At 37.0% G+C, this 105,505-nt stretch overlaps 12 protein-coding genes, 2 long non-coding RNA genes and 2 pseudogenes across 23 annotated transcripts; 9 read left to right on the plus strand and 7 right to left on the minus strand.

Annotated features, from left to right (window-relative positions):
• The first annotated feature begins 4,922 nt into the window (after positions 1-4,922).
• On the plus strand, positions 4,923-10,499 carry LOC111212583 (oligopeptide transporter 7-like). Its single transcript, XM_048768599.1, has 9 exons — positions 4,923-5,155; positions 5,229-5,624; positions 5,911-6,065; positions 6,183-6,280; positions 8,025-8,294; positions 8,590-8,889; positions 9,023-9,278; positions 9,397-9,579; positions 9,660-10,499. Exons 1-9 carry the CDS (start codon positions 5,125-5,127, stop codon positions 10,266-10,268), a joined length of 2,298 nt encoding a protein of 765 aa, XP_048624556.1. The 5' UTR covers positions 4,923-5,124; the 3' UTR covers positions 10,269-10,499.
• A 13,640-nt stretch (positions 10,500-24,139) lies between these two features.
• On the plus strand, positions 24,140-27,286 carry LOC106439910 (N6-adenosine-methyltransferase MT-A70-like). Its single transcript, XM_013881456.3, has 7 exons — positions 24,140-25,285; positions 25,750-25,848; positions 25,926-26,009; positions 26,085-26,416; positions 26,486-26,702; positions 26,789-26,868; positions 26,954-27,286. Exons 1-7 carry the CDS (start codon positions 24,269-24,271, stop codon positions 27,123-27,125), a joined length of 2,001 nt encoding a protein of 666 aa, XP_013736910.1. The 5' UTR covers positions 24,140-24,268; the 3' UTR covers positions 27,126-27,286.
• A 596-nt stretch (positions 27,287-27,882) lies between these two features.
• Positions 27,883-29,229, minus strand: LOC111203398 (2-keto-3-deoxy-L-rhamnonate aldolase-like). The gene has a single exon (XM_022697219.2). The coding sequence runs from the start codon at positions 29,110-29,112 to the stop codon at positions 28,033-28,035; it is 1,080 nt and encodes a 359-aa protein (XP_022552940.1). The 5' UTR covers positions 29,113-29,229; the 3' UTR covers positions 27,883-28,032.
• A 7,175-nt stretch (positions 29,230-36,404) lies between these two features.
• Positions 36,405-40,732, plus strand: LOC106358529 (serine/threonine-protein kinase BLUS1). Of its 2 annotated transcripts, none has more exons than XM_048768600.1 (19): positions 36,405-36,566; positions 36,665-36,881; positions 37,064-37,443; positions 37,542-37,586; positions 37,670-37,751; positions 37,823-37,891; positions 37,971-38,141; positions 38,222-38,275; positions 38,352-38,420; positions 38,527-38,792; positions 38,873-38,976; positions 39,062-39,156; positions 39,265-39,315; positions 39,397-39,522; positions 39,618-39,669; positions 39,744-39,799; positions 39,878-39,945; positions 40,042-40,093; positions 40,449-40,732. In XM_048768600.1, exons 1-19 carry the CDS (start codon positions 36,538-36,540, stop codon positions 40,503-40,505), a joined length of 2,043 nt encoding a protein of 680 aa, XP_048624557.1. In that variant the 5' UTR covers positions 36,405-36,537; the 3' UTR covers positions 40,506-40,732. The 2 variants fall into 2 exon arrangements, with proteins under 2 accessions (XP_048624557.1, XP_048624558.1); XM_048768601.1 differs by having other exon boundaries at positions 36,447-36,558.
• Positions 40,733-40,760: 28 nt separating this feature from the next.
• On the minus strand, positions 40,761-44,028 carry LOC106374020 (ankyrin repeat-containing protein BDA1). The gene is made up of 2 exons (XM_013814128.3): positions 42,048-44,028; positions 40,761-41,902 (listed from the first exon to the last, which is right to left on the minus strand). The coding sequence occupies exons 1-2, from the start codon at positions 42,355-42,357 to the stop codon at positions 40,875-40,877; spliced, it is 1,338 nt and encodes a 445-aa protein (XP_013669582.1). The 5' UTR covers positions 42,358-44,028; the 3' UTR covers positions 40,761-40,874.
• A 230-nt stretch (positions 44,029-44,258) lies between these two features.
• Positions 44,259-46,255, plus strand: LOC125592920. Its single transcript, XR_007328666.1, has 5 exons — positions 44,259-45,398; positions 45,504-45,616; positions 45,707-45,829; positions 45,913-45,970; positions 46,152-46,255. It is a non-coding gene; the product is annotated as an uncharacterized LOC125592920 (long non-coding RNA).
• A 121-nt stretch (positions 46,256-46,376) lies between these two features.
• On the plus strand, positions 46,377-50,289 carry LOC125592580 (serine/threonine-protein kinase dst1-like). Its single transcript, XM_048767834.1, has 19 exons — positions 46,377-46,480; positions 46,566-46,657; positions 46,736-46,748; positions 47,297-47,350; positions 47,434-47,515; positions 47,587-47,655; positions 47,735-47,905; positions 47,986-48,039; positions 48,116-48,184; positions 48,291-48,556; positions 48,637-48,740; positions 48,826-48,920; positions 49,029-49,079; positions 49,161-49,286; positions 49,382-49,433; positions 49,508-49,563; positions 49,642-49,709; positions 49,806-49,857; positions 50,212-50,289. Exons 1-19 carry the CDS (start codon positions 46,377-46,379, stop codon positions 50,266-50,268), a joined length of 1,635 nt encoding a protein of 544 aa, XP_048623791.1. The 3' UTR covers positions 50,269-50,289.
• Positions 50,290-50,477: 188 nt separating this feature from the next.
• On the minus strand, positions 50,478-54,055 carry LOC111212588 (ankyrin repeat-containing protein BDA1-like). The gene is made up of 2 exons (XM_022714146.2): positions 51,810-54,055; positions 50,478-51,664 (listed from the first exon to the last, which is right to left on the minus strand). Exons 1-2 carry the CDS (start codon positions 52,117-52,119, stop codon positions 50,637-50,639), a joined length of 1,338 nt encoding a protein of 445 aa, XP_022569867.1. The 5' UTR covers positions 52,120-54,055; the 3' UTR covers positions 50,478-50,636.
• A 740-nt stretch (positions 54,056-54,795) lies between these two features.
• Positions 54,796-57,297, plus strand: LOC125592921. 7 transcript variants are annotated; one of them, XR_007328672.1, is made up of 9 exons: positions 54,796-55,159; positions 55,265-55,377; positions 55,468-55,590; positions 55,674-55,756; positions 55,913-56,013; positions 56,096-56,241; positions 56,327-56,418; positions 56,497-56,598; positions 56,682-57,297. It is a non-coding gene; the product is annotated as an uncharacterized LOC125592921 (long non-coding RNA). The 7 variants fall into 7 exon arrangements; XR_007328673.1 differs by having other exon boundaries at positions 55,472-55,590; positions 55,674-55,731; positions 56,497-57,297; XR_007328667.1 differs by having other exon boundaries at positions 54,798-55,159; positions 55,674-55,731; positions 56,497-57,297.
• A 3,910-nt stretch (positions 57,298-61,207) lies between these two features.
• Positions 61,208-61,794, plus strand: LOC111198305. The gene has a single exon (XM_048768605.1). It carries the CDS (start codon positions 61,297-61,299, stop codon positions 61,687-61,689), a length of 393 nt encoding a protein of 130 aa, XP_048624562.1. The 5' UTR covers positions 61,208-61,296; the 3' UTR covers positions 61,690-61,794.
• Positions 61,795-63,719: 1,925 nt separating this feature from the next.
• On the minus strand, positions 63,720-64,587 carry LOC106358545. The gene has a single exon (XM_013798367.3). The coding sequence runs from the start codon at positions 64,585-64,587 to the stop codon at positions 63,844-63,846; it is 744 nt and encodes a 247-aa protein (XP_013653821.2). The 3' UTR covers positions 63,720-63,843.
• A 195-nt stretch (positions 64,588-64,782) lies between these two features.
• Positions 64,783-74,467, plus strand: LOC106374025. Of its 3 annotated transcripts, none has more exons than XM_048768603.1 (6): positions 64,783-64,955; positions 65,508-65,830; positions 65,906-66,139; positions 66,478-66,535; positions 67,198-69,098; positions 74,195-74,467. In XM_048768603.1, the coding sequence occupies exons 5-6, from the start codon at positions 67,718-67,720 to the stop codon at positions 74,215-74,217; spliced, it is 1,404 nt and encodes a 467-aa protein (XP_048624560.1). In that variant the 5' UTR covers positions 64,783-64,955; positions 65,508-65,830; positions 65,906-66,139; positions 66,478-66,535; positions 67,198-67,717; the 3' UTR covers positions 74,218-74,467. The 3 variants fall into 3 exon arrangements, with proteins under 3 accessions (XP_048624560.1, XP_048624559.1, XP_048624561.1); XM_048768602.1 differs by having other exon boundaries at positions 65,925-66,139; XM_048768604.1 differs by having other exon boundaries at positions 65,925-66,139; positions 67,769-69,098.
• On the plus strand, positions 72,600-77,948 carry LOC106439927 (annotated as a pseudogene).
• A 65-nt stretch (positions 77,949-78,013) lies between these two features.
• Positions 78,014-89,800, minus strand: LOC106358565 (annotated as a pseudogene).
• Positions 86,425-88,736, minus strand: LOC106363297 (replication protein A 70 kDa DNA-binding subunit-like). The gene is made up of 10 exons (XM_013803065.1): positions 88,593-88,736; positions 88,247-88,511; positions 88,060-88,156; positions 87,867-87,985; positions 87,697-87,781; positions 87,486-87,615; positions 87,179-87,372; positions 86,966-87,089; positions 86,675-86,890; positions 86,425-86,583 (listed from the first exon to the last, which is right to left on the minus strand). Exons 1-10 carry the CDS (start codon positions 88,734-88,736, stop codon positions 86,425-86,427), a joined length of 1,533 nt encoding a protein of 510 aa, XP_013658519.1.
• A 6,686-nt stretch (positions 89,801-96,486) lies between the features above and the next one.
• On the minus strand, positions 96,487-99,125 carry LOC106378017 (DNA-directed RNA polymerases II, IV and V subunit 9A). The gene is made up of 4 exons (XM_013818219.2): positions 98,130-99,125; positions 97,949-98,024; positions 96,692-96,850; positions 96,487-96,567 (listed from the first exon to the last, which is right to left on the minus strand). The coding sequence occupies exons 1-4, from the start codon at positions 98,147-98,149 to the stop codon at positions 96,487-96,489; spliced, it is 336 nt and encodes a 111-aa protein (XP_013673673.1). The 5' UTR covers positions 98,150-99,125.
• Between the last annotated feature and the right edge of the window lie 6,380 nt (positions 99,126-105,505).

The following is a 105,505-nucleotide window of genomic DNA, read 5'->3' on the forward strand; positions in this document are numbered from 1 at the left end:
AAAAGCTTAGTCCCCGTCGCAACGGCGCCAAAACTTGATACACTTAAAAATGAATCCTTGCTACTGTCAAGTTAACAACGGTAATTGTAATATTTGAGATTCAATCCAGAGGACCAGTTTACTCTTTACTCTTATGAGTTCAATAATAAGCTGAGAAAAAAGTGGAGTTTTGAGAATTAATTGGGACGCAAGTAACTAGAATACCTAGATGGTTCAAATTCGATTTAAATGAAGCCGACTTAGGGTTATTAATCGGGTGTCAATGCAAAACTGAACAACTATTCAAGAGCAATGAGGTGCAGTCTAGAACTCAGATCACTCGGCTAGAACAATCTACTATCGTGGTCTTGCTCCCTTTGCAGATCAGTCTTGAATCCTAAGTTCTCATTTGGAACAAGACGCGATAACAAGCCTTAGAGACAAGATCTGATTAGTTCACTTAATACCATAATATCTACTCTCGCTGATTAGGGATACAAAGCTTCGGGTTGTTCTAGATGGCTGTTCCGCATCGAATCCTTCAAAAAGACATTTGACTTCCTGAATCTCTCTTCTTTGCTCTTTCACCTGCTCCAAACCTGGAATGATATCAATTAAACACGAATTAGGACTGAGAATTAGCTCAAAGCACACATATAATGGTATTAAAAACACCATATATCAGGTATCTTGGAGGTGATGTTTTAGATAAGATTCATATCGATGGAATGATAGGCCTTTTTATGTTTATTAATTATGGAATATATTTTCACTACATACAATTGGATTTCATTGCTCATTATATTATTAATATGTGTTGGGGTGCGGGGTTAAACTCACTGAGTAAACTAATTACTCATGACTCATTTGTGATGCACTCTAAAATGGGAAGAAACAGCACTAGCCAGCGGTAGTTTTGTTATCCTTGCATTGGTCTTTTGATAACAGCAAGGTCGACCTATGTGTAAGATGATTTTGAAAGAATAAATATATAATGTACAAAGATTGTTTTTAAAGTGCGGGTTCCATACGATATTAGTCCTTGTCTGGGATGAACTAACTATTGGGTATTACTTGGCCGGGTTGAAAAACCATGAGTGATATCTGATAGGAGCGTCGATGTTGCCAGATCGCTAGTTCAAGGAACTCGGAAGTATTCGGAAAACTTGGGTCGACTTTCGGAGAGCATTGTCGTGTCATTTCTGGTCATCTACGATCGGGGGTGTCAGATTCGTAGACCGGAGAAGAGGAAAACTACTGAATCTAGCACGGGTATTTTAAATGTTGACTCCTATGTTGTCATCTGGCCTTCAAACTTCGCATTCCATTCAAATCTACCGATTTCAGAGACCACCACCGGCGGAGCTGAGCGACAGTTTCACCAAAGAGATCCAAACTCAAACATATCGAAGCGAAAGGACAAGGTAACAGAAGAGGAAAAGGAAAACAAGTTAAAATGAAGGAAAAGCTCCTACACAAGTGAGAAAATGCGCTACTACGGAAAAAAAATGAAGGTTTTTTGTTTTTGAGATGATCGTATCTTTGTATGTATAATTGAAATCAACATTTCCAAAATGCTACCAAATTATTATGTTTTAAAATCATACTTAACGATTTTCAAAAAATTATAATATAAAATTATTATGCTGCATAAAGCAAAATTAATATAGTTATTCTTCCGTTTCTCAATTCTCCTTTTTAACGCTCTGTGTCCCGATTGGGTTTTGACTTTAAAAACTATGAAAGTGTATGTTAGTTTTAAAGTATCTAAAATCAATTTTATTCAAGTTAGATTCTAGCTTCTAAGATGTTAAAAATCTTCTTTAAAAATCTCAAAACTAAAATAACTGATTTTATACTTAACATGGGGGTTTTAAGCCACAATTCTTTCTTTTATTATTCATGAAACAACAATTATTAGTCAAAACTTTAGCATCAGAATTATAATATCAGTAAAAGTCTTCACAATCACAAACACTCAGCGCCTACTTAAAAATATCATGCAGCTATTTCACACTAACAAATACTCTTGACCCTTCAATAGGTATGGAATACTTCTCCGTTAATAAAAACAATATATATATAGAGAAAACCTCTATAAATTAATAATGTTGGAACTTTGAAATTTAATTAATTTATCGAGATATTAATTTAAAAAAAAAATTCTTATTTAGATTTTCTTATTTTAAGATATATTTATTCTAAGATAAGAAAATTTTGATTTTAGTGTATAGACATTAATTTTTTTTTTTTTTTGAAATTTGACATTTATATTAATTTTATTTTATTATTTCATTATATAATATATATTGCATAAAACTTAAATGTGGTTTTAGATATAATATTACTAAATTTTATCAAAAATATATTAAGTGTTAAGAAAATATAAAGATAATTCTATTGTGAATATAAAACAAACAATATAATAATAAATTTTTACTTATATAAAATATGTATAAATATAAATTATTAATTTATAATCTTAACAGGACCATATATTTACAAAGGATTTTATAAAAACATATTATCTTATTATTTTATCGATTTGTGCCAAATTTTGAATCGGTTCAAGTTGGACCAACAAAATTTATTAATTTATAGAAACTATTAATTTATTCAGTATTAATTTATAAAAGTTTTACTGTATTTTAGAGATAAACACGGAGGCGAAGGATAAGCAAGAAAATGTACAAAAAAGATTCTGGAAATTAATTTAGGACAATAAATGAAAAGCGGAAAGAAAAGGACATGAAAGGTGTTCGATCTGCCTTCGTGGCAATATGGAAGTGGGCATAACTAAATTCTAAGAGAACAAAGATTCTTTTTTTGGTTGGATTCTCCCTCTCTACGTTTGCACTTATGATATAATTTATAACTAGAATTTGAATCCGTACATGCGTGCAGTTATTTTTTTATATTTATAAATGTATAAATTTGATATTATTTTAAAGGTTTTAAATATATCGCTTAAATTTTAGTCTTATATATTGTGTAACTCTATAATTTTATTGTTTAGATTTCTTAAATTTATAGTGATCTATTTTTTATATTATAATTTTCTTAATTTTTTTTGTATGCAATATATTTTTAAAAATAATTTAGTTATACTATAGAAGTATATTCTTATAGTTTAATTAACTATTTTATAAATGATGATATAATATGTCAGCCTACATCTGAATAAAATATGTATAAATAAAATCATATAATATAATATAGCAACTATATATTTATATAGCACTATTGCTATGAAAATATTAAAGGTTAATTATATTATAAAAATCATATAGTTGTATAACTATAATTTATCAAACATAAATTCATATTAATAGTAGAAGCAATGTTGTTGTATATGTTCGACGCAGCACAACTAAATACAGCAACTCTATTAGGCTTTGAAATTTTTTAAATGCTAGAATAAATAAGAAACAATTAAATACAATGAAATATCTATAGTTAATTGAAAAGAAATGGTGAAAGTTTTAAATACAATGAATATATCTCTTGATTTTAAATTTTCATCCTAACAAAGAGTTGATTGTATATGGGTAATTGTAATAATTCTGTTCTTTTCTCAGAGGCATTCTTTTTTTTTTTTTAACCGAGTGTCCTGTTCCCACCGTGGTGGTCCAGACTAGAGACCGAACTTTAGCGGCGCAGACGCTCACCCGAGGGTGGGTCATGGCCAGGCAACGGTCTTCGGTTTCGGACGTCAGAGCAAGTCCGCATGTAAATTCCTTGGTGGCCAGTGCGAGTCGAAACCGGGGCCGTACTTGCAGCTGCAAGCCGTTTACCACCAGACTAACTCGTCCTGGTTAAACTGTATAGGTTGAACTTTTTATAGTGACTGAGTTCACCCCGAAGGTCCACCTCGTCAAAAATATCAGTAGGGATTTTTTAGCTAACCCAGTACCACCCCGCTGTCCCTGAGTATCGAACTGGCGACCTCGGGTAGTCGTGTGTGAGAAACATTCAGTACTGCCGCTAGGCCACCTGACGTTCTCAAAAAAGGTGTTTTCACCTCTTTGCCGGGAACCCAAGCAATGTAAATAGTCTCTCCCAACGCGAATCGAATCCGGGTGGCGTAAGTTACAGCCGCAACCCCTTTACCACCAGAGCTAACTCGTTCTGGTAAAACTGTATAGGTTGAACTTTTTATAGTGACTGGGCTCACCCCGAAGGGCCACCTCGCCAGAAATCCCCGTAGAGATTTTTTAGCTAATCCAGTACCACCCCGCTCTCCCTTAGTATCGAACTGGCGACCTCGGGTAGTCGTGTGTGAGAAACATTCAGTACTGCCGCTAGACATTCTATTTATCATGTATTTAGATATATTGAATAAATAAAAACTAATAAATGCATTAAATATCCAATATGGACATCAACAATAACTGAAACACTAAACCAAACATGATGTTTTTGGCAAAAAAAAACAGACGATAAAGCGTGATAAGCTTAAAGAGTTGATATTAATGCAGAAGCTCTGTTAGCTTTATAAAACGACCACAAAATGTCTTAGGAAAAAAAAATAGTTGATTCAAGGGGAAAAAATGTTGGTCCCATATTAAACGAAATCTATTGGAAAACAAACCAGTTGTCTAAAACCAAATAAAAAGAAGAATATACATTATAGAGTTTTTGATTAAAAAAAAGAGTTAAAAATACATTATAGAGTTTTGGATGGTTTGTATTTATATCACATTTCCTACGTACTGCTATTAAAATAAAATAAGAATTCCACAAAAGAAAAACAATTTGAGAACGTAAGGTGGCCTAGCGGCAGTACTGAACGTTTCTCACGCACAACTACCCAAGGTCGCCAGTTTGATACTCGAGAAGAGCGGGGTGGTATTGGGTTAGCTAAAAAATCCCTACAGGGATTTCTGGCGAGGTGGTCCATCGGAGTGAGCTCAGTCACTATAAAAAGTCCAACCTATACAGCCTTGTACCAAAAAAAAAAACAATTTGCGATAAAAAAAATGTAATTTAGATATTTTCAATAAATCATTTAAAAATGAGACAACTCTTTCACAAGACGTGAAGAAGACTAGAACATAGACAGCCTGTCAGATTAAAATCTGAATGAAGAAATAAAAACAAAAACAAGAAGAAGAAGAAACAGAGCAAGAAGAAGGACACACAGCCATGGAAGAATCAGAACAAGTTCTTCCTCTACGTAATTATAATTCTCATTTCTTATATTAATTTCATATAATTTCAATTGCTAACTAACAAATATTTCGTTACAGTAACAAAAGTCAAAGATCTGACAAACCCATCACCAGCCTCATCATCTTCATCATGCGAAACCAGAGAGGAAGCAGAAGTTCTCTGTTTACCAATCTCCAGCAACGAGGAAGGAGAAGAAGAAGAGAACTCTCCAATACGAGAAGTAGCACTCACCGTTCCGACAACAGATGACCCTTCATTACCTGTGCTAACATTCCGCATGTGGGTCTTAGGAACTCTTTCGTGTATCCTCTTGTCCTTTCTCAATCAGTTTTTCTGGTACAGAAGAGAGCCTCTCTCAATCTCCGCCATCTCTGCCCAAATCGCCGTCGTGCCTCTTGGTCGTCTCATGGCGGCAAAAATCTCCGACAGAGTCTTCCTCCAAGGGTCAAAATGTGAATTCACGTTGAATCCAGGTAGATATATCATATAAATCCAAATTTCAGAAATCTCACCAAGACCCGGCATTGAAATTTGTGAGCTAGAAACTAAATAATCAATATATATATATATATATATTTTAAAATTAATTTATAGACCGAATGATCCATACATATTACCTACGAAAACTTTTGATGTTAAAAGTCAATATTTTGTTTCTCTGTGGAGGACTGGCCAGCCTTAAATCTCACAATGGATCAATCAATCCACGTTGGTTGGTTATATACTTTGAAAGTTTGTTATGTTTTGATTAATTTTCAGGTCCATTTAATGTGAAAGAGCATGTGTTGATCACTATTTTCGCTAACGCCGGAGCTGGATCTGTTTACGCCATTCACGTCGTCACCGTTGTGAAGGCGTTTTATATGAAAAACATAACCTTCTTTGTCTCTTTCATTGTTATCGTTACCACCCAAGTTCGTGTTTTCAAGCTTTTTCTTTTTCTTTTTTGAGCTTTTTCATTATAAAAAGAATTTAAGTTTGGAGTTGGTTCGAGTTTATTGTTTCTGATTGGAGAGTGTGATTATGTTTAGGTTTTAGGGTTTGGTTGGGCCGGAATATTCAGGAAATACCTGGTTGAACCGGCGGAGATGTGGTGGCCGGCGAATCTTGTTCAAGTTTCACTCTTTAGGTAAATACACGTTTCTCTCTAGAGTTTTCGATATTTTCTATATACAAAACAAAAACAAAATGAATTTATTGTGTTTTTCCAAATTTCAGAAATTTATGGAGATGCCATTTCAACTTTATGATCGTGGCATTTTATAAAGTTGTGAATCCCCTTAGCTATATTTGCGAAGTGATTTATACACATGTCGTCAATACAATCATTCTCGCTAAAAAAAAGATGACATGACACTTAAAATAGATGACATGGCATCATATTGATTGTGAGATGTAAAATTTTTTTATAAAAATTTAAATTTTTTACAGGAAATTTAAATAAGGTAATAAAAATAACTCATGTATCATCATTAATGTCAGTTTTCCATATAAATATTTATTTATGGTAAACTATTAAATATATTGATAATTCATATATCACAATTAAAATAATAATATATATGTATATATGTATCTCACATTAATAAAAATAAACTAAATAAATTAACATTAATCCAAAAAAAAAATTGATAGTTAAATATTTCAACATTATTTAAAATTATCTGTTCATCTTCATCATTTAAATTAACAAAAAGATTTTTCAGTTTAACTAACACAAACAAAGTCTCAAATTTATTAGAATTTATATTTATATGTAAATATATATATATATATATGTATATATTTAAAATTAGATGGGAATATATATATATTTAAAATAAATAATCATTAAACACAATAAATAATTAAAACTATTTTATAAAATATAATTTTATCTTTATTAAAATTTAAATAAAATAAAATTTAAATAGTTATACCAAATCAAAAGAAATAAGATTACAAAAATACGTTTATGATTTTTTATAATTATTGAAGTGAAAATATAAATTAATAATGTTGAAATATAAATCAAAATTTTTTTAAAAAATAAAAAATGTTATGTTAAAAATTACTATTTATGCGCATGGCGCAGGAAAACTCCTAATTATCGTAGTAAATGCTAGATCATATATCCAATCCCCACATACTCACCAATATTTTATATTTATGAATAATTACAAAACAAATAAAATTGAGTTCTAAACTTAAAAACTTTACTGTAGGGGGTAAACATTTTTATCACGAGGTTTTTATTTGGCCATGCATGTCGCTTTGGTAAAGTGATATCATCTTCATTCTCATTCTATTTTATACTTTAAAAATCTTCAATCTTATTCTATTTTATTCTTTAAATAGAGTTTGGAGTAAAAAAAGATATAATTCTACTCCTTTTTTTACTTTATGGTAATGTAAATAAATTTATTTTATAAATAAAACAATTTATTTATTTTGTTCATTGTTTTGTTTTTTACTTTAGTATAGAATAATATTGAAGTAGAACCCGATTTCACTATATAGTTACTCATTTAAAAAAAAAGTAGAATGATCTATTAGAGATGGTGTGAAAATTAGTTTGAAAGTTGGTTGATCAAACATGACTGACTACATATTAATAATATGTAAAAGCACATGGGACCCAAGTTTCACATTAAATGTTGTATAATTTTATTGGACGTCTTCGAAAAGTACAAAATCATATGACGTTTTCTATACATTTTTGTAGTTGTTTGCTTTCTAAGACAATAATTATAATTGATGTAAATGTAATAACTTTTCCTTACAGATGTGGTTTAAGCTGTGCAAGTAGATGATATTTCCATTGACCAATCATTTGTAACTAAATTGTGTCAATAAATTGTAACATATTGTTTTGTGGTTGGTTAAAATGACAGAGCGTTGCATGAGAAAGAAGAACGTACAAAAGGCGGACTGACACGTACACAGTTCTTTGTGATAGCATTTGTCTGCAGTTTCGCATATTATGTGTTTCCGGGATACTTATTTCAGATGTTGACGTCATTGTCGTGGGTTTGCTGGTTCTTTCCAACATCAGTCATGGCCCAACAGATCGGGTCGGGTCTCCACGGCCTAGGTGTTGGAGCCATAGGACTCGACTGGTCAACCATTTCCTCTTATTTGGGTAGTCCACTTGCTAGTCCATGGTTAGTCCAAACTCACACCAGTGTAGGCTAGAAATAAACCGAAATTTGTATATAATCTGATCGTTTTTTTATTTCTATGATAATTTTTCACTATTAATCCAAACAAAACCCAATGAGACAAAGTTTTCAAAGTAAATTAAACAAAGAAATTTTAGTATCAAGTTGATCACCACTTATCAAAGTCATAAAAAGAAGACTAACCCAATAACCAAATGCCTGAATATATGGTTTTATCTTGGTTTAGATTCAATTTAGTTTGGTATTACAACAACTATGTGTCATCTGTTTTTATCAGGTTCGCGACAGCTAATGTGGGTGTAGGATTTGTGCTGGCGATATACGTCGTGGTACCGATATGCTATTGGCTTGATGTGTTTAAGGCCAAAACCTTCCCTTTATATTCGAGCTCTCTTTTCACAAGCGAAGGTTCCAAGTACAATATCACATCCATTATAGACTCTAAATTCCACCTTGACCTTCAAGCTTACGAGCGTGAAGGCCCTTTGTATCTTAGTACTTTCTTCGCCATTAGTTACGGTATTGGCTTTGCCGCTCTAAGCGCTACCATCGTGCACGTTGCTCTCTTCCATGGAAGGTATAATCTCAAACATTGTTACATTATCGAATCGGTTTCTTATAAATTATTTGTATATGTTTGTATTCGAGACATGAATGGTTCTTATTTGCTTAATTGGTTATACTAATATTTTCAATGATTATTTTTGCAGGGAGATATGGGAGCAAAGCAAACAGAGTTTTAAAGAAAAGAAAATAGACATACACACGAGGCTGATGAGAAGGTACAAAGAAGTCCCGGAGTGGTGGTTTTGGTGTATTCTCGCTATGAATATTAGCGTCACAATCTTTGCTTGTGAATATTACATAGACCAACTTCAGTTACCATGGTGGGGTGTTCTCTTGGCATGTACAGTCGCCATTATCTTTACACTTCCTATTGGTATCCTCACCGCTATCACCAACCAGGTATAACCGATAACTAAAATGGATCGAGTAGATGTTATAACTAACCACTTGCACATTCTAAAAAATGATTTTGATTATAATTGTCAATTTATTTGGATATACATTAAATATTTTGTAGGCTCCAGGATTGAACGTTATTACAGAATATATCATAGGATATATCTATCCAGGATACCCAGTCGCAAATATGTGCTTTAAAGTATATGGATACATAAGCATGAAGCAAGCCGTCTTATTTCTTCAAGACTTCAAACTTGGTCACTACATGAAGATTCCACCTAGAAATATGTTCATGGCACAGGTTACACTCTCTATTTTCAACTACATCATACCACTTCTTAAGGTTTTAAGTTATACTCACACATAAATGATCTATTTTAGATCGTTGGAACACTTTTATCATGTTTGGTGTACCTCGTAACGGCTTGGTGGCTAATGGAGACCATCCCCAACTTATGTGATTCAATTTCTAACTCGGTTTGGACATGTCCAAGCGATAAAGTCTTCTACGATGCATCTGTGATATGGGGACTTATAGGACCACGTAGAATATTTGGAGATCTTGGTTTATACAAATCTGTTAACTGGTTCTTCCTCGTGGGAGCTATTGCTCCAGTTCTTGTATGGTTAGCCTCAAGGATGTTCCCCAGACAGCAGTGGATCAAGCTTATAAACATGCCAGTTCTTATTAGTGCAATCAGCTCGATGCCACCCGCAACAGCTGTGAACTACACAACATGGCTTCTTGCCGGATTCTTATCTGGATTTGTTGTGTTTAGATACAGACCACATCTATGGCAGAGGTATAATTATGTTTTGTCAGGAGCATTGGATGCTGGATTAGCATTTATGGGTGTTTTGCTTTATATGTGTTTGGGACTTGAGAATGTGAGTTTGGAATGGTGGGGAAATGAGCTTGATGGTTGCCCTTTGGCCTCGTGTCCAACCGCTGCTAATATCATTGTTGATGGCTGCCCACTTTATACGTAAAAGCGTTTGCGGCTCAGTTCAGTTGGGAAATGGCGGAGGCCGTTGCGATGCTAAAGTTTGGCTGGTGCATTTGGTGCATACGTTTCCTTCTCTCATTTACATTGTGAGAGTATTGTGTATAAATTGGAAAGTATTCAACAGTTTGGTTTGATTTTTATTCTGTTATTTGTTTTTGACCATGTTGTAGGAGAAACTACAACTGTTAAAAGTTATAAGTTAGAATACCTAAAAGATCGGGTCCGCCTAGCTAGTTTTTTTGGATAATATGCAAGCATCTTAACTAGAGAATGAGGTGAACAATGTGAAACGAGAAATGAGGACAAGTGAAACGAGTAATAGTTTATAATATGGATCTTTGTAACACTTTTACAAGAACAAGTGTAAAAGTAGTAAGAAAATTAGTCAAATGTGTAGAGATATGATGTTCTTGTTTTGTGTCCCTCCTCCTCTTGTTGTAATAACTTGGAAGCATTTTTAACGTTTCCATTTGATGCATTTGATCCATCTAATGATATGACATTAGCATTTAATAATATTAACTTCAATTACTTTAGTGGATTATCCTCAAGTGTACGTTTGACGTTGCCTCTCACATGATCAGAGATGTCAAACGAGCAAGCCGTGTCTAAATAGTCTAACCTCGGTTAACATTTTTCGGATAAAGTATCTAAAGTCTAAACCTGAACAACGCAAATATTTTAGTTTTCTCAACATGAAAAAATTGATTGCGATTCTCTTTCGGAATTAGATATATCCTATAGAAAGTCTTTTAGTTTAACCACTAACAATGAATCTTTTAGGATCGTAACACTGCTGTTTGCAGAGGATGGATTCGACCATCCCACAAGGCCCCGAGGAATAGAAAGGCCTGATCCGGATTAGTTAGAGTGACGGCTCGATCGGTCGGCTCAAGAGTCAGGTCTCTCGGCTTGACTCTTGAGTACTTTTAGTCGATCGTCATCGACTAAAGTATATTCGGCTCAGCGGCTGCTCGGACGCCTACGGGCTTCTCGGCCCAGCTGAGGAGGCCCACCAAGATGGCGTAAATTAGGTCAAGGACGAAGCATCAGGACGTCTATATAAGGAAAAGTGGAGACAACGAGAGAAGGATCTGAAATCACTGACTAACACTTGGCGGCTAGATTAGGGTTTTCACCTTTGCTTCATCTCGCCGTTAGTTGTACTTTTCCGGTAGCTCATCGAGCCACCGGCTTCCTTTCTGTCGCACTCTCTTCGTTTCCCTTGTAACCGACTGAACGTTTTCTCCGATCATAAATAAGACGTCTTTGTTAAAACCCATATCTTCTTTATTACCGTTTTCCGATCAAACAGTTGGCGCCCACCGTGGGGCAACTAGCAAAGTAACGTCAGAACTATGGTCGTTAACAACGACAGTTCTTCGTCAGGCGAGGAGCGTGAAGCTCTCGAGGTGACGCCGGCTCCAGAGGTGACACCTACGCCTACACCAGTAACTCCACTTCCCCATCATGCGTCTATGGAAACTATCCTGGCACGCCTCGCCCTACAAGAAGCGGCGCAGAAGTCGACAGTTGACCAAATCACGGCGATAGCAAAGATCCTTGCTCCTCTCGCTGCAAACGCCGAAGCTTCAATGGCGCAGTATCGTCGACACCTGTTCGCCACAGAACGAACCACCGACATAGCACCTACGCGGGATAACGATAACCAAAGCGCCGGTAACGACATCAACGCGCACACCGCAAGCGAACTAGCCGCGTTGAAACAGTCGGTCCTCGACATCAATTCGAAGATCCACCAGGTGACGACGTCCGCGCCCCAAATCGAGCATGTACTCGCGGAATCTCTTCGTACACCCTTCACGCAAAAGGTTACCGGCGTGCAGCTACAGAAGATGGAGAAACTCCGTCTTCCAACCTTCAAAGGTCTCTCTGACCCTTCAACTCACGTCACGTCTTTCAACATAGCGATGTGGCGCGCAAACCTGACCGACGAAGACAAAGACACCGGCTTTTGCCAACTCTTCGTCGAAACCCTAGAAGGACCGGCCCTAACTTGGTTCACCGACCTCAGAGAAAACTCCGTCGACTGTTTCCACGACCTCTCGACGGCTTTCCTTAAGTACTATATCATGTTCACCAACCAGAAAGCGACCGTGTCAGATTTGTGGAACCTCGCTCACGCCAGCGACCAAAGTCTCCGCGACTTCATGGAGAAATTCAAAGCTATTGTCTCGAAGATTGATATTCCCGACCATATCGCCGTCGAATCTTTGATGAACACCTTGCACGTCGACTCCACATTCCGCCAGGATCTCTACCGATATCCGACAAAATCTGTCTCCTACGCCATCGCTCGCTCGCACAACTTTATCCGCATGGAAGAAGACACCAGAGCGAAGTTCGCAAAAGAAGCAGCAGCGAAACAGCGACCCTCCCGAACAAACGACACCCGCCCCGAGCCCCGCCAGCACTCCTCCGGTGGAAATACCACTCAGAAGCGAGGCTACGTTAGCTCGGTCGGTGATGAGGAATCTCCAAAATCAGCAGCCATCACACGAGAGAAAGGTTGGAACCACTGGGATCGAGACTCCGCTCAGAAGCAGTCAACCTCATCCGAACCAGTGAGTTCAAACTCCGAGGAGCCAAAAAAATGGTGCCTCTACCACAAAAGGGATTCCCATGACACGAAAGAATGTAAGGTCCTCATCGGGCAATTTTTCGACGGGATCACTAATGGGACAATCCAAATGACCACTTCTCCTACGACACCGAAAAACACCAAAAGCTGGAGTAAGAACAAGGAGAAGAAGGCACAGAAGTCTCAAAAGAACACGGCCCCGAGCGAGGAAAGAGCAAGCCCTGAGCGCACTCCCGTCAACAACGTCGGCCCCGCCAACGATTCGTCAGAAGACGAACACCCGCGTCGCCGGCGACGAGTGGAAGTCATACTCTCTCGCCCTTGCGACTCCTCTGATGACGACGTCCCGACAGTGCAACCAGATCTGCGCGATAAATTGGACAGCAAGGATAAGCAGTCTCTCGCTCCCTCGAAAACAGATAAAGACCTGCGCATTCTATTGAAGCGAAAAAGCGCCACGAACGAAAACACAGGAACCGCCGACCTCCGTGCGACCATCTCCAAATGCAACACTCGGAGAGTCGGTCAAACTGGCGACCTTCGCGACCAGCTCAATTCGAAGGCCGACGACCTGCGAATCCAACTCAACCGTTCGAAAGGGTCCGATCTGCGACGACGTCTCGAATCAAAAAAGAAACAGCCCGCAGAAACTCCTATATTCGAGAACACAACTGACGATTTGAGGAAGCAACTCGAATCAATGCGAGCTACCCGAGCCCCGCACATTAGTGTCATAATGGGCGGATCACCACCTTGCGGTGACTCGGTTCGAGCCGTCAAAGATTACAAACGTCAAGCAACCACCTCTCAGAAGTGGCCTTCTCCAGTCGAAAATGATCACCAGATCACTTTTTCGGCACTAGACACCAAGGGCGTCCACATGCCACATAACGATCCTCTCCTCGTCGACCTTGACATCGGCGAATGTCTGGTCGCAAAAGTCCTTATTGATACCGGCAGCTCAGTCGATCTCATCTTTCGCGACACACTCGACAAAATGGGAGTTGATTTACGGGATATGAAGCCTTCTTCTCGCACGCTCACCGGCTTCAACGGAGCCTCGGAGCAAATGATCGGGACAATTCGCCTTCCAGTTTACGCAGGTGGTATAACCCGCACCGTCAAGTTCTCCGTCATCCGCGCCAAAGCACCCTATAATGCCATACTCGGAACACCATGGCTGCATTCCATGAAAGCCGTCCCTTCGACTTATCATCAATGCGTCAAATTTCCCGGAAAAGACGGCAAAACTCAGACGATTCGGGGAGATCAACAAGCCGCGAGAGAACTACTGATCGCAACTGTAAAGATGCAGCAACAAGCTTCCCTTGTCAACTCCGTCAGTAAACCACTCAACAAGATATACCCCCAGAAGGAGGAAGTTCGCGAAGTCGCAATTGATGAATCCGACCCGACGAAAATCATCCGAGTTGGCGTCTACCTGTCCGACGACGTATGTTCAAGGATCATCTCTTTCATCAAAGACAACGCCTCGACGTTCGCCTGGAAGACTTCCGACATGAAGGGGATCGACCCCGCAGTTACCTCCCATGAACTGCACGTCGACCCGACGTTCAAACCCATCCGACAGAAGCGACGAAAACTCGGTCCAGAACGATCTAAAGCCGTAAACGAAGAAGTCGACAGGCTCCTCGACGCGGGTTTCATAACCGAAGTCCGATACCCCGAATGGTTGGCTAACCCGGTTGTCGTCAAAAAGAAAAACGGCAAATGGCGCATATGCGTCGACTTCACGGACCTCAACAAGGCGTGCCCAAAGGACAGTTACCCACTCCCTCATATCGATCGTCTCGTCGAATCAACTGCTGGTAACGAACTCCTAACCTTCATGGACGCTTTCTCGGGATACAACCAGATCTTGATGCATCCCGACGATCGCGAGAAGACGGCATTCATCACCGACAGAGGGACCTACTGCTACAAGGTGATGCCCTTCGGGCTAAAGAACGCCGGCGCGACTTATCAGCGACTCGTCAACCGAATGTTCGCTGATCAGCTTGGCAACACCATGGAAGTGTACATCGACGACATGTTAGTCAAATCGCTCAAGGCCGACGATCACCTAAACAACTTACGCGACTGCTTCAAGATCTTGAACGACTACGGGATGAAGCTCAACCCGGCCAAGTGTACCTTCGGTGTCACTTCGGGAGAATTCCTCGGCTACATTGTCACTCAACGAGGAATCGAGGCTAACCCCAAGCAGATCTCGGCGATCCTCGACCTTCCAAGCCCAAAGAACAGCCGCGAAGTACAACGACTAACCGGACGCATAGCAGCTCTCAACAGGTTCATCTCGCGATCAACCGATAAGTGTCTTCCCTTCTACGAGCTACTAAGGGGCAATAAGAGGTTCGTCTGGGACGAAAAGTGCGAGGAGGCGTTCAATCAACTCAAGCACTACCTCACAACCCCCCCAGTACTATCAAAGCCAGAAGCCGGCGACACATTGTCTCTCTACATAGCCGTCACATCCTCCGCCGTCAGCAGCGTGCTCATTCGAGAAGATCGGGGAGAACAGAAACCAATCTTTTACACAAGTAAAAGAATGACCGAGCCGGAGACGAGATACCCAACACTCGAAAAGATGGCCTTAGCTGTCGTCACCTCGGCCAGGAAACTGCGACCCTACTTTCAGTCGCACACGATTGAAGTACTGTCCAACCAACCACTCCGAACGGTTATGCAGAATACTAACCAGTCAGGACGGTTGACTAAATGGGCGATGGAGCTGAGCGAACATGACATCGTGTACAAGAATCGCACAGCAGCAAAGTCACAGGTCCTTGCCGACTTCTTGATCGAGTTAACACCAGAGCTGGAGCAAGACCTCATCCTACCAAGTTTAAACTGGATCCTACACGTCGACGGTTCATCCACGAGTAAAGGGTCGGGGGCAGGAGTGCAACTGCAATCACCAACAGGAGAACTCATCCGGCAGTCATTCAGTTTTGGTTTTGCGGCGTCAAACAACGAAGCTGAGTACGAATCCCTCATCGCAGGGCTCCGTCTCGCCAAGGCAGTGAAAGCCAAAAGAATCAGCGCTTACTGCGACTCTCAACTTGTCGTAAGCCAGTACCTCGGCGATTACGACGTCCGCAACGAAAGGATGGACGCCTACCTCAAACTCGTCCAAGACCTCACGCGAGACTTCGAGTTCTTCGAACTCACGAAGGTTCCTCGCGGAGAAAATGTCTGTGCCGACGCCCTCGCTGCTCTAGGAAGCAAGCTACACGATCAAGTCAAGAGGACAATCCCAATCCATAAAATCGAGAAACCGAGCATCGATACGAAGGCGGAACAGACTGCGATCGCAGCAGCGATTAGCGAAGCGATGGACATCGACGAAGCAGAACCTCCTTCGCAGGATGATCAGCCAACAGATTGGCGCAAGGAACTCATCGATTACCTCGCTGAAGGTTTATTGCCCACCGAGAAATGGGACGCGCGGCGACTGAAGCGACGTAGCGCACACTACGTTGTCATGGACGGGGAACTACACCGATTGACCGCGACGAAGGTGCTACTCAAATGTATCTCCGGCGAAGAAACGAGACTAGTCATGGCCGAAACACATGAAGGAGCAGCAGGCAATCACTCGGGCAGACGAGCTCTCGCATTAAAAGTAAAGAATCTCGGATTCTATTGGCCAACCATGAACGCCGACTGCGAGACATACGTGCGCAAGTGCGACAAATGCCAGCGTCATGCTTCCACCTTACACAGCCCAACGGAGTTCCTTCATACCCTAACTGCTCCATACCCATTCATGCGATGGGGAATGGACATCATCGGTCTGATGTCGGCATCTCGCCAAAAGAAGTTCATCCTGGTTCTCACAGATTACTTCACCAAATGGGTTGAAGCCGAAGCCTACGCCAGCATCACCGACAAGGAGGTGCAAAACTTCGTCTGGAAGAACATAATCTGCCGACATGGGCTCCCATACGAGATCATTACAGACAACGGTTCACAATTCATCTCGCATCATTTCAAGGGATTCTGCGACAGATGGCGAATTCTACTCAACATGTCGACCCCGAGACACACGCAAAGTAACGGCCAAGCCAAGTCGACGAACAAGACCATCATCGACGGTCTGAAGAAACGACTCGACTTAAAGAAAGGTTGCTGGGCAGATGAACTAGACGGTGTCCTGTGGTCCCACAGAACAACTCCTCGCGGAGTGACGAAGGCTACCCCTTTCTCAATGGCCTACGGCGTCGAGGCAATGGCTCCCGCAGAAGTGAATGTGACGAGCTTGCGCCGATCGCGAATGCCACAAAACGTCGAACTCAACCGCGACATGCTGCTCGACGCACTCGACGACATCGAGGAAAAGCGCGACCAAGCACTACTCCGTATCCAGAATTACCAGCATCAAATCGAGAGCTACTACAACAAAAAGGTCAAATCACGTCCCCTCGAAATGGGCAATCTTGTCTTAAGAAAGGTCTTCGAAAACCCTATGGAATGGAAAGCCGGCAATCTTGGAGCCAACTGGGAAGGACCATACAAGATAGTCGAAGTCATCAAACCAGGAGTATACCGCCTCGAGACTTCAACAGGCGAAGCAATACTGAGAGCTTGGAACTCCAAACATCTCCGCCTCTTCCATCCTTAGTCAAGACGAACGCATTACCGAGTAAATGCGCCACTAAGGCCACTTTTACTCGCCTCTCGCCCAAAAAAAAAAAAAAAAAAAAAAAAAAACGAGTAAATGTGCCTCAAAAGCCACTTTTACTCGCAATCTAAGAAGTACGAATGGCTTGATTCCCACAAAGGGATACGTAGGCATCCCAAAAGAAAAAGGGGTCCAGCCGAAATAAAAAAAAACAAACCTCCTCCCCGAGGAATCGATCTCCGAAGCAGACGATCACTAAAGCGATGCCGACACGAGCATGCCCGGCTTCTCGAACAAGCGTATCGGTACTCGCATCCCACGTTGGATATGTCCTGATCAGACACGTATTCACGGAAGTCGACCGTGTTGCGATTTAAACCAACACGGCCGAGACAATGACTCCAACTCACCCTGTAATTTACTAAGTAAGGTTTGGGCCACCGAACGCTTGAAAATTACGTTAGGGTCGATTTGGAACCGTCAACGTCGAGAACTCATAATTAAACTCAAATGACGAACGATCGCAAGTCAAAGAAATCGACCGAGACAATGTCATAACGAGCTTAACACTACAACGATTCGATATCTCGAATAACGTTTATACTAAACAAACAGTCACTTCAAATCTTGAGAAATCATGCATTTGATAGACAAGTACAATAAAAGATAAACAGTTAATACGATTCGAAGAGTTCGAAATAACAGAGGAAAAACAGAGTAGAAGCCTCGAAAGGCAAAAGTCTAAAAGGCAACAACACAAGTCCTCCGGGACTCAAAAGAAAACAACAAACAAAGAAAACTAAGCTTCCCGATCACTCTCGCGATCATTAAGGGTGGAAAGCTCTGAAGCCCTGATGCTCGATTCGCGGGCAATCGGAGAGACTTGCACCGCAACACCCTCCGACACCTCGCCAGTGTTTTCCTCGCCGTCCCGACGAGACTCTTCTGGAGGCGGCGAATCGCGACCCTCGACTGAAGTGTCCGAAAGCACGAGGACAGGAACGTTATCTCCATCAACTCGAGCTCCTCGACCAGGCACTCCTTCCTCAAGAACAGTCGAAGGGTTTTCAGTAGGAAGCGTCGGGTCCTCGCGCCTTTCTCCGACCGAATGAGTAGACGAGACATGCAGATTCACCGCGGTCTCTGGGTCAATTAAGCCAGCGTTGGAACCATACGGGTCGAGACCCGCCAGAATCCGAGCATCCACAAACTGAGACTCCAACGCGAGGGGAGAGAGTCTAAAATCGCTTTCGGGGATCTCGCCAACCTTCAGCTTCTCAGCCTCTTGTTCGTACTTTCTCTCGTACTCGACGAACATATCAATAGAGGCTTGCGATATGTCGTTCCCGGCTCCTTTCAAGGCCTCGAGGCACTTCCTAGTCCCAAAGGCTTGGCTGTAGAGTAACCGAGCCTCGTCGTAAGGACCCCGACGCTCCTCTCGAGAACGAATCTTAGCGAAGCAACGATCAGCCTTGGCAGTCATTTCCGCCTCAACTCTCCCCCTTTCTCTCGTCACCTCCAAGATTCTGGAGCCCCTCAGACGTTTCATCTCTCGCTCGTGCGTGGCAGCGAGCGAAGCCCTCTCGCTCTCGAGATCAGCATTCTTCTGTTCAAGCTCGCGGATGATTCTTCGAGACGATTCCAGCGCGGCTTTAAACTCATCGCGTCGAGCAACGGTGCGGGTCATCACCCCGTTGAGCTTCTGCAGATTGGCCCTTGACTCGTTCAGTTGACGAGCAGAAACCTCTTCCTTCTTAGCAAACTCCTTCTTGGCCAGCTCGAGCTCGTCCAAGGCTCCTTTAAGGGGCGTGTCGTATATATCAATCACGACATTCATCATGCTATCACCCTGAACACGCGACACAATGGAAATCGTGAGAAGTTAGGAGTCAAAAAATTTAAAAAAAGGATGACCAAGCCGTTTACCACCAGTTTGGCCCTTGCAGCTTCTTCGTATTCACCCCCGAAGATAAGGTCTTTCACAGCAGGAAGAGGTTTCGCCCTCCCTCTTAATTGACAGAGAAACTCTCCACATTTCTCTGGAACGTACACTAAGGGAGCCGGTCCCTCGTAGTGGATGTCGACCTTGTCGGGAAAGCTGAATCCGGCGGCGCCGCGGGAAGAAGTACCGGTCTGGACGGCCCCTCCCCCGACGGGAACTAGAGTTCTCTCGCGAGGAGACGTCAGAACAGGAGACCGCCTCTCATCATCGTCTTCGTCATTTCCCCTCCTTATCAGGAGTGGTGACCCTTCGCTATCTTCCTCGGAATCACCCAAGCGGGCGGCATTAAGAGAAGTCTCGCGTTCCTCTCCTTCACTTACTCCCTCCTCGTCATTCCGTCCCTCCGAGGCTTCAGCCTCAGAAGCCCCCTCTTCGGGCTGAAGTTCTTCTTCTCGAGCATCCTCCTCCTCTTGCTCGATCGGCTCGTCAGCATTCTCCAACTGCTCGCCGGCGGACTTCTTCTTTGTCCTTCTCTTCTTTTTCTTCTTCCGGGGTTCACCGGAAGGAGAGACGTCACTCGTCTCCTCAGTACTCCTCTCGACTCCCGAGCCATCGCCTCTTTTCCTTTTCTTGCCCTTCCTCGCACTTTTGGCATCGGAAGGGAAAACCTCGTCAGCACGAGGAACCGCCATCGAGGGTCCTTCCCCGCTAGTCAGCCCCAGCTGGGCCGCTATTATTGCGCTCAGATCAGGAAGAGTACCCATCCTCTTTGCCTCGGTAACTTGTTTTTAGATGTCTCTTGGGAAGATGTCTAGTCGCTTAGCGCGAATGGGAAGAACGGTTGGAAGATCGGATCTCCACTCTCCTGAAAACATAAGGCAGAAGGGTCAGGATGCGACAAATAAAACTTGCGACTAAAAGAGCACAATCTAGAGCTGCGAGAGAACGTACTTCGAGAGATTCGATCTTTAAGCTCACGGATCTTCTCGATGGAGATCTCGGACCAACGATAGATTCGAAGCAGAGCGACGGCACGAACACTCCTCAAGAAATCTTCGGGATAAACTGGGGAGGTAGGATGGCCGACTGCATACAAAGCAAAAAAAAATGGTTGGTTAGAATCGACAAATCGCTTACGGTTCACGACAGAATATTCTACCGCAAGAACGGTTCCAGAGAACTCGTAATCATCTTGGGGAGGCTCCTCGAAGGCCGAGCTGTCGGACTTAAGGAAGAATTAGGAGCGCTGCCAGTTCTGCGTCTTATTCGGATGACCGGCACACACATTGCAGTTCGGTCGCATCTTCACCGAGTAGGTGTCATCCTTCATATCGGTTATCGAGGTCATCTCCTCGAACGACCTAACGCTCATCGGCATATCGATCTGCTCCGCCAAAACCGACAAAGTGACCGCTAGTCGCAGGGAGCCATTCAGCTGCTAACTGATCACGAGATCTCGACGTCTGGCGTATGCTGTGATCAGTCGCGGGATGGGGAACCAGCAACGAGTGTCTTCCTAAAAATAGGATTCGTACACCGTCTGGTACCCCATCTGAGGAGACCAGGGTCTCTGCGCTTCCGTAGGGACAAGGAAGGTCACGCCTACGGCACCCGCAGCCCGAAGAACCCTCTTCACACTTCCAGGAGTCGACTTCGTCTTCTCTACGCCCTCCCAGTCCTGACCGGCCAAGAAGGCAGAACGCAATAAGTCGGGATGGAGTTGAGGAAGCTCTTCAAAAATTCCATCGGGGTAAAAGGTAGTCGGGAAGAACTCGGCCTCAGAATCATCGTCCTCCGAGGGACCGCCCTCCGCAGGTCGATCTCTCAGGGTGACCGAGTCAACAGGCATCGCCCCGCTCTGCCCGTCTCTCGAACATTCCATTGCATCCCTCGCAACGACGTTCTGGCTTCCTTCTCTCGCGAGTCTCGCAGCATCCGCAACCAGAAGTCGCTGAGAACGAGATAGATTCGCCGTGTCCATCATCGCCGCGCGATGAATCGCCTCCGGATCTCCGACACGATCCCCGTCGGGATTCCTTGTCGGATTCGACGTCGCTGCGACTGCCTTTCCCTTCTGCTGCTTCGATAGCCTCTGACCCGACGACATCGCGGAACAGAACGCTGAAGAATGCTTCGAATGAATCTAACAACGCTTAGAGAGATAAAGGAAAGAGAGAGAAAGTACCTTTGATCGCGGAGAAAAACTTGAAGAAATGAGAGGGGATCTGCGTATTTATAAGGAAAAGAGAGGGGGGGGGAACTCGAGGCGCCATCATTAGGTCTATTCGGGCCTAAACGGGCCTCGAAATCCACCCTAAAAACCCAGCGGACCCTCGCGACGATTCCGCTTCTCGACATGTTATGAAAGGAAGAGAAGGGGGGGAAACTCGAGGCGTCGCCATTAAATTCAAACGGGCCCATTTGAGCCTCGAAACTCCACCCTAAAAACCCAGTGGACCCTCGCGACGATTTAGCTTCACGTCTAAATCAAACGTCGGTCATCTTAAAATCAGAATAAACCAACGGTTAATCAAGATATGTCAGTCGGGACCGATTATCCGCGGCTTATCGACCTCAAGCGGAAATGTTCCAGAACCTTTCCAGCGACACAACGACAAAAAAAAAAAGCGATAAGGCCTCTACTGCTCGCCTACGAGGGAACGACGTTGTGCGACTCATCGGCCAACCGCTCCAACCTTCCGACAGGCCCTCTATTCCCTCAAACCTTCAAACATTAGAATCCATCACGAGCCAGAAAGCACTTCGCTCACTAATGGACTGGGGGGACTTACTGTAGAGGATGGATTCGACCATCCCACAAGGCCCGAGGAATAGAAAGGCCTGGCCCGGATTAGGTAGAGCGACGGCTCGATCGGTCGGCTCAAGAGTCAGGTCTCTCGGCTTGACTCTCGAGTACTTTTAGTCGATCGTCATCGACTAAAGTATATTCGGCTCAGCGGCTGCTCGGACGCCTACAGGCTTCTCGGCCCAGCAGAGGAGGCCCACCAAGATGGCGTAAATTAAGTCAAGGACGAAGCATCAGGACGTCTATATAAGGGAAAGTGGAGACAACGAGAGAAGGATCCGAAATCACTGACTAACACTTGGCGGCTAGATTAGGGTTTTCACCTTTGCTTCATCTCGCCGTTAGTTGTACTTTTCCGGTAGCTCATCGAGCCACCGGCTTCCTTTCTGTCGCACTCTCTTCGTTTCCTTTGTAACCGACTGAACGTTTTCTTCGACCATAAATAAGACGTCTTTGTTAAAACCCATATCTTCTTTATTACCGTTTTCCGATCAAACACTGTTGCAATCCTAAGTATATATCAAGCTACGTATACTTACAAGATGGATAATAAGATGAAGATTTTCCTTCAATCAAATGAAGCAGCACGCTTGAATCTTCTTCTCCACATGTTCGTTGCTGCATGGTGGCATCTTTCGGAGATAGCTTCATCAGCAACAGATATTACTCGAGATTTCAGTTCATAGACACATTGGAAATTTTCAAATTATGCAACTGTACCGAAATATTGTATGAACAAATCATTCAAATACGTTGTTCAACAAATTGGAAGGGTCCACAAGTGTCTTAGTTAATAGATGACAGTATAGAGATACACCAATGAAAACGATCAAGAAACTAAAATCATTATTTTACAGAAATCACAACCAAGATCCCAAAAAACAAGAAGGAATATAGTGAAAAAGAGATATCCCAATGTGGTCACGTGTTACATGGAAAAGTTTAATGATTGGTAGGTGTAGAGAGAGCTGGTTATAATGTTGGAAATAAAGGAATAATGAAACAGTCGTAATTAAACGGACAAATGGACTTGTTTCCGTTTGATTTGCGATGAACATGCATTGACTGACGGCCTGACTAATTTAAACGCAGCGGTTGCAGTTGCGGATGCGGGAGTTTGCGGATGCGGATGGTTGCGGTTTCAAGCGTTATTAAGCGTTTTGTATAACTAGTGCAACGTTTGAAAATTGTTGCGTTTGCAGGATATTTGTGACTGGTTGATTATAAGATATTGCAGCGGTTTAATAATAAATTACCTATATTAATGTATTATAACATTATAAAAATATAAAAAACATACTATTGTAATAAAATATAATAATTATAAATATAATAATACAAATATTATTTTTATTTATGAAAATTTTAAAGTAGTTGAAAGTTATAGTTTTAATAAAATTTGTTTTGAAAATTTATATTAAAAAATTTTAAAAATATTTTATTTCGTTTTATATATGTGTATATCTTTATATATGTGTGTATATAAATGTTTAAAAATTCTAATAAAAGTTAGTTTAAAGTTTTTATAAAACAAATTATGATACTATTTGTGAATTTTAATTAATATATAAAATATGTATATATATTTTTTTATAATATTTCTATTTTAAAATTTTAATTTTAAAATATTTTTGAAAAGAATTTTATATTTATTTTTTCATCTGCAACCGTAACCGCAAACGCTAGATGGAACTAGTTTTTGAGTTTAAGAGGTTCGGAGTGATTTGGAGCGGTTTGTATGATTGTTTCGAAAAGCTGTCAACCGCTAACAACCGCAAATGCTGCGGGTGGTGGCGGAAAACGAGAACCAGTCGGCCCTGAGTTATGGAGCGCGTTCACATCTGATCAATGTTTAACCTAAAGAAAAAGTAGACGAGATCCATATGCTGTTACGGCGTCGTATTTCCTAAACCCCCTATTTTGTTTTAACTCTTTAAGCTTCCCCACAGTGGTCAAAGTCTCTCTCCGTTGTAAGTTAATCGGAGGCAATGGAAACAGAAGCGGAGAGAAACGATGACGCCACAATCACCGCCGTCAAAGACATGAGAGCTCGATTGGAGAATCGAATCCGAACCCAACACGACGCACACTTGGATCTCCTATCGTCTCTCCAATCCGTAGTCCCCGACATAGTCCCATCGCTCGATCTCTCTCTCCGACTCATCTCTTCCTTCACGAAACGACCTTTCGCCGCAACACCTCCTTTGCCCGAACCCAAGAAGCACCACCCGATCGTCAAATCAGAACCCGAACAAGGTCACGACTCGAAACCACCGATGCTTATCGATTCCGGTGGCTCCGGCGCCGAAGCAGATGGATCGAGTGGGAGTCCGATGGCTCTCGTGAGAGCAATGGTGGCAGAGTGTTTGCTCCAGCGAGTACCATGGTCGGCGACTGATTCGTCGAGTGTGGGGAGGAAGCTCGAGAATGACCAGAACGCGAGACCCGCGGAGAAAGCAGCGCTGCGTGACTTAGGTGGAGAGTGTGGGGCCATTCAGGCCGTAGAGACTGCTCTCAAGTCGATTGCCGAAGAGAACGGTTCGGTTGAGTTGGAGGAGTTCGAGGTGAATGGGACGGCTCGAATCATGGTCTTGGCTATTGATCGAACCAGGTTGCTCAAGGAGCTTCCTGAGAGTTTTAACGAATCGGGTCGGGTCGTGGAAGCCCCTAATAACAACTCCACGGTCTCCGGCAATGGCGGGTTTGGGGTTTCCGCGTCGGGTAATTTTCCTAGACCCGAGATGTGGCCGATGATGAATGCAGGGATGATGGGGATGCATCATCATCCAATGGGGATGATCGGTAGGCCACCACCGTTTCCTCTACCTTTGCCTTTGCCAGTGCCGGTGAATCAGAAGGTTAGAAGCGAGGATGATGATTTGAAAGACGTTGAGGCTCTTCTGAGTAAGAAGTCTTTTAAGGAGAAGCAGCAGTCCAGGGCTGGTGAGGAGCTGCTTGATCTCATTCACCGTCCTACCGCCAAAGAAGCCGCTACTGCTGCTAAGGTAAACACGCTCCTTATTTTAGCTAGTTCAAGTTATGCTTCCTTCTTATGGAATGTGAATGCCAGTTTATTAGAAGCTTTCCATAGTATTGTTCACAACTGATTTGATAAGTTATGTTGATCCAAAGCTGGAGAAGTTATTTGCCATGTTATGATTCTAAGTATTTTGTTATCAAGATTACATGGGAGAAAATACTACTCCCTCTGTGTTCTCAAGAATCGGAGTTCTCAGCATTGTGTTAGAATTACTACAAGGGGAAAAGCAAAGAGCTATATGGCTGAGATGCTTGTTTCTTCTGTTTGGGTGATGATAGTTATGGATTCTGTGATCTCTCTTTTCAAAACTTGTGTGTTTGTTGTGACTTCACTTGCCTCAACTCGTCTACATGTTACGTTTTCTTTGTTTTTATCCATATTACGATTGGTTCTTGTGAATGACTGGTGCATTTGTTATGCGCTTCACAGTTTAAAAGCAAAGGAGGATCACAGGTTAAGTATTACTGTAGGTATTTAACTAAAGAGGATTGCCGTCTTCAGTGTGGTGCCCACTTTGCCTGCACCAAGGTTTGCGTTTTTGTTTTGATGTCTATGGTGCTTTACCAGTAGATGCTTAGTTCTTATGACTTATAATATGCTTCCAGAGACATTTTCGTCGACTAATTGCTTCACATACGGACGTCAGCCTAGGAGACTGTTCCTTTCTCGATACTTGTCGTCACATGAAGGTAACTCTCTTTACTTCGGTTCATCTCATGTAGATAAAACGGCAATTGAGCAATGTTTTTTTTGGATTCGGACAGACTTGCAAATACGTGCATTACGAGCTTGACATGGCTGACGCAATGATGGCTGGTCCAGATAAGGCACTGAAGCCTCTTCGTGCTGATTACTGTTCGGAAGCTGAACTTGGTGAGGCACAATGGATTAACTGCGACATCCGTAACTTTAGAATGGACATTTTGGGAACTTTTGGAGTTGTTATGGCGGATCCACCATGGGACATTCACATGGAACTTCCATATGGAACAATGGCTGATGACGAGATGCGCTCACTCAATGTTCCCTCGTTGCAGACTGACGGTTTGATCTTCCTCTGGGTCACCGGTCGTGCAATGGAGCTAGGCCGTGAATGGTACTTTGAAACTTCTCAATCACCTTTTTACTTGGAAGTTTCTTTACTGTTTTGCTTTTTTGGTTAAAGCTTGGAGCATTGGGGATACAAGCGAGTGGAAGAGATCATATGGGTGAAGACGAATCAGCTTCAACGTATCATACGAACAGGAAGAACAGGGCATTGGCTCAACCATAGCAAAGAGCATTGTCTGGTTGGAATCAAAGGAAACCCAGAAGTCAACAGAAACATCGACACTGATGTGATTGTTGCAGAGGTTAGGGAGACAAGTCGGAAGCCAGACGAGGTTTGTCCATATTACTTTGTTGTATATGATTCTTGGAGTCTTCTTGTGAAAAAAAAAATGATTGAACCAGTTTGTTACCGTAACAGATGTATGCAATGTTAGAGAGGATCATGCCAAGAGCAAGAAAGCTAGAGTTATTTGCCCGTATGCACAATGCTCATGCCGGGTAATGTTAATAATACTTATTATTGTCATCTGATTAGTAAGTGTGACTTGTTTGCTGATGTTGTGAATCTTTTGGGTCTCTATAGATGGCTGTCACTTGGGAACCAGCTAAGTGGAGTCCGGTTAATAAACGAAGGTCTTCGAGCTCGGTTTAAGGCATCATACCCTGACGTAGATGTGCAACCACCATCACCACCAAGAGCTTCAACAATGGAGACAGACAACGAACCAATGGCGGTTGACTCAATCACAGCTTAGTTGAATTGAAAGGAAAAAAAAAACTAGAGCGAATAATCTCAGCTTTGTTGAGCTAACGACCGTGATCATGTTGACTTTTGAAAGAGTAACATTTTGTGGCATGCTTGTAATCTAAATCTTTATGAAAATGCAAGGAAAAAGCTTTTTTGAAGCCTTCAAAACAACACTAACGAACATTGTAACAGTGACAATAACATTTTTCAACTAATACCCAAAAAATTAAGATAGGTTTAGTACGATTTTTCGAGAATTCATTGCTATCAAAATGTAACCAAGATTAAAAACTTAAAAACACTTTTAAAGTCAACCCAATGCGTATCTAGAGAATTAAAATAGAATTAAATTAAAAATATGAGAAGCAAAATTTTACAAGAACCGGTTTCTTAAAGAGAGATTCCAAGAACGCTCAAGAAACACCAAAGACACATGTCTTTACTAATTTTGTTTTAAGAATATAAATTTAAATGTGTAACCAAATAAGAAAAATACTAAAACTATTAATTATTTATATTGCTAAGATACTGAAAAAAGTATCTCCAACCACTAGATGTGCTCTAAAAGAAAAATAAGCTAAATATATTTTGAAGTTAGACCCATCCACGAATTCTGCACAACCTGTGTTCAAAAACAACCAAACGAATGTTCTTTTTAATTAAACAGGCCATAGCTCAAACGAAACCAATTAGAGGCAAAAAGGAAAAATAGAACCAAAAGTCTCAGCTTTGTGGATCTAGACCGTTGAAATTGCAGTCTCTGATGAGCTAACGACCGTGATCATGTTGGTTTATGAAAGAGTTAACGTTTGCGACATGATTCTAATAAAAACACTGACCAAACAACATTAACGAAACATTGAAAAACGCAAAATCACATTTTATTTTTAAGAAACTGTAACGGAATTACATGCTTATTCGCTCCAGTACTTCTCATCGTCAACATCCTTCCCGTTATCCAACGAATCTTCACCGTCCGATTCGTTGACCAAACCCATCTTGAATCTCCTGACATCTTCCACAGCAGCGTTCCTGAACAGCCCAATATCGACGGTTCCGGCCACCATGTTATAACCACGTTCCCGGATCGCCGCGGGTCCGTCGTGTGGCATCGCGAACCCTGACAAGTAGGCCCCGCCTTTCTCTGGATCTGACGTCAGCACCGCCTTCTCCGCTCTCCTCATCATCTCTCTCACTTTCTTATGCCCCGGGTCCCACAAGTATCCCATGCTCGCGCTCAGATCCAACGGTCCCATCTGCACGCAGTCAACACCATCGACGGCTGCGATCTCATCAGCTTTCTTCACTCCTTCGGCCGACTCCACCTGGCACATGATGAGTAACTCGTCAGCGTAATTACCTAAATACCCTTCGTCGATTCCGTACTTGGACGCTCGCACCACCGTGTGCGCCGAACCACGGATCCCCTCAGGAGGAAACCGGCAGTACGACACCGCTTTGGTCGCGTCCTTGCGAGATTCGATCATCGGAAACATGATTCCCTGTGGGCCTAGATCTAAGGCCTTTTTGGCCCATGTAGGACAGTTCTCCGGTAAGCGAAGAACGGCGGCTACACCGGCGGCGTTAAGAGCTCGGATGCAGTCTAGAGCTTCCGGTATGCCGCCGTGACCGTGTTCCATGTCAACGACGACGTAATCGTAGCCGGAGTGAGCAGCGATCTCGGCTAGAGTCGGCGAAAAGGAGAGCAAGAACATGCCGTAGAGAGTTTCTCCTCCTTGGAGGCGGGATTTCAGTGAGGTTTTGGATCGGGTGGCGATTCCTTCCACGGTGGGAGAAGCGATGGCGGCGGCGGGGGAGTGATCAGCGGGAGATGAAGAGAATCGGATTGGAGTTAGGGTTTTCCTGGAAAATGTAACCGTGGATCTGACGGAGTTGGAATTTGAAGGTGATGGTTTCCCGATGATCGGAGAAGAGGAGTTAAAGAGATGTGCCAAATCTGTGTTGACTGTGGAGAAGATTGTAGCGGTGGCCATGGCGGTGTATGACCTGGGAAGTGTCGACAGTGGCCTTTTGCTTAATTCAAGTGTTTGGTAATGGATTAGTCGTACTGGCCGAAAACCTAGTTAGCTTCAAGTGTTTATCATCGTTTCCGAGCCAGACCAATGAACTTCATGCTGTTTTATCTTCGTTCAAAAACGGCACAATGTGTCACTCGCCCCTAATCAGATGCCACTAAAATTAAGGATAATTCAAGCTTTTCTTCAAAACAAAGTACTGATATCTGAATATCTTACTTGATATCAACAAAATTACGTAACGAGATTAAAAATATTAAAAGAAAAATCCATCTAGGGTGAAGTCTTGACAAGGAAACTGAAAACATACAATCATGCCTTGTACGAGAAAGAGGAGACTTTCTGCTATACCATGAAGCTATAAGATTCTTATCAAACACAACACTGCATCAGACCAAGGTTTGGCAGTTCCATGTATTTTATACGTTTTTGTTTTTCATTTCTTTTAGTTTTTGGTTTAGTTCGGCTATAGTAAGACTTGGAACCGATAATTTGTGATAAATTGATAATTAAGTTAAAAATATCAAGTAACTCAAGTGAAATATATAAAATATCTGATGATTTTGAATATTTTACATAAATACATTCAAATAATTTTGGATGCAATAATTGACTTCCCCAGCACGCAACCTTTTTGATGCAATAATTTTATAAGAGGATATTTGAAGCTTTTCTTCATAAAAAAGACTGAATATCTTAGTTGATACCATCACAGAGATATTTAAAATATTAAAGTACAATCCCGTATAAGGATTTGGGTAGTTGGGTGAAGCCTTACAACACCCGCAATGGTGTTACCCAAAAAAGAGTCCTTAGAAAAAATGTATTTTGATTTTTTAAGTATTATTCTTTTTTCAGATAAAAAAAAATATATATCAACCAATCACGGATCGCCACATGTCGTAGGGACCCGCAAATAGTGTAAGGATTCAATAAGAAAGAATCTTTATTTAAGAATTTTAATGATTGAATCCTTAACTTTTGGTGGAATCTACTGATTATTTAATTATTATTTTTTTGAAGTAATCTGACTTCCATTGCAGATGCTCTTATAAAGAAATTGAAAACACACAAAGCATGCCTTGTACGAGGGAGGAGACTTTGTGCTTTTTTTTATCACACCCAGGTTTGGGCATTTGAATATTATCCGGTTTAGTTCATTTTTTCTAATATTTTTATTCAAAATGGAAGAATTATTCATGTATAAATAAATTTTGGTCGGTTTCAGTTCAATTCTTTTAAGTTTTAGTTTAGTTGGATAGAAAAACTTAGAATCGCGCAAAACTTGGAATTTTTCAAGTTCAGTACAAATTTAAAGTAATATTTGGATAATTTAATTAAAATATTGGATAATTCAGATTGTTTGTATAAAATATTGTGTAACTTTTTTATTTTGCATAAAAATACTAAGGGTATTTTTCAAAACCAACCCACAATTTTTAGTCAAACCCAAAACCAATCTTTTTTTTGTCATTACTATTCATCAATAAAATTTTCATACTATTCTTATGTTTTTGAATTATTCACAAAATTGCCATTTTTATTTTATTTTTTATTAATTTCGAAATTAACAAAAAACCAAATACACCCTAACCATTTCTTCTTATTTACAAAAATGTCATCATCATCAATTTTTCCAACCACCATGAACCACCATTTTTGAGCTCTAAAGCTCAAGAATTCAATTTTCAACCACTTTTTTTCTCATTCTAACCCAAAAAACTTCATTTCCTCTCATCTCCTCTACATTTCCATCTAAAAAACTCTCATAACTTTCATTTTCATAATCACAAACTTCATATTTTCGAGTTTCTTCATTAGTGAATAGTCAAAGATGTTTCTTTTTGCCCATATTTGGAGTTTGGACGGTTGAAAAGGTTGGAAACGAAGTTTACACAGGAAAAAGGTAACTATTTACATGGTTTTCGTTCTTTTTCAGATCTGTGTCGCAACGGTAGACTGTTTTGTATGTCTACGCCTCCGTGGAGACTTAAGATGCAGTCTTTTTGTCAACGCACGGGTTAGTTTTGCAATTGACTAAACAAATTTTTTTTCTAACGCAGACTTCCCCAGTAGTCTCCGTCTTTACCTTTGACAACAAAAATAAAACTTTCGGTAGACTTACTAAGACGTCTACCTAAAAGAGGTTAGTTTTTCATTTGACCGAACTTTTGACTTTTCAAAATAGACTTCAACGGAAGTCTACAAAATGTAGACTGCCAACAAAGTCTATAAAAGGTCAGCTCTGCATTTGACCAAAACTTTGACTTCGTTGAATAGGTTAGTTTTGTGTTTGACCAAAAAGTTTAAAAAGCAATCAAATATTTATTAAATTGTAGACTTCATATGCAGTCTTCTTATCTTAGAAAAAAAATGTAGATTGCATATAAAGTCTACTTTTTTTATTTTGGTCAAATGCAAAACCAACCCGTCGGATTTGAGAGTAGACTTCACAAGAAGTCTACACACCCGTAGACGTTCATTTCAATCTACTGATTGGAAGTCAAACTTGCTCAATTGCAAAACTAACCTCTTTCAAAAAAATTCAAACATGTAGACTGCATATGAAGTCTGGTTCTGAAAGTCAAATCTTGGATGAATTCTGGTCAATTGCAAAAACTAACCTTTTTAAATTGTAGACTGAAATGAAAGTCTACATGTACAAAATCACAGTTTTTTTTCAACTATAGAAAGCAACCCGTAAAATGGTCAATTGCAAAAACCAACCCAAAGAGTAGACCTATTTGACAGTCTACGTCTGTAAACTGAAACGAACGTCTAGATCTTCAGAGACTAAATATTAAGTCTGCATAGAAAAATCTATAAAAATATGAATTTGTGTATTATTCATTAAGTTTTTTTTAGTTTTTTTTTGTTTGACAGTGTGTGTTAGTTAATCCTAATGGGTTTGAGTGATTTTGAAAAGAAAATATTTTATAACTATGAAAGTGTAATTCATTTGATTTGACAATATTGTTAGCTAATAATTGTAGACGTATTTGTAAGTCTTCGTTTATATTTTTATGAAACATGAAATATTTCTTTGCTGATTATGTAAACCTGTATTTTTTTGCAGGAAATGGCTTAAATACCTGTTGTATATGGAGAATTGGTGGTGAAAGGCTCTTTGCGGGAGTTTGTGGTCAATAATCGGAAATGAGGGAGAATGTTTCTTATGTCGGGTGGTTTTACACATGGTGAACTTCTTGAAATGGCACTAGAAGATTATGGTCTGGACAAGAAAATCGAGAAGGTGGTGCTAACATATTCCTTACCAGACGTCATTTTACAACAAATGGCTCCGGATACTCCTCCTATGCATGTCACGAATGATAGACAAGTGCGGAACTTGATCGAGTTAGCTAAGACACACTTTGTACGCCTTTGTGTATCAAGTCAGAGCCAACTAGAAATTTTTGGTGTTAGATAATAAGTGTAGACGTCTTTGTAAATCTACAAAGGTAGACTGCAGTTGAAGTCTACGTCGTAAATTCTATTAAAAATGCAATTGTGTATTATTCATCATATTTTTTCATGATTTAATTATTTTACAGTGTATGTTAGTAATTTAATGGTCTTGGGTGAATTTCAAAAGTTAATGTGTTATAATTATACACTTGGAACTTATTGCAAAAAAATTTGATTAGTTTTACTCTTGAAACTTTTTGAGAATTTTGTATAGATTTTCTTCTTCTCACATGTTTGTTAGTTATTATTTTAGCCTATGGTGGTTTTACTTGTTTGGTTGATTAGATCTTGTGAAAAAATTGATATCTAACAAAAAATTAATAATATCATACAAGTGAAACACAACTAAAAATGAATACAATTTTTATAGATTATGCATTAAACAATTATTTAAAAATTAATATTTTATCATGAGAAATTATTACAGAGCAATATATTAAAAAGTATTCTTGAGTATGTTTGATTTTTCATAATCTTGATGTCTCAAATAAAGTCTTGAAAAAAGTACCTGCAAAATAAGAAAGAGTTATGAGAAAAACATAAGATAAAAAATAAATCATATTTTAGTAGACTTTTTATTAAGTCTACGTAAAATTATTGTTTAGTAGACTTTAGTTGAAGTCTACACTGACGTAAATTTTTCATATCTAAAAGTGTACATTTATAAAATTTGAAAATATTATGTTCTGGAAGATATTTCAAAAATAGTTTTTTTTGTCATCCTTGTAACAAAGCAAAAACATAAAGTATGAATCTTTAAATTTAGTTTATTATAAACACAAAATATCTTATAATGAATATATGTAAAGCTTACATTTTTGGGAAGATGATTTTAAAACTTTGAAAGAAAATACCTGCAAAAAAAGATTAAAAATTAAAATCATATTTTGAGTAAGCTTCTAATGAAATATGCTTAAAATTCAAGGCTTGTAGACTTCTTTTCAACTCTACCAGCCCTAACTTTTAAGTAGAGTTCATTTGAAGTCTACTCTATAAAAAAAAATTAGATTTGAAATAAGTTAAATTCTAAAAAACTTTTAAAAATATAATTTAATAGATAAAATAGTAATAATTAAAGACATAGAATTTGAATATGTAACTTTATTTTAATATAAATACTAGAACACATATTTAAAATCTATAGATGTAAACCTTACATTTTTTGGAGGAGAAGAAAACAACTATGGAAAAAAATAACTGCAAAACAAGATAAAATTATTAAAAAACATAGAAAAGAATTAAAGTAATATTTTTGTAGGTTTCCAATGAAGTCTGCTTAGACTTTGTGGTTTAGTAAACTTCATATGAAGTCTACTAGCTTTAGTAAACTTCTTTGGAAGTCTACATTTTCTGATAATTTTCAGATCTGAAAAAATCTATACATTTTGAAATTTGAAAATAATTTTAAATCTGAAAATACTTTTCAAAATAGAATTTATAAGATAAACTAGTAGCAAATTAATGCACAGAGCTTGATCTATAAATTTATTTGAATATAAACATATAAATACATATTTAAAATCTATTAATCTAAAACTTACATTTTTATAGGAGAAATGAAATCCATGAGTGATAATACCTACAAAAAAGGATAATATTGTTAGAAATAAATAACATAAAAATACACATTTAAAATCTATAGTATTAAAACTTACATTTTTTAAAGGAGAAGATGAAAACAATGAATCATAATATCTAAAATGACAAGATAACATTGTGAGAAAGACTTGAGAAAATTTTAGAGAGAAAGAAGAGAAATGAGAGAGTTTTTGAAAGAATTGAGAGAATGTTAGGGAGAAGGAAGAGAGTTTTAGAGAGAATGAAGAGAGTTTTAAAAACTTGTGCAGCCACTTTAGATAGAGACTGTATTAATTTTGTTTATATAGGGAAACAAAAATGTAACTAGGTTAAAATTTACGATGTTGTAGACTTCTTTTAAAGTCTAATAAAATTAAAATTTTGGAGTAGATTTTACTATAACATAGTAGACTTTTTTAGAAGTCTACTATAATAATTTCATTATTGTTGCTTATTCTTTATTATTTTAATAATTTTAATATATGATTTACTAAATTTATTTCTTTATTTTTTAATAGTTATAGTTTATGATTTCATTTTCTTATTTTTAAAGAACTTAACTTAGTTTAAATATAATGATTTTTTGTAAAAAAAATTGAAAAATATAGACTAAAAAGACGTCTTCAAATAAATAGACTTTATTGTAGGTCTACGATACCCTAAACCACAAATTTCAAACCCTAAATGTTTTGCTTGATAATCAAAAAGTCTCAATTATACAAAATATAAACTAATAAACATTAATATGCAGATTTAAGTTAATAAACATTAATATGCAGATTTAAGTTAATAAAACAAAATCAAAACAAAATCTAAAATCTAACCCTATGAAATCAACCACTAAAAGACATAACATGTTAGAACCTTTTGTTTCTAAACTATGAACATTGTCTAACACATGATAACCAAATTAGTATATATTCTTCAAAATTGTTCAATTATATGAAATTTTAATTTATTTACTTCATATTATCCATTATATTGATGATTAGTTAAAAATATCACAATAATTATTTTTATACATTTTCAAAATTAAGTTATTAGATCAAATTAGAATGTAGACTCCAAAATAAGTCTATAAGGTAGACTTCGTAGGAAGTCTATATATATGTAGACTTCTTTTATTACGTGTAGACTTCCGAAGGATAAAAACGTAAAATATATTTCTGTTTTTTTGTTTGGTCATAAGGATTAAATAGTACTTTCACTATCCCTTTAGGTTGGCTTTGCATTTGACTGAAAGTGGGGTACACTTTTAGGTTCGGCTTGAATTTTTTAGCAAATGTCCCAAATATTAAAGTAATTTTGGATAAATTAATTTTTCAATAATTTAAGTTTTCAAATATTTTTAGATATTATCAAATATAAAAATTTGGTTTCTAAATTATATTTAAACTCCCTCCGTTTCAAAAAGATACATATTTTAGAAAAAAATTATTTCAAAAAGATATATGTTTTACATTTTCGATGCATAAATTAATTGCAAATTGTAAACTTCAAAAAACCTAACAGTGTTTATAAAAATTTTATTGGTTAAAAGTTGTGGGGAATAGTTGATAACGTAAAAAAATGTATAAGTAACTAAAATTTGATATGTTTTTTTAATAAATGTGAAAAAACTAAAACATACATCTTTCTGGAGTATATTTTATTATTTCAAAACTAAATATACATATCACTTTTAGGTATTTTGATTATAGTTTGGATATATGAGTACCGATTTAGCTCTTAGTTCGGTTCTAGTATTTTAAATCCAAAGATGGAAAAGAACTGATTAGATATTTATGATTATTCAGGTCAGTTCGATGTGATTGTTTTGGTTCAAATAATAACTGTCATTGGTTGTAATGAATTTATGCAAATAAATTTTGTTAGCCCCAAATATTAGTTAAAAATTAAAGAATATCAAGTAAGTTTATCTAAATTTATTTAACATTTAAACCAAAAAAAAAGTTTATCTAAGCCAGTTTTATACGGGTAAGGCTGTATTTAGGTTTGGTAACGAAAAAAAAAACAGATAATTCCAATAAACATTGATCCTAATTCGTTGACAAAAGAAAACGTTCGTCGTTATTCAAGCCAACCAAAGTCAACGAAAGAGCAAAATGTGTGGATGCGGTCAATCTCTTTCACAATGCCACGTGTCATAATCTTAGATGCTTAACACTTTTACCACGTCAGCAAATAGCAACTCTCAATCTCGTTGTTTGTTGTCGTGGTCAACTTCGATCAGAAAGAAATACATAGACACCAGTCGAGCCGAAACGAACCAAATAGGTAGGAAGAGGAAGAAAAAAAAAGAACGAACAAACAGAAAAAACAATTTCACCAATCTCGATGGTGTCTCCGCTTCGTCAAGTTATACAGTACCTTTTCTCATTTTAAAATCTTTTTTTCCTTTAGTTTTCTTTGCTCTTTGATTGTTGTCTGAAGACGGTTTTGGTGTGTGTGTTTTCATTTTTAGGGCATTTATCAGTCGTAGACGGCGTAAGAAAATGGCGAGCGGTGGTGGTACCAGTAGCAAGGAGAAGAAAGGTTTCTCCGTAAACCCTAAAGATTACAAGCTTATGGAAGAAGTTGGAAATGGTGCTAGTGCTGTCGTCCATCTTGCAATTTATCTTCCTACCAAAGAAGTCATCGCCATCAAGTGTTTGAATCTCGATCGCTGCAACAGCAATCTGGTTCCTTTCTTAAACCCATCTCCCTCGTCTAGATAATTGGTTTGCAACACCAAAACTCTCGTTAGAGAGATGATGACCAACTGTTCTGTTTTTCTTATAAAGTTTTTAACCAGCTTATTAGTCTTAGATGATCGTTTAATCTCTAGTTTTGAAATTAATGTATTTGTTTTTGTTTTCGGTAGGATGATATAAGGAGGGAGGCTCAGACCATGAGTTTGATAGACCATCCAAACGTGATAAAGTCGTATTGTTCTTTTGCGGTTGATCATAAGCTATGGGTCGTCATGCCTTTCATGGCTCAGGGTTCGTGCTTTCACCTTATGAAGGCAGCATATCCTGATGGATTTGTAGAGCCTGCTATATGCTGTATCCTTAAAGAAACGCTTAAAGCTCTTGATTATCTTCATAGACACGGCCATATCCATCGAGATGTTAAGTCTGGGAACATACTACTTGATGATACTGGAGAGATTAAGCTAGGCGATTTTGGTGTCTCTGCATGCCTTTTTGAAAACGGCGATTGGCAACGTTCAAGAAACACATTTGTTGGTACTCCATGCTGGTTGGTTATTGTCGTTTTTCTTCAATCCGGTATTATTAAGCTTCACACTTTGCTCTCTACTCGACCATTTACATGTAATTTCTCATTTCTGTTTGTAGGATGGCACCGGAAATCATGCAGCCAGGAAGTGGATACGATTCCAAGTAAGTTCTTATGCTTCTCTGCCTGGTCCCTTTGTAGATAGTGTTGTGATTGGTTGGTTTGGTCTTCTGTACCTTCATTACAGGGCTGATATTTGGTCTTTTGGAATAACTGCGCTGGAGTTGGCTCATGGTCATGCACCTTTCTCAAAGTATCCACCCATGAAGGTATTCAATATTTTTCATATTTGTACTTAGAGTTGAGAGCAGATCTTATTCCTTTTCTTCCCTCGTAACAGGTACTCTTAATGACGATTCAAAATGCTCCCCCTGGCCTTGATTATGACCGTGATAAGAAGTTTTCAAAGGTAACTTGTGTTAGATTCTTATGTTTATTTTCCGTTGCAAGACTTGTTCTTAACTAAAACATGTTCAGCTGTGCCCCAGTCCTTTAGAGACATGGTAGCGTTATGTCTGGTGAAGGATCAAACAAAAAGGCCAACCGCTGAAAAGTTGTTAAAACACTCGTTTTTTAAGAATGCAAAGCCTCCAGCGATTTGTGTGAAAAAGTTATTTGCTGATTTGCCACCTCTCTGGACACGTGTTAAAGATCTTCAGGTTTTCCTTGCTTATCTCTTCTCCGAGCTTGCTGTACTCCTCATGTTATGCTCTAATTCATAAGAGTCGTTGTATGACAGGATAAGGATGCTGAGCTTGCTTTGAAAGGACTTGACCAGGAAGCTATATCAAAGGTTACAAAAGTTTGAAATTGTGACTTAAAGACTCGAAATTGCACAAATGCTTATTAGAAGGTACCTTTCATGGCAGAGTGAATACCAAAGAGGAGTAAGTACTTGGAACTTCAATATTGCAGATTTGAAAGAACAAGCAGCTTCGGTAAGCTATTATTGCTTTGATAGTATTTTTTGAGATACCACTGGTTGCCATTAAATAATATTGTGGTTAATTTCTTTACCTATTTATTTTTTTGTGTGTGCAACAGCTAGATGATGATGACATCCTAGAAGAGGGTATGGAAGAAGATGATTATTTTGTCCAACAGTTGCGTAATAAGACCAGTGACAGAGGACAAGTGCTCTCAGAAGATATCAACGGAAAGGAAAAAGTTTCAGATTCTTTCAGTTTAATTGCTTCTCCTGTTGAACCAGCAACGCCAAGTCCAAAGCACGGTATCCCACAGGCCAAGGCTAAGTCAGTGAGAGTCCAGGCTCATGAGAGTGGACCACAGAAAGGCCATGTTTATGCAAGGTTTGCCATTAGCTAATTGTTGTGTTTAGAGATGATTGGATTACAATATTCCACACATCATGACTACTTTATCTTCGCAGGCCGGCTGCATCATCCCGTGTAGAACCTAGCTTTAGCGGAGCATTGAGTCTTCCAAAGCGTGCTTCAGAAAACAGTTTCTCAGCTCCTAGCAAATCTTCTGGAGGTGAGCAAGTACATTTGCTGCAATGCAGCTTATTATTGTTTTTTTTGTTGCTTAGAGTGGTGTGTTCTCTCTCTCTCTTGATTAGGATTCCGTGATTCTCTGGCTGACAAGTCAAAGGCTAATGTGGTTCAAACCAAAGGAAGATTCTCAGTAACATCAGAGTACTTAGATCTTGCAGGGGTTGGTTTTATGATCTTTTCCTATTTTAGGATGTTTCATTTCTCTACGTTATCAGTGGGGAATGATGACTCTCCTTACCTGAGCTTACTCATACTCTTTAATCTGTAGGCACGCCCTTTGAGAAAATGTACCAGTGTTGGTATACTCGAATCTAAAATGGTTAGTTTTGCTAACGCATTTAGTTGGTTTGTTTTCTGTCTCCTAATCTTACCATTCTTTTTGTTTTTCTTCCGGCAACAGCCCATCAAGGAGTTAATTAGTCGTCCTGCGTCTCCTTCGCCTCCTTCGTCTCCTTCGCCTCCTTCGTCTCCTCCGTTCATCATGCCTCAACTTCAAAATTTGGTCCTTCAAACTTCAAAACAACAGGTGTGAGGAAAAAAAAAACACATTTGCATTGAGACATGAGTTTGTATTTTGATTGTACAGCTCTCAAGTTTTGTTTTGTCGTAATGTAACTTCAGGAGCTTATTATTAATCTACTGAAAAACTTACAAGTTACTGATGCAACAGATGGTAAGATATACACTTCAAATCTTTTTGTTTGTTATAGTGTGAAGAAGTATAAACCTCTCATCCTCTTGCTATAGGCTCTCAAAATGGAAAGTTAGCACTTTTGCCTCGAGGATCTGACATCAATGGAAGTGTAAGTAGATTTGTCAACTTTTTTTGTTGGGATTATTGACTTGATTTAAACCTCTTATGATGTCTCACAAAATCACAGGTTGTTGAACCAATATCTTCAGAGAGAGAAAGATTACTGCTTAACATGATCTCTGAGCTTCAGTCTAGGTTGTTATTCCTCGTCTGTCAATCAAATCTTTCTTTATAGAGATCAATGTGTTGTAGTCTTTCTAATTGCTTTATAAAACTCAAAATTTATTTTAGGATGAAAGAGGTGACTGAAGAACTTGAAGAAGAAAAGACAAAACACGCACAAGTATGTTAACACTCTTGATCTCAAAAATAAATCCTTTAACCAAGCGGGGACGGCTCAGTGGCCTTGACGGAGCTTCGGCTCCAATACAGACCCGGGTTCGAATTCCACTGGCCACTGGGGAAAAAATTTAACATATAGGCTCCCCAGCGTCCGGTGACCGAGGCGTACTCCGGCGGACACCCACTTTGGTGGGGGCTAGGATACATCGAATTATTCAGAAAAAAAATGAAATAAATCCTTTTAAACGTCACAGTATCGGGTGATTCAAAGAATATGCTAGTAATTAAAACTCGAAAACTAAAGAGTTAATCTTATCTCTGAACCAATCTGATCATATCTTGTGTGTAATCAACAGCTGCAGCAGCAATTGAAATCACTACTGAGCTACGCAGAAGCTTATGCAGAAGAGTAAAAGTATAATTTTGTACTAAAACACAGGGGGGGGGGGGGGGGGGGGGGACAGATTTGGTCCTGTTCTATGTGCAGAAGCAGACAACATCGGCCATTTGTTTCTCACCGGTGTCTGGAACTTTTGCTCTCTTTTGTTTTTGTTTTTGGGTTGTAAATGAAACTTATTACATTTGTATTGCATCCACCAGATTCTTTTACTAATAATCTCATGGGAGTGATTCATAAACACATTTGTTCTAAGAGAAAAGCTCAACGCTTGGTTGCTACCATTTCAATTAGTTTGCTCCTTTAATAGCAGAGTTGTGATTCATTTTCTTATTACATGGAAACAATCTTACATAGAATGAAAACTACAGAACTCACTTTACCTTCATTCAACTCCTTTAGCTAAATCAAATGTTGTCAAGCCTTCAAGAATCAACTCACTTGTGGTTCCAGGTATGTTCTTCTTAGACCGCCTCCACCGCACCAAATACACAACCATGTACACAGCAATAATGATTAATACGGACACCGCACTAGTAGAGAAATACCACACTGTATCTGGAGATATAACCGACATTGAAACCAAGTAAGAAACATATAAGGGCACTGCAATCCACATGAACCACCATACATATCCTTCACCAGCTGGTAACAAACAGAACGCCATGAAAACTGCTCCAACGAAAGCCATACTATTCACATTCCGGAGAACATAGAAATATTTATGATTCATCACTATAGTACCAACACTCTTCTTGCTTTCCTCAGCTGCATTTTCTTGGTATACACCGCCTGGTGGCTGCAAAGCTGTTTGATAAGTAGTTGTGATTATTAGTGCGGCTATCACTAGAAGCGCAGCTCGTGTTCCTTCTGATGTCTGGTTCCTGTACCGTGCTGTCAGTGTGAACAAATGCTCTGTGAAACCAATCGGAGTTCTCAAGATTTCCGACACTTTCTTGGGTTTTGGCAGAGAGTTTCCGGTCTTACCTCCCGATTTTCTAACAATGTTTTCGATGTTTCTGTTCGTTTGATGTTCCCCCTGGTTCTGTAAGATATCTAGAGCTGTTAAACCGATCCGGTTACGAACGTTTAGGTTAACCGCATGACATTTTACCAACAGCTTCACTTCTTTGAATCTGTTGTGATATGCTGCTAGGTGCAAGGCTGTGTTACCGTCTTGGTCACGTTTGTTTAAAAATTGCATCTCTAGCGATTCAGCGTCTGCTTGACGCAGTCTCTGAACCCATCCCAAGAGCAGTTCAAGCTCTTCGTACCTGTCGTTTAAAACCGCGATGTGTAGAGCGGTTTCACCATTGACGTTAGCATCTCTAATGCAACCAGGACAAGCTAAGAGAAACTCTGTCATGAGATCAGTCTCTCCTCTTCCCACTACTTGATGAAACGGCGTCGTGCCTTTATCCAAAAAACAAACTATTTCATCATTCATAGTGATGCCAAAAGAAGGAAAATAAAAATGAAATCAAGTAAAATGGTTGGGAAAGAGTATTATGAGTCAGATATTTGGTTAGTAATAAATACAGAATAGAGTTATACGCACCTTCTCTTCCTGGAAGGCGAACAAGGTTAGGATCAACCTTGAGTAAACTTAGAACCAACCGTGTTTGACCTTCTTCTATTGCAAGATGCAATGGACTTAAACCATACGTGTTAAGTTTTCTAGCAAATGATGGCTTTAGATTCATAATCTCCATGGCTAAAGGAAGGTTCCCAGAAGCAGAAGCTACATGAAGAGGAGTGTTGATGAACGGTACTGCATCAATGCTTTCAAGAATGTATGGATTCTCATGGATAACCTCATACAATTCATCGATGTTTCCGATTTGAGTTACTATCAATCTTGGATCCATTGGAGAAGTGTCAAGAACAAGAAGAAGAAGAAAGAAGAAATGAAAAAACGTGGATTACTTTGATAATTTATGGATTTTTATCGTATGAACAAGTATACAATATAAATATGTGAAATCGTATAAAGAAGTAATTTGTGTTGTCTCATTAGAATAGCATAAGCTCCCTATTTATACAAATAGAATATCCTAAGATGATAAGGACTAGGACTAGTTACATCATTATCCTAAGATATATAGGATTTATCCCTAATAATATGATCCATCGTTTGTTTAATGGAATGGGTTTGATTTGACTTTGGCTTAAGCCAATAAAAGACAAACACTACATGAACTCAGAAAGAGACTACAAAAGTCTTCTCTAGGGAAACAAGAAGTTATGACTTATCTATTAATTTAAGAGAAACTCAATCTACTACCAACCCAATACGTTTTATCAATCTGAACACAAAAGTCTTCTCTTTCTTTTTTCTTTTTTCTTTTAAACATATTACAAAAAAATGGTTCAGTTAATATTATTTTATTTTAATGTGTGCTTATAATTTTGAAAATATAAAACTTGTTCATCTGATTTGATTGTAGACTAAATTGGTCTAATTTCTCTGAATTTTTCTTTTGATCAAATCGTTCTCTGAATTCTAAAATTAAAAACCAATCCAGTTATAAACAAGCATTTGGGTTTAATCTCGGTTTAAATATACTACTCACCCCATTCCATATTACTTGATGTTTTATTCCAATGCACACATATTAAGAATTTTATCAAAAGTATCATTAAATTAAAATTTTAAACTAGTTTATTTAATTATAAATAAAAATAATAAAAATTTAATTGGCTACACAGTTTTTATAAAGTTAAAGTTATATAGATTTGTGCAAATATCATATATAATGAAATAACAAAAATTCTCGAAACAATCAAGTATATTAAAATGGAGGGAGTATTTGGTTTGTGTAAATACATAGACAAGCTATTTTACACACATATAACAAACTTTTGTAAGTTGTAGCCTAGGCATGGACGTTTGGTTTCAGTTTGATTTTGGTTCGTTTTTCTTTGTTTTTTGTTTTTGGTTTTTGTTTTTGAGTTCTAAGAATATAGGAAACCATTCGGTTATTTTTTTTAAATTATGTTCAGTTTCGGTTTGGTTATTTTTATTTTTGATTTAGTACGGATAAAATGTTAAAAAAATTGGTTAATATCCAATAATATTTTGAGTCTAATTCGGTTCCAGTTTGGTTCCGGATTTTTCGAATAATTTAGGATAATTCGGGTTAAAATCTGAATTTTAGATTTTTTGAATAATTCAGATAAATTTAAATATTTGGGATAAAAGATTTAGGATTTTGGTTCTTTCAGGTAGTTCAAATAATTTTAAATATTTCGGATGAAAAATATCCCGGTAATCCATTTTTTGATAATTCAGTTTCTACATAGTATTTTTATAGTATTTTTATAATATTTGGTAAAACAATATGACAACAAAATGAAGAATCTATCATAGGATATGCCCCAAGTTGGAAACTCAGAACCTTTGTGGACAACATATGTAAGCTGAATATTTGGTAATTTTAAAACTTAATTCTTTTTGATAATTTTAAAACTTAATATAACTAATAATTTAGGTATATATATGAACTGTATTTTGGCTATTTGGGTATTCACTCGGTGTTTTGGCTTTCCATTTTTAAAAATATAAGAATCGTTTTCGGTTCTGATTTGGTTATCGATCTTGGTTTATATGCCGTTGCGTATTGTGTAGCCCATGAGATTCCTACACAATGAATGTTTTTTTTTGTTTAATGCTTTCGTCTTAGAGATTTACTCTGAACACAATTAATTGTTCAGCAAAATTGAATGCGTGAGAGAAGCTATTCCTACAGGTGGTATAGGAGCTCCAGCTGAAGTGTCCGCCCCTGGATTCGAGCCTTGGCCACTGCGGAATTTACATATGGACTGCAGCATCCGAGACCGAAGACCGTTACACGGTGAGCCACATGGTGACGCCCTGGCAGCGTCCATGCTCACTTCGGTCTCTAGTCTGGACCACCTCGGTGGAGCCAGGATAATCGGTTAGCAAAAAAAAAAAAAAAAAAAAGTGGAGTCAGACTTGCGAAGCGAAAGAGTCAACCTAACATGTCTTATGGAAGTAGAAAAATTTAATAAGGAGACGTGATTATGAAAGACTAATATGTTTGCAAATTTAAAATTCATGGTTTGATGGAATTGTAGGGTAAGAATACTAAGAAAGTTTATGTAGCTTTGAGTCTTGGTTTACAAGAGAAGAAAAGAAAGATAAATAGTACGATCATTGAGAACCCTGAAAAATATGTTGTGAGCCACTACAATTGTAAAATTACAGTTCTAGAGATGTTTGTTTTGTTTGGACTTATTAAGGATAAATATTTTGTGTGTGTGTGTGTTCACATATATATCGTTTTCTTATATGTAGCAATCTTAACCGGACTTTAAAAGAAAAAATGGTAACCGGACTTCATCATTTGTATATTTGCTTGTGTCTCAATTCTGATTTAAAAAAAAACAGAATTAACGTATGCAATTCTACTACGACTGGATATTTAATATCTATCTATATATATATATATATCTATCTATATAAAGTATGGTTTGCTTTCTCCTTAGAGAGACACCTAGGATGCCACATAGGAAATTCAGTTCACAGAATTGTGCCACGTGTCCAAGCGTTGCGTTTCATTTAATCGAAGGTTTAATGGATTTGGGTTTCAATTTGTATACAGGTTTTATGTTCAGAATGGACCCAAACAAAATAAAGAGCAACTCGATATGTAATGAAACGCAACGTTTTTGATTTAGGGATTAACCCATTCTTCGTCTCCGCCATACGAGAGCTAAACTCGATCTATGGTTTCGAAAGAGTTCTTTCATCTTCTTCCTAAAAATTCTGAGAGTCAATCAGTTACAGGTTCATCTTCTTAAAGTCAGTTGCTTAAATCCATGACCCACAATCTCTCTTCAATGCAATCATTAATATGGGAGGCGGTGGAATTGCGACAATAAAAAGGTAGGCTTTCATGCTTTGAGAACGATCTCCTTATTCATTTTCACAAACCATTAATCTTATTCTGAGTAGAATGGCTAACATACAATCTTCCTTTCCGATTTGAAGATCGGACACTGCTCCTCCACCTTAAAGTGCGGTTTCTCCATTATTGGGAGGCTAGAAACGTCCGACGCGGTGGAGAACTCATGGGAGTCGATATGTTGCGACTTGATTCCCAGGTTTGTTTTATTCCTAAGCTTGAGTTCATAACTGGATTTTTTTTCTTTATTACATTTTTAATGTTTCCGTTGTCTTCCGGTTGCCGGAAGAAAGTTGGATTCAGGCCCAGAAAGATTGATTCATGGCTGATTGAGTAGTATATTGCATGTTTCTTTTGTTCTTTCAAGCTGAGACTTAACGAAGAAGAACAAGAAAAATAAGAGTAAAAGCATGTAAGAAGTGTTTCGTTCTCTCTTTTCTTTCAATTTGTCACTTTTGTTGTTTGCTTTAGCGATGGTTTGTCTTATGTTTGCAGGAAGACGGCCCAACAATCCCTGTCGTTAAGCTTTTTCCATCTGGAGAGTTTCCTGAAGGTGAAATCCAACAGTATAAGGACGAGTAAATTTCATACAACTCTATTTAGCTTTAAGGGAATATTTTTAATACGTTTTAGTATGCAATATGCATGTAGATATAGTCCATACAGCTTTTGTTTTTGCTTCTGCTGAACTTTATTAGATTTTAAGACTATGGATCTTGATCTCTGTATTGTAGCAATTTGTGGAGAACAACATCCGAAGAGGAGAGAGATTTGGAGCGTTTGGAGAAAGCCAATATACAACTCTGTACGCTAGGCTGCAGAAGTTCATAGCGAGGTTGATCTCTTTAACATATTAAATGACAACAGATTATTTTTTCTCCTGGAATATTTTATTATTTTTATTCATAAATTTTCAGGTTAGAAAATATGTAAGAAGCATAGTGAAGCCTGGAATGTTGATGACTGATGTATGCGAGACACTTGAGGATATTGTTTGTAAACTTATATCAGAGAATGGTCTGAAAGCTGGTATTGCTTTCCCTACAGGGTGCTCTTTGAATTGGTTGGTTTCAACTTTCTCTTCCTATCCACAATTCACTATTCTTCTTTAGTAATCATGTTCATCTCTGATGTTTTTTAACTTCCAGGGTTGCTGCTCATTGGACACCAAACTCCGGAGACAAGACTGTACTTCAATACGACGATGTTATGAAAGTGGATTTTGCAACACATATCGATGGTATGACTGCAAATTTTAGTTTCGTTTCTCCTCTGTACAAAAGTCAGATTGAAACTAACATCTCTTGGATTTTTGCAGGGGACATCTCTCTGTATGTGGGCTATATATTATATTCTCATACTGCGCCTTTTGTTTTTTTCTGTTTGATTTAGTGATTAGTGGTGGGAACTATTTTCTAAGGTATCATTGCAGTTTTCTAAAATCTGCTAGCCATATTTATCTTATGAGAGTTGGTAAATTTAGACATTAACAATTACTGGCAGGAGTTGTTCAAAAAAAAAATTACTGGCAGATATACACTGAGTAGAGTCATAATTTTTGTCATGTACACTCTCTTTTGTTCGAGGTAAGATATTTTTTCTTAGAGGAGCTGATGACATATACTATGTCATTTTTGGGGTCTTTGCTAATAATTTTGAGTGCCTGTTTTAGTGGGTAGTGTTTTTTTTTTTAGAAATGGCTTTCAGTTCACCCAAAGCTCATGGAAGAACCTTTAGATGTTGCTGAATGATGATTCATATAATTCACCGGTGGGTCTAGACAGAAACGGAATTGTCCTTCTGCTATGGGAGAATGGTACTTTATGTGGCTCCATAAGCCCTGACGAATTATTTTCTTATGTGTCCCTTTTCTCTAAAGAGCATCTCAGTTAAAGGCTTCTCTGATCCAGCCAGGAAGTGGATACGATTCCAAGTAAGTTCTTATGCTTCTCTGCCTGGTCCCTTTGTAGATAGTGTTGTGATTGGTTGGTTTGGTCTTCTGTACCTTCATTACAGGGCTGATATTTGGTCTTTTGGAATAACTGCGCTGGAGTTGGCTCATGGTCATGCACCTTTCTCAAAGTATCCACCCATGAAGGTATTCAATATTTTTCATATTTGTACTTAGAGTTGAGAGCAGATCTTATTCCTTTTCTTCCCTCGTAACAGGTACTCTTAATGACGATTCAAAATGCTCCCCCTGGCCTTGATTATGACCGTGATAAGAAGTTTTCAAAGGTAACTTGTGTTAGATTCTTATGTTTATTTTCCGTTGCAAGACTTGTTCTTAACTAAAACATGTTCAGCTGTGCCCCAGTCCTTTAGAGACATGGTAGCGTTATGTCTGGTGAAGGATCAAACAAAAAGGCCAACCGCTGAAAAGTTGTTAAAACACTCGTTTTTTAAGAATGCAAAGCCTCCAGCGATTTGTGTGAAAAAGTTATTTGCTGATTTGCCACCTCTCTGGACACGTGTTAAAGATCTTCAGGTTTTCCTTGCTTATCTCTTCTCCGAGCTTGCTGTACTCCTCATGTTATGCTCTAATTCATAAGAGTCGTTGTATGACAGGATAAGGATGCTGAGCTTGCTTTGAAAGGACTTGACCAGGAAGCTATATCAAAGGTTACAAAAGTTTGAAATTGTGACTTAAAGACTCGAAATTGCACAAATGCTTATTAGAAGGTACCTTTCATGGCAGAGTGAATACCAAAGAGGAGTAAGTACTTGGAACTTCAATATTGCAGATTTGAAAGAACAAGCAGCTTCGGTAAGCTATTATTGCTTTGATAGTATTTTTTGAGATACCACTGGTTGCCATTAAATAATATTGTGGTTAATTTCTTTACCTATTTATTTTTTTGTGTGTGCAACAGCTAGATGATGATGACATCCTAGAAGAGGGTATGGAAGAAGATGATTATTTTGTCCAACAGTTGCGTAATAAGACCAGTGACAGAGGACAAGTGCTCTCAGAAGATATCAACGGAAAGGAAAAAGTTTCAGATTCTTTCAGTTTAACTGCTTCTCCTGTTGAACCAGCAACGCCAAGTCCAAAGCACGGTATCCCACAGGCCAAGGCTAAGTCAGTGAGAGTCCAGGCTCATGAGAGTGGACCACAGAAAGGCCATGTTTATGCAAGGTTTGCCATTAGCTAATTGTTGTGTTTAGAGATGATTGGATTACAATATTCCACACATCATGACTACTTTATCTTCGCAGGCCGGCTGCATCATCCCGTGTAGAACCTAGCTTTAGCGGAGCATTGAGTCTTCCAAAGCGTGCTTCAGAAAACAGTTTCTCAGCTCCTAGCAAATCTTCTGGAGGTGAGCAAGTACATTTGCTGCAATGCAGCTTATTATTGTTTTTTTTGTTGCTTAGAGTGGTGTGTTCTCTCTCTCTCTTGATTAGGATTCCGTGATTCTCTGGCTGACAAGTCAAAGGCTAATGTGGTTCAAACCAAAGGAAGATTCTCAGTAACATCAGAGTACTTAGATCTTGCAGGGGTTGGTTTTATGATCTTTTCCTATTTTAGGATGTTTCATTTCTCTACGTTATCAGTGGGGAATGATGACTCTCCTTACCTGAGCTTACTCATACTCTTTAATCTGTAGGCACGCCCTTTGAGAAAATGTACCAGTGTTGGTATACTCGAATCTAAAATGGTTAGTTTTGCTAACGCATTTAGTTGGTTTGTTTTCTGTCTCCTAATCTTACCATTCTTTTTGTTTTTCTTCCGGCAACAGCCCATCAAGGAGTTAATTAGTCGTCCTGCGTCTCCTTCGCCTCCTTCGTCTCCTTCGCCTCCTTCGTCTCCTCCGTTCATCATGCCTCAACTTCAAAATTTGGTCCTTCAAACTTCAAAACAACAGGTGTGAGGAAAAAAAAAACACATTTGCATTGAGACATGAGTTTGTATTTTGATTGTACAGCTCTCAAGTTTTGTTTTGTCGTAATGTAACTTCAGGAGCTTATTATTAATCTACTGAAAAACTTACAAGTTACTGATGCAACAGATGGTAAGATATACACTTCAAATCTTTTTGTTTGTTATAGTGTGAAGAAGTATAAACCTCTCATCCTCTTGCTATAGGCTCTCAAAATGGAAAGTTAGCACTTTTGCCTCGAGGATCTGACATCAATGGAAGTGTAAGTAGATTTGTCAACTTTTTTTGTTGGGATTATTGACTTGATTTAAACCTCTTATGATGTCTCACAAAATCACAGGTTGTTGAACCAATATCTTCAGAGAGAGAAAGATTACTGCTTAACATGATCTCTGAGCTTCAGTCTAGGTTGTTATTCCTCGTCTGTCAATCAAATCTTTCTTTATAGAGATCAATGTGTTGTAGTCTTTCTAATTGCTTTATAAAACTCAAAATTTATTTTAGGATGAAAGAGGTGACTGAAGAACTTGAAGAAGAAAAGACAAAACACGCACAAGTATGTTAACACTCTTGATCTCAAAAATAAATCCTTTAACCAAGCGGGGACGGCTCAGTGGCCTTGACGGAGCTTCGGCTCCAATACAGACCCGGGTTCGAATTCCACTGGCCACTGGGGAAAAAATTTAACATATAGGCTCCCCAGCGTCCGGTGACCGAGGCGTACTCCGGCGGACACCCACTTTGGTGGGGGCTAGGATACATCGAATTATTCAGAAAAAAATGAAATAAATCCTTTTAAACGTCACAGTATCGGGTGATTCAAAGAATATGCTAGTAATTAAAACTCGAAAACTAAAGAGTTAATCTTATCTCTGAACCAATCTGATCATATCTTGTGTGTAATCAACAGCTGCAGCAGCAATTGAAATCACTACTGAGCTACGCAGAAGCTTATGCAGAAGAGTAAAAGTATAATTTTGTACTAAAACACAGGGGGGGGGGGGGGGGGGGGGGGGGATTTGGTCCTGTTCTATGTGCAGAAGCAGACAACATCGGCCATTTGTTTCTCACCGGTGTCTGGAACTTTTGCTCTCTTTTGTTTTTGTTTTTGGGTTGTAAATGAAACTTATTACATTTGTATTGCATCCACCAGATTCTTTTACTAATAATCTCATGGGAGTGATTCATAAACACATTTGTTCTAAGAGAAAAGCTCAACGCTTGGTTGCTACCATTTCAATTAGTTTGCTCCTTTAATAGCAGAGTTGTGATTCATTTTCTTATTACATGGAAACAATCTTACATAGAATGAAAACTACAGAACTCACTTTACCTTCATTCAACTCCTTTAGCTAAATCAAATGTTGTCAAGCCTTCAAGAATCAACTCACTTGTGGTTCCAGGTATGTTCTTCTTAGACCGCCTCCACCGCACCAAATACACAACCATGTACACAGCAATAATGATTAATACGGACACCGCACTAGTAGAGAAATACCACACTGTATCTGGAGATATAACCGACATTGAAACCAAGTAAGAAACATATAAGGGCACTGCAATCCACATGAACCACCATACATATCCTTCACCAGCTGGTAACAAACAGAACGCCATGAAAACTGCTCCAACGAAAGCCATACTATTCACATTCCGGAGAACATAGAAATATTTATGATTCATCACTATAGTACCAACACTCTTCTTGCTTTCCTCAGCTGCATTTTCTTGGTATACACCGCCTGGTGGCTGCAAAGCTGTTTGATAAGTAGTTGTGATTATTAGTGCGGCTATCACTAGAAGCGCAGCTCGTGTTCCTTCTGATGTCTGGTTCCTGTACCGTGCTGTCAGTGTGAACAAATGCTCTGTGAAACCAATCGGAGTTCTCAAGATTTCCGACACTTTCTTGGGTTTTGGCAGAGAGTTTCCGGTCTTACCTCCCGATTTTCTAACAATGTTTTCGATGTTTCTGTTCGTTTGATGTTCCCCCTGGTTCTGTAAGATATCTAGAGCTGTTAAACCGATCCGGTTACGAACGTTTAGGTTAACCGCATGACATTTTACCAACAGCTTCACTTCTTTGAATCTGTTGTGATATGCTGCTAGGTGCAAGGCTGTGTTACCGTCTTGGTCACGTTTGTTTAAAAATTGCATCTCTAGCGATTCAGCGTCTGCTTGACGCAGTCTCTGAACCCATCCCAAGAGCAGTTCAAGCTCTTCGTACCTGTCGTTTAAAACCGCGATGTGTAGAGCGGTTTCACCATTGACGTTAGCATCTCTAATGCAACCAGGACAAGCTAAGAGAAACTCTGTCATGAGATCAGTCTCTCCTCTTCCCACTACTTGATGAAACGGCGTCGTGCCTTTATCCAAAAAACAAACTATTTCATCATTCATAGTGATGCCAAAAGAAGGAAAATAAAAATGAAATCAAGTAAAATGGTTGGGAAAGAGTATTATGAGTCAGATATTTGGTTAGTAATAAATACAGAATAGAGTTATACGCACCTTCTCTTCCTGGAAGGCGAACAAGGTTAGGATCAACCTTGAGTAAACTTAGAACCAACCGTGTTTGACCTTCTTCTATTGCAAGATGCAATGGACTTAAACCATACGTGTTAAGTTTTCTAGCAAATGATGGCTTTAGATTCATAATCTCCATGGCTAAAGGAAGGTTCCCAGAAGCAGAAGCTACATGAAGAGGAGTGTTGATGAACGGTACTGCATCAATGCTTTCAAGAATGTATGGATTCTCATGGATAACCTCATACAATTCATCGATGTTTCCGATTTGAGTTACTATCAATCTTGGATCCATTGGAGAAGTGTCAAGAACAAGAAGAAGAAGAAAGAAGAAATGAAAAAACGTGGATTACTTTGATAATTTATGGATTTTTATCGTATGAACAAGTATACAATATAAATATGTGAAATCGTATAAAGAAGTAATTTGTGTTGTCTCATTAGAATAGCATAAGCTCCCTATTTATACAAATAGAATATCCTAAGATGATAAGGACTAGGACTAGTTACATCATTATCCTAAGATATATAGGATTTATCCCTAATAATATGATCCATCGTTTGTTTAATGGAATGGGTTTGATTTGACTTTGGCTTAAGCCAATAAAAGACAAACACTACATGAACTCAGAAAGAGACTACAAAAGTCTTCTCTAGGGAAACAAGAAGTTATGACTTATCTATTAATTTAAGAGAAACTCAATCTACTACCAACCCAATACGTTTTATCAATCTGAACACAAAAGTCTTCTCTTTCTTTTTTCTTTTTTCTTTTAAACATATTACAAAAAAATGGTTCAGTTAATATTATTTTATTTTAATGTGTGCTTATAATTTTGAAAATATAAAACTTGTTCATCTGATTTGATTGTAGACTAAATTGGTCTAATTTCTCTGAATTTTTCTTTTGATCAAATCGTTCTCTGAATTCTAAAATTAAAAACCAATCCAGTTATAAACAAGCATTTGGGTTTAATCTCGGTTTAAATATACTACTCACCCCATTCCATATTACTTGATGTTTTATTCCAATGCACACATATTAAGAATTTTATCAAAAGTATCATTAAATTAAAATTTTAAACTAGTTTATTTAATTATAAATAAAAATAATAAAAATTTAATTGGCTACACAGTTTTTATAAAGTTAAAGTTATATAGATTTGTGCAAATATCATATATAATGAAATAACAAAAATTCTCGAAACAATCAAGTATATTAAAATGGAGGGAGTATTTGGTTTGTGTAAATACATAGACAAGCTATTTTACACACATATAACAAACTTTTGTAAGTTGTAGCCTAGGCATGGACGTTTGGTTTCAGTTTGATTTTGGTTCGTTTTTCTTTGTTTTTTGTTTTTGGTTTTTGTTTTTGAGTTCTAAGAATATAGGAAACCATTCGGTTATTTTTTTTAAATTATGTTCAGTTTCGGTTTGGTTATTTTTATTTTTGATTTAGTACGGATAAAATGTTAAAAAAATTGGTTAATATCCAATAATATTTTGAGTCTAATTCGGTTCCAGTTTGGTTCCGGATTTTTCGAATAATTTAGGATAATTCGGGTTAAAATCTGAATTTTAGATTTTTTGAATAATTCAGATAAATTTAAATATTTGGGATAAAAGATTTAGGATTTTGGTTCTTTCAGGTAGTTCAAATAATTTTAAATATTTCGGATGAAAAATATCCCGGTAATCCATTTTTTGATAATTCAGTTTCTACATAGTATTTTTATAGTATTTTTATAATATTTGGTAAAACAATATGACAACAAAATGAAGAATCTATCATAGGATATGCCCCAAGTTGGAAACTCAGAACCTTTGTGGACAACATATGTAAGCTGAATATTTGGTAATTTTAAAACTTAATTCTTTTTGATAATTTTAAAACTTAATATAACTAATAATTTAGGTATATATATGAACTGTATTTTGGCTATTTGGGTATTCACTCGGTGTTTTGGCTTTCCATTTTTAAAAATATAAGAATCGTTTTCGGTTCTGATTTGGTTATCGATCTTGGTTTATATGCCGTTGCGTATTGTGTAGCCCATGAGATTCCTACACAATGAATGTTTTTTTTTGTTTAATGCTTTCGTCTTAGAGATTTACTCTGAACACAATTAATTGTTCAGCAAAATTGAATGCGTGAGAGAAGCTATTCCTACAAGTGGTATAGGAGCTCCAGCTGAAGTGTCCGCCCCTGGATTCGAGCCTTGGCCACTGCGGAATTTACATATGGACTGCAGCATCCGAGACCGAAGACCGTTACACGGTGAGCCACATGGTGACGCCCTGGCAGCGTCCATGCTCACTTCGGTCTCTAGTCTGGACCACCTCGGTGGAGCCAGGATAATCGGTTAGCAAAAAAAAAAAAAAAAAAAAGTGGAGTCAGACTTGCGAAGCGAAAGAGTCAACCTAACATGTCTTATGGAAGTAGAAAAATTTAATAAGGAGACGTGATTATGAAAGACTAATATGTTTGCAAATTTAAAATTCATGGTTTGATGGAATTGTAGGGTAAGAATACTAAGAAAGTTTATGTAGCTTTGAGTCTTGGTTTACAAGAGAAGAAAAGAAAGATAAATAGTACGATCATTGAGAACCCTGAAAAATATGTTGTGAGCCACTACAATTGTAAAATTACAGTTCTAGAGATGTTTGTTTTGTTTGGACTTATTAAGGATAAATATTTTGTGTGTGTGTGTGTTCACATATATATCGTTTTCTTATATGTAGCAATCTTAACCGGACTTTAAAAGAAAAAATGGTAACCGGACTTCATCATTTGTATATTTGCTTGTGTCTCAATTCTGATTTAAAAAAAACAGAATTAACGTATGCAATTCTACTACGACTGGATATTTAATATCTATCTATATATATATATATATCTATCTATATAAAGTATGGTTTGCTTTCTCCTTAGAGAGACACCTAGGATGCCACATAGGAAATTCAGTTCACAGAATTGTGCCACGTGTCCAAGCGTTGCGTTTCATTTAATCGAAGGTTTAATGGATTTGGGTTTCAATTTGTATACAGGTTTTATGTTCAGAATGGACCCAAACAAAATAAAGAGCAACTCGATATGTAATGAAACGCAACGTTTTTGATTTAGGGATTAACCCATTCTTCGTCTCCGCCATACGAGAGCTAAACTCGATCTATGGTTTCGAAAGAGTTCTTTCATCTTCTTCCTAAAAATTCTGAGAGTCAATCAGTTACAGGTTCATCTTCTTAAAGTCAGTTGCTTAAATCCATGACCCACAATCTCTCTTCAATGCAATCATTAATATGGGAGGCGGTGGAATTGCGACAATAAAAAGGTAGGCTTTCATGCTATGAGAACGATCTCCTTATTCATTTTCACAAACCATTAATCTTATTCTGAGTAGAATGGCTAACATACAATCTTCCTTTCCGATTTGAAGATCGGACACTGCTCCTCCACCTTAAAGTGCGGTTTCTCCATTATTGGGAGGCTAGAAACGTCCGACGCGGTGGAGAACTCATGGGAGTCGATATGTTGCGACTTGATTCCCAGGTTTGTTTTATTCCTAAGCTTGAGTTCATAACTGGATTTTTTTTCTTTATTACATTTTTAATGTTTCCGTTGTCTTCCGGTTGCCGGAAGAAAGTTGGATTCAGGCCCAGAAAGATTGATTCATGGCTGATTGAGTAGTATATTGCATGTTTCTTTTGTTCTTTCAAGCTGAGACTTAACGAAGAAGAACAAGAAAAATAAGAGTAAAAGCATGTAAGAAGTGTTTCGTTCTCTCTTTTCTTTCAATTTGTCACTTTTGTTGTTTGCTTTAGCGATGGTTTGTCTTATGTTTGCAGGAAGACGGCCCAACAATCCCTGTCGTTAAGCTTTTTCCATCTGGAGAGTTTCCTGAAGGTGAAATCCAACAGTATAAGGACGAGTAAATTTCATACAACTCTATTTAGCTTTAAGGGAATATTTTTAATACGTTTTAGTATGCAATATGCATGTAGATATAGTCCATACAGCTTTTGTTTTTGCTTCTGCTGAACTTTATTAGATTTTAAGACTATGGATCTTGATCTCTGTATTGTAGCAATTTGTGGAGAACAACATCCGAAGAGGAGAGAGATTTGGAGCGTTTGGAGAAAGCCAATATACAACTCTGTACGCTAGGCTGCAGAAGTTCATAGCGAGGTTGATCTCTTTAACATATTAAATGACAACAGATTATTTTTTCTCCTGGAATATTTTATTATTTTTATTCATAAATTTTCAGGTTAGAAAATATGTAAGAAGCATAGTGAAGCCTGGAATGTTGATGACTGATGTATGCGAGACACTTGAGGATATTGTTTGTAAACTTATATCAGAGAATGGTCTGAAAGCTGGTATTGCTTTCCCTACAGGGTGCTCTTTGAATTGGTTGGTTTCAACTTTCTCTTCCTATCCACAATTCACTATTCTTCTTTAGTAATCATGTTCATCTCTGATGTTTTTTAACTTCCAGGGTTGCTGCTCATTGGACACCAAACTCCGGAGACAAGACTGTACTTCAATACGACGATGTTATGAAAGTGGATTTTGCAACACATATCGATGGTATGACTGCAAATTTTAGTTTCGTTTCTCCTCTGTACAAAAGTCAGATTGAAACTAACATCTCTTGGATTTTTGCAGGGGACATCTCTCTGTATGTGGGCTATATATTATATTCTCATACTGCGCCTTTTGTTTTTTTCTGTTTGATTTAGTGATTAGTGGTGGGAACTATTTTCTAAGGTATCATTGCAGTTTTCTAAAATCTGCTAGCCATATTTATCTTATGAGAGTTGGTAAATTTAGACATTAACAATTACTGGCAGGAGTTGTTCAAAAAAAAAATTACTGGCAGATATACACTGAGTAGAGTCATAATTTTGTCATGTACACTCTCTTTTGTTCGAGGTAAGATATTTTTTCTTAGAGGAGCTGATGACATATACTATGTCATTTTTGGGGTCTTTGCTAATAATTTTGAGTGCCTGTTTTAGTGGGTAGTGTTTTTTTTTTTAGAAATGGCTTTCAGTTCACCCAAAGCTCATGGAAGAACCTTTAGATGTTGCTGAATGATGATTCATATAATTCACCGGTGGGTCTAGACAGAAACGGAATTGTCCTTCTGCTATGGGAGAATGGTACTTTATGTGGCTCCATAAGCCCTGACGAATTATTTTCTTATGTGTCCCTTTTCTCTAAAGAGCATCTCAGTTAAAGGCTTCTCTGATCCAGCTCCAATAAAAGCTCTCAGTTACACACAATGTGTGCGCCCTAAGAAGTAAGGAAGCTGCGGTAGTTGTGTTTTGGAGTTTAAGCTAATTCTTTTATTTACTTGGATATCAGATTTTCAAAGCTTTTGTTCACAATATAATTTCTTTTTTGTTATATCAATTTCCAAAAATAATGGCTATAGCTAAATATATCTTCTCAAAGTAACACATATATCGGGAAGAAACTATCCAAATACAATTATGAAGCTTCTAACTTAATTTGACACAAATAAATCAATATCAAGGTTTATAAATAATTTAACTGATCAAAAATTATTTAACGATTTACTTAAAATATGTTACAATAAAAATATGTACTTAAAATTGTATATAATATATTTAATTAGCCAAACTCTTAAGTAAAATTTTATTTATTGAACAATATCTTCTGAAAATTTTTGTCAGATAAATTTATATATAATATATCCGAACTACATAAACTTATTGGATCTATAAACATATGAGCAATATCTTATAAACATTTTTCATATATAATTAACGATAAATTTATGTATACTATATCAAGCTATGTTAATTTATATCACAAAATAAAGTTCAACAAGACATAACAATAAACAACCTTAAATTATATATTATATTATTTTAGACGTTTAATCATTGGCAATTTTCATAAATAGACCATCTTCAAGTTTTAGTCACAAAAATAGACCAAAAGGAGAAATATCAAAATATTTCATTTAATAGGTAAAATGACACTAATACCCTAGATATATAAAAAATAAAAAAATAAAAAAATAAAAAAATAAAAAAATAATTTTTTTATAGTTTTAGATTATATGTTTTCAAATTCGATCTTTTTTATAATTTTTTTTTGATTTTTTTTTTTGAATTTTGTTTTTATTTTTTTTTTCAAATTTTCTTTTTGTAATTCGAAAATACTTCTTAAAACTATTTTAAAATTTTTATTTTCAAAATTTTAATATATATTTTCTATTTTATAAAATCTTAAACCACAAAGCCAAATCCCCACCCTTAACTCTAAACTCTAAGGTTTGAATTAGTTAACCCTAGGGGTATAAATGTATATTTACGTCTTTAATGATACATTTTGGTCATTTTGATTCTTAGAGTCTATATTTGTGATATAAACTTTTTTAGTGCCATCCTAGGAAATTTCCCTTTAGTCATTATATAAAATTATTTTGTAAGAAATTTGTAATATATGATCCGCGAGTTATGTGTTGAACACAATTGACTACTAATTTTTTAGGAAGCTATATTTTTAAAAACAATATTTGCTACGAACATAGTATAATAAATATTGGGAACAAAAAAAATTATTATATTTTCAAAAATGTAGTAGTCTATAAATAAATATATAAATTTCCAAAATATAATAATTCTCAAAATATAAAAAATTCTAACATAAATAAGTGAAATTTAATGATATATTTAGTTGAAAACAATCTAAGAAATAAGTGAAATTTAATGACATATTTAGTTGAAACCAAACTAAATGTTTGTAAATAATTTATTAAAATTTCTTGAGAATTTATGGTTATAATGTTTTTTTTTATTCATTTACCAGCCTTAGACGAGTTTTACTCTAATATCATTTTCAATCAATAATAGTTTTAAATACTTCAAAATTAATAAAAATTCATAGAAAATAGTTTTTATTATAACTTCCCGCCCGTAGGGCGGGCCTACCCTAGTATATATATATATAATAGCGTTTCTCTCACTCTTAAGCCATCCACGTCAGAAATTCAGTGATTCTGGACGCGGCACGTGTCTTCCTAAGCTGGTACGCTGCGTTTCGTTAATAGAGTTGTGCACATCGTTTGGGCTTTTAGTTTTGCTGGGCTTCGTGTTTACTTTGGACTTCTGTGCAATTCGTTTGGGTTTATTATCATATCTGGCCTTTTTCTCGTCTCCACCTTAGATGAAGCGCCACGTTTCAGTTAGGAGACCGTGTTCTTCTTCATCGCCTCTCCAGAACTTGTGTCGGTTAGGTCTTCGTAATAGCTCTTTCATCTTCTTCCTCAGAGACAGAAACATACCAGTTACGAATAATCATCTTAAAACCCTCCATTAATCTCACACACGATTCATATTCAATGTGATTTCTGAAAAGGTACGATTTCCTTATTAGAGAATCATCCTCTCATTCTTCCAAGCTAACCAGTAAACTACCACTGTAAGATATGGCTAGCGTTTCAGTCTTTCTCTCCGATCTGCAGACGGGCTGCTACTCCTCCACTGTTTAAGTGTGGTTGCTCCGGTTATGGGAGGCCAGGAATGTCCACCGGAGAGCTCATGGGAGTAGTGGATATGCTCCTTGTCGGTTCTCAGGTATCTTATTTAACTCGGCCTTTTGTTCATGAACATCGTTCTTTCACAATTTTTTTACTATTTGAAAAAACGAAGAAAATAATATTAGAGAAAACCAAAATTTATTTTATATATGACAATATTAGTTTGTTTTGTTATTTATATTGTTTGAGGAATAAGTTTAAAGATGTCGGATCGTATAAGGAATATTTCAAAATATTTATTTGTTAGTATTGTGAATATATAAATTTAAATCGTTCGAGAGAAATTAAGAGATGTGTTAACAACCTAATTAAAAATATTATTTTTGGTTAAATAAGTTAAGATCTAGAGACATTAATGTTTGTTACTATAAATAATATCACTTAATAAGAAATATCATTAATAATCACCTCATTTAAATTCTTACCATAATTTTTTTTGACATCAATTCTTACCATAAATAAGAGGAGAATTTAGGGTGTTTTGTTATATATAAATTCATTCGGCTTAAGGATAATGTAGGGATATCTAATTATATATAGTAGCGTTTGCCTCCTTCCTAGGCCCTCCACGTCGAAACTCGCCTCCTGTACGCGTGCCACGAGTCCAAGTTAAATGAAACGCAGCGTCTTTTATGTGTGTTCCGTCTGGGCTTCATTTGGGCTTGGTGTCACGCTCCGTCTTGCGGCCCGAAGACCAGCTAACCAAACGCAAACCCTAATCCATTCGCAGCGTCTTCTCCTTCCGTTCTCTCTGTTTCACTTCGATTTGAGGCGAGGATGGTGATTCAGTTTCTGTAACGGAATGAGGTGCGATTCCTACGTATTTACTCTTATTGTCTTTAATTCGTGAGTCCACTACGAGATCTCCAAATGCGTTGCTCAGACGGCGATTTTGGGTATAAATAGGTTCGTATCTCACTTCCGATTTTCGCGATCTCTAAAACTTTCTGCTATCGATCTCTCACATATTTGTCTCTTGATCCTCATCTCTCTTGGTGGCTAACTCGAAGGTTTTTTTTCCGACTTGAAGTCCAGCAGATGCTCATCCGTTGTTGAGGCGAGGCTGCTGCGATTCTGGGAAGCTAGGAATGTCAAGCGTGGTGGGGAGCTTATGTGGGCCGATCTGCTCTTTATGGAAGTTAACGTGAGTGATTTCTATCCGATTTGCTCTTCTAGATATCGATTGTTTTGAGTTTTTATTTTCTGTCATACTGATGTTACCTTACGTGATTTTTAGCCATTTTATGAGTACTGGTAGTGTTTCAGTTGAACTGATCATGTTACTTCAGTTTTGTAATATAATTTGATTTTTTTAATATCTTGGTTTGTCTGATTTATCCTTTTTTATATTTTGATTTCAGGGCACTATTATCTTTGTGGAAATTAATCATGTATGTTTCCCTTCTCCTGCTTGGTTGTAAGTTAATAAGCAAACTCAGGAACTTGCAGCTTAATTTGTAACAAGGAGCAACGAAACTGATTGTTGATATTGAATTTTGGTTCACTAGGGATGGTTCCAACAGTTCAGCTGATTTGATCTTGCGGAAACCAACATGGCTGCCAACATTATTGGTAAGCCTTGCACTTTGTACTACCATTAACTGTTATAACCTCGATCTGTTTAAACAGCAAAGTAAATTCTTTTCCGAAAAATTAGTAGGTGGAGTTTCTATACAATAGTTGTGTTCAGAAAAATGCTCTGTTTCTTTCTGGTATTGTGCAGAGATAGTCATTTAACAATGGTCAATGCTCTGTTTCTTTCTGGTATTGTGTTAGGTGTGAGGTAGAGGCAGAGGAGGAGAAGAAGGAAGGAAAAAAGAAGACAAGGAAGAGAGTAAGGTTTAACTTGAATGTACAAACCTTTGAACCAACTCTACCATCAAGTTTAGAAGATGAAGATGAATTGGTGTATGGAGCGAGTGATTTGGAGGATGAGGACTATAACAGATGATGAAAATGACTATGAAGATGATGCTGATGATGAAGAAGATGACGGCCAGAATGTGACTCCTCTACTGAATCCAGATGAGAATATTGCGCAGTGGAAAGCCGTTAAAGCAAAGCCAGTAAGAAGAGTTAAACAGCTAATGAAGGAGAATGTTGAACCGGATAGTGATGATCAAGCAAAGCCCCTAATGAAGGAGATCATCGTCAATACTAGCCTCGCGGACTGGTTGGCCTCACCAAAGACTTTTCATGGGAATGGTTTGTGTAAGAGATCCCAATTGGTTATATCACCGACATGGAAAACAGGTCAAAAGTTTCATACTGATTCACCATTGTGAAGGAGAAGTAACCATGTGTTTTGTTGTTTTTCTTTATAGCATTTTCTGATTCTTTTGTGTGTGTAAGGGATATAGAGGTTTGTATCGATCTTTCAATGTTTTTTACATCTGTGCTTATGATTTGGTGAGGAGAAAAGCTATTGGAAGCAGAGGAAAGAAAGAATAAATGGATGCACATACTTACAATTGAATTAGCTTATATGTTGTAGTTTGAAGGTCAGTCATATAGCAGTAATCTATAATCTATATATACTCTCACTTTTGTAACTTAAGTGTGATGATCCGATATAAGTTATGGGCATGCGGCATAATATATTTACGAAAAATATTAAAATTAGTTAGAAACCCCTAAATTTTTTTCCCTACAATCTACTCTTTAATACTCAATTAATACATAATTATAAGCAAATAGTAATAGCATATATATAACTATATAGTTTTAACCTAACAAATCAATTTATTGTTTGTCACTGACATATCGAATTCAATCAATTGTAATAGATTCATCATATTCAACAAAAAAATATTCTCATAAATATATCAAAATTAAAACTCCATCATATATAACAAACGCATTTTAGTAACAACACAAAAATAACAACTCTCCTAAACCATAACATTTAAACGTTTCAATTAGGTGCTAGATTAAACCCAAAATATCAACTTTCTTAGAACATAAACACATCAACATACGATACAGATATTACAATCTTCCAAAAACACACCATGGACCCATACCCTCTATATAAACTTATCTTCGATATAAAAACCGAACCTGCATTCTCATCTCCCCAACGAGATCTAACCATCAATATAAAAAGGGTTGATACAAGTCAAAGATATATATATATATCTTCATCCAACTACAAATTATCACGTGGAATAATGTAATACCAAATCAATTCTTAATGTATAATTAAAAGTTAAAACATATGTTACTTAACAAAAGAAATATGTAATATATATTTTTTTTTAAATCTACTAATTTTCTATATAGCATGGTTTATTTAGTCTCCCAATTGTACAAAGTCTAACTAAAATATATGATAAACACTGGACAATTCAGCTAAACGATTGGATAATATAGCTGCAATATATTTAAAACGATTGGACATTTTTTTGGGCAATTTTCACCAGCACTAATAGAAATGTATTAAAATTAACAATGTGATTGAATTTTGGGAATGAACCAGACCATTCTTATTAGTAAGTTTTTTTTTTCTTATTAGTAAGTTTAAGAGCAAAGATATCATATATGAATATTTCATTATACCTCACAAGAACAAACAAAAAATATAAATAAAATTAAAACAAACAATGTTAATTATAGAGTGTGGAAATTATTTTATAATTCACATCCCGCCCGTAGGACGGGTCGGTCCTAGTTAATTATATTATATAGTACTTTTAAATTTTTTAACTAACAAGTAAGTTGGGTTCAACTTTATGCTTATGTTTTAATTGTATTGATTTTCAAATGATATTAGATTATATGTTGGATATGAATCTACATTGATACTTAAGAATCTAGATTCATCTCCGAAGATTATAAGTACGATTCGATCTACATGCTAAAATTGAATTAGTATTTCCAACTTAAGAGAGAAAATTGTGCTAGATAAATTTATTTGTTCAACTAAAAGCTTATCATTTATAATGAGAATTGTGTATTTCAAGAGGTTAAGCATGACAGGTCTAAGCTCAAAGACAATGCCTCAACTTGCTGATTCTATACATGCTGCAGTTACCCGCATCGCCTAATCTAGTGATTCTGTTCTTTGTTGCTTCATAAGAAATTGGGTTAAAACATATTTCTTGGTTTACATTTCACAAAGACTCATACGATTTTCTTGTTTTTCTTCGTCTTTGTGATTCTATACGTTTTTCTAGTAATATTTCTTGATGGAATTGTAGGGTAAGAATACTAAGAAACTTTATGTAGTTTTGAGTCTTGGTCTACAAGAGAAGAAGAGAAAGACAAAGAGTCTGATCACTGAGAACCCTGAAAAATATGTTGGAAGCCACTCCAATTGTAAAACTACAGTTTCTAAATTTATTATCAAAATAGCACTTTAACAATTTGACTCGCATGTGACCCAGATTGCGAAATCAGTACATGAAAACCCTAGTTTCGATCCCCATGTGTTTCCAAAATCAGCAATTGTACAACACAGTCCGACACATGGGGCATGTGTTTTTCCGTTGAAGCCAATCCGAGAGACAACGTTCATGGAAGACATGAGAACAGTTCATCAGTGTGGCGGAACCATGTATCGAAGAAGAACCATAGAGATTGTCGAGACAAATCGAACACGACGACTCTGTTTCCATATTCGTCAAACTCTCATGCTCCTCTCTATCTATCTTCCCTAGCACAACCAACTTCGATAGCACAGTTCTCAAAAACAATCCATCGTCTGGAGGAGGATCAGACATGGCCACAACCCTCTCGTAAGTGATTTCGATGGAGAAGGTCAAGCTAAATCCATTACGTCCAAAACCTAACTCCTCCGCTTCCGATGAGATATCCGCGGCCAAATCTTCGCATAACCAATGGTGGCCACGAGCAAGATTATCTCGGAGAAGCTCTTGGATGTAACTGTTGCTTAAACTAGAGAGATTGAAATCGATAAGAACTGGTGGGGAGAGCAAAACGAACCGGCCGGTTAGCGTTCGCTGACGGGTGGTAAGGTTTTCAAGAACCTCGTGAAAGCAAGTGTTGATCATGATGCGGACATTGTTTGATGTGTATCCTACCGATGGGGGGAGTCTCCTTCTGTCAATACTAACTTCAACTTGTGGAACATTCATGCTTGACGACATAACGCTTAAAGAGAGGATTGATTTTCTAAGCAATTGTGAAATTGTGATTAGTGTATAGTGAGAGGTACCGTACATATATATATATATAAGCGCGTCAATCAAGATATTTTTAACAGTGCAACGGTCTCTCTACGCGGAGAACAGGAGGGGTGTTAATGGACTTTATTAGTTACAATTTAGGCCCAATAAAGATAAGGCCGTTCGTTAAAGTCGGTGTTTATGCAAAAAAGAAAGAAAACCAAGCGGGGCCCGATACTTTCCATATAAGTACTGAATTGCCTCTCAAAATAACCATTCCTTTTCTTTGGTCACTCTTTTTTTTTTTCTCTATAGCTCTGCGTCTAGCTCTTACTCTCTCTCACGAGACGTCGCCGGAACTTTGTTTTTCGAGGCTTAAACGCTGCCGCGTGGAGCTTACTACGTTCTTAGTTCCCCTTCATCAAGTAAGTATCTCCTTGATTTCTCCGTTCATCACCATTATAAGTAAAACGTAAATCGCTTGATTTTCCGTACACTTATTCTTCTTAATCTCGGATTCAATTGATTTATTCTCGTTTTTTTTTGTTCTTTGATTTGAATCTGTATCTACAATCATGTTCTTCACTTTATCCATTATATTTTCTTCGCAGCATTTTTCCAGTAATTAATCGTTTTGTTATTTTTTCTCTCTTCTTCATTTTTTAGGACTTCGCGTCTCTGACTTCGATTTAAGCTTTCCTTGATTCTAATTCGAGGTTTGTTTATCTTCACACTATTTTAAACTACATTAAGTAGCCTTCCCAAAAAAAAAGTTCTAAAGTTTCCTTTTTTTTCTTTTTCTTTTTCTTAATGGAGATTATCGTATTTTTTGATATTTCATAAGTTTGTGTTTCGTGGATTCACTATCTCCTTCAATCTGCTGTGATATTTGATATTTCTCACTCCATCCGTTATGACTTTGCAGCATTTTTCCAATAATTAATTAATTAATCGTTTTGTTTTTCTCTGTTCTTCAGTTTCTAGGGTTTCGGCGTGCTTCTGTTCGTATCTCTGACTTTAATTTGAGATTTTATTTGAGGTGCCTTTATTTTCTACCCTAACTTATTTTTTTCTGGGTTGGTGGCTGTAATGACCCACCATCTCCACTATCCCCACCATCCCCACCATCTCCACCATCTCCGTTATCTCCACCATCTCCAACTTCTTTAAAGAGAGAGAGAGAAAGAGAGAAAGAGAAAGAGAGAGAGAAAGAGAGAGAAAGCTCACCAAGAGTCCTCGCCGGAGCCACCGCACGCCAGGACGTCGTCAAGCTCGTCATCACCATCAACCGCAGCTCGAGGTAACCGGAAACCGCCATGTGTTTGAGTTATGTTTCGGTCGTTTTAGTAAATCGGTCATAACTTTCTAACCGAAGTGAATCTCGTGCATCCAAGGCCATCATCGTGTTCCTCTCGTCAAGACGAAGCCGTAGACACCAACCGCGTCACGATCGGAGCCCGGACGAAGCCGTACGCGCCTCCGGAAGTTTCACCTCCGCGCGCGCGTGAGTTCCACGCGCCGCCGCCGGACCACCGTCCTCCGCCGCAGCGCCGCCGCCGGACCACCGTTCTCCGCCGCAGCTCCGCCGTCGCCGCCGGCCAACTTACCGGTAAGCCGCCGCCGTAGCTCCGCCGTCGCCGCCGATGACCGACACCGGTGACTCGCCGGCGACTCGCCAACTCGGCCGAGTCGACCCGGTGAGTCAACTCGGTTGACTCGGTTAACCGGTGGTTTGACCGGTTTAAATCGATTTCGATTCGGTTAGGTTAAACCGGTCGGTTAAAATCAATTGGTAATCGGTTAGGGAAAACCGGATTAATTAATTAATTAATCAATTAATTAATTAATTAAATAATTGATCTTTGACCAGCGGGTTGACTTTTCCGTAAATACCCGTTTTAAACCGTTCGAAAGGCGTTCTGACTCGAAATTTCGATCTGATTTCAGATTTGGAGTCCATTTGAGCAGCTGGAGTTCATATATACCACTTCTCTTCATTGCTAAGGTGAGGGCTACTCCGTTAAATCCCGAGCTAGTTTAGTACTACCGTTATGGAAAGTTTAGTTTCGAAACATGATCCGTCTCTGTGAATCGAGTCTGTTTGAGAGTCTTGCTTGTTTATTATTATTATTGATTGTTAAACCGGAAATAGGATAATAGAGGATTCAACGGTTGATTGAAATGATTGATGTTAAGAATTGTTATATATATGTATATATATATACGAGTCCATGTTTTGGAGATTTGCGGGGTGCAGAGACGTTTGCACTGGCTGCCTATGTTTGAGGAGTTTTGCGGGGTGCAGAGACGTTTGCACTGGCTGCCATGTTTGTGGAGATTTGCGGGGGTACAGAGACGTTTGTACTTACGACGCCTTAGAGATTTGCGGGGTGCAGTGTGGACTACTGTGCTAGCGACGCCTGTAAAGTATATATATCCTTATGAGGAAATGTGATATGCTATTATCGCATTGGTTGTATCATGTCTAGTCCATTAGACATATGTGATTGTTCTGTGTGGTGTAATAGGCACCGTGATTGTCTCATGCTAGAGCTATGCCTACATAGTTGTAGTGCTATGAACTGAGTCAGTGGTTTGCGGTTTAGCATCCCATACCTCACTGGACGATTCCCCTGTCGCTCACCCCTCCTTATTTCCCCCTTTCAGGTGAGACCGACGAGCAGAAGTGATTATCGGACTGGTGCTATTGGGCTTTTGGGCTTCTACCGTTTTATCGCTTTTATCGTTATCGGGCCTCCAGGCCTTTGGACTTTTATCGCCTACGTTATTCCTATTTCAGACTTTTGGTTTATATCGTATTTTATATTTCGGATGTTATCGATGTTGGGCTTTTAGGCCTTTTGTTACCGTATCGACTATTATATTATATGTTGTATTATTATTTTATTTTCGCTTTTATCAATTTATTTTATTTTGAAAGTGGCGGGTGTCACATTTTGGTATCAGAGCTATTTACTTATCGTAACATTTTATTATGTAAATCGGGGTGTCACATTTTGGTATCAGAGCGGGTTCCGTCCCGGCTCCGACCCGGGATGGCGATTTTGGAGACCTTGGTTTATTCGGTTTAAACGATTTTAGACGATTTCAAAATATTTTCGGGGATTTGGGAACTTTGAAAATAAAAATAAATAGCACCTTTCCGTTCGGTATCACTCCTTCTTAAATGTTGGTAACCACAGATCGGCATAAGTTAACTTTTTCGCTTTTCCTTCAGATGGCGCCCAGGAAGAGAGTTGTTCGTACTCAGACTCCCAGAGTTGCTAGAGAGGCTGAGGATGAGCATGTCCAGCCCGCAGTTCCGCAGCAGGCGGCTCCGCCTATTGATCAGGATGCTTTGAGACAGATGGTTCAGGATGCGGCTAGGCAGGCTGCACAGGAGACAGTCCAGCAAGCTGCCCAGGAGGCTGCCCGAATAGCTGCTCAGGAGGTTGCCAGACAGATGGCTGCAGTACAGCAGGGTCCGCAGATTCGCATGCAGCAGGCTCCACCAGTTCAGGTTCAGCATTATCATCAGGTTCCACATCAGCCGGCTCCAGTCCAGCAGTACCCTCAGGTTCCTGTTCAGCCGGTTCCAGGAGTTTTTCAGGTTCCACCACCGCCACCTGCATTCCCAGTTCAGGTGCCCGAGGTTGATGAGACATTTATCAGGGTGTTGGGACAGATGAAGTATGTGAGTTTGGAGCATTTCACTGGAACGACGGAACCTACAGTTGCTCACGATTGGAAGCACAATTTGGATAAGTGTTTGAAGACCATCTCGTGCCCACCAAGGCTCAAGCTAAACATCGCTGAGTTGTATTTGCGCGGAGATGCATCAATCTGGTGGGATGGAGTGAGATTGATGCACCGTGGCGAGCTGACATATGATGATTTTCTTTACGCGTTCAACAAGAAGTATTTTCCGAGGGAAGCTTTGCATGAGAAGAAGAATGATTTCGAGCATTTGAGGCAGGGTGCAAAGTCTGTCAGGGAGTATGAGCGGGAGTTTAACCAGCTCCGCAGATTTGTGGGTAACAACATAGATGAAGAGGATCTGATCAGGAGGTTCTTAGATGGGATGCGAGTAGAGCTTCGTGGTAGGTGCAGTGTGGTTACCTACACCAGTTTGGAGGATCTGGTAGAGAAGGCGGCTGTGCAGGAGAAATGTATGGGTGAGGAGCAGAAGTTCTCCAAACCAGTTCAGCCTAAGGCAGGAGGGGCTTCGGGGTCGCAGAAGAGGCCTTGGGAGCAGACTGTAGCACCCCGTTGTGGGCGTTGTCGTCGCCAGCATTTTGGAGAGTGTCTCCAGTGCTTTAACTGTGGTCTGGTTGGGCACATCTCGAAGAATTGTAGGAAGCCGCCACGTACTCAGGTTGCAGTGCCAGCAGCAGCAGTAGCACCAGCAGTGGCAGCGAGGAACTGTTACGGCTGCAACCAGCCGGGTCACATCTACAGAGATTGTCCGAGGAGAGGCAATGCAGCGCTTCCACCACCACCGAAGCGTCCAGCCATCGCTCCACGGGTCTTTACAGTTGGAGATCCCCAAGGAGTTGAACCGATAGCGGATATGTGACTTTTTCATACTTGTTGTGTTTGAGTATTTTGGTTTGTGGTTGTCATGTGTAGTTAGCAAAATCTCGTGTAGGATCGGTTTCGGTTGGAGGAAAGTCAGCTCACACTTTATTCGACACGGGAGCCTCTAATAGTTTTGTGAGTCCACGCTTAGCCCAGTCTTGGCCTTTTCGGGGTGTCTTCGAACCGAAGGCTAAGAAGATTCAGACTGCCGGCACGGAAAAGTTGGGAGCAGTCGGCATTCATCGCAATGTACCAGTTATTCTTGGAGGAGTTGAGTTTCTCGGAGATTTGACGGAGCTGGAGATGAGCTGCTACGATGTTATACTTGGAATGGATTGGTTGTCACGACATCAAGTAGTACTGGATTGTCCGAGAGCGAGAGTCCATATCCCAGAGTAGAAGGGAAGATCATATTCCAAGGGATTCTGACGCACCATGGAATTTCCATTGTCTCCATGTTGCGCGCAGATGAGCTACTGGAGAGAGGAGCAGAAGGATTTTTGGCGACCATTTCGATGGTTAAGGAGGATGGTCAGCAGGAGCTGCATGACATTCCAGTGGTTTCCGAGTACGAAGACGTTTTTGAGGCTTTAAAAGGGCCGCCACCAGCTAGAGCAGACGTTCTTGCGATCGAGGTGGAGCCAGGAGCAACACCAGTTTCACGAGCCCCATACCGCCTTGCACCAGCTGAGATGGCGGAATTGAAGAAACAGTTGGAAGAGTTATCGGATAAGGGATTTATCAGGTCGAGTACTTCACCGTGGGGAGCACCAGTGTTGTTCGTGAAAAAGAAAGATGGGAGTTTCAGACTTTGTATCGACTATAGAGGTCTGAACAAAGTGACCATCAAGAATAAGTATCCGCTTCCGCGTATTGACGAGTTGTTGGACCAGTTGCAGGGAGCTTCTTGGTTCTCTAAGATTGACTTGGCATCGGGATACCACCAGATTGCGATAGCTGATGGAGATGTGCGGAAGACGGCCTTCCGTACACGCTATGGGCATTATGAGTTTGTGGTGATGCCATTTGGATTGACGAACGCACCGGCAGCGTTCATGAAGCTTATGAATGATGTGTTTCGGGAGCACTTGGATAAGTGTGTGATCGTTTTCATCGACGACATTTTGGTTTATTCTCGGAGTAAAGAAGAGCATGCTGAGCATTTGAGGATTGTGCTGGATAAGCTTCGGGAACACCAGTTGTTTGCCAAGCTGAGTAAGTGTAGCTTTTGGCAGAGGAAGATTGGATTTTTGGGCCATGTGATTTCAGAAGTAGGAGTTGCAGTAGATCAGGAGAAGATTACCGCCATTTCAGAGTGGCCGACGCCAAAGAATGCTACGGAGATCCGCAGTTTTCTCGGTTTGGCAGGGTACTACAGGAAGTACGTCAAGAGTTTTGCTAGCATTGCAAAGCCGATGACAAAGCTGACGGGCAAAGACGTCAAGTTTGATTGGTCAGACGATTGCTCGAGGAGTTTCACTGAGTTAAAGCGACAGCTGACCCATGCGCCCGTTTTGGTACTCCCGAGGCCAGGGATACCATATGAGGTTTACACTGATGCGTCAGGCACTGGTTTAGGATGTGTATTGATGCAGGAAGGTCAGGTCATTGCATATGCATCACGTCAGTTGAGGCCTCACGAGGTCAACTATCCTACGCATGATTTAGAGTTAGCAGCAGTTGTATTTGCACTGAAGATCTGGAGATCATATTTATATGGGGAGAAGGTGAAGATCTTCACGGACCATAAGAGTTTGAAATATATCTTCACTCAGGCGGATTTGAATTTGAGGCAGCGTAGGTGGGTCGAGTTGTTAGCAGACTACAACCTGGATATTGCTTATCATCCGGGAAAAGCTAATCAGGTAGCAGATGCCTTGAGCAGGCGCAGGAGCGATGTTTCAGGAACCAAGGAGGTTCAAGAGTTTACTAGGACACTTGCTAGTCTCAGATTGTGTGCCACTACCGTGGAAGGTGAGGCAGTTGGCCTCGAGGCTGTGGAGCAAGCAGATTTGTTATGGAAAGTGCGTAAGGCTCAGGATGCTGATAAGGCTTTGTGTAAGCAGATCGAGATTGAGAGTATTGGATATCATACAGCTTCGAGTGGGATGTTCATGTATCGGAACCGGGTTTGTGTGCCTAATGATGAGTTGTTAAAAAAGGAAATCTTGCAGCAGGCACACCACTCGCGTTTCTCTATTCATCCAGGAAACACCAAGATGTACAAGGATCTCAAGCGTTATTATCATTGGCCTGGCATGAAGAGGGATGTTGCTTCATTTATATCGCAGTGTCAGACGTGTCAGATGGTCAAGGCCGAGCATCAGGTGCCTAGCGGGTTATTGCAGAACCTGCCACTGCCAGAGTGGAAATGGGACATGGTAACTATGGATTTTGTGACGGGGTTGCCAACCACCTTAGGTGGAAAGAATGCCATCTGGGTAATCGTGGATAGACTTACCAAGTCAGCCCATTTTCTAGCTATTAAGAAGACGGACAGAGCTGATCAGTTAGCACAGACTTACATCAGCGAGATTGTGAGATTGCATGGAGTTCCTGTCAGCATTGTATCAGATCGAGATACAAAGTTTACGTCCGAATTTTGGAGAGCCTTCCAGAAGGCGCTTGGGACGAAAGTGCATATGAGTACGGCTTATCACCCGCAGACAGACGGTCAGTCAGAGAGGACGATTCAGACTTTGGAGGATATGCTTAGAGCTTGTGTTTTGGATTGGGAAGGGAGTTGGGCAAAGTACCTACCCCTAACGGAGTTCGCCTACAATAATAGTTATCACTCGAGCATTAAGATGGCACCATATGAGGCTCTTTATGGTAGGCCTTGTCGCACACCGCTTTGTTGGACCGAAGTGGGGGAGCGACGTGAGATAGAACCTGCAATGGTTCAAGAGACAGTTGAGCAGGTTGAGATGCTTAAGATGCGGCTTAGGGAAGCCCATGACCGTCAGAAGAGTTATGCAGATAAGCGGCGTAAAGATTTGGAGTTCCAGGTTGGCGACCTGGTATACCTGAAAATGAGGACATTTCAGGGAGGATCTAAGACTCGGAAGCTGAAGAAGCTTAAACCGAGATATATGGGACCATATCCCATTTTGGAGCGAATTGGAGCAGTTGCTTACCGATTGGATTTATCCGAAGAGTTATCAGATTTCCATGACGTGTTTCATGTTTCTGTTTTGAGGAAAGTCGTGAGAGAACCGGAGCTCATTTTGCAGCAGCCGCCCAGTGACCTTGGTAGGAATTTGCGTGCGCCGTGTCAGCCAGTAGAGCTATTGGATCGCCAAGTGAGAGCAGATGATGGTATGATGACTATGTTGGTCAAAGTTCGTTGGGAGAGAGATGGTATTCAGGAGGAGACTTGGGAGTCCGAGCCCCAGATGAGGATTGATTATCCGGAGCTTTTCCGGGTTGACATTGGGCATGACAGCTTATGAATTGAATTCGGGGACGAATTCCTTGTAAGTAGGGGAGAATTGTAATGACCCACCATCTCCACTATCCCCACCAGCTCCACCATCCCCACCATCTCCACCATCTCCATTATCTCCACCATCTCCAACTTCTTTAAAGAGAGAGAGAGAGAGAAAGAGAGAAAGAGAAAGAGAGAGAGAAAGAGAGAGAAAGCTCACCAGGAGTCCTCGCCGGAGCCACCGCACGCCAGGACGTCGTCAAGCTCGTCATCACCATCAACCGCAGCTCGAGGTAACCGGAAACCGCCATGTGTTTGAGTTATGTTTCGGTCGTTTTAGTAAATCGGTCATAACTTTCTAACCGAAGTGAATCTCGTGCATCCAAGGCCATCATCGTGTTCCTCTCGTCAAGACGAAGCCGTAGACACCAACCGCGTCACGATCGGAGCCCGGACGAAGCCGTACGCGCCTCCGGAAGTTTCACCTCCGCGCGCGCGTGAGTTCCACGCGCCGCCGCCGGACCACCGTCCTCCGCCGCAGCGCCGCCGCCGGACCACCGTTCTCCGCCGCAGCTCCGCCGTCGCCGCCGGCCAACTTACCGGTAAGCCGCCGCCGTAGCTCCGCCGTCGCCGCCGATGACCGACACCGGTGACTCGCCGGCGACTCGCCAACTCGGCCGAGTCGACCCGGTGAGTCAACTCGGTTGACTCGGTTAACCGGTGGTTTGACCGGTTTAAATCGATTTCGATTCGGTTAGGTTAAACCGGTCGGTTAAAATCAATTGGTAATCGGTTAGGAAAACCGGATTAATTAATTAATTAATCAATTAATTAATTAATTAAATAATTGATCTTTGACCAGCGGGTTGACTTTTCCGTAAATACCCGTTTTAAACCGTTCGAAAGGCGTTCTGACTCGAAATTTCGATCTGATTTCAGATTTGGAGTCCATTTGAGCAGCTGGAGTTCATATATACCACTTCTCTTCATTGCTAAGGTGAGGGCTACTCCGTTAAATCCCGAGCTAGTTTAGTACTACCGTTATGGAAAGTTTAGTTTCGAAACATGATCCGTCTCTGTGAATCGAGTCTGTTTGAGAGTCTTGCTTGTTTATTATTATTATTGATTGTTAAACCGGAAATAGGATAATAGAGGATTCAACGGTTGATTGAAATGATTGATGTTAAGAATTGTTATATATATGTATATATATATACGAGTCCATGTTTTGGAGATTTGCGGGGTGCAGAGACGTTTGCACTGGCTGCCTATGTTTGAGGAGTTTTGCGGGGTGCAGAGACGTTTGCACTGGCTGCCATGTTTGTGGAGATTTGCGGGGGTACAGAGACGTTTGTACTTACGACGCCTTAGAGATTTGCGGGGTGCAGTGTGGACTACTGTGCTAGCGACGCCTGTAAAGTATATATATCCTTATGAGGAAATGTGATATGCTATTATCGCATTGGTTGTATCATGTCTAGTCCACTAGACATATGTGATTGTTCTGTGTGGTGTAATAGGCACCGTGATTGTCTCATGCTAGAGCTATGCCTACATAGTTGTAGTGCTATGAACTGAGTCAGTGGTTTGCGGTTTAGCATCCCATACCTCACTGGGCGATTCCCCTGTCGCTCACCCCTCCTTATTTCCCCCTTTCAGGTGAGACCGACGAGCAGGAGTGATTATCGGACTGGTGCTATTGGGCTTTTGGGCTTCTACCGTTTTATCGCTTTTATCGTTATCGGGCCTCCAGGCCTTTGGACTTTTATTGCCTACGTTATTCCTATTTCAGACTTTTGGTTTATATCGTATTTTATATTTCGGATGTTATCGATGTTGGGCTTTTAGGCCTTTTGTTACCGTATCGACTATTATATTATATGTTGTATTATTATTTTATTTTCGCTTTTATCAATTTATTTTATTTTGAAAGTGGCGGGTGTCACATTTTGGTATCAGAGCTATTTACTTATCGTAACATTTTATTATGTAAATCGGGGTGTCACAGTGGCGTTCACCAAGTTTAAAATTAAGCCTAGTTTCAATCTATGAAACCCTAAAATCTGATGCCTTCATTCTCCTTTTGGAGACTGCTGTATTTTTTCTTGACACTTCATGAGATTGTGTTGAGTCGATTTGTTGTTTCTTTTCAATTTGTGATCAAATCAATGAATGCAAGCTTTTTTTTTTGTTTTCTCCCTGATTAATGAAAACTTTCGGCGGCCTGTGTAATATATCTATCTAGTTTATGATAAACTTTGCACTTCTTTTCTCAGATAAAATTTTATTTTTTCCTCAGATAAGTTGCTGCTGGAATCTTAAAGATGGCAGACTCAAGGAACGGTGATACCTACGTCATTGATGTCATGAAGTTCATCTCACGTACAAGAGCCTTGTATGCACACTGGAATGAGCACATTGCAGACATATGGGGATCTGCGGACGCTCTTGCCGTAGCTACACATCCTGCTACTAATGATCTTCGCTACCTGAAGTCCTCTGCTTTGCATATTTGGCTTCTTGGGTATGAGTTTTCTGACACTATAATGGTCTTCAGCTCAAAGCAGATCCATTTCTTGTGTAGCAAGAAAATAGCAACTCTGCTTGAAGTTGTGAAACAACCTGCACATGATGAGTTGGGGATCGATGTTGTCATGCATGCAAAGGCTAAAGGTGATGATGGAAATGGGCCGATGGATGCTGTACTCCGTGCCATCCGTGATGGAAAGGAGTCCCAAGTTGTGGGACACATTGCTCGTGAAGCTCCTGAAGGTAAGCTTCTCGAGAAGTGGACTGAAAGGCTAACGAATGCTAAGTTCCAGTTCCAGTTTGTTGATATCACTGCGGGGTTGTCTGATCTCTTTGCTGCTAAAGACGGAACAGAGATTATTAATGTGAAGAAAGCAGCGTATCTTGCCTCCAGCGTGATGAAAAACGTTGTTGTTACAAAACTTGAGAAGGTCATTGATGAGGAGAGAGATGTCACCCACTCTCTGCTGATGCGTCTCACGGAGAAAGCGATACTTGATCCGACGAAAGCCGGTGTGAAGCTGAAGCCAGAGTGTGTTGACATATGCTACCCTCCAATATTTCAAAGTGGAGGCAAGTTTGATCTCAAGCCTAGTGCTGTAAGCAATGATGATCTGCTCGCTTACGATCTAGGGAGCATCATTATATGTGCTGTTGGTGCTCGGTACAATAGTTATTGCTCTAACGTGGCCAGGACATACCTAATAGATGCAACTAATCTCCAGAGCAAGGCTTATGAAGTTCTTCTCAAGGCACATGAGGCTGCTATTAATGCTATGAGGCGAGGAAGAAAGTTAAGCAGTGTCTATCAAGCTGCACTTTCAGTGGTCGAAAAGGAAGCCCCTGAGTTGGTTGACAAGCTGACTAAATCTGCTGGGACTGGTATCGGTCTTGAGTTCCGAGAGTCTGGATTAAACATCAATGCAAGGAATGATAAAGTGTTGAGATCACAGATGGCGTTTAATGTGTCACTTGGTTTCCAGAACATGGAATGTGAGAGCAAGAAGAAGAAATTCTCGCTTTTTCTGGCCGACACTGTTATTGTTAAAGATGAGGATCCTGAGATTTTGACGGGCAAGTGCTCCAAACTTGTTACAGATGTGAGTTACGACAAAGAAGAGAAGCCCTGCAGGAAGAAGGCAAGGAGGACCAGCGGTCCTGAGAGCTACTTCATCAACAAGACATCTCTTAGATCATATAATAATAATAATAATAATAATAATCATGTGGTCTCGAAAGATGAGCTGCGGATGCGGAATCAGCACCAGGCAGAGCTTGCACGCCGGAAGAATGAAGAAACTGTCAGAAGGCTTGCTGGTGACGGCAGCTCCGGTTCTACTGCAAAGACTTCAACTGATTCGGTTGCCTACAAGAACGTTAACGATGTGCCTCAACCTCGTGATTTGATGATGATGATCCAGGTTGATCAGAAGAAGGAGGCTGTATTGTTACCCATCTATGGTAGCATGGTTCCATTCCATGTGTCGAACCAGCAGGATAGCACCCGGAACAACTACATCCGTATAATTTTCAGTGTCATAACTCTGAAGAACCAGGGTGCTATATACCTCAAAGAGGTTACGTTCCGGTGCAAGGATTCAAAGCGTAGCAGTGAAGTGGTTCAGGCGATTAAGACCCTTAGACGGCAAGTCAATGCCCGAGAGTCCGAAAGAATTGAAAGGGGGACGCTGGTGAACCAGGAGAAGCTTCAGCTTGCAGGAAACAAGTTCAGACCCCTCAGGCTGTCTGGTCTGTGGATCCGCCCGCAGTTTAGTGGTCGGAAGAGGGTTCCTGGGGCACTCGAAGCTCACGCCAATGGTTTCAGATACTCAACGACTAGGCCTAATGAGAGGGTAGATGTCCTGTTTGCAAACGTAAAACATGCGTTTCTCCAGCCGGCTGAGAAGGAGATGCTCACCATACTGCATTTCCACTTGCACAACCACATCATGCTGGGAAACAAGAAGACAAAGGACGTCCAGTTTTACGTGGAGGTGATGGATGCTGTGCAGTCTCTAGGCGGTGGTGGAAGGAGATCATCACCATCGGCCTATGACCCAGGCGAGATTCTTGAAGAGCAGAGGGAGCGCGATAGGAAAAACAAGATCAACGTGGATTTCAATCATTTCGCAACACGTGTCAGTGCTCTTGAGTTTGAACAACCGTTGAGAGAGCTTGGTTTCTCTGGCGTCACGGACAAGGCACGTGTTTTCATCGTCCCGACATCAAGCTGTTTGGTTATGCTCACCGAAACCCCGGTTTTGGTGGTTAGTCTGAGTGAGGTTGAGATTGTGAATCTCGAGAGAGTCGTGTTTGGGCAGAAGTACTTTGACATGGCCATAGTCTTCAAGGACTTCAAGAAAGATGTCCTCAAGATCAACGCAATCGACACAAGTTATCTAGAAGGGATAAAGAAGTGGCTTGACGCTATCGATATTAAGTACTACGAGAGCAAAGCGAATCTCATGTGGAGACCGATCCTCAAGAGAATCACGGATGATCCTCAGGGCTTTATAGACGATGGAGGTTGGGAGTTTTTGAACTTGGAAAGAAGCGATTCAGAACCTGAGGAGTCAGACCAAGGATATGAGCCACCAGATGCAGAGGATGAGTCTGAGTCGGAGGATGAGGATTCTGAGAGCGAGTCAGAGAGGACCAAGAAGAAGAAGAAGAGGACTACCGAAGAAGAGAAATGTAAGAGACGATTATCAGTTCGATTCCTAGAAAAAATAATGGACTTGAGTATGTTTAGGTTACAACTGTTTTTTTATAATAATCATTTTTCTTTTATTATAATTTACATCATCGTTCACAACTATGATTTAGCAAAGAAGAAATACTAGACCTTGATCCGCGCGTCCGCGCAGGTGTTCGTTTTCGGTTTGAATTGTTATTGTATTTATTATAGATTATGTAATTGTGATATTAAATATCTTATATTATATGGTGATATAAAAAAAAAGTAAATGATGAATTACATTAGTTATTTATATCTAAATGATTGAAACAAATTTTTGTTAATCATATAGTTTGTCTGTGGTAGTTTGTTAATTTTATAGTCAATAAAAAAATATTTGATAAATTTTTATACTCATTCACTTGCATGAGGTAAAATATTATGTTTTAATATTTATAAATGCATAAGTACATATTTGGTTATTAACATTATTTAGTTATAGATCAAATATAGTTTGACAAAATTTATGTATATCAGTAAAATCGAAGTCCAATTTTTTTTAAAAAATATGTACATATTTAGAACCTAACTTAGATAATATATAGTTAAAGCAATATATATTATTATTAAATGGGTTTTTAAATTGCTGATGATAAACATTTAAGAGAAAAAGTTTAATAACAAAAGCCCAATTAGATATCTAACAACTTTACGCAGGAAAAAAACCAGTTAGACGACCCAAAAAAAAACTATCACATCGAAAGAGAAGCCAAACAGAGGGAGATATTCGGCGAGTTCAACTGGAGAATCTCAGACGGTTTCAATGGGATTTTGAATTAGAAGATGTAATGAATGGATTAATCGACAGTATCAAGGTACCAATTTCTCTGTATACGTTTTTTAAAGATCAATTCGTTATACTCTGTTTGAGATTAACGAATTGCCTTTTGTGTCTCATGTTTATAGTTTTCTTGTTTGAGTACGAAATCGAGACATAGACGAAGCAAAAGTGAACATTCAATACATCAATTGAAGAAACGTCGGATGCGGCTGTGGTGATGTTTCGTGATAAGAGTTGAGTTTTAATTGTGATCGAGATCGAGAGAAGAGCAGATCCGTAAACACCAAAGGGGAAATCGACATGAAAGAAAAAAAGATAAGTTCTTTATTATTCATACTCAAAATACATGTGAGTTGTAAAGTACTTAGAGATTGTATAGATTGCTTGAATGTTTTATAGAAACTTGTAAAGATAATAAGATGATTGATATTAGTAAAATAAACGTCTTCATTGAGATTTTTTTATTTACTTGAACATAATATATCGTATGCAGGTAATAGAATTCAGTTTTTTGATTCTCAAAGTGCACAATGAAGCTGACAACAGAGCGGGTCAAAAACCAAAAGGTTAGTAAATTGTTGCTGAAGTTAAGCTATTAGACACATTGAGTTTCAGAATGATCATAAGATTAAATTAATGTAGGAAATATAGTATTGTTCTTGTGATTTGTCAACAGTTATAGTTATTTGTTTTCTTTTAACTTGATCTCACCGCTTGATAAATTGCATGTTGTTTGGATGATTGTGTTATGACCAACTTACTTAATAAGAATAACAACGTTTAAAATAATAGTACAAATAAAACTCATTCTTTGAGCTAAAAAAAACCAGAAAATAAGAAGAAAAAGGGCTTAGTTTTGACAATGAATAGCAAATGCAGAAACTACGCATGTCTTGTTTGTAGACATCTTAAACCTGCATCTTAAACCTGCATTGGCAAAAATAAGTAAAAAAATAACTTATCTGTGTATGTTTAGCTCAAAATAGAAAGATTATAAGTAAATAAAAATATTTACCTTGTCAAACATATTCTTCCAGATTAGCAAAAACCTCTTTGAATACAACATTTGTAGTTTTCTTTTGAGGTTTACCATCTTTGTCAACAGCTAGAATCTTCAAACCTTTTTTAGAAGTCACCCTAGACACAGCCACGTAGAGTTGTCCGTGTGAAAAAACAGGCCTTGGTAGAAAGATACCAACTTCGGATAGGGATTGCCCTTGGCTTTTGTTTATTGTAGTAGCAAACGCCACTGCCAATGGCAATTGCCTCCTGCGCATCTTAAAAGGCAGTCGAGTATCTGATGGTGTTATCAACAATCTACGAATATCTACTAATTTTCCAACCTTTTCTCCAGTTATTATTCTAGCTTGAACCATAAAGTCCATTAGTTGAGTGATCTGTAGTCTCGTGCCGTTCATTAACCCAGCAGAAGGCTCAATATTTCGCAGAACCATGACAGGACAACCAATCTTCAGTCTAAGACTATGGTTAGGCAAACCAGACACCTTAATAGTGTTAAGAAAATCAGGTCCTAGTGCTTCATTGTTGACTGAACCCTTATCTCTTGGGTCTATACTATCGGCACTTAAGTAAATCTTTTCATCACCTGAAAGCAAAACTCAATCATTAGTACATATATTGTATACATCTAAGTAAGAACGAATAAGAATGTAGAATAAATAAATTTACCATCCAGCATATCTAGCATGTAGTCATTAATCATATTGACATCTTCATTAGTCGGACATAGGATAGCTCTCTCTTGAAAAAACTTGGCCTCTTTCTTTTCATGTAGAGAAGCAGTATCACCATAAATGGCTGTGCTGATTGCTTCTATAGAATTTTTGGAGTCTGTTATAAGAAACTCTGATGGAATATCGATCTCGGTTTCACCATCATTAGGCTCTGCAAGTTTACCATCCCCAATTTTTAATATCCAATCAGAAAAATCCCTAAGATCGGCAGCCTCTTCTGATGACAAACCATCCGATAACAAACGCATGTTCTTGGTGAGCTTCAAAACTTTGCAGTGCTCCCAAAGATATGACGAATTCAGAGAAGCCAAAACGATCTCAGCCCTACCAGCTCCATTTATAACAGGAAGAACCTGCCTAAAGTCACCCCCGAAGACAATAACTTTTCCACCAAACGGCTGGTTCGCATGCTTCCCAACTATATCAGATAAGCTCCTATCCAAAGCTTCAAAACAATGTTTGCCCATCATTGGCGCTTCGTCCCATATAATGAGTGATGATTCTTTGACTAAATCAGCTTGATCAGTTCCAGGCTGCATAGTACATGATGAAAACTCGTCTGGATTTAATGGGATACCAAATCTTGAATGAGCAGTCCTACCTCCTGGTAGTAACAAAGAAGCAATGCCACTTGATGCAACGTTTAGAACAATATCTCCTTGGCATCTAATAGCTGCAGAAAGTAACTTCCAGAGAAAAGTTTTCCCAGTTCCACCAAATCCATAAACAAAAAACATTCCACCATTTCCTTGATTCACAGCAGCAAGAATCTGATCATAAATTTCCTTTTGCTCATCTGTCATTTTCGGAACATCTCTATCAAGAGTCTCTAACAATGTTTTTCGATCATAGCTGCGCTCATCTACTATCAAGACATTAAAATCCTGAGTACTTGTCTTTGGCAGTTTTGGGTTCTTCGTTAATCTTGGTAGAGACGTACCGTTACGCCTCAACAACTTCTCAATCTCTAGTAGCGCATACTTTTTTTTGTCATTGTCGTTCAACACCAATCCTACCAATAAAAAAATTTACGTATAAGATACATGATCAAAATATATTTGCGGCTTCCACATAGGTAATAAAATTACATAATTACGTCCATAGTAATAAGTTCAAACCTGGTCTATTCAAATATTTCCTTCTGTTATGCTCTATATCTTCAGACAAATACTGCCACATGTTTTCCCATACGACCTCTGGAAGAGACAGAGTGTTACTCATAAGCATAATAACAAACACTTGTCGTAGATCACTTGCAGAGCATTCATAGCTTCTCCTTACAAGATCATCAATGTACTCCTGATCATCATCTAATAATCCACGAGCAAAACATACATCTTTGTATTCAGGATAGAGAACTCCCTCGTACATCTTAATGTCATCATAACTGGTAGGCCCTCTGACAATGTTCAACAATATGCGCAAGAAATAAGCTGCTTCCTAAACAGAAACCCCTTTTCCGCTTCTTCCACTTCTTAGACCTTTTGTCAAAGATATAGTAGATAGGAATCTGGGCATAAGTTAGTGTTCTTGCAAACTCATCGATTTTATTCAACTCGAACCATGCCAAGAACATTGTCTTTTCAATGAGCTTACGACTGATCACTACTTTCAGCTTGTCCTTTCCTTTAAAAGTGACCACTTGTTTTCCTGGTAGATGAAAACTAAGCTTCTCAACAGCAGTTGATCGATAATGAATAGGAAATTTGAAGATTCGCCAAACTGATTCACAAGAAGACACATATCTGCATAAGAGAAATAGACAATTAGAAACGTAAATATGTATCACATCTAAAAATCAGGTACAATGTTCTGTATTAGTTCCATACCTGCAATCGAAAAAGTCCTTAAGTTCGTTTCTTTTCTTGTCCATCTTTTCTACAGTAATGTCTTCATTGCCCAACTCGTTAGCAACAATGTGATCTGGCGGTTCCACAGCAATAGTCACACGGTCTTGTCCCTTATTAATGTACTTGAATAAGTACTTGATAGATCCAGGTTGGTTGCACCACTCCACATTAATATGAGGTCGGAAACGTTGAGATAGTCTCTTGTTATATGGAATAACAAACCGATTGTCACATTTGTATCCATTCTTCAGGACAAAGTTCTCTGACTGTTCGCACCTTCTATAAACCGGAAATCCTTCTTTATTAATAGTGGTCTTCTTAGCAAATGGTTTAGGATACGACTTAGAGCACAAACCATTCTCCATACATGGAGAATTCATATTAGCTGCTCCACAAGGACCATGAATCATCATATCTTTAATAACTTCATAAAGTTCAGGTTCTTCGAGTTTATTAGGAATCTCCGCAGAAATGATATTGTCAATGTGATCGGTTGTAGGAAACTTGTGCGAAGGATCCATAAATAAGAGAATGTGTGCGTGTGGTAAGCCACGTTTCTGGAACTCGACCGTGTACATCGCTGTTAGGGAAAAAAATTATTAGGCTCAACCAAACGAAATAAAGATGTGGGAAGCTAAAATATAACTTTATTCCTAACTTACATGCAATAGTCTTTCCAAGAAGATTTTTTTTGGTTAAGGCATCCATCAATGAATCAAGTTTCATCTTGAAGATCCTACAAACAATGTCTGATCTATCTTCTGCCTTTAGCTTTCGAGACTTAACATATCTTGTGATCTCCGGCCATTTCGGATTACAAGTGAAAGTGATGAAAAGATCTGGAAATCCAAAATGCTTACATACGGTCATAGCATCCAAGTAAAGATTCTTCATATATCTAGGACTTCCAGTGAAAGAAGATGGTAAGACGAACTCCGATCCTTGATCACTCATATCAACCTTTCCTGCATTCTCAGACTCTTTGGTAGAGTCATAAGTATCTGATCGCAAAGTAGGTTGATTAAATCTCAGATAGCGTAGGCGATTAGACTCTATAGTAGTATAGGCATCCACCAAGAACTGCTGAAATAGTCTTCTCGAATGCAACAGAGAATGAGGCTCATTCTTACGTTCATGAAGGCGAAAAGCAAAGAACTGTCGCATACTGATATTAGGCTTCTTTTGCTTCTTTGTAGCTTTTGTTACACCTTTCTTAATACCAAGTCTGAATCCATCTTCTCCATTAGTAAATAACAGAGGATATTGAAGGGCAAGATAAGAAGCATGTATTTCTTTTATTCGCAGTAGGTTTCCTGATTTCTGTTGTAGAACAATATCCCTTTTATCCATATCTAGATTGAAATCTCCTGGAATGAGCGCAGCAACTTCTGAGGCTGTCGGAGTATTATATGTTCTCCCATCCTTAGATCGATCACTTACAATCCTCATATGAAAAGAATCCTCTGGTGCAATATAAAACCGATCTCTCGCAGTTCTGAACTTTTTGACATATGGATTCACTTCATCCAACATCTTCATCAATTTCTCAATAATGTCTTTCCTCAGATTATCCTTCTTATTGGAATTGAACTCCCATTTACCAGAGCTGCAATAGAATTTAGAAAATATCATTTACATAGCAAACGGACAGACAAAACGCTTGAGCTGTAAGGCTTAAAAATATTTGTATAAAAGTACCTCAGCCAATTTGCTCTATTTTCAATTTCATTTTCTGTGTCAGCTATGTAAAGCTGTCCGAACTTTGCTTGGCTGTCATTATTTGGAGTTAAACTGCCCATTAGATGATAATTTTCTCCTTGTAGAACGAACATGGGTGGTCCTTTTCCCTTTTGAACAGATCTCTCTACTTTCCCACCAAGTGAAGTAAATGAAAAAATCATGTTATAAGGTCTCATATTCTTCTGGAAATGCTTGCTTTCTGAATCATCACCTTCCATCAACTTTTTTAGAACACTTGGTGGTTCTTTCAATAAAGGCAATTGCACTTGGCCTTGCATACAGCATAGTGAAAATGTAGGAATCTTAGCATTCCGGCGCTTGTTCAAACGTTCTCCATACCACATCATTCCACCACAATGTGTACATGTGTATTTTGGATCACCTTCATCAGTATATTCTGAATTTACAACATCAGCAAGAACATTAGGCACATACTGATAAATAAAAGAAACACTTTATAATAATTATTTTAAAAAGACAGTACCATCTTTGTTTTGTCCTTTTGTAGCAGCTGTAGACTTTTCTGTATTAAGTAAATCATGTTCAGAAGATGGAAGATCAACATCTTCATATTCATACTCTGAATCAGTAGTATCTAGAGAGCTACAGTCGAATTCTAGTTCACAAGTATCATCTATATTTTCTGTAAGAAAACAAACGAAACAAAGCTTAGATCAAAATATTATCATAGAAAATCAGATGAAAAATAGGAATATATAAATTATGACAACAGACCTCCAAATTCAGTATCTGGAAAAACCGTAGATGTTGGTGATTTTTGATTTTCAGTAGCCAAAGAAAAGTCAATATTGGTAATGTCTTTCAAAACTGCTGATGTCCTCTTTCTTTGTCTCTTATCAGGCAACTTCCGAAATGAGTTCTCCTTTCTCTTTTTCTGGATAGATGCTAAAGGCACGAATAACATGGAAGTCAGGGTTAGTGCCAAGGTGGAAATGAAATAACAGAGGTAATAGTTCAAACTTACATGATGAAGATCTGAAACAATTTTGCTGCTTTGATGTACTTGAAAGTTGTTTTGAACCAAAATCTCGGGCTGGATCAATATATAAACAAAACAATTTGATGTTAGGAATAGAATACAAATCAATTAGATTTAAAGTGTATAAGCATTCACCAAGCCAGAAACATTACATGTGTTATTTTTTTTTATATGATCGAATGATAGACCAATTGATTTAGGCATCTGTGGTTGCAGAACTTGAGCTAAACCAAAGACAATAACATGTTTTTGTTTCAATGTCTCAAATCAAGGCAACGTCATTAACCATACAATGCAACAGGTAACTGATTATCACTTACATGTTAAATACGTCAAACAGCTGCTCTGTTTTGGGGAATGTGACGTTTGGTTACGGAAAGTATCAAGTCCTAAAAGGAGTTTAACACCAAGAAGTTGCATGTTAGAACCTGTAGCAAAATTTAATCTATACAAAATGTCAAATCGTCTTAGATGCTACACTCACCAAGTTGCAATCTCCGTATATTTCTTGGTGTCTGGGGTGATAGCATGTTGATTTGCTGATATATGGAATTTGTATTACATGGAACAATCCGATTTTCAAGACCCTCAAACAGTCTGTAATATACTGATCGCAATGGAATGTCTGCATTTGTGATGGAATTTGTGCAAAACTGACTTGCATTGCTGAATGTTTGCTTATCTTTGCCGGTCTCTGGAGTGATATTGTTATTAGTTCGATCTCCATTGTCGTGAACTGTTTTCTTCCTCTTCATAGTTAGACTTCCTAATAGTGTTTTCAGAACATTTAGGATTTAATCGAGGAATAGGGAGGAAGAAGGAGTCGGCAAAAACGTTTATGTTTTTGGGGATAAAATCCTAAATGTGATTTTTAATAACCTAAGAATTAGGACCTTTGTTATTTTGCCTGAAATATAGGAAGTAAATATATTAGTTAATATTCTGGAATCCCAATTTTATATAATTGATATATTTATTTCTAAAAATTAATAATAAATATCCATAAAACGTGTTCCTTTGATATATAGCTATGAACTATTAGTTTATTAATTATTAATTCTAAGATCTGTTGTGATAGATCCTACGTACCAAACTAACATGTTTACGTTTTTACAAACAGGTGGAAGAACAAAGGACCAAGGAATATATATTTCTGTTTCATCTAGTACCATAAGATTGTTAAGTATCATAAGGTATGTCTTTTTATCATACTATGTATATAGTTAGAAAGTGCTAGGACTGACAGGGGAACTGTTTTGTTTTATTGATAGTGAAACTTGGTTAGTTATACGAAGGTTTTGTGTTTTTTTTACTTAACATATGAAATTGAAAAACATTAAAAATCATCTATTATTTGAGAAAATAACAATACTCTTATTAAAATTGCTGAAATAACAAATAAATAGTAAAACGAATTATTGTTTCTGAATAGAAGAATGCAAAAAATAAAGATTAAAACATAGAAAAAACCAACATAAAAGAAACACAATTCGCAGTGTTACTCTTCCTTCTCCTTTTCCACTTTGATTGAGGCTCGGCACAACTTTTTAGAAGTTGATGTTTTGTCTGGGAAATCAGCATCTTCCTCTTTGCGTTTTGTGAAAGGTGTTTTGCATTCTTCTGATTCATTATGGCTTGCAACTTCCAGCATGAGCACCTAATATACAAAATTAAATCCTCATCAAAATTATAATATAAGATAAATACAAATATTACGATGTATGTATAATATAGACAAAAAAACTCACATCACACGAAGACATGGTAGAAGATGATGTGCCAATCATTGAGTTAGGCTCGGATTGGGATTCCACTTGAAGATTTTTATCTCCAGACCAGACCTCAAGAACTTTAAATGTTTCTGCCCCATTGGTCACATTGTCAGAGCTTACAGAAATGCCAAAACAAAAAGATTTTCCAACTAAATCTCTGATAGGTTCTGGTAGGAGGTCTGGATCTTCAATCTGTGTAGAGGTTACAAAATTAAAATTTGGCGCATATTGTAATCATTTTATGTAATAGAAAAACCCAAACTTTACCTCATCATAGGAGCCATCCCAGAGATCAACAACTTCATGTCCAACAATGGTCATACCCACAGTGTTAAGCAGCATCAACTTACATGTTTCTGTGTCATCCCTCACAATCAAATGAAGCTTGAATCTATTAGAGTAAACGGATATAAGTTAGAGTAGTCTGAAATATAAAGAAATATGAAATAAACTACTAAGATCAGAAAAAAATGTTCTTACACAGGTACCACTTCAGTGATGTTAGCTTGGCATTTCCCACAATGCCAGAGTTGTTTGTTATCATTGTTTGACCTTGAAGGAACAATCTTACCAATTTTAATAGCACGATGTTTGCAACCTTTATGCCCAAAATAGAACCACGACCAATCAGTGTCAATAGCTTCAATTGAACAAATGATTTTACAGTTCTCCACCTACAATTATATATGCACCTTTAGATTAAATCTGTTATGACCATGTTATGTTTAGAAAAGTCTAAAGAGACTAAATAACTTTCTAAATAAAAACTCATAATTATGAATATAACCTGATTTGCAACAAAGAGTTCAGAGATCGTCTTGATCTCAAGACCATTCCAGTCCTCTTCTTGTAAAACAACCTCCTTCTTACCATTTCTCTTCTCACTAAGAGAAAGAGGGAGTTCGTCTTCCATCAGCCTATACATAAATGTAGACAATACAAATGTCAAAGTAAATATTAATATAACCAAATCGCAAAATTAGGTGATGAAAACTTACTTTTCCTTGAACTTTAATGCCTCTTCCATTGTTGGATCAAGATAAACAATGGACGCATCAAATGCATTTGTTATTTGCACCTCACCTATTAACATTTAGATATAATTGAGCACATAAAAGATGTACAATATAAGTGAAGCTCTAATATGAATACACGGTAATAATAATACCTCTATAGAAGCTTATTTTGGCGAATCTGATCAAACAGATCAGTGGTTGTTCACGTTCAACATAAGTCTCTAATTGCTCAGCATATTTTCCCCACATACAACATGCAATGTCCTTACCACTAAAAAAACACAGCAATTAGTGCAAGTAAAAGACAACAGCTCAGAGCAGAAAACAATTCAAACCAAAACGTACCTTGAGTCAACCAAACGAAACTGAATTTTCTTCCGGTCTTCTCCTTTCACTTGCACGGTTTGAACTGGTTCAAGGCTTACAATTTTCCCCATGACATCTTTAAGAAAAAAACATGTTAATATACAATTTGAAATTCAAAACCAAAACTGGAATATAGTAGTCAGAAAGATCGACATATAGGCATTACCAATAAGGAAGTGGGTCTTTAAAGTCCCATCAATGATGTCTTCGTATTTGGCAAGAGATAGAAAGATGTCATCTTCAATTATGTCAGAATTTGTAATGACAGTTTCATCACTGATCGTCATCTTGTATGGATGGGTGGTTGGCCGATATTGGCCTGATGCTTGGGAAACGGTAAACGTTGTGAGAACACGCCATTTCCCCAGTGGTAGTTTTCGCTGAACACTTTGAATGTGATTCCTTTTGCACGTAGCATGAATCTTTTCACCCTACAAAATAAGCACAACATAATGTAAGTTGGTGATAGCAAGGAACAGAAAAGAAATGATTGATTGTGTTTTGAAACTTACACGTTCATCGGTTAGAACCATTTGAAGAGTCTCTCCACCAAATGAAATGTTTTGTCGCCAGGAATGTAACAATTTCACTTGGGATCGCCATTTAGTCTTATATGGCTTCAAGGTTTTGACAGGGTTGAGGATTGCATTGGTCATCATTTTCTTGTAATGGTTTTGATCGCACCGTGAATTAGGTTCTTTAACGTGCAACTCATGGTATATATAGATATATAGGTGAGATACGGATGAGAATTAAATCATAATTATTAATTAGAAATCTTGATGAGCAAGTCGGGTAAATAAAGAATATACTTAATGTTAAGAATATTTTTCAAAGATTTGACATGTTTTATTTTTTGATTACGTAGTTAGTTAGATTTGATTAAATAGGAATATACTTATTGTAATCAATTCAACTTATAATTTCGTGATTATCAAGTAAGTAAGTAATTAAGATTGTCCAAGATTTTTGGAATGTTTGATTTCTTAACAAATTTGAATTGATATTATCCGATTTATCAATTTAATGATAGGTGGGGATATTTATTCTAAATGTGAAACTTTAAATGTAGGGGATTATAATGTTAAGTAATTAAGATTGTCAAATATTTAAGGAACGATTATTCAATTTCCTAATAGATTTGATATAATCCGATTAATTGTTTTAATAATTGGTGGTTATATAAATTGGAAAAAAAATAAAAATCACTATTTAAATGAAATGGTTTGTAATTTTTTGTCTTATATAAATATGAAGTAATATGATTATTTATAATTTAATAAACAGGCAAAACGAAAATGTTTAAAATCGGAAGTCAAATTTGCAATTTTTAAACAAACCAAGCCTAAATACCTCATGATATTCACTGTAATACAGAAAGTATGATTTAGAAATATTATTATATTTACTATACTATAGTAATATATTAGTTTTGGTTTTTAGGTTATTAATCAAACTCCGAGAAACCATTTCCTTTAAAGGCATTTTCGTTTTGATTACAAATGGCAGCCCAAAAAATTGTAGACCAAAAACGTAATGGGCTTTTATAGTGAGATTCACGTGAAATATTTAGATTGATTATCCAAATTGTTTTTAATAAAGCCAGTGGCAAGGATTCGTAATTACTAAGAAAAATTAAGGGTTATTTTACATTTGTACTCCACTTTTAATAGGATATATTACAAATATATTCCACCTCTCTAGAAAACCAATCTTGTCTTCGGACAACTAAAGTAATGTGGTCTTTGTTCTCTAATGGATTTTTGTTGATATTATTGGCCTAATATACCGTAATGGACCACAAATTAGGTAACTACCCGAAACAAAAAAGAACCCTCTGCGACTGTATATACTTTACTACCCCCAAGACCTTTTTACCCCTACTGAACAAACACGTAAGAGAGAAGTTGAGCAAAGTTAGATTCAGCGTGATCTTTCTAAGTACAATCCTAGGTTTTATTTCAGATGTAGGTCTCCAGCTATCTTCTACCACAGCCACTCGTTCCGCTTGCCAGTTGTATAAGGTACATTTCAAAATATCTAGAAAGTATCTTATAGGTTATCATATAGTAATATTATAGGTTATCATCATAAGTTAACGATTACTATATAATTGTGTATTTTGGTTGGACACGAAGAAAACCGTTAACGATTACTATATAATATTATAGGTTATCATCATAAGTTAGATTCGTATGCAAAATATTATATCATGGATTTATCAAGTGCCTTCCTAAGTAATTTAGGGCTAAGATTGTTACTTATACAAACAAAATTATTGGTGGATTTTGACATGGAAAATAGTCGTTCAGACTATAAGCAACATCAAACATACCATATGTTCAACATCGAAACCTTAGGACGACCCATTATCGCGCTTAACAATGAACTCCAGTTGGAAGTTCGTTTGTTCTAGTTGCATGACTAATAAGTTCCATATTAACATAACTTCAAATGATCGAACACTAGGAGGATGAAAATGTCCATACAGTGTTTTATTGTTGGCCGCTAGGGAAATAAATAGCAATCAATATATGTTAGTCTAGGCTAGCATCTATAGTTAGACAGTTTCTTCAACAAATTGGGTATTAGCAGTTACTCAATGGCATAACACAATAGATTATTTTGGTGGCAGATGGATCCAGTCAACATTAAAAGAAGAGTACGATACAAGAACAACATCCTCAATGTTTTGTTTAACAAGGTTTGCAATGTGGTTATGGTCGCCAACATCACATGCATCCGTTTCAAGTGAGTCACCATGGCCCTCTATGTCCTTCTTCTCTTTGACCTCCTTTCCTTTTTGCTTCTTCTCTGCTCTCATACGCGACAAATTTGCTGCGGTGAGGCCTCCGCCAAACATACATTTCTTGAATGCGTGACCGTCCTAGATTATCCAAACAAGGTTGTTCACAGCCTTGTCCTCGACTTCATCATCCCAGGCCAGGTCGTCTGGGTGGGGGGTGATTAGTATCCTCTCTCATGGATATCACTGTCTGCAAAATACAAAAAAAAATGATTAGCAATCTAATAAACAGTAGAAGTTTTGGTTAATGTATAGTAATACAAACACTTTAAGCTTTATTACTAAACTTTCACGTTGATAGAGTAATACAATCAGTAGTAACCTATGCCGTCTGGCAGATGGGTGACCTACGCTAACATGGGGGGTGGTCACTAACTGTTTTAACGGTTCATATGTGGCACCTACTAAACATCTTAGACGTTATTATTCGAAGATAACATCCACATAGAACCTTATTCTTTAATATAGAACGCTTAAAGATATTTGCAGAGGGTAACTAAAATGATTAAGACAAAGATTATTAAGTATCATCTACTTCATATCTTAATCGTAAATTTGAAAAATAACTTGCACTTCAAGAACTATTACTCTAACATAGGCACTTTAAGGCTACTACTACTGGATACTGATAAACTAACACACATAGATTCTCGAGAGGTTTATGTTTGTTATTACTCACATTCGTTTCTTCATCTATGGTATGACTTCCTCACTTGTTCTTCTTCTGCTTGGGAGTCATTGTACCCATACTCTGACTCGCTATCTGACTCAAACAACACCACTGGGTCTGCCTGTGGATTAACCTCTTTAATCTGAGGAACCGCGGCCATGACTACTAGCTGAATCGCATCCACAAACCTCGGCAAAGCCACACTCATTTGTGAAAGAAGGATTTCATCTTTCTTCTTCCGGATCTAGAGCGTCGCTTGTGGATTCAAGTCTCTTCAGTTTGGGGTAGGTGTTAATCCTTTCGCCAATGGGTTCTTCTACCGTCGATTACGCCGGCTAATAAACCCTCTGTAACTCTAGAATGAACATAAAAGTTTAACTCCCCAGTTTAGTGAGAAAGAGGATTGAGAGGGAGTGACTTTTCATAAACCTATTAAACTACTAAAAAATGTAAATGCTGTCTCTTCCTTTGCCTCCGAAGTCTTGGAAACATAATAGTACAGTGCATAACGTGCCATAGGGGATTATAGCTTCTAGTCTCTGACACATAATCTCATAGTACAAGATACTGAGACTTTAGGTTCATAGGGCTCTTTTGGTATTAAAAAAAAGTATAAAAGTGACGGGGTATTCTCTTAATTTCGCCGATTTCTGTGTATATAAGGCCTAATTTCTCATTTTTGTTTTTTTAATTAAAAAAATAGAGTAATTGTATAATTGTGTTAGATTCGTGTTCTATAATAATGAATAGCAAATAAATGAATTATTCTAAACTTATTTTGTTTTTGTTCTAAAATATGAAAAATAGCAGAACTGAAATATTTTTACTGTATAAACGCTATTTTAGAATGATAAATAAAATGGAGTTCTGTGACACATGAACCAGTTTAAAGCAGTTTTAGATTATCATTTTTCTTATATTATAACTAGTTGTCTTCCTGCACCATGTGCAATAAAAAAATTTAAAATATTTTTTAACAGATAAATATAAATTATATTTTAAAATAAATTTTTATTAATATTGTAAATTTTCTTTTTCGTATCAATATTTTAATATAAATTTGATTTAATTAAACATAAAAATTATATTTAAGAATATGCATTTATATATTTGAAATTATAATCTTAGGTAGATTTTTCTATCTATTTATTTTAATTAAATATATTAAATAAATTTGTAAAAGTTGCATAATTACCAAAAATTAAAATTAAACAATATTTATAAAATTTGTAGATATATAAGAAAATAATGATTTTACGATTAAATTTTTATAATTTTCTAAAAAAATTGTATAGATTTTTGAAAATTTTAGTAATAAAATTGTATAATTTAAAAATATATAATTAAATTATATTTCGAAATTTATATTGCCATATTTGAATATATTTATTCTAATGATGATTTATGAGTTATTCCCATATTCTAAAAAATTTCCGAAAATATAAATTGACATTAAATGTAATATATGAGTTATTTCCATATTTTAAAAAGTTTACCAAAAATATAAATTAACATTAAATGCAATTGTCCATGTCATATTAAGCTATAAGACATGTCATTAGGGGTGTTCAATCCGGATATCGGTTCGGTTTCGGTTCGGTTTTTTTGGTTTTTCGGTATTTCGGTTAGTAAAATATAACTACCATTCTAAATCCATATTTACTTCGGTTCGGTTCGGTTTATATACCGTCGGTTTTTGGTTTATTCGATTTTATACCAAAAAACATAATTCTTTATTTTGGGATCATATTATATGAATTTTAGAGTCTTGTTATCAACACATTCATTTATTAAAAACTATTATAAGTTTAAATAAAAGAACAAAAATAAAAAATGTTTCTATCATCTAATAAAATAATCAAATCTATAATTAAAATCAAAGCTCAAAATTTTGATAATAAAAATAAAAAACAAAAAATAAAACAGAAGCACGAAGCACAAAAAATAAGTTATTATATTCTTTCATATTTAGCGTTCATCAAAGTCACGTTTCTTCTATTAAACACGAAACTCTATTCGTTTATAGATAAAAAAAAATTGTGAAGAATTTCCACTAATTGTTATCATCAAATTTATAATCTTTATTTCAATTTAGTCAATGCTAAATTAAAGCAAAAAGATCAAAAGAAGACTAAGAAAATAAGAAGCATGTTTGCGATGAATTTTTATTTAATTATAGTTCAAGTATTTTATAAATCATGACTATTTTATTACTGTAAAAAATATGGTAATAGTCATTAGCAAAAAAATTAACTTATGATTTTCATACGTTGTTATAAAATATATACATATTTAAATGTTTCTATTTTTTTGATCGGTTTTATTCGGTTTATTCGGTTTTATCGGTTATATACCGAACCATATCCAAATCCTACGGTTTTTTAAAAATCATATACATTCGGTTTGTATGGTATATACCAAATCCAAACCATATTATCTATTTCGGTTTGGTTCGGTTCGGTACGGTTCGGTTTTGCCATATTGAACGGCCCTACATGTCATCAATTTCAGTGGCCATGTCATATCTGTTTTGTGAAATTGATTATAGAAATAACATGTGGTAAAATCAATTCGCAAATATAGTCTAGGGGATTTACATCATCGTTCACAACTATGATTTAGCAAAGAAGAAATATTACAAATATATTCCACCTCTTTTTTTTATTAACGCTGATTTATTATGACATTACAATTATGAGAAATATTACATAAACGATTTAACAACCGCCAATACTACCTGCCTTATGAGGATCTATGCCTAACTGCATCACCTGAGCCGTCCTATGAAGATCCACGCCTGACTGGATTTACTTGCACCATGTTGAAGATCTCTTGTAAGTCTTTCTTCCGTCGTCTGCAGTAATAAATCGCTCTTTCCGGGATTTGAAACCTGGATTTCATGTATTCTGCAATAAATTGCATAGTATGGGATTCGAACCCCAGACCTAGATATAGAAGCCTTTAAACATTAACCATTAAGGTACGGTGCTTCCACGATATTCCACGTCTCTAGAAAACCAATCTTGTCTTCGGACAACTAAAGTAATGTGGTCTTTGTTCTCTAATGAATTTTTTTTTAATTAAAAAATAGAGTAATTGTATAATTGTGTTAGATTCGTGTTCTATAATAATGAATAGCAAATAAATGAATTATTCTAAACTTATTTTGTTTTTGTTCTAAAATATGAAAATTAGCAGAACTGAAATATTTTTACTATAAACGCTAGTTTAGAATGGAGTTTTGTGACACATGAACCAGTTTAAAGCAGTTTGTATACTTTCCTTGTGTTGCAATTTAATTTACTTTTTGCTTACTCGTCTGTTTGTTATTTTCAATCTGTGTTTCATCAGATTCCACTACACGAATCTGATTATATAAATTCTTTTGTTATTACAAAACAGTTGTCTCTAACCACCATTTCTGGAGGAATATACAAATGAAAATTGTATATAAGATTTTTAAATATAACATACTAGGATATTTTCCCATGTTTTAAAAAGTAATTAATTAATATTTACTTTCATTTTATATGATATTTACCTCATTTATTATTTATATATGAAAAATATAAAAAAACTGTTCCAAATAATAATATATTATTATCCTAATTATATAAAAAATTTAATGTACAAAAGTCTGACAGATTTACTTGTTTATTTTTGGTGTATATTGGGTTGTAGTTTTTTTGAGAAATATATTGGGTTGTAGTTACTTTTGAAGTTGAGCTACAACAGTTTTTGGTTCTACGTAGGTAAATCAAATTAATTTTTAAATGCATTTCGTTTATTTGTTTTCTTAAATTGGAAATATAATGTAAAATTTTATAAAAATTTGTTATATAATTTTTGGAAAATTTGAATAATCTATAAATTAAAGTGGTATCAATATATACAAGTTTAGTTTGGATCATTTGACAATTTTAATTTTGATTTTAATCTTTGAATTGGTTATTTATTTTTAAGTTAGTCGTTATCAATAACTTATCATTATTCCTCATCTAACACCTAAAAAATTTAGACTGCGGACCGATGCCAAGTTACCAATTTCCTAGTCAGTACAAATTACATGGCGTGAACGTCCTAGAACTTAGGCCTTGGCATTCGGAGAACCAATCGGATTTCGGTTTGGGTTCGATCGAGTGTTTGGTTTTTGGTTTTATGAATTTCAGCCCCATTCGGATATTATAAAAATTTGGTTCGGATCCGGTTCAGGTTAGTCAGGTTCGCTTCATATTCAGTAACATTTCCAAAAACCGGCTGAACCCAATATAATTTTGGGTTTGGATCTTAATCGAGTTTTCCTTTCCAAAATATTATCTTGTACTTAGTTTCCAAAATATCAATTCCAAAATATATTTTTGGGTTTGGATCTCAATCTAGTTTTCGTTTCCAATATATCCAGTAAAACAAAGACCAAAAAAAATTGAAATGAGAAATGAAAAATGCTCTCATCCCGATTCTTTTTTGGTTATAGTGTAATTTTTGACAAATAAAATTTGAGAGTATAAACAAAAAATTAGAGAACAAAACTCAAAACTATGTGCAAACATATCATATCAGATAAAATCCGAAGCGAAAACCGAGGATTGGCATGAGTATTTTTTGATATTTTGAATTTTTCCTTTTTCAGATATCCATTCGGATTTATTTCGGATAAAACCCATAAGCCGAAATCCATAAAACAAATCCCATTAGGTATTCATGTGGGATTCGATTCGGATTTATTTTTACTGCGTCGGATTCAGTTTGGGTTCTTGGATTCGGTTTATCTGTCCACCCTACTAAAATTCTTCAAGATTTCATTAAAACATAGGTTGATGTTTAAATCTGAATTTCTAAGAAACTGATTATTGACCGAACACTCGGGACTCTTACCATCTTTATAAGAGAAACATAAGCTGGTGATTGACAACTGAAACAAAAATCTCTCTTAATCTCTCCAGTGATGGCTGCAATTCCGATTGCAGCATACAAAGAACAATGCCATTCCATCTTCAGATCTAGTCGTAGCCTGCACATAGAAATAGAAATGTAATGTGTTCCAAGAAACTGAGCATACATTCTATTGGACAAGCAGTGGCAGAAGTACGTAGCGTAGCATAACCAAAGTAGATAGAACTTAAAGCTAGTTTTACCTGAAAGAAGACGGCCTCTCTATGCTGACACTTTGCGCAACGCACATCTTTGGTTCGGGGAACAGTCGGGTCAGAAGCCACGTCCGTTAGGATCTGAGTTTTTTCACTTACAGAGTGATGAACTTCGTTTCTGTGGACACAGTAGTTATCAGCTATTTCCTGCAAGTTAGAGCACTCGCAACGGTGCCAAAAGATGTGAATCCCTTAATCAAAATAATATTAAGAATGGAAAAGTATGAGAGAGAGTACAAAATATGAGAATGGGAGAAAAAATCTTGTCAATTTTCTGATTAGTCCAATTTGTTTTTGACATTAAAATTAAATCACATAATAAAATTACTTAAATATATTAATATAATAATATTTGCCAAAAAATCTTCTAAAGATACCTTCTATAAGGTAGGCAAAAATGAACCAAGCTGAACAAGCCGAACCCAAACCTAGCCAAAATATACACTCCAACCATTCGGTTAAAATTTTTATCAACTCAAATGGTCCAGTTTAGTTTTAAACTGAACCGAACCAAAAAACCGAAGTATTTAATTTGATTAACTAAATATACTAATAATGTTAATATTTAACATATTTAACTGTCTAACCTAAACAGTTAAACATAGTTTTATACATTTTACTTTAAATAAATAACTAACATAAAATAAAAGAATATAAACCTCGTACACTTTCATTAAAACCAAACTCCTATCTATGATACTTATATTCGGTTCAACAATAATGATATAAAATTATTTGATTCCATCTTCTACTTTTTTATTGTGATATTGTTTTTTCGTATAAATATGAAGAAGTTAATAATTTAGTGTCAAATGATGATCTTTTTATCTTTCAAAAATTATATTTTCGTAACCAAACTAGAGAAAAACTAAAAAAATACAACTTGATTGAATTGACAAACACAAACAAAACCGAATTGCACATAAACCAAACCTAAAACAAACCAAACCAAACTAACTTCGGTTGGTTTCAGTTAAAATTTTCTTAGATCCAAACAAACTAAACCGAACCAAACTCAACCCACAACCTGAATCTGAATTTAAATCGTAATGCTCATCCCCACCCTCTACTGGTGATGCTTTTAGCCAAACAATTTTTTTTTTTGGAAAGAAAAATCAAAAAATTAAATGAAATTTAGCTGAAAATATGACAAATAACTACTAGATTAATTCATCTGTGAAGCTAACTCTTTCCATAAATGTATACTTAGAGAACTTGCTTGATAAGCCACACAAAAAGAATGACCTGGTAATCACAATTACGGCAAGCGTAGCGGAGGATCTTTTGCTTCTTGTCCTCCTTTGGATACAAAATGTTATTACTGGAAAATAAAAACCAAACAGAAAGAACAAATCAGTTAAGCGAATTGACGACTTAGACCAAGTAAATTAACTTAAAGAATATTCATTTAGCATTGTGCTTTTACCATTCGCGACAAAATTTCATAGTATAACTTATATCATGACGTCTGATAGGGTGGGCATATCGGTTTAGTTTCGGGTTCGGTTTGGTTTGGTTAATTTGGGTTTTATAAAACTCAACCCAATTAAAACCAAAGTAGCTTTGGTTTGGGTTCGATTTAGTTCGGTTTGGTTTAGATTTAGTTTGGTTTTCTTTAAAAATCTATGAAACAAAAAACAAGTTCGATGACAAAACTCTTAACCACGTCAAAGGAAGAAATACATAATAAGCAAAGAGCAGACTATTTGTAATCTAATTGGCGTAACAAAGACTTGTAAGCATTCCAAAACCTCTTAACTAAAATACTATTTGCATCAACCTTTTTGTTTTTATTGATCCTATAATAACTGTTACATAATTTAGAGAATGAGAATTGGAGAAGATGAACGAAACGAGATGGCTACGATTTAGATGCTTATAGTTTTTAGGTTTTGTTTTCAGTACAATCTTTAGGTATTAGGATTATTTGAATCATATTTGGATTTTTTTAAAAATATATGGAAGTTAAGAAAAAATGGAAAACAAAACTTTAACTACAATATACAATATGTTTACATATATATATATATATATAGATAAAAATATATTGGATTATTGGTTTGGTTCGTTTTGAACCCAAACCAAACCAAACCATTCGGGTTGAGTAAAACATGAACCAATTGGGTTATGTAAAGAGCACAGTTTGGTTTGGATCGGTTTAACTTCGGTTGGTTTGGTTTGGATCGGTTCGGTTTGGGTTTTTTGTCCACCCCGGTCTGAATCTGTTGAAAAATGGTTATTGGAAATATATATATTTTAGGATCTAGAATAATCTCCAATATATCCATTGTTGGACGGGTCTAGAGATTTTATAATGGGTTTTGTTAGCGGATTTTTAATGGGTTTAAAAAAAAAAATGTCCATTTAGACCCATTTATTTAAATGGGTTTTAAATGGCTAAGTTTGTTAAGACCCATTTATTAAATGGGTTCTAATTAAAATTAGTGAGGACCTTTTTAACCCATTTATTTTAATATAATTAATTATTTATTTTTTTAGAAAAATGTGATTATATAGTTTTGGCGAAAAACTCGATTTTGCGGTTTTAGCGGGAAAACTCAATTTTTTACGGTTTTGGCGGGAAAACTCAATTTTACAGTTTTGATGAGAAAACTCAATTTTTACGTTTTTGGCGGAAAAATTTGTTTTTTTCGTTTTGGCGTGAAAACTCAATTTTGCGGTTTTGGTGGGAAAACTCGATTTTGCGGTTTTGGTGGGAAAACTCAACATTTACGGTTTTGGCGGAAAAAATTCAATTTTACGGTTTTGGCGGGAAAACTCAATTTTTACGGGGTTGGCGGGAAAACTTGGTTTTACGATTTTGGCGGGAAAACTAAATTTTTACGGGTTTGGCGAGAAAACTCGATTTTACGGTTTTGGCGGGAAAACTCGATTTTACGGTTTTGGCGGAAAAAATCTGATTTTGCGTTTTGGAGGGAAAACTCGATTTTACGGTTTTGGCAGGAAAACTCAATTTTACGGTTTTGGCGGGAAAACTCGATTTTACGGTTTTGGCGGGAAAATTTGATTTTACGTTTTGGTGAGAAAACTCGGTTTTACGGTTTTGGTGGGAAAACTTGATTTTGCTGTTTTAGGGAAAAAAATCAATTTTTCGGTTTTAGAAGAAAATTTGATTTTACGGTTTTACCAGAACAATTTGATTTGTGTTTAAATAATACAAACCCGTAAAATTTTTTTTATTTGTTTCATTTAATCCCGTGTGTATTAATCCTGGAGCATTACAACATGTTTTCATAGCCACGTGTCATCACGAGAATGATTCTTAGAATTGTTAGAAAAATAAGTTGGTCCATATAAACATATACTATGTTTTTTATTAAACTAACTACAAAATTAATTAATAGTATACAAAAGAATATTTTCTTTCGTTAAATAAAAGTTACGGAATTACCTAATATTGTTAACATATATATGATAATTAATGATTATGAATAATACATATTTGATAAAAAAAAATTTAACCTCTCTTTTTTTTGTTTAATTTTATACTATTAAAAAAATTAAACAATCACATTAAGCATATAATAAAAACAATTAGATTTTTTCTTATATGTTATATTTTGAATTTTTAAAAACGACTATAAATTACTAAAAAAGGTAAAAGCTCCACATTAAAAAATTTGTGATCAATGGTTTATCTTTTTTTTTTTGTTCAAGCAAGATACAAATGATCATATATCATAGGGGTGGGCGTTCGGATACACGTTCGGGTTTGTATCGGATATTTCAGTTAAAGGTATAGAACCCATTCGGGTATTTCTACACTCCGAGTCGGGTTCAAGTCTTTTATGTTCGGGTTCAAATATTTTGGGTCGGGTTTGGATATTTAAGTTTTTAAGAAAAATAAATAAATTATTCATTGTTTAAGTTTTTTTGTATTTAAAATATATTTTAACTTAACAGTTTTTTTAAAAAAAATTTAAAAGATTAAACTATTGATAGGTTTGGAGATAAAACTTTAAAAATAGAAAGACACTAATTTAGTTGTTGTTTTGAAATTTTAGATGCAACTTTTGTTAATGCAAGAAACAAGAACTTGATATGTATTTTAAGTGAGTTGCAAATGATTTTGTCAATAATTGTATGTATATTATCTAATTTTGAGCAATAAGAATCATTAATATAAATATTTTGAATAAAGTGTGAGAAATAAACTAGAAATATAGAGTTAAGTATACTTATGTTTGGTTATCTTCGGATATCCATTCGGGTTCGGATATTACCCATTCGGATTCATATATTACCCGAATTGGTGAAATAAGTAATTTTTTTTGTTGTTCTAATTAGATGATTTTTAGACCGAGCTGGTGAATATATACTAGACAAACATTTATATTTCGAGTCTGTACTTATATTCTATAACAGCTTGATATATTAAATTTGAACACTAACCTGTTAATATAGTTTGCAAGTGATTTTTTTTCAAAATTTTGATTCTTAGATATGTATATGGAGTGAAACTAATTTTTACAGATGTCCATTTTTTTTAATTGACACTTATATAATTCACTGAACTCATAAAAGAAGTTAAAAAAAAAAACTTAACTCATATCAATGAAACAAAGACGAGAACGAAAGCACAATTCTATAGAGGTAGAAAATGAAATCACTTATGGAGAGTCAATAGTAAACTAATCGAGATCAGAAAACCTAATTTTCTTTCGTCATTATATAATCGATGTTGCCTATTTGGTTTTGGTGATTTGTGTCAGCCACAAAACTTAATTTCGTTTTGTGCATATGAAGTCTTAAAAATAATTAAAATGAGATGTAATATGTTAACTCTTCAACGACGATGATATATTTAAGAGACCAACATTTGTATTCATCATTTTATAATCGATAAAGATTGTAGTGTTGCAAAATGTTAAAATCATTTCATAAACAAACATTATTATAAGAACTCACTATGCGCATTCGCGCAGGTTATCATCTAGTTTTTGTTAAAAAACATAAAGTTAAAACAATTAAAAATTAAATCAACAATAGATTAAATGAGTCTAAATGGGTTAGTGCAAAATTTGTGAATCTAAATAGGTACCCCTAATAGACATATTTTTAAATGGGTCTAAACGGATATGGATTCTAAATGAGATGGCTCTTAAACTGGGTGAGTTTAAATGGGGTGGATTTTCGGGTCAGACCTCCGAGATATTAGGATCTCCATATTGTTGTGAATCAGTCTCAGAGAAAACCTGGCCGGGTCGTTTGGTTCGATGAGATCATTGTTTGAATAACAGTTGTAATATAATATAGTTTTTTTTGTCAAAACCTAATATCTAATCTAATAAATTATAGTCCTATTTGAAAATTACAATGACATACTTTTTTTTAGACCTATTGAATATATTGTGACTTATCTATTAATTAACCTTCCTATTATTTCTATATATACTATTAACTAACCTTCCTATTATTTCTACATATCTTTCAATTAGTTTTTTTATTAAATATACACTTTATCTCAACCCATTATTTAGTAGATCAATTTAAACCATGTAAATAAGTATCGTTTGGAAAATCAATAGATACGATCAGTGTTTTGAAACCCGATCCGGATCCGCGGTTGAACCGGTAAACCCGGCAATCCAGAAAAAATCCGGTTTGGGTTTTGTGAAAAAACCCAATATTTAGAAACCCGCAAAAACCCACAAAAACCCAGTAGAACCCGGAATCCGATACCGGTTGAACCACTGGTTGAACCAATAAATAATTTTTACTTTTTTTTTTAATTTTTAATTATGTTTTTAGATTATATTTTATATTCTAAATTTCTAATTAAGAAGTTATATACCGACAAAAAAAAGTTAGGTTTTTCCTTTTCAATTTTATATTTGTGATTTTTAGATTTTAATGAAGATTTCACTATGTCACTTGAAGAAAATAAAGTGAACGATGGTAGAGAGAACCAAAACTAGTTGATGTGATTTAGTGTTTATTTATTTTCGTTATTGATAATTTATTATAATGATTTTTTACTTTTGGTTTATTTTGTATTTGAAATTTAATTTATTATTCACATTAAACATTTAAATATTTATAAATTTTATGTTTTGATTTATTTAGATGTCATAACTCTTATCTTGTTAGACAAAATTATAAATAGTCTAGACTATTTTTTGATATTTTGTATATCAAATGAAAATAAAAATATAGAAATTAAAGTTAAGTATTTTCTGAATGTTATTAAACATAAAAATATACTATCCAAACTATTATTTTATGTTTATAAGAACATTTAGAAAATATTAAACTTTAGTTTTTATATTTTTATTTACATAGCTGATATATTATTATATAATAAAATTAATTCATTTATTAACCCGCGGTTCGCCCGCGGTTGACCCAGTGACCCATCGACCCGGTAAGTCATCCGGTTCAGTGTCCGGGTCGGGTTTAAAAACATTGGATACGATCATTAACGTTTATATTCAACAGTAGACAAAATAAAATGATTTTTTGTTTAGAGTTTATGGTGCCTCCACCTAACATTATGTGAATCATAAAACATGTTATATTAAAGTTCGATTCAAATATACATTATGATATTATCTTATATTTGTACATTATAATGACTTATAAAACATGTTTTATTACAGAATGAGTCACATATACATTATGTTACTTTCGTACTGGAAATTCTACGACATTGCATATGGTATAGTGTATATACAGAGTTTCATTGTATATCAAAATCAAGCTTTAAGAAGTAGTGTATCAAAGAAATAAAAGTTGTATGCAAACAAGATAGTTATTATGGCTATAAATAAAAATTTAAAACAATCTCTTATTGGTTGATAAATAGAACCATGAAATATTGTGTTTAATTTCCAGATCAAGCTTCCTGAACAATAAAATCTCAGATAATTTTTTTGTTCATTATATCGTTTGTGTAAATAATATTAGCACAGCTGAAACAAATGAAATAGTTGTTAATATATTATACCCCCTATAAGATTTCTTATATCCCAAATCCTTAGAAATAAAAACAAATCAATATCATATATATAAATATATGACAAAAAAAAACAAGATATTTATAATGTTTCTAGATATAAAATGGGAAAAAAAAGTAAAGAGATTCAAATATTTTCAATTCCAAAAAATAAAATTTCCATATAATCTTTATATGAACAACCAAATCGGATATTTATACATAAATTCATTATTTCGTCAATTAAGTCCAAAATATTTTTTCACTCAAGCCCAACGTGATTAAATTTTATATATTATAAGTATTAGCTCTTTAGTATTATTAAAATTATATTAAATTTTAAGGTCTTTATTGATTTGTATAGAAAAAAATTATTAGTTTACATAATTGTTATTGTAATTTAATTCGGACATTAATATAGTATACTCCATCTTCATTTTAATTGTCGTTTTAGATTTTTGCACATATTTTAAAAAATATTTAATTTTGTATATTTTCTAAGTAAAAACATCACTACCTCTACACTTAACAATATTTAACCAATAAAAATTTGGAGAATAAATTTCATAAATTTTGCATTGAAATTCTAAAACGACAGTTATTTTGTTAAAAAAAAAAAAATTTATTCTGACACTTAATATGAAACAGAAAGAGTAATATTCTACATTTGAAATTTTAATTATATTGAAATTTTAAACAACAAAACATGAATCCAGATTCATATTATATATGTAAATTGCTTTAGTAAGATACATCAAAATACAAAATTTTGACTTCAAAAATAGAAAAACTCAAATGTTATAGTTCAAAACTTCAAATGCGTCAAATTGATGTAAACGTTTGTTGGATGATAAAATTGATGAGCTAAATAAGGCTATCCCACACTAAAAATTATTGAGAAATTCTCAAGGATAGACCTAAAACTTTTTTTGTCACAAATATAGACCAAAATATAGACCTTAAAAATAATAATGACCAAAATAGACTTAATTTTTTTATCAAAAGAAGTAAATATACACTTATACCCCTAGGATTAATTAATCCAGACATTAGAGTTTAGAGTTAAGGGATGAGGTTTAGGGTTTAGGGTTTAAGGTTTAGGGTTTAGAGTTGAGGAGTGGAGTTTTGGGGATAGGATTTCAAATTTTAAAAAATAAATAAAAATAAAAATTTTCAAAATAAAAAATGCTATTTAGGTCATTTTAGTTTTTGAGATCTATTTTGGTGACAAAAACTTAAAAATATTTATTTGAGAGAATTGCCCAAAACTATTTCAAGGTTTGAAAGCATGAATCAAAATATAGGTACATAGAAATATAAAATTACCATAGATTTTTTTCATTTATAATATAACCTTGAAATATGCTAATTTTTTAAACATATTTAAAATATAAAGACATTTAGTAACACAAGAAAAATCAGAAAGTATAAACAAAAAATATAGCTACGTAAATCAGAATGAACATCCAAAATTTTATACCCCTATTTAGACTCATGCCCTAAATTGAATTTGAAAATTTATCGGGTTCTTAACATTGTCATTTGAAAAAAACCAATGACCAAAAATACTAAATTAAATCCAAACCAAAATAAAAATTCATAAATAACCTAACAGTCACTATTACTGTATTCTTGAACTGAAAACCAAAAACTACATTCAAACCGAAACCAAACTGAAAAACAAAAAATACACTATAGAAGCGAACCGGAACCAAACGTTCATGCCTAAAAATGTTAGTAAACGAATATACATGTTAATAAATTTGGCAAATATTATATATTTATTGTCGGGTATCTCAAAAATTTAGAACTTCAGCCTAGTAGTTTTTTTATTTAAGATAGTTTTG

This window comes from Brassica napus, chromosome C9 (genome assembly GCF_020379485.1).
Source record: "Brassica napus cultivar Da-Ae chromosome C9, Da-Ae, whole genome shotgun sequence".
In the NCBI taxonomy this organism is placed as follows: Eukaryota; Viridiplantae; Streptophyta; class Magnoliopsida; order Brassicales; family Brassicaceae; genus Brassica; species Brassica napus.

Excerpts from the sequence above, each read along its gene's own strand:
- LOC111212583 (XM_048768599.1), top strand. The coding sequence starts at position 5,125 with ATGGAAGAATCAGAACAAGTTCTTCCTCTAC. Across the intron at positions 6,281-8,024 it reads GTTCAAGTTTCACTCTTTAG|AGCGTTGCATGAGAAAGAAG; the intron begins GTAAATACACGT and ends TTAAAATGACAG. Across the intron at positions 8,890-9,022 it reads GTTGCTCTCTTCCATGGAAG|GGAGATATGGGAGCAAAGCA; the intron begins GTATAATCTCAA and ends TTATTTTTGCAG.
- LOC106439910 (XM_013881456.3), top strand. The coding sequence starts at position 24,269 with ATGGAAACAGAAGCGGAGAGAAACGATGACGCCACAATCACCGCCGTC. Across the intron at positions 26,703-26,788 it reads CAAGTCGGAAGCCAGACGAG|ATGTATGCAATGTTAGAGAG; the intron begins GTTTGTCCATAT and ends TTACCGTAACAG. Across the intron at positions 26,869-26,953 it reads ATGCACAATGCTCATGCCGG|ATGGCTGTCACTTGGGAACC; the intron begins GTAATGTTAATA and ends GGGTCTCTATAG.
- LOC111203398 (XM_022697219.2), bottom strand. The coding sequence starts at position 29,112 with ATGGCCACCGCTACAATCTTCTCCACAGTCAACACAGATTTGGCACAT.
- LOC106358529 (XM_048768600.1), top strand. The coding sequence starts at position 36,538 with ATGGTGTCTCCGCTTCGTCAAGTTATACA. Across the intron at positions 37,752-37,822 it reads CAAAGTATCCACCCATGAAG|GTACTCTTAATGACGATTCA; the intron begins GTATTCAATATT and ends CCCTCGTAACAG. Across the intron at positions 38,421-38,526 it reads TGAAAGAACAAGCAGCTTCG|CTAGATGATGATGACATCCT; the intron begins GTAAGCTATTAT and ends TGTGTGCAACAG.
- LOC106374020 (XM_013814128.3), bottom strand. The coding sequence starts at position 42,357 with ATGGATCCAAGATTGATAGTAACTCAAATCGGAAACATCGATGAATTG. Across the intron at positions 41,903-42,047 it reads TCGCCTTCCAGGAAGAGAAG|GCACGACGCCGTTTCATCAA; the intron begins GTGCGTATAACT and ends TTTTGGATAAAG.
- LOC125592580 (XM_048767834.1), top strand. The coding sequence starts at position 46,377 with ATGACTGATGTATGCGAGACACTTGAGGATATTGTTTGTAAACTTATA. Across the intron at positions 48,921-49,028 it reads AGTACTTAGATCTTGCAGGG|GCACGCCCTTTGAGAAAATG; the intron begins GTTGGTTTTATG and ends TTTAATCTGTAG. Across the intron at positions 49,287-49,381 it reads TTCAAACTTCAAAACAACAG|GAGCTTATTATTAATCTACT; the intron begins GTGTGAGGAAAA and ends ATGTAACTTCAG.
- LOC111212588 (XM_022714146.2), bottom strand. The coding sequence starts at position 52,119 with ATGGATCCAAGATTGATAGTAACTCAAATCGGAAACATCGATGAATTG. Across the intron at positions 51,665-51,809 it reads TCGCCTTCCAGGAAGAGAAG|GCACGACGCCGTTTCATCAA; the intron begins GTGCGTATAACT and ends TTTTGGATAAAG.
- LOC111198305 (XM_048768605.1), top strand. The coding sequence starts at position 61,297 with ATGAAGATGAATTGGTGTATGGAGCGAGTGATTTGGAGGATGAGGACT.
- LOC106358545 (XM_013798367.3), bottom strand. The coding sequence starts at position 64,587 with ATGTACGGTACCTCTCACTATACACTAATCACAATTTCACAATTGCTT.
- LOC106374025 (XM_048768603.1), top strand. The coding sequence starts at position 67,718 with ATGTTGGTAACCACAGATCGGCATAAGTTAACTTTTTCGCTTTTCCTT. Across the intron at positions 69,099-74,194 it reads AGGAGTTGAACCGATAGCGG|GTGAGACCGACGAGCAGGAG; the intron begins ATATGTGACTTT and ends TCCCCCTTTCAG.
- LOC106363297 (XM_013803065.1), bottom strand. The coding sequence starts at position 88,736 with ATGACCAATGCAATCCTCAACCCTGTCAAAACCTTGAAGCCATATAAG. Across the intron at positions 87,986-88,059 it reads TTTCGTTTGGTTGACTCAAG|TGGTAAGGACATTGCATGTT; the intron begins GTACGTTTTGGT and ends GTGTTTTTTTAG. Across the intron at positions 87,373-87,485 it reads AACTCTTTGTTGCAAATCAG|GTGGAGAACTGTAAAATCAT; the intron begins GTTATATTCATA and ends ATATAATTGTAG.
- LOC106378017 (XM_013818219.2), bottom strand. The coding sequence starts at position 98,149 with ATGAAATTTTGTCGCGAATG. Across the intron at positions 98,025-98,129 it reads ATGAAATTTTGTCGCGAATG|TAATAACATTTTGTATCCAA; the intron begins GTAAAAGCACAA and ends TTTATTTTCCAG. Across the intron at positions 96,851-97,948 it reads GCCGTAATTGTGATTACCAG|GAAATAGCTGATAACTACTG; the intron begins GTCATTCTTTTT and ends TCTAACTTGCAG.